The 130,109-nt window shown below is 42.0% G+C and overlaps 2 protein-coding genes across 5 annotated transcripts; both read left to right on the plus strand.

The window, feature by feature from the left end:
• Nucleotides 1-13,152: 13,152 nt before the first annotated feature.
• On the plus strand, nucleotides 13,153-108,084 carry btbd8 (BTB domain containing 8). Of its 4 annotated transcripts, XM_073062669.1 has the most exons (21): nucleotides 13,153-13,408; nucleotides 19,815-20,000; nucleotides 23,703-23,903; nucleotides 49,120-49,415; nucleotides 52,730-52,847; nucleotides 52,974-53,063; nucleotides 59,393-59,473; nucleotides 60,263-60,359; nucleotides 68,795-68,883; nucleotides 68,982-69,084; nucleotides 70,971-71,153; nucleotides 76,805-76,939; nucleotides 77,583-77,712; nucleotides 93,089-93,150; nucleotides 93,360-94,080; nucleotides 96,571-96,643; nucleotides 100,222-100,323; nucleotides 100,710-100,849; nucleotides 102,322-104,586; nucleotides 106,186-106,682; nucleotides 107,457-108,084. In XM_073062669.1, the coding sequence occupies exons 2-20, from the start codon at nucleotides 19,864-19,866 to the stop codon at nucleotides 106,653-106,655; spliced, it is 5,493 nt and encodes a 1,830-aa protein (XP_072918770.1). In that variant the 5' UTR covers nucleotides 13,153-13,408; nucleotides 19,815-19,863; the 3' UTR covers nucleotides 106,656-106,682; nucleotides 107,457-108,084. The 4 variants fall into 4 exon arrangements, with proteins under 4 accessions (XP_072918770.1, XP_072918769.1, XP_072918772.1 ...); XM_073062668.1 differs by having other exon boundaries at nucleotides 106,186-108,084; XM_073062671.1 differs by lacking the exon at nucleotides 106,186-106,682.
• LOC140737435 (protein SPO16 homolog) lies at nucleotides 107,595-119,398 on the plus strand. Its single transcript, XM_073063921.1, has 5 exons — nucleotides 107,595-107,609; nucleotides 111,272-111,365; nucleotides 116,437-116,608; nucleotides 118,873-118,951; nucleotides 119,279-119,398. Exons 1-5 carry the CDS (start codon nucleotides 107,595-107,597, stop codon nucleotides 119,396-119,398), a joined length of 480 nt encoding a protein of 159 aa, XP_072920022.1.
• Nucleotides 119,399-130,109: the final 10,711 nt, after the last annotated feature.

Genomic DNA, 130,109 nt, shown 5'->3' on the forward strand with positions numbered 1-130,109 from the left:
ATCAAGGCATGTCATATATAACTAGTCACAACATCCAACTGCAAAAACAATCCCTAATCATCACTCTCTGCATTCCGTCACCAAGATAATTTCAGAACTTACTTACAAAATTACTTCAGACAGGTATTGATAAAGGCAAGAGATTCTGCAGATGCTTGAAATCCAGAGCAGCAACCACAACAAGTCGGGCAGCAGCTATGGAGAGGAATAAACAGACAATGTTTTGAATTGAGACCCTTCATCAGGACTAGAAAGGAAGGGAAAAGCCTGCAGAAAGGGATGTTTTGCAGAGTGTTGTCAAGACAGTTCTTTGTGGATTTTGCACACCAGCGGTGACCAGGGCCCATCAGGTCTCCTCTACAGAGCAGAAGATCATGGAATGAGTTGGCGAAAGTTCGTTGTGGACATTACATGCCAGGCTTAAAAAGTGAATGGGACCTATCAGTACTTGCTTGCGGAACAGGAGATTGCTTGGGATATTAGTAACTTAGCAAGGGCCAATAAAAAGAAATGAGGTGTAAGTAGAGTGGCCATTGTGGGAGTGGCCATTGTTGGAGAGAAACAGTATTAGAGAGATCAGGCTTTGGCTCAACAGGCTTGGGTGAGAACAGGCAGAGACTAGAACTTGAGCTTGGGGTATAACTATATAACAATTACAGCACGGAAACAGGCCATCTCGGCCCTTCTAGTCCATGCTGAATGCTTACTCTCACCTAGTCCCACCCACCTGCTCTCAGCCCATAACCCTCCATTCCTTTCCTGTCCATTTACCTATCCAATTTTTTTAAAATTGCAATATCGAACCTGCCTCTACCACTTCTATTGGAAGCTCGTTCCACACAGCTACCACTCGCTGAGTAAAGAAGTTCCCCCTCGTGTTACCCCTAAACTTTTGCCACCTAACTCTCAACTCATGTCCTCTTGTTTGAATCTCCCCTACTCTCAATGGAAAAAGCCTATCCACGTCAACTCTATTTATCCCCCTCATAATTTTAAATACCTCTATCAAGTCCCCCCTCAACCTTCTACGCTGCAAAGAATAAAGACCTAACTTGTTCAACCTTTCTCTGTAACTTAGGTGCTGAAACCCAGGTAACATTCTAGTAAATCTCCTCTGTACTCTCTCTATTTTGTTGATATCTTTCCTATAATTTGGTGACCAGAACTGTACACAATACTCCAAATTAAGTGTAGGCAGGGTTGTAGTTCAGGCTCATCCTGTTTCAGGGTACCGGACAATTTCCCTGATGACAACAACTGCAGCTCCTGACTGACAGGGTTGAGGAACTGGAGCTGGGGCTGGATGTACTCAGGCCCACCCCGGAGGCTGAAAACATCATAGGTGAGACCAAGTGAAGGAGAGGGAGTAAGATATCCGTGCAGAGTTGTTGCCCTGTCACCAATACCCTCAGCAACAAGTATACCCCTTTAGATATTGCTGGGGGCGGGGAGGTGGGGATGGCAGCAGCAGCCATGCCAGTAGCACAGTGGCCAGCTCTGAGGCTCAGTAGGGAAGGGTAAAGTCAGACAAAATGATAGTGACAGGAGACTCGATAGGGGGACGGACAAGAGATTCTGTAGCCACGAGAAAGACGGCAGGATGGTGCATTGCCCTGACTTGCTAGGGTCCAGGATGTCCCAGAGCAGCTGCAGAAGATTCTCAAGAGGCAGCCAGAGGTCGTGGTCCACAGTGACGCCAATGACATAGGTAGAAAGGGGGAAGGGGTCCTGTGCAGTGAGTATGGGGAGTTATTGATGAGGCTGAAGAGCGGCACCTCCAAGATAGTAATCTCTGGATTACTCCCAGCACCTCATGCTGGTCAGGGCAGGCATATGAACGATACTGCAGGTGAATGTGTGGCTGAGGATATGGTGCAAAAGGGCAAATTTCAAATTTCTGGATCATTGGGATCTCTTCTGGGGAAGATATGACCTGTACAAAAGGACAAGTTACACCAGAACCCAAAGGGTTCAATATCCTTGTGGGCAGGTTTCCTAAAGCTGTTGGGGAGGGTTTAAACTAATTTGGCAGGGGGATGGGAACAGGAGTGGTAAGATTGAGGATGGGGCAGTTGGTATACAAGTCGATGCAGTGCATAGCGAAACCCTGAGGAAGGTCAGGCAGATGATAGGGTTACTTTTCAGTCAGTGGGATGAGCTGGTGTGAAACATGGGAGTAAAATTGAAAAGGCTGACGAATACAGGTCTGAGGGTGGGATATTTGGATGCACACAGTATGTGGAATAAGGTAGATGATCATGTAGTGCAGTTAGAGATTTGCAGGAGTGCTGTTGTGGACATCACTGACTCATGGCTGAAAGAAGATCATAGTTGGAAGCGTAATATCCAAGGATACACATTGAATTGAAAGGACAGGCAGGTAGTCAGAGGAGATGATATGGCTCCGTTGGTAAGAAATGAAATCAAATCCTTAAAAAGAAATATCCCTTATATCCAGAAGCTTATATCCCTTCCCCTCCCCTCCCCTCAGCTTCTTATTCTGGCTCCTTCATCCTTCTTTACCAGTCCTGATGAAGGGTCTTGGCTTGAAATGTCAGCTCTTTATTCCCCTCCGTAGGTGCTGCCTCACCTGCTGAGTGTGTGAGCATTTTGTGTGTGTTACTCTGGATTTACAGTATCTGCAGAATCCATTTATTTATTTAGAGATACAGTGTGGAATAGGCCCTTCTGGCCCTTTGAGCCACACCGCTAGCAACACCCGATTTAGCCCTTGTCTAATCACGGGACAATTTACAGTGAGCAATTAACCTACTAACCAGTACATCTTTGGACTGTGGGAGGAGACCTGAGCACCCAGAGGAAACACATGCATTTCACAGGGAGGACGTACAACCTCCTTACAGGGGACACCAGGTTTGAACTCTGAACTCTGACACCCCAAGCTGTAATAGCATCGTGCTAATTGCTACACTACTGTGGTGCCCAAGAATCTCTTGTGTCTATTAAGACAGAAGTTCAGTCATGATTGTATTGGATGCTAAGGCCTGCTTGAGGCCTGAAAACGCCTGACCCCTCCTCCTTGGTCTGTTTCACCAACCTTCTTAACATTGGAAACACTTTCTCTCAAATACTCCACCATTACATTGTGCACAATCTTGCAGCATTAAAACGTGCAGAAATTTTACTTAGGGACACCTGAGATCAAAACAGGGGCTTCTAAATTTCAGTCTGAGCTTCTCCCACTCAGAACAGCTTACTAGTTAAAGTCTGTGCTCTCTGAAACCAGAGGAAAATGAATCTTTCCTCCCTATTTACTTAGAAGGTAAAGCAGGAACAGGGTTAACCAATGATTTTCACAAATGAGAAAGTTTATTGTCACTCAGCTGTACAAATACAAATACTTTATTGTCACCAAACAATTGATACTAGAGCGTACAATCATCACAGTGATATTTGTTCCTGCGCTTCGTGCTCCCTGAAGTACAAATCAAAGTAAATACAATAAAAATTTAAATTATAAATCATAATTAGAAAATAGAAAAGGTAAAGTACGGTAGTGCAAGTCAGGTCCCGATATTTGGAAGGTACAGCCCAGATCCAGGTCAGGATCTGTTCAGCAGTCTTATCACAGTTGGAAAGAAGCTGTTCCCAAATCTGGCTGTACGAATCTTCATGCTCCTGAACCTTCTCCCGGAGGGATGTGGGACAAAAAGTGTGTTGGCTGGGTGGGACTTATCCTTGATTATCCAGCCCTGCTCCGACAGCGTGTGGTGTAAAGTGAGTCCAAGGATGGAAGATTAGTTTGTGTGATGTGCTGGGCTAGGTTCACGATCTTCTGCAACTTCTTCCGGTCTTGGACAGGACAACTTCCATACCATGTTGTGATGCTCAGATGTATACAGCTAAATGAAACAATGTTCCTCTGGGACAAAAATACAAGTAACAGCACATATATCACCTACAGCACATAAAGTAATAGTAAGACAATAATATTAAGAGGTAGAAATATATTCTGTAGATAAACACAAGGGATTCTGCAGATGCTGGAAATCCAGAACAACATGTAGAAAATGCTGGAGGAGCTCAGCAGGTCAGGCAGCATCTCTGGAAATGAATGAACAGTCGATATTTCGAGCTGATACCCTTCATCAGGACTGGAAAGAAAGGGGGAAGAAGCCAGAATAAGAAGGGGGTAGGGTGGGGAGAGGAAGGAGTACCAGCTCGTAGACAGTAGGTGAAGGTGTGTGGGAAAGGGGAAATGAAGTATGAAGCTGGGAGGTGATAGGCAGAAAAGGTGACAGAGAGGTCCAAGGCAGGCAATGGAGAGTGAGACCTGGAGCTGTGGCAGAGATTGAGATGTAGATGTACAAGTTGACACAAAGTGCATATACGACATATGGTTAAATATACAACAGTATAATGCTGCTGGCACTGTCATAAATAATGTGGACTGGGTGGTAGCAGGGAGGTCAGGAGTCTTACAGCCTGGAGAAGAAGCTGTTACCCAGTTTCTGCCTCCGTTCCTCATTGCACGTGTCTTTGAATATTTTTGGCTTTCGAGTTTAAATTAAAAGGTAAATTTTGGAAAGCCTAGTCAGCTCTTGCACAGATGAGATTTTACAGAGTGCCCTTGGCCCAGTGCACTTGAGACTCCACCGGCACTTCGAGGTCTCGATTGTATCTATTTTAAGCAGGCGAATGTGGGTTAAATGAGAAGCTCTGGAGGGATACGCCTAGTGGCAACACATGAACACAACAGGAAGGTTCATCTAATTAATATTAAAGTTTGCCCCAATTTGTATTCTTAAGTTTGTTCTTTACTGGCTGATAATTGGTGATAAAAGAAAACGTTTTTATTTAATATATTCATCTGCGATTAGCTTGCAGAGTGGTGATACTTCTCATTGGCATCAATACTTCAGTAAATGAGCTAACAATTTGTGTCAGGCCCGTTAGTCTTACAGGCAAAAAAAGTCCAAAGTTCAACTTAAATTTATTTTTTAAAGTGCAAATATGTAGCTAAGTACTACTCTGAGATTCATTTTCTTGCAGGCATTCGCAGTAGATCAAAGAAGTACAATCAGATCAATGAAAAACTACACACAAAGTCTGACAATGAACCAATGTACAGAGGCATAGAGCACTGCAACACAGAAACAGGCCATTTGGCCCATCCAGTCTGTGCCAAACCATTAGTCTACCTAGTCTTATCAAACTGCACCCAGACCAGAGCCCTCCATGCCCCTCTCATCCATGTACCTATCCAAATTTCTCTTAAAGTTGAAAACGACCCCGCATGCACCGCTTGAGCTGGCAGCTCGTTCCACACTCTCACCACCCTCTGAGTGAAGCAGTTTCCTCCTCAGGTTCCCCTTAAATGTTTCACCTTTCAAACTTAACCCATGAACTTCTAGTTCTAGTCTCACCCAACCTCAGTGGAAAAAGCCTGCTTGTGTTCACCCTATCTATACTGCTCATAATTTCGTCTACATCTATCAAATCTCCCCTCAATCTTCTACATTCTAGAGGAATAAAATCCTAAACTAGTCAATTTTTCCTTATAACTCAGGTCCTCCAGTCCTGGTATTATTTACATTTTTCCTGTCGATACGTGACAAAAACTGTGCATAAATTAGGCTTCACCATCGTCTTAGAAACATAGAAAACCTACAGCACAATACAGGCCCTTCGGCCCACAAAGTTGTGCTGAACATGTCCTTACCTGAGAAATTACCTAGGGTTACCCATAGCCCTGTATTTTTCTGAGCTCCATGTACCTGTCCAGGAGTCTTTGAAAAGACCCTATCATATCTGGCTCCACCGCCGTTGCTGGCAACCCATTTCACACACTCACCGCTCTCTGCATTAAAAACTTACCCCTCTGTACTTACTTCCAAGCACCTTAAAACTGTGTCCTCTCGTGCTAGCCATTTCAGCCCTAGGAAAAAGCCTCTGACTATCCACATGATCAATGCCTCTCATCATCTTATACACCTCTATCAGGTCACCTCTCATCTTCCATTGTTCCAATGAAAAAAGGCCAAATTCACTCAACCTGTTCTCATAAGGTATGCTCCCCAATCCAGGCAACATCCTTGTAAATCTCCTCTGCACCCTTTCTATGGTTTCCACATACTTCCTGCAGTGAGGTGACGAGAACTGAGCACAGTACTCCAAGTGGGGTCTGACCAGGGTCCTATATAGCTGCAACATTACCTCTCAGCTCCTAAACTCAATCCCATGATTGATGAAGGCCAGTGCACCATATGCCTTCTTAACCACAGAATCAACCTGCATAGCAGCTTTGAGTGTCCTATGGACCTGGACCCCAAGATCCCTCTGATCCTCCACACTTCCAAAAGTCTTACCATTAATACTATATTCTGACATCATATTTGGCCTACCAAAATGAATCACCTCACACTATCTGGGTTGAACTTCATCTGCCATTTATACAATTGTTTTATGCAATTTCAACATAACATTCCAACTCCTGTACTCGATCGATTTGGCCAATGTTCCAAAATCTTTCTTTACAGCCTTGTGATGCCACTTTCAAGGAATTATGGATTCCCAGATCCATCTGTTCTACCACACTCCTCAGTGCCCTACCACTCACCACATAAGACCTACCTTGATTGGTCTTTCCAAAGTGCACCACCTCACACTTGTTTGTATTAAATTCCATCTGCCATTTTTCAGCCCATTTCTTCAGTTGGTCCAGATCCCTCTGAAAGCTACAATAATCTTCCTCACTGTCCACTACACCACAAATCTTGGTGTCAACCATAAATTTGCTGATCCAGTTTACCACATTATCATCCAGATAATTGATATAGATGACAAAATAAATGGACCCAGCACCAATCCCCCCAGCACACCACAAGTCACAGGCCTCCATTTGGAGAGGCAACCATCTACAACCACTCTCTGTCTTCTTCTGCAAAGCTAATGTCTAATCCAATTTACTACCTCATCTTGAATCCCGAGTGACTGCACCTTGACCAACATCCCATGCAGGACCTCGTCAAAGGCCTTGCTAAAGTCCACGTAGACAACATCCACTGCCTCGCCTTCCTCAACTTTCCTGGTAACTTCCTCAAAAAAATCTGTAAGATTGGTTAGACATGACCTACCACACAAAAAGCCATGTTGACTACCTCTAATCAGCCCCTGCATATCTAAATACTTATATATCTGATCCTTTAGAATACCTTCCAATAACTTTCCCACTTCTGATGTCAGGCTCACTGGCCTATAATTTCCCGGCTTATTCTTAGAGCCTTTCTTAAACAACAGAACAACATTAGCTATCCTCCAATCCTCTGGCCCCTCACCCATGATGTTTTAAATATTTCATCTAGGGTCCCTGCTATTTCTGTGCTAGCCTCCCACAGGATCCAAGGGAACACATTGTCAAGCCCTGGAGATTTATAGAATCATAGATTCATTTTATCCATGTAAATTGACTTTGAGACAGCAAGCACATTCTCCTCTGTAATCTGTATATGGTCCATGACCTCACTACTGCTTTGCCTCACTTCTATAGACTCTGTGTCCATCTACCAAGTAGATTAGGCATCTGTTAGTCTCGAGAGACTATGGATTTGCGCCTTGGAAAGTTTCTAGGGTGCAGGCCTGGGCAGGGTTGTATGGGAGACAGGCAGTTGCCTATGCTGCAAGTCTCTCCTCTCCACGCCACAGTTGTTGTCCAAGTGAAGGGCAAGGGCCGATACAGCTTGGCACCGGTGGTTAAGTGCCTTGCTCAAGGACACAACACGCTACCTTAGCTGAGGCTCGAACTTGTGACCTTCAGATCACTAGACCAATGCCTTAACCACTTGGCCACGCATCAACACCAGTAAATACAGATGCAAAAAATAACCATTTAAGATCCATTCAGTCTTGCCAAAGGGTTTCGGCCTGAAACGTCGACTATGGATGCTACCTGGCCTGCTGAGTTCCTCCAGCATTTTACATGAGTTGCTCCATTTAAGATTCCCCCCCATCTCTTTTGACTGCATAAATAGATTATCACTCTGATCTTCCAGAGGACCAATTTTGTTTATGCTTTTACCCTTAATTTATCTGTAGAAGCCCTTAGGATTCTCCTTCAGCTTGTCTGCTAGAGCAACTTCACGTCATCTTCTAGCCCACCTGATTTCTGTCTTACGTATTATACTCCACAAGTACCTCATTTGTTCCTGTCTGCCTGTACCTGCTGTGCACCTCCAGGGCCTCAATATCTCTTGAAAACCAAGGTTCCATAAATCTGTTATCCTTGTCTTTTATCCTGACAGGAATGTACAAACTCTGTTCTCTCAAAGTTTCACATTTGAATGCCTCCCATTGACCAAGTATTCCTTTGCCAGAAAACAACCGGTCCCAATCCACACATTCCAGATTCTTTCTGATACATCATAAGTAGCCATTCTGTAATTTAGAATCTCAATCCAAGGACCAGACCTATCCTTTTCCATAATTAAATTGAAACTAATGGCATTATGATCTCTAGATGTAAAGTGTTCCCCTACACAGACTTCTGTTACCTCCCGTCTCATTCCCTAAGGGAAGATCGAGGATCATACCCTCTCTAGTTGGACTTCTACACACTGATTAAGGAAACTTTCCTGAACACATTTGACAAACTCTTTCCCATGCCATAAATCCAGAATAACACTCTTTTACACTATGGGAGTCCCAGTCAATATGTGGAAAGTTAAAATCACCTGCTATCACAACTAAGAGAAAATCTGAAGACGCTGGAAATCAAAGTAATGCACACAAAATGCTGGAGGAACTCAGCAGGTCAGGCAGCATCTATGGAAAAGAGTGCAGTCGACGTTTTGGGCTGAGACCCATCATTATCGGACAGAGTGTATCTTATGTGTATTACTATAACTACTATAACAACCATACGTTTCTTGCAACAGTCTACGATCTCTCTACAAATTCAGCCCACTAAATTCTGTTGACTGTTGGGTGGTCTATAACATAATCCCATTAATGTGTTCACACCTTTCTTATTTCTCAGACAATAAAAGAAGATAAACTGTGCAAATACAGAATATTAGTAATAATGATTATTATTAAATAAATAGATAACAAATAATAATTAACAAATGCATTTTGCCTGCAAAAAATGAACAAAAGACACACTGTTCTCCAAGAGAGCTAAGATATGCACTGTAACCTGATGTTCAAATGTAGCACTCAGGATCTCTGCTGTGTTTATTTTCACATCTGGCCTTAAACCTAAAGAGGAAATGGTCTCTTTATTCTGTTATTTCAGGCCAAATTCTCCAAAAAAGAACACCCTTTTGTGTTTGTGTCATGTCTCCAAGGGCACAAATAGAATGAGGAAAATTCTACCTTCCAGATGGAAAAGAGTTTCCTACCTTTTGAGTCAAAGAGATTTCCTCCCCTTCCGATCTAAAGATACAGGCACCAGCTCAGGCGAACTCTGTGAGCACTGGGAATCCTGCCATAGATCATTATTGACCACTGATAATTACTGATGAAGCATTATCAATGAAAGCTATCGGCCTGAAATGTTGACTCTTTATTCCTTTCCATAGGTGCTGCTGAGTTCCTCCAGCATTTTGTGTGTGTGTGTGTGTGTGTGTGTGTGTTATTCTGGATTTATGGCATTTGCAGAATCTCTTGTGTTTATAAATCATTATCACTTAGCTAGAATGCATTTAAACACCCAAAGTATCATCACTGGAAATGATGGAACTCAGCATCTTGCCTTCATACGCGTGTGATTTAAAATAAATAGTGCACTCATGGAGAATTTTCAACCTGTACCAACTTGCAGGGGAAACTGTGGCTCCTAATTGGCAGGACCAAGCGAGGAGCATAACTTCTCATTCTTCTCCAGAAGCTAATGGGACCCAGCTCGTGCCGAATTAGCCACAAACATCTGCTCTCCTGAAATGTCAGCCTGCCAGTGGCTCCACAACGGCCAATTATAATAGGTCATTATTTGCATACAGAAATCTGAGCAGGCGGAACCTGTGAAGGGATATGATGAAGATGTAAGTAATCTTCCTCAACAATAACACTTTCATCTAACCCAAGGGACTCTTGAAGCAAGGAGAACAATAGCAACACTGTTTTATATTTACATTTTCATCCTGAAATGTTCTTGCAGGAGAATGAAGTCCTGCTGTACACAAATGTGAAATTAATCGGTTCCATATGGCCAGCCAGGATTTTAGATTTGCCAATCAGTGGATCTCTGAATGGTTATTTTTCCTTTGGGGAATTCACATTGGGTGTTGCAAATCAAGTTTACAGCTGTCTGGACAAGCTTTTTACTGATAAACAGCACTTTCAGAATTCTGACAATGTTAGTTGGAAGCAGGTTTTATATATCCTGTTGTATGATCATTTCATTTCTGGATACCTTCTGTTTCAAAACAACATCCCCCAACCTGAGGCGGTGGAAGTGGGGATTTCATTTATTTGTTTAGTGATACATTGCAGAGTAGTCCCTTCAGGCCACGTTGCCCCAGCAACCCCCAATTAACCCTAACCTAATCATGGGACAATTAACCTACCCGGTACGTCTTTGGACTGTGGGAGGAAACCGAGGACATGAACCGAGAGAACCCACGTATTCCACAGGGAGGACACCTTACAGAATTGACTACCTCTACCATTCTACCAAAGACTTTTTGAAAAACAAGCTGCTAAGTGGAATACAAAGGCTGCTGCCCTCAGTGTAGTCACCCTATTAGTAAACACTCTTCCAAGAGAACCTCAACCTAGTTGTGGTTTGGAGGCTTGCGTGCCTCGGTGACCTGGAGAGTTGTGTCAGCTGGACTCAGGGCTTTATGCTTTGACTCTTGGTAGGATCAGCCATGCCAAACAGGTCAAAGGGAAGAGGCCAGACCAAGAGTGATCCTCCAGGTTTCAGGGGTTCAGATCAGGGCGAACAGTCCTGACTGGTAAAACAAAATGGTTATGGAAGCCTGGCAATGAAGAATCTTTCTGCATCTGAGTGGCCAAAGGCAGGCAGACGTGAAGGACCTTCATTGCTGTCCTGAACACCAGGGGCAAAATGGGCAGCCTCACTGGATGGATGAGGGAAGTGACAACAGTGAAGGGAATGGCACACTGAACCAGCATGTTATTACTCTGTGATGTGGCTAATTCCTGTATCTTTGGTGATTTATAAGACAGGCTGCAAAGCAAAGCCTTGGAACTATAGAACTATATGTCTAGCACCAGTGGTAGGTATGTTATTGGAAGGAATTCTGAGGGATAAGATATAGGATTATAGATGTCAGCACAGCTTTGTGCTTGAGAGATCATGTCTTACAAATTTGACTGAGTTTTTTGAAGTAATAGAGAAGGTCAATGAGGGAAGATTGGTAGATGTAGTATATGGGGACTTCAGTAAAGCCTTTGATAAGATTCTCAAGATAGGCTGTTTTGAAATGTTAGATCATGTTGGATCCAGGAAGAGCTAGCTAAGAATTGGCTTGATGGTAGGAAGCAAGGTCTGATGGTAGACGACTAGTGATGTGCCTTAGGTGTTGATGCTGGGTCCATTATTGTTTGTCATCTATATCAAAGATTTGGGTGACAATGTGCAAGGCATGGCTATTAAGTGTGCAGATACCACTAAAATAGATTGTCTTGTACACAGTGAGAATTGTTGGTATTGGTTTACAATTGTCACATGTATCAAGATACAGTGAAAAGCTTGTGTTGCATTCATGCAGATCAAACAATGCATTGAGCTAGAATGAGGTAAGATAGTAACATTGTAGAATAAAGTTTAAAAGCTACCAAAAACACGCACAGCAGGTAAATGATAAAGGGCAATATGATAATGAGGTAGATTGTGAGGTCAAGAGGCAATCTTATTGCACAAGAGCTCTGTTCAAGAGTCTGGAAACAATGGGATAGAAACTGTTCTTGAGCCTAGTGGTAAGTGCCTTCAGGCTTTTGTATTTTGTGTCTGATGGGAGAGGGGAGAAGAGAAAATGTCGAGGGTGGGCTGCTTTACCAAGGCAGTGAGAAGTATAGACAGAGTTCATAGAAGGGGGACTGGTTTCTATGATGTGCTGAGCTGTGTCAATGACATTCTGCAGTTTCTAGTGATCACATTCAGGGCAGTGCCATACCAAACTGTTATAATCAAGATAGGATGCTTTCTATAGTTCATTAATAAAAATTGGTAAGGACCAATGGTGGCTATCAACCGGAGTATTGAGGAAAAAAATTATGCATTATACCAGCTAAGTAAACAAGTTTTTTTGTTTATATTTTAGCTCTTTGAATATATGCATTGGATGTGGTAATATGTAATAGGCCCATTACAGGCAGTTGAAACAATGCATGGTGAAACTGATATTTTAAAAAAATAGAAGTCTATTGTTTTTGTTGGGTATTGTAAGATTGTGAATTGCAAATTGCATTTGTTTCAGCTGGCACTAACAGTAAACTAAGAAAGGTTGGCCAATTCAAACAACTTTTGGAACAGTATATCTCCAGGATCTCCAAAAGAGACTAGCAGCCAGTCCCAGTTACAATAATATAAAACATGTATCGGGGAAAGAAGGAATACAATCGTCAAGAATAAGAATTACTCCAGATGTACACAGAAATCAACACAATACAGGAATGGAGCAAATTACATTATAACTCTAAAAAATACGTAAATCATAATAGTATCATTAAAACAAAGAACTGACGAGAGGAAGAGAGGTGTTATTCCTGTAACATGAAGTGGGTTAATTAAAGCTGAATCCTTAATCTAGCGCTGGAAGGTTGAAACCATCCAAGATGCTTCAAAAAATGTAGCAGACTCTAGCTACATCCTGAACCAACTGCAAAAATGCCAAAACGAAACTTTAATTCATTAGCGCGTCCATTACAACTGTCCACTAAAATTCCCACACCCAACCGCACCCAAGCGGCTGATTGAAGGGGTAAAGGGGCGGAGACAACATTTCAAACCGATGGAAATTGCGCCGCTCTGACGTCACGGGCCTGATGAAGGTGGGGGTCTGAATTGTCATCGTCACACTGCCAAGTCGATTGGCTTGTGTTGTGACGTCACGCGGTGAATTGGGGGGATTGTGGCGTCAGACAGCCCGATTGGATTTGATGATTGTGGCGTCACAGCGGCGGGGCGGGCTCCCGCGATCGGCGTTCGCGTCGCCGCCGGGGGGCGGGGCTGAAGGCGGTTGTTGCAAACTGGGCAACAATAGTAGCGCAGGAGGGGCATCATTGAGTTGTGCTCTGCTGTGTCGGGCCGCCCGTCTCCACGCAGCATCCGTCTTGCGGAACTGGAGGTGCGCGCCCCTCCAGATGTGATACCGCCGGTCGGCCGGCCGGCCCTCTCCCCGGCACATTGGCCTCTGTGCGAGTGTGGCTGGCGTGAGCCTTCAGCCTGTGTGCAAGTGAACGGGGGGCGCAGCAGTGGAAGGTGTGTAAACTTTACTGAGACACTTTACAGTTCCACTTGAGGTAATGTTTCTCGAGCACCTGTTTCTTTCTTTTGTCACCCGCTCCTTGTCGATTCAGGTACGGAGGGTCAGTGAGAGGAGTAGTTTGGATGCCGTCTACAAAGGCTTCTGTCCAGGTCCCGTGGGATAGGCTGGTCAAAAAGTAAAAGCCCATTCATTCAAAGGAGAGTGGCAAATTGGCAAGAAGCAATGTGTTTCTGTGTCCTGGTACACTGCTTTCAAAAGGGGGCCCAAGGACTCTTTATTCAGTTACTTTTCATATACAATAATGACTTTAACCTCAATAAAGGAGGCATGTGTCCAATGTGTCTGATTCAAATGGTGATTAGCCAAGAGCAGGTGGTGTGTTGTAGTCAGTTGGGGTGGAAAAAAATGGCAATTTGAAATTTGTGTCAGGGGCAAGCTATGATAAGGAAGGAGGCGATGTTGGATTTCTTGGACAGTTGAGGTAGATAGTCCCCGGGGCCTAATGAGATTTTCCCGTGTCATTGAGAAAGGCAAGACAGGAGATTGCTGGGCTTTGGCAAGGATCTTTAGACACAGAAGAAGTCCCCGCGAACTGGAGAACAGCCTCTGTTGTTTCTCAAATTAAGAGCAGGGTAAAACCGAATGATTACAGGTGAGTGAGCCTTGTAGCCTGGTGAACCATTCCTCCAGCCTTGCTGAAGCCTCCATATGCTTCCTCTGATGCAGCAACCGGAATTACATACGATCGGGAAATTGCGGTCATAGTGCAATACAGCACAGAAACAGGCCTTTCGGCCCAACCACAGCATCCTCCCTTCCAGTCCCAGTTGCCAGTGTTTGGCCCTTAACCCTGCAGGCCCTTCCCCCCCCCCCCCCATATACCCTTCCAAAAACTGTTGCAATTGTACCCACTTTGACCACTTCCTGTGCCCCAGGGAATAAAGATACAGCATGGCTAACCTCCTGTAATTCAGCCCCTCTAGTCCAGGCAGTATCCTCATCTGTACCTTCTGCAGCTTGCTGTCTTTCCTATAACAGGGTGACCAAAACCATACACAATACTCCCAAGGCCATACCAATGACTTGTATAACAGCAGCAGCAATATAATATTCCTACTCCTAAACCTGATGAAGGCCAGCACGCTAAACGCCTGCTTAACCACTCTGTCTACTAGTGGGGCTGCTTTCAACGAACTGTACACCTGTACTCCCATGTCCCTCATTCCACAACGTTTATCAGTGCCTTGCCATTCACTGCACAAGTCTTACCTCACGCTTATCTAAATGGAAATCCATTTGCCGTTCCTCAGCCCGTCTCCCTGACTGATTATTGAAAAGGTTTTTAGCGAAATAATCTACTTGTGTCTCTGGAAAAACATAGACTTGTTAGGAAGGGTAAGTATGGATTCATGCAGGAGAGATGATGTCTTGCAACCGTGGCTGAGATATTTTGGGAGCTAACAAAGATGATTGATAAGGGTTGGGCAGTGGGTGTTGTATACATGAACTTTATTTGGCAAGGCACATCATGATAGGCTGACCCGGAGGATTAAGGTACTGTGCATACAGTAAGATCCATAAGACTTGGTAGATTAATTCAAAATAGGCTTGGCCATAGAAGACAGAAGGAACTCAGGGAGGGGTGTTGTTCTAATTGGAGATCTGTGACCAGGGGAGTTGAACATTTGTACTTTTCCTGCAGTGTGTGAGTTGTAAAACTTTTGAGGGATAGTGGGCTCAGCAGAAAAGGAATAGACAGTAAATGGGAGAATACTGAGTGGTGTGGAGGGACAAAGGGGCAGAGATTCATGTTGACAGATCCTTCAAAGCACTGGTCACTGAGGTGGCCAGAGGCTACTGTCCATCGTTATTTGATGTATAGGATAAAAAAAACGGGAAGGTTATACTCAAATTGCATTGAATGCTGGACAATAGCTTGAATGTTGTGCATTTGTCACCACTTTGCAGAGAAGATGTAATTGCTTTGGAGGAGGTGCAGAGGAATTGTCCTTGCAGGCAGATTTGCTGGAGATGTTGAGGCAGGTTTAACCTAATTTGGCAGGATTGGCAGGGGGATGGGAACCGGACGGAGTTCTAGGCGAGAGGATGAGGCAGTCGGTATACAAGTAGATGCTGTAGTGAGACTGTGAAGAAGGACAAGCAGATGATAGGGCAAAATTGCAGTCAGTGTTTCTTTAGATTCAGCAGTTTGGAAAATTGAGGATAAAGTAAAAGGGAAGGAGAATGTAGGTGAGGTTACAAAAGTCTCCAGAATAAAGAGAAAGAAATAAAAAGTTAACTTCTAGTAAGATGGTAACAATGATAAATGCGGGACTGAAGGTGTTCTGTCTAATTGCATGCAGTTTCAAATATAAGGCGCATAAGGGTGTCCAAGGTTCCATGGGAGGAGGCTGGAGAATGGGGTTGAGAGGGATAGTAAATCAGGGTTGAATGGCCTAATTCTTCATCTGTGTCTTATGGTCTTTTGTCATCCGTCCATCTAAGGCCTTGCTTTATGTTTCGTGCAAAGGTGGAACTTCTGACAGTGCAACATACCTTCTGTACACTGGAATGCACACCTAAATTTTTACACCAGACTTCTTGCCTTCTAATAATCCTACCAACAGAGTTTCAGCCTACACGTAATGAACTGGAATATTCTATGCAGATTAAATCAATCTTTCCGTGTAGGCTGTAGATGATAAAAGTCAGTCCGGTTTCATTCCTCAGGTTAATTGCCTCATTAAGGCCCCATAATTTAATTTTGCTTTATCATCTATCCTTTAAACATTTCATTGAATTTTCCTTTCACCTTTTTTAAATTGTCCATTATTGTACCATCACTGTGAACTGTAAATGTGCTGTTTCAGAAGGCAATAATAGTTTTAAATTGCCGTAAACATTGTTTGCCCTTCAGTAATGTAAAACCACATAAATGTGGGAGGCTGTGATGGATTCTGAAAAGGTATCAGCTGTGGCTTAGTGGTAGTGTCTCACCTTAGTACTGAGGAAGGCTGTGCTGTCAGATCCCCCATTCAACCAAGGCTCTGTCTTTTGCCTGCAGGCCCAAGTCCCGTGTCCACTAGAAGCTGGAGACTTGTCCTGACTGTGTATGTGGGTGGGAGGGAGGGAGGAGCAGGGCGTGTTTTTGCTGTTGTTGTTTTGTTGCTTGTTGTGTTCTGTATTGTTTTCCCAAGCATGGCAGGCATGTTATGTTGGCACTGAAATGGGTGGTGCCGCTTGTGGGCTGCCCTCAGGTGTGCTGGCTGTTAACACGAACGATGCATTTCACTGCATATTTCATTGTCCACTTGGCAATTAAACTTGAATCTTTAATCTGGAATGTGATGGATCAGCTCGATGTTTTAGCCAAGAGGACATCAGCATTGTTAATCTGGTTGTTACTCATTGCTGCTGTGACTTCTTATTTTGTACAAATATTGTGCCAGGCATTTCAATAGACAATAGACAATAGGTGCAGAAGTAGACCATTCGGCCCTTCGAGCCTGCACCGCCATTCTGAGATCATGGCTGATCATCTACTATCAATACCCGGTTCCTGCCTTGTCCCCATATCCCTTGATTCCCCTATCCATAAGATACCTATCTAGCTCCTTCTTGAAAACATCCAGAGAATTGGCCTCCACTGCCTTCCGAGGCAGTGCATTCCAGACCTCCACAACTCTCTGGGAGAAGTAGTTTTTCCTTAACTCTGTCCTAAATGACCTACCCCTTATTCTCAAACCATGCTCTCTGGTACTGGACTCTCCCAGCATCTGGAACATATTTCCTGCCTCTATCTTGTCCAATCCCTTAATAATTTTATATGTTGCAATCAGATCCCCTCTCAATCTCCTTAATTCCAACGTGTACAAGCCCAGTCTCTCTATCCTCTCTGCATAAGACAGACCGGACATCCTAGGGATTAACCTCGTGAATCTACGCTGCACTTCCTCTACAGCCAGGATGTCCTTCCTTAACCCTGGAGACCAAAACTGTACACAATACTCCAGGTGTGGTCTCACCAGGGCTCTGTACAAATGCAAGAGGATTTCCTTGCTCTTGTACTCAATTCCTTTTGTAATAAAGGCCAACATTCCATTAGCCTTCTTCACTGCCTGCTGCACTTGCTCATTCACCTTCAGTGACTGATGAACAAGGACTCTGAGATCTCTTCGTATTTCTCCCTTACCTAACTCTACACCGTTCAGATAATAATCTGCCTTCCTGTTCTTACTCCCAAAGTGGATAACCTCACACTTATTCACATTAAATGTCATCTGCCAAGTATCTGCCCACTCACTCAGCCTATCCAAGTCATCCTGAATTCTCCTATCATCCTCATCACATGTCACACTGCCACCCAGCTTAGTATCATCAGCAAACTTGCTGATGTTATTCTCAATGCCTTCATCTAAATCGTATGTAAATTGTAAACAGCTGTGGTCCCAATACCGAGCCCTGTGGCACCCCACTAGTCACCACCTGCCATTCCGAGAAACACCCATTCACCGGTACCCTTTGCTTTCTATCTGTCAACCAGTTTTCTATCCATGTCAATATCTTCCCCCCAATGCCATGAGCTCTGATTTTACTCACCAATTTCCTATGTGGGACCTTATCAAATGCCTTCTGAAAATCGAGGTACACTACATCCACTGGATCTCACCCATCTAACTTCCTGGTTACATCCTCGAAAAACTCCAATAGATTAGTCAAGCGTAGATTCCTCTGACACAATGATATTGGCACTCCAAATACAGCAGGAACGTGTTTTGGGATGTCCTGAGGTTGTCAGGGGCACATTTATTTCTTTAATTAAGATGTTTATTGACAAATGTACCCTCCATTGCACATTGGCACATTGGAAATTATTTAAGCAGTTACTGAATTTGAAATGTGTAACAGATACTTAGTAGCTTGATAGTTAATTTTGAAAGTATGTTGTGGAACAGCTCAATGTTTAGAAAGCATTAAGTCAAATGATCAGACAAAGCAATCTCCTTATAATCACAGGATCGTACCAGTGGAAGCAAGTTTCTATCTATAAAAAAGTAGTCAATCCAAGAGTACATATGATGAACCTGAGAGAAATATGAATATTCCTTTTCTTGGAGGTGCAAAAAATGCCACACTTCGAGAATACCACATTGAAATAGAAAAGATTTAAAAAGTAGGATTGATTTATTATGATTTATTAGTGACGGGTTTTACTTGAAGAGCGGTCTAATATAGGGTCAAGCCAAAAATTAAAATCTCCACCCATCACTAAGGAATACCGATTCAAATCAGACAGAAAAGAGAAAAGACGTTCAAAGAACAAGGAGTCATCTGTATTTGGAGCGTATACATTCACAAATACTATTAGTTTATTCTCAAGACTACCCGAAACAATAACAAAGCGGCCATTTGTATCAGAAATTACATTATGTTGAATAAAGGATACATTCTGATCAAACAGGATAGAGACGCCTCTCAATCTAGATCTTATTATTAGAAACTAAACTGAAAATCTTCATATGCATCTTAAATTTCCAAATTCCCATTTAGAGTAACTTGTTACCAATTTGTGCATTGTACTATGGAAGAACAGTACTGAACAAATTGAGGTAGAATGAATAAATTGAAGATGCTGCCTGGACAAGAGAGCGTGGCTTATGGGGATAGGTTGAGTGAGCTTCAGCTTTCCCCTTTGAAGCAGAGGATGAGAGGTGACTTGATAGAGGTGTACAAGATGATAAGAGGCGTAATAGATAGTGGAAAGCCAGGGATTTTTTTCCCTGGGGCAGAAATGGCTAATACAAGTGGGCATAATTTTAAGGTGTTGGGAGGAACGTGTCGGGGGACGTCAGAAGTAAGTTGTTTTTTTTTTACAGAGCATGGTTGGTGCGTGGAGTGCGCTGCCGCAGGTAACGGTAGTGGTGAATTAGTTAAGCACATTTAAGGTACTCTAAGGCAGGTGGATGAAAGAAAAATGGAGGGCGATGTGGAAGGGAGGGTTAGATTGATCTTAGAGTAGTTTAAAAAGTCGGCACAACATTGTGGGTCTAAAGACCTGTACTGTTCTGTGTAGAGCTTGAACGCTTAAGAGAAACTTAGGGGAAAGGAAAAGGATACACTCTACAGATACTTGAGTGTGCTCCAGCATGGAAACAGGTTCTGGCTGAACTTCCGCATTAAATCCAGTTCCCTATCCTTGAATGCTCCTTGATTTCAGACATCAGTCTGTCTCAGCCTTGAACGTAAACCTGCTGTGTGACTGGTCGACATGTAGCCAGTTACAAATGGGGTGTTTCTGCAAAGGAGTGCTTGCAGGATCTCCAATGATTCATCCAGATCCTTTGTCCTGAGCGATGTGGCAGTCAACTCCATTGGTTATTTTCATTTTTTTCATTTTAGATGGCTGCCATGAAATAAATGGGAAAATCTCCAATCAAAAACCTTGGAAATGGCCATGTGGAATGGAAAAATTGTGCTCAGAGTTCCAACTCTGGAGAGCACCAAAGGTTTCCAAGAGAGAGTTAGAAATGAAAGACAAATATTGAAAGAAGTCCTGGCTTCGCAGTTAAATAAGGACCTTCTCAGGTAGGTAATACCTTCCTATAAGCTTAACTATATTAGAGTGAATATTTAATGCCCTTTCATCATTAAAAACATTCTTAAGTAGAAGTGGAAAATGCTGGAAATTCTTAACAGTTCAGGTACCATCTGTGGTAAGAAAAATGGTTAAGGTTTCAGGTCAAAGACTCCCCCCTACCATGGACATTCTCTCCTCTCCCATTAGGCAGAAGATACGAAGGTATGAAAGCACTTACCACCAGGTCCAAGGACAGCTCAGCCGTGATGCTGTCTATTCTTCAGCGACCTTATGGCTGCTTCTACTTCTTCCTGCATAATTGGAAAGTCGTCAATGTTTGACAAGTCCTGGCTTGCGAGTATGTTGGGGTCTCCTTGGGTATGATGGTTGTAAAGGTTTGAACAATGCTCAGTCCATCTGTTGAGAATGTCTTCATCTTCTGTGAGACAGTTTCCTCCTTTGTCTTGGATGGCGCTGACTCGTGACTGTTCAGTGAGGTCCTCCTCAATTTGAAATGCTCGCCTGCTGTTCTTGTTCAGGCTAACTTCTATCTCTGTACACTGTCTCTCAGTCCATTCTTCCTTGGCCCTGATCATGTTTTTCCTGATCTTGCTGATCTCTCTGTAGGCTTTAGCTCCTGTTGTTGTGTTCTAGTTTTCTTCAGGTCTCTTCTAGTGTCACACATTTCCAGGATCTCCTCTGTTAACCTGGGTTGGGTTTTCTGACTGTGTTTGGCTGTTTCTGTCATCACTTCAGACTGTTTCTGTCATCACTTCATTGAACTTAGCTGGTGATGTTTCAGCATCTTTGTCAAGCATCACCAGTGGTGCTAATTTTTCATCAACTGTAGCTTTGAAGGATTCAATGATGGAGTCCTTCAGTCTGTCCAAGTTGAATTTCATTCTGTTGTTCTTGGACTTTTGACACTTGAAAGGTGCTGCTGCAAGGCAGAGGGAAAATAAGCCTGCTGGATCTTGGGTGGCACCCAAGTACTGAGTTCTTGATGCTCTTATTGGCAAGAAATCCTACGCCATTGACATGTTTGTCAGTTTCTCCACTATAGTATATGGCCTTCCTCGGTAAGACGTTCAGAGGTTTTTCCACCTGACTTCACAGAGTCCTACAGAGTGCCAGGTATACTTCTCCAGCTCGTGCAAGCTCCTGCAATTTCCCTGCTAGGGCAAGTATTCTCACGTTCCATGTGGCGAGTGAGATGTGGTCTCTCCCATGGATCTTCTGTGGTGAGCCCCAAGTAAATTGCTTTTATGGTCATATTCTTTGAACACAATGTATTCATTTTTTATATCCAGTCCATTTTGTTAATAAATAATGAAGATCGGACGTAAAACTTCATGGGAATAGGAAGGCAAACCTCTGTGGCAACTATTAGAAGCAAATGTCCTTGGAACTTTGTGATAGCAAAGGAAACTTGCCTCATTACATTCTGACCATTGCACCATCTGCAGGAGCAATTTCTTATCCTGCTGTTTAAATGTAGTGAACTTCTGTCCTAATTTATAAAGAATTTACAGTGGATGAAATATTAATTTTCAAATTGTTGACAGTTCTTTTTTGTGATTTCTTTCTCCTTGGATTCTCATGGAAAGTAAAGAATTGATCTCTGGCTAGTTTGACAAGGAGCTGAAGGATGAAATATCAGAAGTGACCCTCCAAGTGATTTAAGATTTTTTCCCCCAATACTCAGAAATTAAAGAATTCTAACCAAAGAATAATACTAGTTGAGAATTATAACAGTGGTCTCAATATTTGTTACTTATTATTATTTTGTTTTATCTTCAGGAATGTATTTGCACTATTTGTTGTCTTTTGCACTTTGGTTGTTTGTGTACAGTTTTTCATTGATTCTGTAGGGTTTTTGTATTTCCTGTGAATGCCCACAAGAAAGTGAGTAAAAATGTAGCATATGGTGACATATGTGTACTTTGATAGTAAATTTTCTTTGAGCTTGCACTTCATAGGTAAGATTAAAGCAAAGGTAAAACTGATAAGACTAGTAATAATTAGTTCTCAAGTGTTTTTGAAATGCTTTCGTACAAATTTGCTGAGTCACAAACATAAGATTTGCAGATGCTGGATAACTAGAGTAATGCACACAAAATGCTGGAGGAACTCAGCAGTTCAGGCAGCATCTGTCGGAATTAATAGAGACGTCATTTCAGGCTGAGAGCCCTGATGAAGGGTCTTGGCCCGAAATGTCAAACCTTTATACTAGCGATCGACTGGTGGATCTTTGAGACTTTCCCAGTGGATCCCGAAAAGAAAAAGAAATACATAAATACTGTTGAGAGATTGTTTCCGGGTTGCGGGATTTTAGTTTCGTTCTTTCTGCCCAATGGGCATGTGTGTAGCTCCCCCGCCACATGACTACACAGTGTACTTCAATGGTGCCCAACAACCGGGCTGCGAGGAAACGATGTGATTTGTTGAACTTGAACGCACATGAGGTCATCAGTCGCCTAAATGCAGTGATACCCTTGCACCAGGGATCACTGGTTGGCCTCGGGTAACCGGCTGCCTTGCGCGGCCAGCGAGAAGTGCCGTTGCTACCGGCCTGGAGTGCGGACAGATGGGCGCCACCTCTAAACCTGTTTAGCACACCGAATCTTCATGGGGAACCCGGTGCTGAAATATTCGCAGACGACCTAATGTGGGCTCAGGGTTTCGTAAGTAGCAGAGCAGCTACCTCGCTGCGATCTACTGAAACAAACTTTTGTCGGCTGATAGATCCTACAAGGGGGGGCAGGGACGTGCCCTGTGGCACTCCTTGCTCGGTCGGTCGCTCTCTCCAGACTGCGACTGCTGCGGCTCCGGCACTGGGACCTCCGGCCCTTGTCCTCTCACCCCACCCACGACTAGCCGCACCTGGCCAAGGTGGCAGGCGGGCGGGAGGCTGGAGTTGGGGCCCGGAGGCTGTCTAATGAGGCAATGAAGCCCTCAAAACTGCTTCGGTACCCTGAGTCCAAGCACCCCGCACTTAAATACAAACCAGCTGAGTTTTTTTCCAGCGTTTAAAAACGTGAGCAAGCGGGACAGCAGCTAAGTGCTGAGAACCACGTAAACTAAATTGTGGAATAGACTGGACATAAGGAACCTGCTTTGAGTATTGCTGTATTCTGGTCGTGTTTAAACAACACCCCCCCCCCCCCCCCCCCCCCAGTCGTTGGCTGGTCCGCAAGAATATTGTCAATATTAAACCGGTCCGCAGTGCAAAAAAAGGATGGTGACCCCTGGTGTTCATACATTATTTCTACTTCTGGGTTGTGGGGTTTTACTTCCGGTCTTTTCTGCCCCTTTGCGCATGCGTGTAACTAATCGATTTGGAGTCGATCTTGCTTTTCACTAAGGCCGAGGTAGGGGATCTTAGGCTTCAAAAGGTTGGTGACCACTACTTTATACCTTTCCATAGGTGCTGTCTGATCTGCTGAGTTGCTCTAGCATTTTGTGCGTGTAACTTCCGCAGTCCACTTGGTAATATAGGGATCCAGTTGTTCTTTGGATTATTGCCATCTTAAATTTTAGTACTTTGTTGTATTTGGAAGTGTACTTGATTGTAAAAGAAATATTTCAACAGATGCTCAACAGTGTTGTTTGAATACAAAGAGTTCCAGGAGCAAGTTTGTAAAAGCAGTTTTATCTGGAAACTTGATGGAGTCCAGCATCCAATGCAAATTTTCTTTTGTTTCCAAAAGGCTTCTTGCAGAAGGAAATCAAGCAGATGTCACATTCCAAGTGGGTGCAGCTGTCTTCAAGGCCCATAAAGCAGTGCTGCTTGCAAGGGTACCAGAGTTTTTTTCAAGAGTGTACGGAAAGCAGGTGAACGAGGACGAGAACTGTCCACCAGTCATCCATGTGGAGAATCTCAAACCTTCACAGTTTAAGTACTACTTGCAGTAAGTGTTTCTAACAATTGTGATATATGTTGGTGTGTGTGTGGGAGATTTGTCTGAGATGTTTAAGCTGATTATCAATGCTACTTCATGGGTTGCTCCAACTACATTCAAAGTGCCAGACTGTAGAGGATCCAGTTTGTATAGGATTTATTTTTTTGGCAACCTTGGGACCTGCCACAATGCTTTATAGTCCAAATTACGTTTGAATGTTGCTGGTTTTGCAGTGATTGGTTTTGTGCATGAAGAGTGACTGATAAAGGATTTATTTGTTACATGCACATCAAAACATGCAGTAATATGTATTAACAACCAAGACACCCAAGGTTGTGCTGGGGGCAGCCCACAAATGTCACCACACGTTCTGCTGCCAGTAGAGCGCGCCTACAATCTCATCAGAATACAAGATGTAAAATTGTACTACTTGAGACATTATCGCCTCTTCTTCAATACTATTCGCACTTGAGCAAAATATTAGCAATAATGAATGATTAGTTAATAAATTAAGAGTTACAAACACACTAATCATCAGGTTTTATCTATAGACAACAAAGAGTTTTACTTTTCATCTTTTTCAGTAAGCTACAATTTCTTCTGAGTTTGAAATGCACCCGAAGCAGACGGTCGACAAAGCGCTTCAAGTAATTTCCTCTCGCCCTTGATGTTTCTTTTCTTTATAATCCCCTGTTCATTGATAAACCCAAACAGCTGTTCTGTATTAGATAATACAGCATGGTCAAGCCTGTTGGCCTTGAGTCACGCACAATACTGTCCAGAAGTTTGAGGGCTGCAACAATTGTTGCATATGTTCTTATTGCAAGCACTTTATTTAATTGAGAAACCCTAAATCCGCACTTGCCATGTCATGCTGCTTGCTACTAAAACTAAAGACCTTATGGGTTTCCTTCCTGCTTGTAAGATTTCTGGCAAATTTTAACTAGCTTTAATAGTCACTGGTGTTTTCTATTATTTGTATGTAAAAATGCAGGTCCTGCTGTAAATTTCTTTTAAGTTCTCCTTCAGAATATGTACAGACAAATTATAATGGTTAGTGAAACTATTTACAGCACCAATTATAGGGGTTTAATTCGCGCTGCTGGCTGTAAGGAGCTTGTATTTTCTTCCTGTAGCCATGTGGGTTTCCTCTGTGTGCTTTGGTTCCCTCCGACATTCCAAAGACTTGTAGGTTAGGGTTAGCGAGCTGTGGGCATCGTAGGTCGCTGCCAGAAGTATTCCTACACTTGCGGGCTACCCCAGCACATCTTTGGACTGTGTTGGTTGTTGACCCAACCGATGTGTTTCACTGTATGTCTCAATGTACACGTGACAAGTCGAATTACTGAAGCCAGTTTTGCTGCCAGTTTCTTTTCTGAATACATACTTTAGTTGGTTCTTTAGGTGTGATTTTTGGTGTAATTGGGACATTTTTCCTTGATTCTCATACAAGGATATTCTTATGAAAGCAATAATCAAAAGGTGAAAAATCAGCAGATATTGAATGAGACTTCCCATTGGTCACCATTCCATCATGGCAGAACAGACGTGATGGGCCAAATGGCCTAATTCTGCTCAATGCTTTATTCCTTTCATTCTTTCCACCCCTCCACTTTCTGCGACCTAAAACACACTTGTATTCTAACTTAGTCCTGATGAAATGCCTTTGATCCAGCCAGAAGTTGACTCTGTTTCTCTCGCCACAGAAGCTGCCTGACCTGTGGAGTATTGCCTATACTCAGTTTCAATTTCAGTTAGAAAATAATGTGATTCATTTTGCGATAATAATTCAAGTTGCTTGCTTTATGGTGATTGAGGGATGCTTCTCAGATGAGGCATGCAATTTGCTCCCTTTTAATAGCAGTGGCAAAGTGTCCTGGCCTTGTATTTGTTTGTTTTCTTCATCATCATCTACAAAGTTAACTTGAGGAGACTTGTGCTCCACTGCTGGATGAGTGAGTGCAGACTGTAATACACTAGTTATGAATTCTGCAGGGTGAACGCAAATGTGAATCTGAGTGCAGACTCATTGCAGTCATTTTGAAGTTTGTCATCCAGCAATGCATTGTGCTGTGTTTGTGTTTTATGGCCAAGCTCCTGAGTTTGGAGGGGAAACATGAGCTTGATATCTGAATCAGAATCAGGTTTATTATCACTGATATATGTCATGAAACGTGTTGTTTTGTGACAGCAGTGCAGTGTAAACATTAAAAAATTCCTACTTTCAAATCTCTTACTATCTTTTCTTTCGGTTAGTCCTGACGAAGGGTCTCGGCCCGAAACGTCGACAGCACTTCTCCCTATAGATGCTGCCTGGCCTGCTGTGTTCCACCAGCATTTTGTGTGTGTTGCTTAAAATTACTTCAGGTGCAATAAAAATTAAACAGTGCAAAAGAGGAATGGTGAACTCTGATGGCAGAGGAAAGGATTACTTACTGCCTGTTACGCCACTGGAGTTTAGGGCAACAGTGAAGGTCCTCCATCTCTGGCAACATTCATGGCTTCATTTATCATGTCAGTAGCTTCCTCTTGATTTTCACTACTGTCAGTCATGCAAGTCCCATGTGGAGGCTCAGGAATACCACTGCACTCAGATGTAGAAGAATTCTTCATGATTGTTTCTGTAACAATTTTGTTTTGCCAGTCAAGGTTGGTAGCCCTGTGCTGAACCCCCGAACCTGGACGGCCAGTGGACCACCTTTGACCTGCCAAGAGACAAAGCATAAACCCCTCTCCAGGCTCCTGTACCTCCTCCCTGACGATACTGATGAGTAAAGGGCGTGTCCCAGATGGTGAGAGTCCTTCATGATGGATGCCTCTTTCGAGAGGCATTATCTTTTTGAAGATGTCCTCGGTAGGGAGGCTTGTGTCCATGATGGATTTGGCTAAGACTACAATCCTCTGTAGCCTCCTTCGATCCTGTGCATTCTTGCAACCAGTCAGAATGTTCTCCACGATACATTTGTAAGTACTTGCTAGAGTCTTTGGTGACATACCAGATCTCCTCAAACACTGAATGAAGTATAGCCAATGGTGTGCGTCAATATGTTGGCCCCAGGATAGATCCTCAGAGATGTTGGCACCCAGAAAATTGAAGCTGCTCACCCTTTCCACCACTGACACTCAATGAAGATTGGTGTGTTTTCTCCCATCTTCCTCTTCCTGACATCCACAATCAATTCTGTGGTCATGCTGACATTGAGTACAAGATTGTTGCTATTACCACTCAACCAGCCAATATATTTCACTGCTCAATGCCTTCTCGTCACCCTCTGAGATTCTGCCAACAACAGGCTGGAAAGGCCTGATAATCTGCTCTTGCTCATTGTTGATCATATTTGCTTATGTTCTGTGTTCTATATTTTGATTGCATTACATTTGTCAGCATTAAGTTTAGAAAGATCTCATCCAGAAATGTTGACTGTCCAATTCTGGTCTTGGATGCTCTGACCTGGCGAGTTCCTCCAGGGCTTTGTGTGTTGCTCTGGATTTCCAGTGTCTGCAGTCTTTTGTGTCTCAATATTTCATCTAAATGTAGAATTGCCACAGAAGCAAACATTCTCATCTTGGGATGGCTTCAACATCTGTTTAAGGAATTGGCTACAGCCAGCACTCGTTCCAAGACCAGCTTGGTGGCTACATTTGAAGTATTCGCTTCACTTGTCCCAGCACTTCTGATTTTGAACTGATCCCACTCAGTTAGACACCTTGACGAGTGAATCGCCAAGTGGTTCCTCCAAAGCAATGTGACATAGCATTACAAAAAACCTAGAAGCAGGAGAAGACTATTGGGCCTCACACAAAATGTTGGAGGAGCTTACCAAGTTGGCAGCCTATGGGGCGAGATAAACAGTTGATATTTGGGGTCAAGGCCCTTCACCAGGACTGGAAAGGAAGGGAGCAGAAGCAGAATAAGAAGACAGGGGAGGGGAAGGAGTACAAGATGGCAAGTGATAGGTGAGACCAGGCAAGGGGTTGGGTGAGGGAGGGTGGATAATGTGAGAAGCTGGGAGGGGATAGGTTGAAGAAGTAAAGGGCTGAAGAACAATGAATCAGATAGGAAAGGATAGTGGACCATGGAAGAATGGGAGCAAGGAGGGGAACCAGGTGGAGAAGAAGAAGGGTGAGAGGGGAGCCAAATGGGGAATAGGAAAAGATTAACGGAAGTTGCAGAAATCGATATTCATGCCATCTGGTTAGAGGCCACCCAGGTAGAATGTGAAGTGTTGCTCTTCCAACCTGAGTTTAGCCTCATCATGGCAGTAGAGGAGGCCATGGATGGACAAATCAGAATGGGAGGTCAAATTGAAATGGGTATCCACCAAGAGATGCTAGCTTTTACAGCAGAACTTTGAACCTCTTGTACCTTTGCCACAATTCTTTCACCTTTCTGCAATAGTATTGTATCCCTTAATTCCTTTCGTATCATAATTATTGACACAAAAACACAAATGCTAGAAGAATGCAGCATTTGTGGAAGGACAAATGAGTCAACATTTTGGGTCAGTGATCCTTCCTTAAAACTTTCATACAAATCTATTCATCTGTCCTGAAAATATTCAATGGCTGAACCTCTTCAGGTGTTACAGAGAATTCTAAAAGTTCACCACCTTCTGACACCGGGCATCCACTCTGTACATCAGAGTTGGAAGCCAACAGTCTATTTGCTTCCCAAAGCTTGCAGAATAGAACATTCATTTCTGTGAGAACAGTCATTTATTTTCCCTAACTTGTCTTTGTCAGGGAAACTGTTCAGTGATAAACTAGTTTAGATATGTTAAGTGCAGCTTGCGTATCTGCTAGTGTTTAATAACACTTCTCATAGCTTGATGTTGGCTGAGATGGTGCTGAAGAGCGAGGGATTTCTCATTTACCCTGCCTCAACTGTGTTGTGAATTAAAATAACAATTGTTCCACCAAGGTGGTTGAACACAAGGCTCCTCTGTGTCGGGAACATCCTCAGCTAGCACACTGTACAAGGGATATGGACTGGAAGAATAAATTAGAAGCTGTCTCAAGAGAGCCACCGTCTTGCAATGAGTTGAAGGGAGGGCTGTAGCAAACAGCTTTCCCACATTTTTAAAAAGCCATTTGATACTTCAGATTGTCATAGTAGCCAACATGGGTTTTGAATATAATGAGACTGAAATCAGTAAAAGTACTTAGGTGAGTCAGCAAAGTGTTAATGCTTTCCATGACTTAGTAAGGTGACTGTTTCTCGTTCCCCAGAGGCTGCCTGACCTTTTGGTTATTTGCAGTGTAGCATCTGTGCCCCCAATTTACCCCCGTTCGCCTAGGGTGAACCACTGTCACCCTGCCAATAGTGCAATACTTCAGTGTAAATATGGTGTAATGCCCCCCCCATACACGCTCGCAACACAAATATCAGACAATATACCAAAGGCGAGTAAATAATTACAACTTTATAGTTATTTCTTAGTGATGGGTTAGTAGAAACAGATAACCTAAAGGTGCCAAATCAGAAAGTTTATTAGTTTGTGCACATAATATTTAAAAATGTTGGTGCTCACGCCTCCGGTTCCATCCACAATGACCTTCCGAGCCTTCGGCCACCGTCCGCACTGCCGACGTCCAGTATCCGCCGCCCTGGAACCGCTGTCCGCTCCTCACACGTCCATCCTCCTTGCTCTCCTCCCGATAAAGACTGCAAACTCCCGCTCAGCTCACACATACAAGATAGTATAACAATTCTCCATTGGTTAGTTCCCCCCCCCACCTTATCTGCAGTTATAACCCAAACATTCCAGCTACAGAAACCCATTACAGCATTAAGTAACATTACAGAGAAGCCATTTCATTATAACAATACAGAGAAGCCATAGCACGAACAGTTAACACCACAGTCATATGTTACTGAGAGCCCTACAGCAGAATGTCAGAATCAGATTTATTATCTCTGACATATGGTGTGAAATTTATTGTTTTGGGACAACAGTACAGTGGAATGCATTAAAAATACTATAGTTTACAATAAGATAAATTTTAAAAAAGTATTAAAAAAAAAGCAAAATAGTGAGGTAGTGTTCATGGACTGTTCAGAAATTGGATGGTGGAGGGGAAGAAGCTGTTTCTAAAATGTTGTGTGGGTCTATCATCTCCTCCCTGATGGTAGTAATGAGAAGAGGGCATGTCCTGGATGATGGACGTGGCAACCTCGATGTATTCCTTTTGAAGCTGTCCACGGTGCTAGAGAGGCTTGTGCCTATGATGGAGCTGGTTAACTCTACAATCCTCTGTAGTTTTTTTTTCCTGTCTTTTAGAACGCTCGCTACTGTACATCTGTAGAAATTTGCAAGAGTGTTTGCTCACATTTTGGTTTTGATTTCCAATTTCCAGCATTTTCTCAGTTTTATCTTTTCATGGATTGAGGATTCTAATTTGGGCTAGGAGAGAAGTATTGAATAGGGATGCAGAATTGTCTCTTAATGCATGTTGTGCAAAATCCAAGTTGCATTTCTTCATTAATCAATTCCCCAGTAATCAATCTGGGAATTGGTATCATCAGATATGTGAAATATGCTGACTTCAGAAATCCACCAAACCCAATTTCAGAATAACATAATTTCTTGTTGCATTTTTTAAAGTAAAATAATTTTGTATTGGGATCACATTCTTGTTTTTCACATTCGTTGGAGGAACAACATCTCATATACCGTCTGGGTAGTCTCCAGCCCCTTGGTATGAACATCGAATTCTCCAACTTCTGGTAATTCCCTCCCTCTCCCTTCCCCCATCCCACCTTCACTCTGTCTCCTCTTCTAGCTGCCTATCACCTCTCATGACTCTGCCTTCTCTTCTACTACCCATAGCGCTTTCCCCTTAGATTCCTTTTTCACCTCTCCTGCCTATCCCCTCCCTGCTTCCCCTCCCCCACCCCTTGATCTTTCCTCTGATTGGTTTTCCACCCTCCCCACACCTTCTTCATAGGGCCCCTGCCCCCTCCTTCTTTAGTCCTGACAAAGGGTTTCGACCCGAAACATTGACTGCTTCTTTCAACGGATGCTGCCCGACCTGCTGAGTTCATCCAGCTTTTTTGTACGTCTTGCATTTCACATTCTTACCTAGTGAAGTTCAGAAATTGTTTGAGAAGTGGAATTCTTGAACAAAATATTTAAATATGTCGTTAATAACCATTTCCCATCTTTCACTTGTACATCATGTGCACTGTGGTATGTTGCCTGCATGGTGAAGGATGCTGGTCTCAGACAGGCAAGGGAAGGACCAAGTTCTTTTCCTTTCCACACTTTAGTGATGTAGAGGTAGAAGAAATCATAATAGGTGTTTTGTACAACACTATTATATAAGTTAAGAAAAGAAACAACATAGATTTATAAATACAACTTTAAAGTAGTAAAATGCTCCGAAAACACCTAATAAATAAATAAATTACAGACAATTTTATTCTTCTGGAGGCTCTATATAATCCTTCAATGACACCCGTGGGGAATTGGTGTACAAAAGTTAAGTGAGACAGCTCTGAATTGGACCTGCCTGAGGGAATTACTTGTGCTGAATCTGTTTTCTATTTAGTGTTCCTTTCAAATTGCATGTGGTATTTTAATTGTTGATAGTTGAGAAGTATTTTTATATCATTACCTTGTTGCCACTTAAACATGGGAGGGGGAGCTGGAGGGGGGGGGGGGTTACTTTGGGGTTCTCACATTTAAACTGTCATTCATTCCTTGGGGCACTTCTCTGTTTTTGTGGATGTTTTGTGAAGAAAAAGCATTTCAGGATGTATGCTGTATACATTTCTCTGACATTAAATTGGACCTTTGACCTTTAAGCGTGTGAATGTGGTGCGTGGTGGCTGTTTAATGTGGAGATTAGTTTGAATCACTCGAGTCGTAAATAATACTGCATGGAAATAGGCCCTTCAGGACAACTTGTCCATAAAGTTGGTCCCATTTGCCTGCATTTGGCCCATGTTCCTCTAACCCCTCCCATTTGTGCACTTATCCAAATGCCTTCTAAATGTTGTCACTGTACCTGTTTAAATCACTGTCTTTGGCAGCTCATTTCATATAATCAACACCCTTTGCCTGAAGAAGTTGCCCCTCAGGTCTCTATTAAATCTGTACAACTCATGCTTAACCATAAGATATTGGAGCAGAATTAGGCCATTTGGCCCATCGAATCTGCTCCGCCTTTTCATCATGGCTGATCCCTTTTCCTCAGCCCCAATCTCCCGCTTTGGCCCCATATCCCTTCATGCCCTGTATATTCCAGTATATATTTTGCGCAATTTGTCTTCTTTTGCACATCGGTTGTTTGTCAGTTTATTGTTTATAGTTTTTTTCATAAATTCTATTGTTTTTTTATTTTCCTGTAAATGTCCACAACAAAGTGAATCTCAATGTAGTATATGGTAACATGAATGTACTTCGATAGTAAATTTTACTTTGACTTAAATCTTTCACCTCTCACCTTAAACCTATGCCTTCTAATCAAGTCAGGAGATAAAGACTGCGTTCACCCTTCTGAATGTTATACACCTCTATAAAGTCATTCCTCAATGTCCTGTGTTCCAAGGAATAAACTTCTGTTTCCAGAACTCAGCTCCTTGCATCACAGAAGTGTCCTCACAAATCTTATCTGTACCCTTTCCAGTTTAATAATATCTTTGCTGTAAATGGATGTGCCCTTTAGAAGATGTTCTCTGGTGGGAAAGTTTGTGCCTGTGCCCTTGATGGAGCTGGCTGGCTCTACAACCCTCTGAGGCCTCTTACAATCCAATTCAGTGGAGCCTCCATGCCAGATGGTGATGCAACCAATCAGAATGCTCTTCACGGTATATACGTAGAAATTTGCTTGAACCTTTGGTGATGTACCAAATCTCCTCAAAATCCTGATGTTGTATAGGCACTATTGTGCTTGCATCAATGTGTTGGGCTCACGATAGCTTCTCTGAGCTGTTAATGCCCCGGAACTTGAAACTTCTCACCTTGTAGTTTTAATAGATGCCATGCAAACAAACAGTTCAAAGTTCATTCACCTAGGGACCTGGTCTTAATTTTGGGATGAAAATATTGAATGGTTGTGGAGGGAACAGTATTATAACATTGAAAAGCAGGAAAACTGCATTGAGAATGGTCAACCTCGGGATTCTCGGGTCCAATAGCATCCATGGAGAGAGAAACAGCTACAATATACAGTTACAGAGAAGGTGCAGGACAGGCAGACAATAAGGCACAAGGCTTATGTGGTAGATAGTTTGAATGATTGATACAAAAGATGCATGCTTTTGTATCTTCTACTGATGGGCAGGGGAAAGAGCGACTACCTGGGATGGGTGTGGTCTCAGATTATGTTGGTGTGAAGTGTAGACAGAGACCATGGAGAAGAGGCTGGTTTCTATGATGTGCTGGGTTGTAACCGCAACTCTGTGCACATTCTTATGGTACCAAGCTGTTCTGCATCTGGAGAGGATGAATTGATTAAAAATTGGTGAGGGTTAAAGGGGACATGCCAGATTTTGTTATCTGCCCGAGGAAGCAGAGGTGCAGGTGTGCTTTTTGGGCCATGGTGAGATTGTAAGTACCGTAAATTCTGGTGTATAAGCCAAGAATTTGGCCCTAAATTTTGGTCCTAAACTTAGGGGGTCGGCTTATACAGAGGGTGCCAACTTTGGAAAAACGAATACACGGAAGTCAGGTCGTATTTATTGGCTGTTTTTCAGTCAAATTTGTTCCACTGTCGACGCATGAATTCTTTGGTTTGTTTAAACTCACATCTAGTGACTGGAGCACGGACATCAAACCACCGGGGATGACTGCAATGTCCGTATTTTCAACTTTCACTGCTGCTTTTGTCTCACCTGACAAGTGCAATTTGAACATGTCCAAGACAAGTAGCGGCTTTTCCTTCCCAAAACCTTTGGGATGTCAATGCCACACCTCTTTAACCTACTTCAAGCAACACGCTTCATCCATCCAGCAGCGTTCTTGAATGTAAACAACAACACCCCACAGGAATTTTCTGAGCAAGCTTTGTTTTTTGCCTAAGAAATGATAAGATAAATCCCATACTAATCTGTATTTTGCATTTCTACTCTTGACATAATTGTACATCGCTGGTATTTTTTTAAATAACCAAACTGTTCAGACATAACTGGGCACTATTAATAATTTTAAAAAAGTTGAACCAAAAAGAAATGGAAAAATCCAAGTCTCAACATATTATTTTGAGCATGTAAAGTCAGATTAAGTACAGTGCCATGATTTTTTTGTTTTAATATATTGTACAATAATCTTGCATTTTTTTGTCTCAATGCACATCAGGTGCTGGAAATTTCAGATACTGTGATTCTTGGAGTCCCCATTGAGAGGGTAGCCTTTCTCTGCCATGGAACAGAGACAATAATTGCCAGCTGTCAGGTGTAGCTCCCCACAGAGACCAAGACTGCTGGCAGTGGGTGACACCATCATCTGTCCTTGCACTTGGAAGCAAGTTGAAGCTCACTGAATTCATCTGAGAATGAGACATTACACCACCGTCTCGTCAGCACTCGGTTTTCAAAGGGGAGTAGGGAAGTTATTCCCCAAAGGCCTTTATTCTTTATTCAACTTGGCTATAAATAGATTACAAACACAAGAGATTCTGCAGATGCTGGAAATCCAGAGTAACACACACACACAGAGTCCTGGAGGAGCTCAACAGGTCAAGCACCATCTGTGGAGAGGAATAAACGATCAATGCTTAACGCTGAGGCTTTAAGCCAGGACTGGGAAGGAAACGGGCAGAAGCAAGCATAAGAAGATGGGGAGAGGGAAAGCAGTACGGGCTGGCAGGTGATAGGTGAAACCGAGTGAAGGTGAGGGAGGATGATGTAGTGAGAAGCTAGGAGGTGATAGGTGGAGAAGGTACAGAGGGGAATCTGGCAGGAGAGGAGAGTGGACTGTGAGAGAAAGGGTACCGGAGGGAGGTGATATGCAGGTGAGGAGAATAGGTAAGAAGGGTGCCAAAATGGGGAATGGTAAAAAAAAGGGGAAGAATAAAATAGATTATAAACTGCTGTCTGTTGCAGCCTGCTGTGTAGCCCCCATGAATTTTATAAGCGTTGCATTTCAAAAGTAAGTAGCTGTAAATTGCATTAAGATGTCCTGAAAAGTCCTACAGAATCCCCAAGTCAGTCGGCCTGCCTCTCTTTCCCCTGAGGCTAAAGTGGGATGCAGATAGGCAACTTCCTAACCACAGAATCAGATTTTTTTTTATATATCACTGACCTGGATGGCATGAAAATTGTTAATTTTGCAGCAGCAGCAGCACAATACAATAATAATACTTTATTGATCCACATGATAATATAGAAACAAAGCTCTGTGTGTGTGTGAGATTCTAGGCTGGAGCCCCTGACTGAAGCATCACGGGAGAACACGGAGCAGTGGGTTTGCTGCCAGGGGTTGTGTGTCCGAAGAGCTGCGTCTTTTTGGTGCCGGCTCTCTGGGCGCAGAGCTCGGAAAAAGCAACACAACAGACTTTTAACATCGTAAACCAGTGAGTTGTTTACGTCTCCCCTCTCGCTCTGAAACGGGGACATCTCTTTTACCCTTATTAGGGGGAGAGAGAGAGAGCCTGTGGTGTGTCGAATTATGGGGTGAATGAGTAGTTTTTGGGTTACTGCAAGTCTGTGTCTTTATTGATGCTTGCTGTATGCTTGAGTGCTCAGTGGAGGGTGCTGATGCTTTTTTGCTGGTGGGGACGTCGTTGCTTTGCTGCTGCTTGTGTGTGGGAGGGAGCTGGGGGGCTTTGGGGTTCTAGTATTTTAACTGTCATTCGTTCTTTGAAGCACTTCTCTGTTTTTGTGGATATTTGTGGAAAAAAAAGTTTCTGCATGTATATTGTATACATTTCTCTGACATTAAGTGTACCTGTTGAAACCTATAGGTAGTGTTCATGGAATCAATGTCCATTCAGAAATATGATAGCAGAAGAGAAGAAGCTATCCCTAAATCATTGAGTGTATGCCTTCAGGCTTCTGTACCTGCTCCCTGATGGTACAATGATTATTTATTTATTTATTTTGCATAGTAGGGGAATTGAGGGTTATGAGGAAAAGGCAGGTAGGTGGAGATGAGTCCATGGCCAGATCAGCCATGATCTTATTGAATGGCGGGTCAGATGGCCTACTCCTGCTCCTATTTCATATGTTCTTTAGCGGGCACATCCTGGTTGGTGGGGGTCCTTAATGATGGACGCTGCCTTTTTGATTCATTTCTCTATTATCACTACCCCACCTGCTTGTCGCTTTTGCTTCCTTGCCTTCCTGACAAAGGTTCCTTGACCTGAAAGGGTGACGCTGATGCTCTGTGATATACCAAATGTTTCTAACATTTTCTGATTTTTATGTCAGAATGACACAAAGGTTGGGGGTGTTGTGGATAGTCTGGGGGGCTGTCAGAGGCCACAGTGCAACATCAGTAGGATGCAGAACTGGGCTGAGAAGTTGCAGATGGAATTCAACCCAGATAAATTTGAAGTGGTTCATTTCAGTAGGTCAGATTTGAAGGCAGAATATAATATTAATGGTAAGACTCTCGGCAGTGTGGAGTATCAGTGAGAACTTGGGGTCAAAGATCCCAGCCTCTGCACAGGTTGACAGTGTTGTTAACAAGGTGTATGGTGTGTGTGTGTGTCTTCATCAACCATGGGATTGAGTTAAGAGCTGTGAGGTAATGTTATGGCTATACAAGACGTTGGTCAGACCCCACTTAGAGTACTGTGTTCGGTTTTGGTTACCTCACGAAAGGAAAGATGTGGCTACTAGAGAGAGAGGGAGTGCAGAGGAGATTTACAAGGATGTTGCCTGGATTGGAGAGCAAGCCTTATGAGAATAGGTTGAGTGAACTTGGCCTTTTCTCCTTGGAACGACAGCAGATGAGAGGTGACCTGATAGAGATGTATAAGGTGACGAGAGGCATTGATCATGTGGATAGTCAGAGGCTTTTTCCCAGGGCTGAAATGGCTAACACAAGAGGGCATAGTTTAGGGTTCTTGGAAGTAGGTACAAGGGGGATGTCAGAGGTAGGTTTTTCACACAGAGAATGGTGAATGTGTGGAATGCGCTGCCAGTGAAGGTGGTGGTGACGTATACAACAGGGTCTTTTAAGAGACTTTAGATAGTTGCATGGAACTTAAAAAAAATAGAGGGCTATGCAGTAGGAAAATTCTAGGCAGCTTCTAGAGTAGGTTACATGGTCGGTACAACATTGTGGGCTGAAAGACCTATAAAATGATGTAGATTTCTATGTTTCTGTGTTTCTGATTCCAGTGGATACAAGAAGGAAAAGGGAATCAGAGAGGTACAGCCATATTTGTGGAGAGAGAAACAAAGAAAAACAGTTATTTGATGGAGTTAAATTCAGTCCTAAGTCCCAAGAGCCTTATTGTAGGCAGACAAAATGAGGTCCTGTTCTTCAAGTTGGCATTGACGCTTAATATAAGGGGATGAGGTCAGAGTGGGATTGGAACAGAGAATTAATGTGACAGGTGACTGGAAGCTCAGGACCAAGTAATGATTATGGGATTAGTGTAGCTGGACATTTATTGGTTGGCATGGACTCAGTGGATTAAAAGCGTTACGTCTGTTGTGTATGACTGACTACGACATCACCCTGAAACTTGCTGCTTGCTGATTCCTGCTGGTTCATCCATGTCCAAGCTAATGTACATAATCTTCAAAACCATGAGCTCTTGAATTGAGAGGACGCTTAGTGGCAATGGAAAGATGTGTCAGGAAGCTGCTGAGAGTGCAGTCCGGTGGAAGGGAAGCAACGATTAAAGAGAAAGGAAGGCATTGATGTGGGAAGCTTTGTCATCTTGGGTTAGAAACTGATTGGAAAATGAAGTCTTTGTTAGCTGTAGTGGAGGTCATGGTGAAGGTCGATAGCCTAACAATGGATATTGGTAGCCAACTTGTCTCTTATGATGGAAGTTGAGTAGTTGGAAGAGGAAAGGTCAGAAATGGATCATTTCCAAGTGAGAGCAGGGCAGAAAACACATTTTCAATATTTGTATACGTGAAGAACACGGCGCCAGTAGTCACCAAAATAGCAGAGGTGAGGGAGGAGTCTGGATAGAACCAAAAGAAGGAATGTTCCCAATGAACAGACAGTTATTGCTGAGTTCCCACAGCTACACCTCGACTTGGGGAAAGTGAACGGAATTGAAGGGCAAGATGTTCAGTGTATGAATGTCCTCAGCCAGTTGAAGTGGTGAGATGGTGGAGAAGGACTGGTTGGGCTCTTTGGCCATTTGAATGTGGGGGAAGTTTTGAGTGATTGAACATGAAGGTGAGCCATTTGAAAGCCAGGAAACTGCCGAAGGATGTAAATAGGTAGGAGCTGTGTAAAGGAGTAAGACTCCAGTTTTGTAAAACGAGCACCACTGGTTCACCAGTGCAGTCATACTCGTGCACCTGAGGGAGGAGATACAAGTGAGCACTGTAGGGGTGGATGGGAGATTTCGTAAGGAAATGAAAGGTAGTTACAACAGTTCGACGCATCACCAGCACCAGCCTACCTGTTGTCAAAGACATGTATACAGAAAGGTGTCGGAAAAGGGCCAGTAAAGTTATGAAGGATCCCACCTACCCCACTCATGGACTGTTTGTCCTACTCCTTCAGGAAGGAGTCTACATATCATCCACACCAGGACCACCAGACTCAAAAACAGATACCTTCCCAAAGCAGTAAAGCTGATCAACATCTCCACCCACTAACCCACCCCTCCACACTCCCCCACCACCACTACTTTAACATTTCCTGTCAGAGTCACCTTATGTACAGACACTCCTGTGTCTAGTGTCACTTTATGGACATTTATACAACCAATCTTTGTTACAAGCTATCTTGCATATTTATATTTATCATGTCTTTTATTATTGTGCTCTCTATCTTATATTTTTAGTGCTGCACTGGATCTAGAGTAACAATTTTTTTTCTCCTTTAGACTTGTGTACTAGAAATAACATTAAACAATCTTGAACCTTGAATTTTGAAGTGACCTGAGAGACCGTGGCCTTGGAAGTTTAGAGGTGAACACATGATCTAGTCAGAGATCCACTGGTGGGTGAAGGAAATGCTTCAGAGATAACATCAAAATCGGCCTGACGAACTGTCTAAAAACTGGGAAGATGTGACACTCAATAGATACACCTGGAGGAGATCTGTTTAAGGAAGCTGTGCTACATGAGAATGACTTCCGCTGTGCCACGGAAAATAAGCGGCAGCTGTGAAAGGAAAGATTGAACAGCTAAAAGACCCAACCACCAACCAAGGCCACCACTTACTCACTGCACCAGAACGTGGATCCTGGATTGGCCTCTACCCCGACCTGAGGACTCGCCAATAGACAACCCCTTGGGAGGACATCACATTCGACTTGAGTGATCTAACTACCACTATCAGTAGTCAGAGATATGAGGGGCAGAATAGAGTCACCCAGCCCGTCAAGTCTGCTCCGCCATTTCCATCATGGCTGATCCCGAATCCCAGTCAACCCCATACACCTGCCTTCTTGCCGTATCCTTTGATGCCCTTCCACCTTAAAGCAGGAGAAGTCTGAGAGCTGACACGACTTCTGCGAGGCTTGGGTCAGCATGTCTAGCACCAGCAGCGCCACTGTGCTTGTCCCCCCACTGTTGTAGCTTGAACTGCTTAGCTGTACAGAGTTCTGACCAGGAGGGATATCCTCCACAGTATCTCCCTGATCCTTGTGTGTGTTTGAAGTGTGACATTAGTTTTTTTTGAGAACTCTTAGTTGATGGGTTCTGTTTGATTTGATTGCATTCTAAGTCTTACAGGCTAGTGAAAGGACTGAATGATGGAACTGTTCTCTTTTTAAATCGGCTGTATGTCAAAAATCATTTCAGCTCCTTAATTGAATCTGTTCAGAGAATATTGTAGGCAAATGCATTGACCTGTGTGCAGGCTTAATGTACGATCTGTGGCTCTGAGGGAGTTTTATTTAATTCGTAGTTTATACAATGTTGAATACTTCAGATTCAGAAATGTCATGAATTTTATATTTTCTCTTTTCAAAGTAAGAAATTTCTTGAGTCAGTTTTGCAGAAAAGTGCTGATCGACTTGCATTTGCTTGGTTTAGCCCTTTAAATACATGAGAAGGGGCAGAACAACCATTAATAGATCCAGCTGTGGCCATAGTCATAGACCACTACAGCACAGAAACAGGCCCCGTGGCCCATCTAATCCCATGCCACCCTGATCTCTGCATAGTCCCATCTACCTGCACTCAGACCAGATCTCTCCAAAACCTTCTCGTGCAGTATCCATCACCAAGGAACCACGCCATCCAGGTTGTGCTCTTTTCTCACTGATGTCATCAGGAAGAAGGTACAGGAGCCTCAGGATCAATATCACCATATTCAGTAATAGATATTACACCTACTACATCATGCCCTTGAGCGAGAGGAGATAACTTCACTCACTCCATCACTAAACTGTTCCCACAAGCTAAGGACTCACTTTCAAAGACTCTTCATCTCATGCTCTCTATTTATTACTTGTTTATTTTTTTCTTATTTGTTTATTTATTATTTGTTTTCTTTCTGTGTTTGCAGCTTGTTGTCTTTTGCACGTTGATTGTTTGTCCTATTGGGGCAGACCTCCTTTGATTATGGTGTTTCTTATTTACTGTGAATGCCGCAAGAAAATAAATCTGAGTTTTATATGATGATATATATGTACTTTAACTTTTAGCCTTGAAACTTCTCTTAAATGTTGCAATCGAACCTGCAGCTACTGCTGTGGCTTGCAGCTCTTTCCACACTCATACTGAGTGATGTAGTTCCCTCAGATTCCCATTAATTATTCCTCCTTTCAGCCTAAACCTGTGACCTCTAGTTTTATTCTCACCCACCCTGAGGGGGTCCATGACCCCTCGCCAGTCACCACGTGCATTGTTTCATTCCTTTGCTCAGTATTGTGAATCTTGAATGAAGTTTGTTCATCTCAGTGAAAGCTATTCAAAGCTGAAGGGAATAAAGCTAACTGCCGTGACCAGAGTAGGAAGCATTTTGCTTAAGACTGTTATTGACAGGAGTCTTTACAAACCCCTCATACGGTACCCCACAGACAGCTGTTGACATCGCCCAACATAGAGGAGTCTCTGTACAAGCCTGGAGTCCACCACAGTTAGCACCTCCAGGGAAATTCTTAACTTTTATGAACTACCTGGACTGGTTTTTTGTAGTCAGATTCAGGTGCTAATTAGTCCTTCAGATGGATATTCCAGCCTGGCATAAGAAGAAATCAGATTTATAAATGTCTTTGGGAGATGGAATCGGTACTGGTTTATCATTGTCACATGGAACAAGGTTCATTGAAATGCTTATCTTGCATACTGTTCTTGGAGAACAAATCATTACACAGTTCAAAGTAATTTTATCATCAAATTACATATGTATCACTATATACAACCCTGAGATTCTTTTTCTTGTGGGAAAACTCAATAAATCTATAGAATAATGACCATAACAGAATCAATGAAAAGCTGCCCAACTGGAGTACTGAGCTAAAATATGGTAAAACAATAACAATGCAGAATAAAGTGTAAAAGCTACTGGAAAAAGTGCAGTGTGGGTGAACGATTGTGAGGTCAAGAGTCATCTTATCATATAAGAAGTCCACTTAAAATTCCGATTACAGAGGCATAGAAGCTGTCCTTGAGCCTGGTAGTGCGTGCTTTTTGATTTTTGCATCTTCTGCCCGATGGGAGAGAAGAGAGAATGTCTTGGGGTGGGTGGGGTCTTTGATTATGCTGGTCCAGCAGAAAATCCTTGACTTAAGGCAGACTGGGTAGAATGAGAATGGGAGATTCAGTAACTCACCGCAATCATGACATGTCGATTCTTTACTGTTGTGAGTTGGCAAGATTCTCTATGACCCAAATGCTAAAGATCCCATCCTAATGATGTTCTCCACTGTAACTGGGTTGTGGGGGCTCATTGGGCCAGAAGGGCCTGTTATGGTGCTGTATTGCTAATAAATAATCAGGAATAAAGGAACAGCCAATACTGGATTACAGTCTCTGCCCTTGTGGGTAACCTTGACTTGAAGTTGTAATGAGCTATCTTTTAGACTTACCATCAGCCAGAACAATAAAAAGATAAAAAGACTCTGCCACTTTCAAAGTGATTCCATCGCTAGTTACATCTGTTTTAGCTTTTTTGAAGAGACCATTCCCTTCGTGACTGTCTGGTCCACAGCCACCCCTCGTTTCTAATGACACAACTCCTTCGCAAGCTGGTTCCTGTGAGGGACCAGATGCAGCTTGTTCTTCTCCTTCTCTTTCCCCTCTGAAAGGGTAAGTAGGAAGAACACATGGCAGTCTTGATTGAGGGTCAGTGGTGGAAGGGGTGAGCAGCTTCAAAGTCTCGGAGGATCTATCCTGAATCCAACACTCAATGCGCTCATGAAGAGCTAGCGGCTCTGCTTTGTTACCAGTTGGAGGAGGTTTGGTATGCCTCCGAAGACTCTTGCAGATGTCTATAGATGTTCAGTGGAGAGCATCCTGACTGGCTACGTCACAACCTGGTTTGGAGACTCCAAAGTACAGGATTGAAAGAGGTTGCAGAGGGACAAGCATCTTCATTCAGTGAACTCTGCTTCTTTGATCTTCCCGAATAGAAACATGGAAAAACAGCATGAGCTATTTTTGCTTTGAGCGCTGTTCAATATGACTACGACACATTCTGAATCACAGTGCCACGTTCCTGCTCTCTTCCCATGTTTTTTCTATCTACTCTGGCTAAGCCTTTCATGATTAAAATGTCTAATGAATCCACTCACCACCTCCTCTAATCATTCTAGTAAATCCAACATCTCCCTCCAGTCCAGGTCAGAGTTTAGATCTGTATTTTATTTTCCCTAAGATGTAAACATGATCTGGTGTTGTCACTTCAGTTTCTTCTTCCCCCAATGTGACCACAACAATTTGTGCTTAAATTCTAATACAAACTGATGATGTGAGTTAACCTAGCAATTAGGTGGAGGTAATTAATGATAACTCAGCAGCTTGTTGCAAGAAGAATTATTTTGTTTTTCCACTGGGTAAGTACTTGCAGTGAATAATGTTCCTTGATAAATTAAATTTCAGACTTTTTGATTGAATGCTGTTCTTTCATATCTCCTGTGGGAGATCCATGGTGGTTGGTTGGTGTTCATAGAGCCCTGTACGGAATTGTCTTGGGTGGGTGGTGGGGGGAGGGAACTATACTGCTAAATAAATTGGAAATCATTTATTCCAAAGATGATTGGTTACTGCTATTTGCAGGTTTGTAAATCTGTAGGGAGCTTGATGATGGGACATAAATTAGTGGTTAAGCTGGCAAAACAAAACCTAGGGTGAGCTACTGAAAAGCATACATCGTGTGAAATTAGTATTTAAATTGCAGCTTTGTAATCTGACATGGGGAAAGCAGGGTCAGAGAATTGCATGCGTATTGAAGAACCAATTGTACATATAAGCCTTTTTCAGAACCACAGGTTACTTTAAATTCACTGGCCTTTCTGTATAAATGTTAAAATATAAATTAAATTGTAGAAAGGTGAATGGGAAGCAGACTGTATAAAGAAATGCTGTGGTCAAGAAGATCTCATCCATTCTTAAAACTTAAATCCATTTTTAATTGCTAAGATGTCTTGCTAAACGTTTTTCATTTCTACTGACTTCAGTATTTATAATGATTGGGAGGATAGTCCAGTCACTCTGTATCGCTTATTATTTATTATAGTTAGATTTATTTGTCACACGTAACTAGCATTAAAACACAGTGAAATAAGTCGTTTGTGTGAACGACCAACACGGCCCAGGAATGTGCCTGCAAGTCTTGCCATACTTCCTGGCAATCTGTAATATTGCAATAAGATCATCCATCTTATTTCTTATACTACATGCATTTAGATACAACACCTTGAGTACCATATTTGCTGTCCTTTCTGACTCTGCATCCCGAATGATTTGATACTCAGCCTGTCGCCTGCACTAAGTCCCATCACCTGCCTGCCCTTCCTGACAATCTGACTGCACTCTATCTTAATTTTTTTTACCATCTGTCCTTTCCTGAGTCTCTTCACTCTGGTTCCCACCCCCCTGCCAAGTTTGTTTAAACCCTCCCCAACACTATGATGCAGCCAGACACAACACTCCCGACGGTACTCTTGTATTAGTTGTTAGAATGGGGGCGGGAGCTTTGCACGCCTCAGTCTCCTCAGAAAGCGTAGACATTGCTGTGCCTTCTTGACTACTGAGGTGGGTTGTGGGTTCAGGTTAGTTGGTCTGTTACGTGTACACCAAGGAACTTTGTGCTCTTCACTCTCAATGGCAGAGCCACTGACGTGCAATGGAGAGTGATCAACCTGCACTTTCCTGGTCCACAGTCATCCCTTTTGTCTTGTGAAATGGTTCAAGAACAACAACATGAGTATCAAAATGGACAAGTCTCTTTGCCTCCTCTCTGTATGCCGGTTCATTGCTGCTGATGAGGCCAACCTGTGTTGTATCATTAGCGAACTTGATGCAGTTAGAGCTGGATCTGGCAGTGTAGTCGCGAGCCAACAGTGTGAACAGCGGCGGGCTGCGTAGAGCCCTGGAGGGCACCAGTGCTCAGCGTGATGATGCTTGAAATATTGCTGCCAACTCAGACTGACGGGGTCTTTCCATCAGGAAGTCCAAATCCAGTTAGAGAAGGGCATTGAATCCCATTGAGGACAGTTGACCAACAGCCTCAGAGGGATGATTCTGTCACCTATTGGATGCCGTCACCAAACAAGGAACTGCCTGTCCCAGCACACTTCATCTCATAGTTGGGGATTTCAACCAGGCTTGTTTGAAGAATTCTTTGCTCAATTACCATCAGCAAACTAACTGCAGCACCAGAGGTCCCAGCACACTTGACACTGCTACTCTAAGATGAGGATTATCTACCATTCCATGCTCGGAATGATCCCTCTGCTGTCCTTCTATCTGCGTACAGGGATTAGGACAACAAAGAGGTAGTCACAGGAGGCAGAGGAGCAGCGATGGTATTACTTGGAGTTGGTAGACTGGGCCATGTTCAAGGACTCATCTGTGGATCTGAATGATTACACCACAGTTGTCACAGATTTTATAAATAAAAAACAGTTGTAGACATGTTTGTCTCCACAAAATCATTCAGAATCTTCCCCAGTCAGAAGCCCTGGATGAGCCAAGAGATCCCCGGTCTGTTGAGGGCCAGATCACAGGAATTAGAGTCTGGCAATCAAGAAAATTACAAGAGGTCCAGGTACACTCTCTGGAAAGCCATCTCACAGGCAGTGGCAATTCCAGACGAAAGTGTAATCAATGAAGAATGCTCAACAGCTGTGGCCGGACTTGAACACTAACACAAAGTGAACTCAAGCGACAGATGAGCTCAGTGCCTTCTATGCTCGCTTTGACAGTCAAAACGTGGAGGAACCATCACAAACTCCCACAGCCCCCGATGATCCTGTGATTTCAGTTTCTGTGTCTGAACTGAGGGTGAACCCATGGAAAGTGTCTGACCCATATGGGGTACCTGACTGCGTGCTAAGTACCTGTGCTGATCAGTTGGCTGGAGTGTTCACTGAGATCTTTAACCTCTCACTTTGGCAGTCTGAGGTACCCACCTGCTTCAGGCAGGTTTCAATTAAACCAGTGCCTAAGAAGAACATGGCAATCTTGCCTTAATGTCTATCATCCAGTAGCACTTACATCCACAGTGATGAAGTGTTTTGAGAGATTGGTGATGAAACATATCAACACCTGCCTGAGGAAGCAACTTGAATCCATTCCAATTTGCCTACCAGAGCAACAGGTCCACAGCAGAAGCCATCTGATTGGCTCTTCGTTCAACCCTGGAACATCTGGATAGTAAAGGTCCGTATGTTAGGATGTTCCTTATCAACTACAGCTTGGCATTCAATACTATCATCTCCTCAAAACTAATCAATAAGCTTTAAGACCTTGGCCTCTGTGCCTCCTCGTGCAGTTGGACCCTTGATTTCCTCGCTTGCAGATCCCAGTTAGTTTAGATTGGCAACAACATCTTCAAAATCTCCATCAGCACAGGTAAACCACAATGCTGTGTGCTTAGCCCCCTGCTCTTTTCACTTTACACTTATGACTGTGTGGCTAAGCAGAACCCCAATGCCATACTTAAGTTTACTGACGACACCACTGTTGTTGGCCGAATCAAAGGTGGTGAAGAATCAGCACAGAGGAGGGAGATTGAAAATCTGGCTGAGTTGTGCCACAGCAACAACCTCTTACACAATGTCAACAAGACCAAAGAGCTGAATCAGGAGGAAACTGGAGGTCCTGACCTAGTCTCATCGGAGGATCAGAGGTGGAGAGGGTCAGCAACTTGAAATTCCTTGGTGTTATCATTTCAGAGGACCTGTCCAGGGCCCAGCACATGAACAATTACAAAGAAAGCACAGTATCGCCCCTACTTCCTTAGGAGTTTGTGAAGATTCGCCATGACATCTTAAAACTTTTGACAAGCTTCTATGGATGTGTGGTCAAGAATATATTGACTGGCTGCATCACAGCCTGATATGGAAACACCAACACCCTTGAATAGATTTCAAGTCAATTCAAGTCAAGTCAAGTCAAGTCACTTTGTATTGTCATTTCGACCATAACTGCTGGTACAGTACACAGTAAAAACGAGACAATGTTTTTCAGGACCATGGTGCTACATGAAACAGTACAAAAACTACACTGAACTACGTAAAAACAACACAGAAAATAACTGCACTGGACTACAGACCTACCCAGGACTGCATAAAGTGCACAAAACAGTGCAGGCGTTACAATAAATAATAGACAAGACAAAAGGCACAGTAGAGGGCAGTAAGTTGGGCTCCAGTAAGTCCAGGCTCTGGGTATTGAGGAGTCTGATAGCTTGGAGGAAGAAACATAAAGTGGTGGATACAGCCCAGTCCATTGCAGGTAAAGCCCTCTGCACCATTGAGTACATTTACATGAAGCGATATCACAGGAAAGCAACATCCATCATCAGGGACCCCCACCACTCAGGTCAGGCTCTAGTCTTGCTGCTTCCATCAGGGTGAAGGTATAGGAGCCTCAGGATCTCACCATCAGGTTCAGGAACACATCAACCATTAGACCCACCACTGAACTGTTCCTACAACCTATCTACTCACTTTCAAAAACCCCTCATCTCATGTTCTCAATATTTATTTGTTTGCCTATTAATTTTTTTGTATTTGCACGGTTTGTTGTGTTTTGCACACAGGTTGCCTGCTCTACTGGTGCAGGCTTTCATTGATCCTGTTATGGTTATTGGATTTATTGAGGAAAATGAATCTCAGGCTGTGTATCGTGCCATATACGTACAGTACTTTGATAAATTTTCTTGAACTTTGTTGAATGACGAGCTGAAGTCAGTGAACAACGTCATGGCAGCTTTTTCAAGGTGAGACAGATCAGAATGGAGGGCTGAGTGAATCAGTTTGAAAAGCTGGCAGACTGGAAAGGGTCCGATTCCACAGGAAGAAGTTGGGAGTTTATATGAACAATTGCCATCTGCTCAAAGAACTTTGTGATTGTTGGGGTATGTGCCAGAGAGCAGTAATCATTTAGGCCAATTGCCATCGCTCTCCTGGGCACTGGAATGATGGTGGCTGCAGGGACAGTGAACTAGATAGATAGATAGATAGATACTTTATTCATCCCCATGGGGAAATTCCAACTTTTTTCCAATGTCCCATACACTTGTTGTAGCAAAACTAATTACATACAATACTTAACTCAGTAAAAAAAAATATGATATGCATCTAAATCACTATCTCAAAAGCATTAATAATAGCTTTTAAAAAGTTCTTAAGTCCTGGCGGTAGAATTGTAAAGCCTAATGGCATTGGGGAGTATTGACCTCTTCATCCTGTCTGAGGAGCATTGCATCGATAGTAACCTGTCGCTGAAACTGCTTCTCTGTCTCTGGATGGTGCTATGTAGAGGATGTTCAGAGTTATCCATAATTGACCGTAGCCTACTCAGTGCCCTTCGCTCAGCTACCGATGTTAAACTCTCTAGTACTTTGCCCACGACAGAGCCCGCCTTCCTTACCAGCTTATTAAGACGTGAGGCTTATTGTAAAGAGATGTTAAAGATGTCTATAAAGAGCTCTGTTAGTTGGGCCACACAATCCCTCAGCTCCTGACTCGGTATGCTGTCCAGCCCTGCAGCTTTGCGTTGGTTTACCCTGGCTAGAGGGGGTTGGTTTTCCTCTGTGTCACATCATTCATTGTTTCAAATCATGCAAAGCAGGCATTTAACCTATCAGAAAAGGAAGTGTCATTGTCGTTGATGCACAAGGTGGGCTTGTAATCGGTTATGGTTTGTATACCTTGCTGTATGTGCAAATGTCCCTGGTGCCATGAATGTGGCTGTGAATTTTCTGTGGGTTCTCTCAGTTTGCCTTTCTGATGGCACGGGAGAGCACAGCTCTTGCTGACCTTAGAATCGTCTTATCCCTTGTTCCAAAGGCAGTGTCCCTATCCCTATCAGTGTACGAATCTCTGCAGTCAACATTCAGAAATCCCCTCCCCCACATGATAAGCAAATTCAGAGCAGGTATTTGTATCTAACAAAATAGCTACAAGAGTTATTATAGGGGTACTATTGATATCACATAGACCTTTGAGCATTCGTCTTGGTTTCTTTTGTTTTTATTTAGAGTTACAGCACAGTAACAGGCCTTTCTAGCCCAGTGAGCCCGTGCTGTACAATTATACCCTTGTGATCAATTAGCCTACTAACCTGTACGTCTTTGGAATGTGTGAGGAAACCACTCGGTCTCGGGGAGATCATAAAAGCTCCTTACCTCAACAATCATGAAGTACTTTGAGCAGCTGGTAATTGTTCGTATAAAATCCCACCTTCCAGCTATATTGGACCCTTTCCAGTCTGCCTGCTGCTCAAACTGGTGCACTGATGATGCCATAGACTTGGCCTTCCACTCTGTCCTGGAGAGGCAGAGTTGAATCCAGGGTGCTGGTGCTGTAATATTTAAGCTAGCCACCGTGCTACTATGCTGTCCCTATGCTATTGGGCCACCGGTTGCGAGATGGATAGAGGTTGTTCCTATTTTTCAGCACATAGATATCTTAAGCTTTTTAAAAAAGACTTTCTTTCCCTTTTGTTCTATTACAGGCAGGTTTACACAGCGGATGGGAAAGTGAACCAATTGGAGGAGGAGATGCTTCTGAGCAGCGAACAGGATGGGATGAGACTGTCAGAGGGCCACAGTCAGTCCTTTGGTGACTTTGATAAAAATAAGATGTGCAATGGGAAAGATACTGAGGATGGGAAAGTCCCAGCTGCTCCCGATGATGACGCTTCAGAAGAAATCGAGATGTTAACATCCAGTCTCTTAGAAGACGATATGCCCGAAGGAATATTTGATGTTCCTGAGGAAATGCAAGAAAAGGATGTGACTGTAGATGGAGGTAAGTGGCTGCCAGGACCTTGGATGGTGTTTTGGTTTCTGATGTCAAGTGGGAGCTGAGTATTACGGACAGCAGAAATAACCGCTTGTGTGAGTGTGGGGCCCAAAGATTTACTTTCAGCATTCAGGTCCTCTTCCACTTGTCTTTCTCATCATGGCTGCTCCCCATTCCCCATCTCATTATTTCAGTCTGAAACTGTTAAAATTCTGTGCACCTCTTTATAAGAATATAATTACATTTCAAGCTTGTAAACTGAGAGAGAATATGTCAGTTTTATTCAGTCTATGGAAGATTGTAAAAACCTGCAGCTGTCTCACTTAGGGTTAGGGTTAGGTTAGGTTTCTGCTTTCATCTAATGCTGTCCTTTAGTTACTTGGCTCCACTAATGCAGGAAAGCTGTACCTGGCATTGTTTTACCATCAGCACAAGCATCTTGGTGTGACTGACGGTCCAATATTGGCTCCAGTTAACATCAGGATGACAAAAAGTCTATCCTTGTTGCCTATATGCCATATTCTTAGGCGCTGACTTCATTCTCCTGACTGCTAATACAGATCAGCATTTATTCAGTTAAGAGATTCTGCAGATGCTGGAAGCCCAGAGCAACACACACAAAATACTAGAGGAACTCAACCTGTCGGGCTGCATCTATGTAGAGGAATAAACGTTTTGGGCTGAGATCCAGGACTGGAAAGGAAGGAAGAAGAAGCCAGATCAAGGAGGTGGGAGGAGGAGAAGGAGTACAAGCTAGAAAGTGATGGGTAAAGCCAGGTAGGTTGTAGAGGGGAATTAATGAAGAAGCTGAGAGATGATAGGTGGAAAAGACAAAGAGCTGGAGCAGAAGGAATCTGATAGGAGAGTAGAGTGAACTATGGATAGGAGACTGGGATACTCATTGCCCCAGAGCTAGTCTATTGTCGGGCAAGCTGAATTTCTTTACATGGAACAGGGCAGGGGATGTATTAAAGACTTAAAAGATGAGGCATTTTCTCTTGAACAGAGGGGTCGAAGCTAAGACACTTACAACATTCTGCAAAAGTCTGAGGCACCCTAGATTTTTTTTTTCACAAACTAGAGAAAGCCTGCAGATGCTGGAAATCCAAACAACACACACGAAACGCTGGAGGAACTTGGCAAGCCCAGCAGCATTTATGGGAAAAAAAGTACAGTCGATGGTTCGGGCCGAGACCCTTCGGCAGGACTGGAGAAAAAAAGATGAGTAGATTTAAAAGGTGGGGGGAGGAAAGAGAGAAACATAAGGTGATAGGTGAAACTGGGAGGGAGAGGGGTGAAGTAAAGAGCTGGGAAGTTGATTGGTGAAAGAGATACAGGGCTGGATTTCCGGTGGCTGCCCATTTTAATTGAAGAAGCAGGATCTCCCAGTGGCCACCCATTTTAATTCCACTTCCCATTCCCATTCCCATCTACTGTCATGATGAGGCCACACTCAGGTTGGAGGAACAGCACCTTGTCTGGGTAGCCTCCAAGCTGATGGCATGAATGTCGATTTCTCAAACTTCCATAATGCCCCCCCCCTTCACCATTCCCCATCCCCTTTTCTCCCTCTCAATTTTCTGCCCATCGCCTCCCTCTGGTGTTCCTCCCCACTTTTCTTTCTTCCATGGCCTTCTGTCCTCTCCTATCAGACTCCTTCTCCAGCCCTGTATGTCTTTCACCAATCAACTTCCCAGCTCTTTACTTCATCTTCCCCCCACCCCCCCACATCGCTTTCAACTATGTACCTTGTGTTTTCCCCCTCCCCTTCCCCTACCTTTTAAATCTACTCCTCATCTCTTTTCTCCAGTCCTGCCGAAGAGTCTCAGCCTGAAACGTCAACTGTACTTTTTTCCATAGATGCAGCCTGAGTGCCTCCAGCATTTTGTGTATGTTGCCTAGATTTTTTTTTAATGGTTTCAGATGGTATGGCCTCTACAGAGCCCTGATCTCAACATCACTGAGGCTGTCTGGGACTACCTGGAGAGACCGAAGCAAGCGAGACTGCCAAAGTCTTGCAGAAGAACTGTTGGCAAGTTCTCCAAGATGCTTGGAATAGCCTACCAGCCAATTTTCTTATAAAACTGCACAACAGCGTACCTAAGAGATTTGATGCAGTTTTAAAGGCAAAGGGTGGTGATACCAAATATTGATTTGATTTATTTTTTTTACTGTTTTCTGTTCTTTATAGTATTTTTTGATATTCAGAAATGTTTATTTCATTATTTTTGAAAATATCTTCAATTTACAGAAATTTTTTACCTAAGCCTTTTGCACAGTACTGTAGGTTTAAAGCAATCGGTAGAATGGTTATAGGAGAAAGAAGATAGAAGTTGGAGTCATCAGGGTGCCGTCATGACAAGCTTTTTACACTGATTTTTTTTGTGATTGCTCGTCATGTGGCGTTTCCTTAGCATCTTTTTTTTAACGAGGTCGAGTTGCTAGATCGACGCTCAACTCAGCACGGATGGAAAGCGTGCAAAGGAGCCGGCTGGATTGGAACTGGGGACCTGTTGCCCCGAAGTCCAGCACTGATGCCACTACGCCACCAGCCGGCCTATAGGGGAAAGGAGGAAAGAAAATATCTGGGCAGTGTTGGGTAACTGCCATTCAGTGCTTATCACTTGTTGCCTCTCAAAAGTAGCACAGTGGTTAGCACAACACTTTGCAGTACAGGTGACCTGGGTTCAATTCCCGCCACTGCCTGAAAGGAGTTTGCACATTCGCCCCATGTGGGTTTCCTCCGGGTGCTCCGATTCCTTCCACAGTCCAAAGATGTACCTGTTGGAAGGTTAATTGCTCACTGTATCGTCTCATGATGAGGCTAGGAGTAAATTGGGGAATTGCTGATAAATTAGTGGTGTGGCTCAGTTGGCTCTATTCCACGCTGTACCTCAATAAATAAAGTTGTAACCTGCAGGGCTGCGGGCTAAGTGTCGAAATGAAGGATTGAACTGGGGGTGGGGGCTCTTCGTTATCTTGTCCAGTATGAACGTAACAGCAAAGTAACCTTGTCTTGTGTTGGAAATTTTCTGTTGCACTGTCCTTGAAGTTGTTATATTGGCTTTTGATGCCTTTGGTGGCGCATCACCTCTTCCATTGGGAAACCTTCCAACCATAAAAGTTCCAATTTTTGGAGACTCAACCCAATAAATCTTGGCCCTGTTTTGTTCTTGAAAACCAATTTATTTCCAAGAAATCAGTAGATAATGGTTAGCTGCAGGGTGACCCTTATCAGTTTTTAACAATTGTGCTTTTATCTCTTCCATTCCGATATGGATCTGCTTCCGTAATGCGTTTTTTGTATTGGTTTTGAACAGGTGATCCTATTCCAGAGCCAGCCTCAGTGCTGGGTGCTGACCTGCTGTCCCTGTACAAGGAAGGAAGTTGCTCTGATATAACTCTTCATGTTGAGAACAAAGTTTTTCGTGTGCACAGGTATACCGTTATCTGTGATCACTGCATTCTTTTTTTAAGTATTTGCTTTAAAAATAACCCAGATCAAGCAAATTTAATAATGCTATAAAGTGCAGATTTTCAGGAAAGTTTTGTTCTGCCTTCTAGGGCCATCCTGTGTGCTCGCTCCAGTTACTTTGCAGCTATGCTCAGCGGCAATTGGGCTGAAAGCTCTCAGAAATCCATCACCCTTGCAGGGTAGGAAATGATAACCAAAAGATGTTTTAAAGTTTCAATGTATAATATTAGTTATGAGGTCCACATTAGAAATATTTCATGACAACTTTGTCGACATTGCGTGCAACGTGCTTGGCTATTGAAGTTTAGTTTGATGATGGTTCACTCAGTTTTATTCTGTTTGTGATAATTCAATGAGCCATTTATGTTTTTCTTAATGTATAGCAAACAGTGAAAATGTACCAATCAATATTGTTATTTTCTTGGCACTTCTAATGAAGATATTAAGTGATACTCTAACATATTAACCCTAGTTTACTCAAGTGTATTTTTGTAAGGAACTATATTCCTTCCGGGGTGGTGGAGTGGAGATATATCTTTACCAAAGGTGACTTAATGCACTCCTTCCCTCCGCTAGCCTGCAGGTCACCCTTGGGCAAAGTATAGCACCTGCTTAGCCCCTTAATCATGGTCACAGGGAGCCATTGGAGCAGGTGGTGGATGGTCGTATGAGCATCTGGTGCATATCACAAGTCCTGGTTATGTGACCACTGATCAGGGAGATGATCTCTGAAAAGTATTGTTTAATGTAAAGACTGTAATTGTAAAGACTGCCTGGAAGAAGGCAATAGCAAACCGCATCTGTAGAAAAAAATTGCCAAGAACAATCAAGGTCATGAAAAGACCATGATCGCCCACATCATATGACATGGCACATAATGAACAACTTCCTTCTACAGATCTCATTCTACATCTTGTCTTTCCTGCAGTACTCTGTCCAATCTGTCTGTAGAGTTGAGTATTCTCTTCCTCATTGTGCTGGAAATCTTTGAACTGAACCAGCTTTTGAGTGTGTCTGCTCCTGGCCTCACTTCTTCTTGGTTGTCTCATTACCTTTACTTTCTGGAATTATCTGTCTTGCATTTTATTTTTGCTACCTTGCTGAGATAATCTTTGAATTTAATGAATCATTTGTGCTTTGGTCATCACTGACTACAAATCCTTTTTGGTTCCTGCTTTTGTGTTTTATTCATCCATGGGACGTGTCCTTTGCTGGCAAGACTAGTTTTTATTGTCCGTCTCAAGTGCCCACAGGACTGGGTGGATAATTAGAATGTTTTACTGGGCACAAGATTCTCCTCAGTCGTGGAGCTGCAGTCAAAGGTCCTTTCTCAAAGACCTTCTGTAAAATGTGGATTTTATATAAGAACTTAGAAGTTTTGTAACTGCTATTAGTGGAACTTGGATTTTATTATTGATTATATCAATTATTTTGATTTTAAATGTCCAGTTGCCATGGGGGACTTGGTGCATGAGGGCTGAAGATCAGTAATCCAAGCTTCTGGGTAACAGCCCATTAACTTAATTATGTTAGTGCGTACTCTGGTAGTAATTCATACAATGAGGCTAAATCTTACATTTAATGTCTTTCACAGCTTCAAGATGTTCCAAAGCACTTCTTGAAGTGTGAACTCTGTTGATTCATCACATCTTTTTGTTCACTCTTGTAACAGGGCTACCTGCTTCTGATTTCAGTCGTACTGTTAACTTGATCCTTTTTAATTGGTTTTAGGTCTTTTGCATCTGTTCAGTATTTTCTATTTTGCATTGGGTGTGGTTCACTCTCCATTCTACGTCTTTACTTCATGTATTGGCTGTTTTAAGACTGCATTATTTGTAACATTTCACATCCAGATCTGCATCCTTGATATTAAGAGTGATCAGTAGTTCTGAAGCCACTGAATACGAAGATACCAAAAGACCCAGTAATATACTTTTGGAAAGGCACAGGTTGATGGAGGATTGTTGGCATGGCTTTGTGTGGGGGAAATCCTTTCTCACTAATTTGGATGACTTACCTAAAGAGGTGGGGTGGTACATGTTGTCAATGTGGACTCCAGTAAGGCATTTGACCAGGTTCCAACTGATCCAGGAGATTAAGGCACATGGAATCCAGGGTGCAATGGCTAATCTGTTCCAAAGTTGGCTTGCTTCAAGGAGGCAAAAGATTGTGGTGGAACAATGCTTTTCTGATTGGAAGTAATGATTGTTGGCATGTCGCAGGAATTACTGCCGGGACCCTTGTTTTGTGTGATGTACGTTAATAAATTGGATGTGAATACAGAAAATATAATCTTGCACAAGACTCAGGTTGGGGATATTGTGGAAAGTGAGGACAGTTGTAAGTCCTCTCTAAGGCTACAACAGAATTGGAAAGTTGGGCAGGGTGTTGGGAGATGGAATTTAATCCCAACAAGTACAAGGTGATGCATTTTGAAAATATCCACAATAAGTGGCAGGGTGCCAAAGGATGTTAATAAAGAGAGGAACATGTAGTTCCCTGAAGGTGACAGGGTAAGGAAGGCATGCTTTCCTCCTTAGATTGGCACTAAGTCTGCGCGACTGCTCTCCTTGCATGCAGACAGTAAAGCATTTCCCATATTCTGAGATTTATGTGAATACTGGACTGTCTACTTCAGTTTTTCAGTGTTGTCTTTCTTGTGTACGATTGGCCGATGAGTGATTTGTTCATTTCTATGTGTGGGGTGGGGGGTGTTGGTGCTACTGTCACTGTTCTTTTCTGCAAGTGATGGGGTCAGGGATTGTTATGTGTAGGGGGTTGGTGATTGCTATTGTGGCTGTTTTTTGCTGTGGGCAAGGGGGGGGAGATATTGGAGTCTACAAGTTTTTCTTTTTCTTACTGGCAGAGGCAGTGGTGGAGGGGTGGGGGGAGAGTTGACGTCTTTCCTTTCATCGACACCTGTGGTCTTTCTGTATTCAGTGCCTATCTGGAGTAGACAAATATCAGAGTTGTACATGCCTACTTTGACAATAAAATGAACCTATGAATAGAAAATAAGGGATGTCATGTTGCAACTTTATGAAACGCTGATCAGACTGCACCACAATATATGTGGTGTGCTGGAATGAGCTCAGAGGAGATGCCTGGACTGGAGGATTTCAGTTTTGGGGAGAGATTGGAGTGTGTGAGTTCGTTTTCCTTGAAGATCTCATAGTAATGTAGTAGAATCAGTTTTCAATGGTAGGTTTATCAAAAGCAAGAGGGTGTAGGTCTAAATTGAGACAAAGGAGCTGTAAATGAGGATTTAAGTGGACTTTTTCCTTTTTCACAGAGGAGTTTATATCTGAGACTTGGTGCCAAAGGAGGTGGTGCAGTGAAATACAATTTAATTGTTTGAGGCATTTATGCAGTCACTTAAATATGCAAGATGTTGGCAGATATGGACCTAGTGTGGAAAATTAAGATGATTTTAGATGGGGAGAAAGATTGGAACAGCAAGCTGAAGACTCCATTCCTGTGCTGTTCAGCTCTACGACATGTGAGAAAATGTGTCACACTTTCATTATCTGGATTTGCTGAATGCTTGGTGCTTGTAAATGACTTCATTGCCTTCTGTCACATTTAATTCTTTCCTGTAATATTTGAACATTTAATGAAAGACATCCCAGAAGCATAAAATGAGAAGTATATAATCATTATTTTGTGAATTGAAGTGCATTTTGGCATCACACATCAACTCATAAATGGCCTAACAGCCATCAGAGATGATGCAGCCATGGAAATAGAATCTTGAGTTGCTTTTTATGTAAATACATTCATTAGGGTATCATTAGTGCTGTATTTGCATTTTGCTTTGAGCAAAATAATCACGGAAATGGTTTAATTCTATTTTAAAGATGTTCAGAAATATTCTTAAGTCATTTGTCCATGCAGCTAAATTTCAACTTCAAAGTGTTAGCTCTGGGCAGAAGATGATTGACTGTGAGGCTAAAGCTTTAATCATGTTTAGAAAACTTCGTAACAAAAACTGTGCAGATTTGGAAATGAAGGCATTCAGCTCCAGATTGGTGACCTAACTGTATGTGCTCTCTTTTGCCCCATATCCTGGATTTTCTTTGTTTAATAAAAGTCACTTGATGCCTACCATGGAGCTGATTATTAATTTTGTGTAAAGTAAAATGTTTGTTCCCTGCTCGGTAACAAAGGTTTATTCCCCAATTGCATGTCAGCTGACTGGGTTCTAATTTTTAGACTGATTTCTACTGAGCCAGTTGCTCCCAGTTCACCCCAATAATTCCCTTTTTAATATCTTGAAAGCTTTAATCAAATCGTCTCTCAATTTCTGAATTCCAGGGGATGTAAACCTAATTTGTGAGTCATTAATAGTTGATAGCATAAAAATCACACATTTATTAATTGATAGAAAGAGATTGGTATACTATTTATTCAGTGTTGTTCTTCTCTATGCCTTGCCATTTCTTTAGCATTTGTCTGTTTTTAAGAAGCCGAGTTGCTAGCTCGACACTCAACCAGGCACGGATGTAGAGCATGCAAGGAGCCATCCAGATTAGAACCCAGGGCAACTAATACCCATCGAGGAATGAATTCTGTCCATCTTGCTCGGATCCACTAATGTTGTCAGCACTTTACCTTCTCATGTCAGGATCAATAATCTCCAGTAGTTACACTGACATCTACGTTCCATCAACAAAGTCACTGAATAACAAATTGGGGCGCTGTGATGGGATCAAGGGGACCAAGCTGTCGGAAATGGTTTATTTCTGATGGAGTATTACTGAGGTGCAGTGTAAAGGATGTCTTGCCTACAGTGCATTGAGGTAGTACCAAGTAAAACAATAACAGAATGCAGAATAAAGAGCAACAGCTACAGGACAAGTAGACAAAAAGGTGCAAGATCTTAACAGGGTAGATGGTGAGATCAAAAGTCTATGTATCATACTAGGAAACCATTCAATAGTCTTATTAACAGTGGGGTAAAATCCATCAGCCTGATGGAATGTTACAAGTTTTTGTATCTTCTGCCTGATGGGAGAGGGGGAGAAGAGGGAATATCCAAGGGGGCGGGGCTGCTTTATTGAGGCAGTGAAATGTAAGCTGAATCTATGTAGGGGAAGTGGGTTTCTATGAAGTGGTGAGCTAAGCCCACGACTGCAGTTTCTGTAGTGCAGTCCAGTTACCATTCCAAGCCATTGTGCATCCAGATGTTATGTTTTCTGTGGTGCCTCGAAGAAATAAGATTTATGGGTACATGCTAAGAGATGCTTTTTGATTGCTGGTGGGATTGCTCCATTGCCAGAGAAGGGAGACTGCCTTTTGATTGCTGGTGGAATTGCTCCATTGCCAGAGAAGGGAGACTGCCTTTTGATTGCAGTGGGATGGCTGTGCTGATGGAGAGGGAAGCCTGTGTGGCCTCCCGGAGAATGTTACCTACCTATGGACATGGACTCTGGACTTTTTTTTTATATTCTGTGTTTTTTGCTCAATCTTACTCATTTTTTTTGTGTGTGGGAGGGCGATTTGGGAGTCAATGTGCCTGTTCCATTTTTGGTTTTTTATGTGTGAGGAGTAAGGATTAGGGGTTGATGATCATGCTGCTGTTCTTTTCTTGGTTTTGTGGCTATCAGGAGAAGAAGAATTTCAGAGTTGTATGCTGCAGTTATAAATATACCTATGAACCTTTATTTATTGACATTTAGCATGGAAAAGGCCAGTTGGACCTTTGCTCCACAACCCCCACCAACCCCCAATTTAATGCCATCCTAATCACAGGACAATTTACAATGACCAATTAACCTCCCAATCGGTACATCTTTGGACTATGGGAGGAAACTGGAAGACCTGGAGGAAATGGGAGACAGCAACAGGAATTGAACCTGGGTCGTTGGTACAGTAAAGCCTTGTGCACTACTGTACACTACGCTACCGTGCCGCCCCATTACAATGGTATCATCTGCAAACTTGTAGATAGAGTTAGAACAGATTTGACTATGCATTTTATGAGTGAGGGGGCTGACTGACGAGGCAGCCCTACAGAGCACCTGTGCTTAGAGTAATCATGGCGGAGGTGTTGCTGCCTATCCTTGCTGATTCAGGTGTGTTAGTGAGGAAGTCAAGGATCCAGTTGCAGAGGGAAGTGTTGACAGTCAGGTCTTGGAATTTGGTGATGGGTTTTGCTTGGAAATAGAGCTTTGAAGACAGAGCTGTAATCAATAAATAAAAGTCTAGCTTGCAGATTGCCTGCCCAGTGGTTTTGTATTGTGAAAAATGACTAAAGACAAAATTGAGCTTTATAAAAAAAATCTTTGCCTTGTAAACCTGAAGGATCATTGGAAGCTTTCCAAATGTCATTCATGTAAGTTGTTGCTCAGAATCTGAAACTTGTAGGATGGTGAACGTTATTAATCAGCAGTAGTACAACGTGGGCGATGGTGACCCATTGTTCATTTTATTCCTGGCTGTTCATTGTAAAATGTCTTCACTGTTCCAGTAGCTTTTCAGTGATTAATAAAGATATAATTGCTTACAGTGTGAGCCATGTGGAGATGGATATCATCATGAACTTTATATATGGGGCCATCTTAGACTTGCCAAAAGGAACTCTTCCATGGTAGGTGTATTTTATCTAACTGTTTTACATATCATCTTGGAAAGAAAGGAATTTTTAGTACATTGTCGTAGTTCACTTGAGAGACTGCACTATGAAATTTTATTCATTAACTAATACAGGTATCTGTGCATTTCTTTCTCCTTTTTAAAACATTTTATTTTGGATTTGAGGTAACAGATAATTGGGATTATAAGACCATAAGACATAGGAGCAGAATTAGGCCACTTGGCCCATAAAGTCTGCTCCACCATTCCATCATGGCTGATTTATAATTGTTCTCAACCCTATTCTCCTGCCTTTTCCCAATAACCTTTGTAGCCTTTACTAATCAAGAGCCTATCAACCACTGATTTAAATATACCCATTGTCTTGGCCTCCAGAGCCTATGTGGCGATGAATTTCACAGATTCACCTCCCTCTGGCTAAATAAATTCCTCCTCATCTCTGTTCTAAAGTGACACCCTTGTATTTTGAGGCTGTGCTGTCTGGTCCTAGTCTCTTCCACTATAGGAAACATCCTGTCCTTGTCCACTCTATCTTGCATTTTCAGTATGTTTCAATGAGATCCCCCTTTGTTCTTCTAAATTCCAGTGAGTACACGCACAGAGCCGTCATATGTTAAACCTTTTATGCCTGGGATTATTCTTGTGAGCCTCCTCCTGGCACTCTCCAATGCCAGGGCATCCTTTGTGATTCTATAAATTGGCATTGGAAGAAGGAGCTTCTGCAATGATGAGGGACTGAAATAGTGAAGCTTGGCACTAACCCAAAGCTTTTCCTTTTCTTCAGTTCCATCCTTTTGTTAGCAGATATGTACAATTTGGAAGGGCTGAAGGAAGTCGTTATGCATATTCTGAAGAAGGATTATTGCAAGTTTTTTCACAAGGTAACATTTTGTTCTATGTATGATGGACATTGTGCAGAAAGCTGAACATTTACATAAATATTCACTTTTTAATTTTCTTTAGTCCATTGCTTTCAGATCTTCCATATTCATGCCCTGGATTAGTTTTGAGAAGATTTTGCCTTGAAGATTTTTTTTGATTAATTGTACTTTGTGGAAGTGTTAGATTCTTGTTCATTCATTCATGAGAAATGAATGTGATTGCTAATGGCAGCACTTGTGATCTGCTGTCTCACGGCTCCGGTGATCCGTGGCATTCACTATGTCCATATCTGACCTTTTCCTTTCTCCACCTCTCTCTCCATCTCAGTGCAGAATAGTGACCAATATCCATGATATACCCACCAGTTCCTACAGAACTCTTGACTACACTTCCTCCCTCCTTGCTTCCTTCAGATAGATCAGTCCTATTCCATTCTGAGCTCCTTCCAGCCAAAGTGCCTAATGTAAACTCAAGGCACAGAACCTTGTAACATAGAAACATAGAAAATAGTTGCAGGAGTAGGCCATTCGGCCCTTCGAGCCTGCACCACCATTCTGTATGATCATGGCTGATCATTCAACTCAGAACCCTGTACCTGCTTTCTCTCCATACCCCTTGATCCCTTTAGCCACAAGGGCCATATCTAACTTAAATATAACCAATGAACCGGCCTCAACTGTTTCCTGTGGCAGAGAATTCCACAGATTCACCACTCTCTGTGTGAAGAAGTTTTTCCTCATCTCGGTCCTAAAAGGCTTCCCCTTTATCCTTAAACTGTGACCCCTCATTCTGGACTTCCCCAACATCTGTCATCTGGGCATGATACTGCCCTTGGGGCTTTCTGTGTTGAATTTAAAAGCTACCACTTTTTTTTCCCTCTCTGCAGCAATGGCTGTAGTTTAAAATCTGTTCTGCTTCTTTTTCTCTTCTCTCCTCAACTGTATTTAAAGTAATTGTCACCATGGTGACTTTGGCCTTACCTATTTACATATATTACCTGTGTTTTCTCTGTCCCTCTCTGTGATTTTAACTGCAGTAGTTTTCTCAGTGTCCAGTTCTGATGAAGAGTCCTTTGACCTGAAGTGTTAACTCTTTGTCTCCATCCCTTCAGATGCTGTTGGCTCGCTAATACCATCACAAATAGAAATAGACCACTTGGTCCTTTGACCATTCTCTCCCTTTCTTCAAGATCATTGATTTTGAGGTTTTTTTTTAAACTCAGCATCATTTTCCTGCACTATCCTGATATTCCCTTTATTTCTGCTTTGAATGACTGAGGTTCCACAGACCTTTAAGATAGAAAATCTCAAAAATTCTGCATTGTGCTCTTAACTTGACTCCTGGTTCTCAACTCCACATACAGGAAAATCATTCTCTGGATCCAAACTGCTGTGTTCTGGCAGAATCCTCTAAAGTTTCAATGAGATCTCTTTTCATCATTTTAAACTCTAAATACACAGATCTAGTCTACAAGAGGTATGCGCATAAAATGCTGGAGGAACTCAGCGGGTCTGACAGCATCTATGGAAATGAATGAACTGTCAACGTTCCGGGGTGAGACCCTTCATCAGGACTGGAAAGGAAGGGGAAAGTGGTCAGGATAAGAAAGTATGGGGAGGGAAGGAGTATAAGCTAGAAGGTGATAGGTGTAGTGAGAAGCCATGTTTGTGGGGGAGGGGAGAGTAGCAAAGACAAAAGGGCTGATGAAGAAGGAATCTGAGAGGAAAGTGGAGAAAGGAGACCTAATCAATGAGATTTCTTCTCATATAGCAATGTACCATCCCTGGAATGTCTGTATTTCCTCTACAGTGAATATTTCTTTAAGTAGGAGGATGAAAACTGTACCTAGCACTCGATGTGCGTGCTCACTATGGCCAGTACAACTCCAACGTTTCCTATTTTTGTGATCATGTTGTAACGCCTAATTCGAAGATGCCAACTGATGTGAACAAGGAGTGGCTTGGTTAGTTGTGAATGCTGCGTATCTTGTTACAGCAGTCTGTTTCATGAAGAGCTTATTGGCGACGGGGGAGGTTGATTGGAATATTGGAAAAATAGAAGATGTATTCAGTGTAGATTTGTGCTTGGATCTTTTTGTGCAACATGTCATTTTATAACCACATCCATTGTTCCTTGAGTACTTCTGTGTATGTTCACAAGTAAAGGAACACATTCCAGTGACTTTCTTCACAGTGTAGTTCAGAAGTGAGGATATTGACTGATGACTGCAGCACTAACTTTCATTCACTACTCATAAAATGGCTCAGGTAAGTAAGAATGGAACGTGTTCATGCCGGTAGGTGGTTGGTAACATTCATGCCCAGCGATGACCATCTCCAACAGCAAAGTCCAGCTATTTCCCCTTGCATTCAATAACCAGAAATGTAGATGGATAAGCTATAAATGTGCATGGATGCAAGAAGAGGCTGGAAGACATTTACAATGAATACCCCCCACCAAATTGCCAGCCGGTGGTGTAGTGGCATCCACACTGGACTTCCGAGGTGGGTGGTCCTGGGTTTGAATCCAGCTGGCTCCTTGTATGCTTTCCATCTGTGCTGGGCTGAGTGTTGAGCTGGCAACTCGACCATGTAAAAAAAATAGTCAAAAATGCTAAAGAGGTGGCAAGGTGTGCCCCAAGGCTCGGAGAAGAACAAACACCCCCTCCCGCCTCCCACAAGCCTCTGCACCATCTCCAAGGCATTTCAAAAAGTGATGTCACTCTCTCTATTTACTTCGATGAGTGCAGCTCCAGAAATGCTCAAGAACCTTGGCAACATCGGAGTTATTATTTATTTATGGATGAATCATTATTTATTCATTTGTTTGTTTATTGAGATACAGCCTGGAATAGGCCCGTCTGGCCCTTCGAGCCATGCCACCAAGCAATCCCTGATTTAACCCTCGCCTGATCATGGGCAGTTGACAATGACCAATTAACCTATTAACCAGAGTATCTTTGGACTGTGTGAGGAAACCAGAGCACCCGGAGGCGACTCAAGCACACACACAGAATGTACAAGCTCCTTACAGGCAGTAGCAGGAGTTGAATCCAGGTCGCTGTGTTACATGACCACTGTTTTGTTTACTGTGGTGTCACTTTAAAACGCCTGAATGGGGGTGGGGGGATATAACAAGCTGCGACAGACTGCTGGGACTTTCAGAAAGAAGGAGAAGGAGAGAGAGAAAGAGGAAGCTTTGGATCATAAGCTGCTGGTAGTAGTTTGCTGTGACAATGGGTAAAGTCTGATGCTTTCCCATGCCCAAAGGATTGGGTTGATTAATGGACACGGTGCACATTGGATGTGTGAATGTTACTTCATATGATCCATATGTGGATTTTGATGGAGTATTCTGTGGTGACCACTTTTGTTAACCCTTACATGGTTTTGGGTATGTTATGTGGTAACCACTTGTGCTAAAGGAATATTCCGTGACTGTCACCTTGTGATATTTCTACGTGGATTTCAGAATAAGATCTTCGGCGACTGTTACTTTGTTTTCCCAGCGTGGAACCTGTGGAATTCTTCGTGATACTACTCTCTACACAATAACGTGGATTTATGAGTTTCTCCCCTCATTTATTCCGTGGATTACTGGACTTTTCTAGTTTGCCATCTTAAGACTTTAAGAACTGTTCCTAAGCTTGACAGTTTGGGAGCCACACACACCTAACACTGTTAACTTCTGTTTATTTCATTTAATTTTCTATATTATGAGTAGATACTAATAAATATAGTGGTTTTAACATTTAAACCTGACTCAGTTTGTGATCTGTTGCTGCTAATACATAACAGCTGAAACTTTAAAGCATTGTACTAACCACAATGCTCCCATACCATCCCTAATTGGAGGCACTGACTGATGGAATATTACCCAAACCAGAGACTGTCACAGACATTTTTTCGTAATTTGAAGCTTTGAATTCTCCTCCCCCGCCCGCCAGTCAGTAGTGTTAAGGTTGGGGAGGAGGCTATTGACTACACTTTTCTAACCACTGAAGTTTCTTGCCAATGGCTAATACTGTCGGTGAACGGTTGGATTTTGTAGTTATTGAAGTTGCTGTTTAAATCGCTACGCTGCCCATTACTTGGCGAAGGCATATCATAAAACTCCTTTGGAAATTCCTGACCAAGCACATCATACGCTGATCTGATGTTTACTCTCCAACTGGAAGGTTCTGAGAAGTAGTGTTCCCTAGTGAGCCTTTTATGGAGTCCCAACACTTCAACATATTTACTGTTGACTTGGATCTAGGCACAGACTTGTACATCCAAGTCAACAGAGTGCATTGTTAAGCACAGTAAATTTTGCAGACAGGATCATGGAGATACCAAGGGACACAAACTAAGACCATTGCCAAGATACTGGTAAATGGAGTTCATTATGGAGGGATGGTGATGTCATGCATTTTAAATGATAAATTGGAGTCTTTTTATAGTGGTGTGAAACACTATGCTAGCTAAGAAAGCCAAGGAATTTGATTGTCTGCAGAAATCACTGTAAATATAATCAACAGATGCAAAAGTAATAAAATAAATTGCAGGCCCTTTTTAAACTGGGTGGAGGCTGGGGAGATGTGACATGGTAAACAAGGGTCAACTTTATTCACCATCTATATTTACATGTATTAGGAATTTGCTGTGGTGTGTTGGCAGAGCAACAAAAACAAAACAACATTCAGCAATTATTTAAAAAAAAAAGGTATTTTATGAAAATAAGATATTTAACCAATGGTGAGATAGCACTCTTCTGAATTCTAGTGGAGTTGTGGGGCCCCGAGGTAGATGGGGTGAAGTAATGTTGATGGCAAAGGGGTGATGTTGCTATGGTGATTTAGCCTGAAATCACAGCACTGAAGAGGGGGGAGTATTGCAGTAACATAAGAAATAAGAGCAGGAGTAGCTTGACACTTGTCAGTAACTTCTTCTCCACCATTCAATAAGATCATAGCCAATCTGGCCATGGACTCATCTGCACCTACCTGCCTTTTCCCCATAACTCTTAATTCCCCTACTATGCAAAAACCTATCCAACCTTGTCTTAAATATATTTACTGAGATAGCCTTCACTGCTTCATTGGGCAGAGAATTCCACAGATTCACCACTCTCTGGGAAAAGCAGTTCTTCCTCATCTCCATCCTAGATCTACTCCCCCAAATCTTGAGACTATGTCCCCTAATTCTCGTCTCACCTACCAGTGGAAACAACTTTCCTGCCTCTATCTTATCTCTTTCATAATTTTATTTGTTTCTGTAAGATCTCATTCTTCTGAATTCCAGTGAGTCCAGTTCCAGGTGACTCAATCTCTCCTCATAGTCTAACCCCCTCATTGCTGGAATCAACCTGGTGAACCTCCTCTGCACTGCCTCCAAAGCCAGTATGTCCTTCCTCAAGTATGGAGACCAGAACTGCACACAGTACTCCAGGTGTGGCCTGACCCTGTAGAGTTGCAGCATAACCTCCCTGCTCTCAAATTCAATCCCTCTAGCAATGAAGGCCAACGTTCCATTTGCCTTCATGATAGCCAGCTGCACCTGCAAACCAACCTTTTGTGATTCATGCACAATCACTCCCAAGTCCCTCTGAGCATGCTATAATTTTTTTTTAGCATTTAAATAATAATTTGATCTTCAAAAGTATTTAAGAGGCATTTTAGATAGGCACAGGAACAGGCAGGGAATGGGGAGATTTAGACCATCTGCAAGCAGGTGCTCTCATGACCAGCGCAGGCTGCTCTATGTTCTATTGAAGTATTCTTGGGTAGGGTTGAGGGATTAAAAAATGTTTGGAATTACACAAGGGCCCTCCATTCACAGGTGAGGTGACAGGACGTAGAAAAGAAGAAGTCAGATAAATTCGTAGCAGAATTGGGATGCTTTCAATGAGATTTTTGCTATTCAGGTAGATTAGTTCACGCAGATCAGCTCATCTGGACAGGAGTAGGTTTCTGTAGAATGCTCCAGATAACAACTCTATGCAGCAAAATGTACTACAACCAACAAGGGATCAGCCAGATTTAATTACCTTAACAATGTGTGAAAATTTCTTTCATGATGGTCACAATCCAGATCTGTGAACCAACTGTTAAGTGTCCAGGCTGTCCTCTGAGTGATGAGACAGAGTAAACTTAGCACGCCTCCGAATTGGAGTCAGATTTGTTATCACCAACTCGTATGACAGCAGCGGTACTGTGCAAATTCATAAAAACCCAATAAATTACAAAAATAAAGAGTACAAGAAACAGAACAATGTGGTAGTGTGTTCATGAATAGATCAGAGGGGAATATAAGGCCATACGTGCCTGTTGAGAGTTCTTGTTAAGCAGAATAAAAATACATCCAGGACAGTATAATACTAAAAGAAAATGCATTCAAAAGAATTAGGTACCAGTCTGAGAAACGGAGTGGCTGCAGAGTCAGGGTTTCAAAGAAGAACCTTAAACAGACTGAGCAGGAAATGAAAAAATATTAAACAGGACGAGGGATCAAAATTGGCACATTTCATGATAAAATGAGGAAGAATGTGTATAAGATCTTAGGAAAAATTTAGATAGGTATATAGATGGGAGGGGTATGGAGAGCTGTGGTCTGGGACCAGTTTGATGGGACTAGACAGAATAATAGTCTGGCGTGGACTAGTTGAGCCACAGGGTCTGTTTCTGCACTGTAGTGTTCTATGACTCTGAATAACCAGGTTGTCAGAAGCTATAATTGCCCTGTAAAAATTAATAAAGGTGTTATTGTAAATGAAAATAAGAAAGCCGTGATTAAATATGTCAATATTGTCGTCAGAATTTATAGTAGAGGAAGAGTCTAAACTTTCTGACATCCCAAGGAAAGCAATACCTTATCTGGAATTTCCAAAATTGGCCCAAATAAAATAAAAAGCAATGAAGAAAATAATGACTGTCCATTAGGAGCAGATGATTTCGATGTTAGGATTTCAAAGAAATTGGGTAATGATGCTGAAAATGCTTTAAAGATGACTTTTCCAAGTGTTCTCCATTGAGGAATTTTACCACAGGCAAAATGTAACTGCTAACATTTTTGAGTGTATTTCAAGAACTCTCTGGATTCTTGCATTGAACCACCTGAAAAGAAACAGGAAACATTATTATGATATTTGAAGAAACATTCTTTTCCTCAAACAAATTGCTGATTGTCCCAGTACTCCAGAGATTGTTCCCGATGTGACAAGAAGACATTTAGCTTAGTTAAAAGGGGTCCTGCAGGTGCTGGGAATCCAGAGCAGCACACAAGGTGCTGGAGGAACTCAGCAGATCAGCGGCATCTATGGAGGGAGATGAATGGTTGATGTTTGGGCTGAGCCCCTTCGTCAGGACTGGAAAGGAAAGTTGGTAGAGGCCCCGATGAGAAGGTGAGGGTGGGGGAGGGAAGGACCACAAGCTGGCAGTTGATAGATGAGACCAGGTTGCTGAAGGAGTTATGTTAGAATGTTTTCTGTGAGGACCCTGATTCAATTCCCTCCGCTGTCTGTAAGGAGTTCTCCCTGTGACCACATGGGTTTTCTCCAGGTGTTCCAGTTTCCTCCCACAGTCTAAAGACGTGCCAATTGGTAGGTTAATTGGTCATTGTAAATTATCCCGTGATTAGGCTAGGATTAATTTGGGAGATTACTGGGGTGCACAGCTTGGAGGGCTAGAAGAGCCTACTCCCTGCTGTCGCTCAATTTTTTAAAAAAATGAACAATAATAATTAACAAATAATCCTGAAGATATGAGTTGTAGAGTCCTTGAAAGTGACTTTGTGGATTCCGTTCAGTGCTGAGGAGAATGAAGTTATCCATGTTGGCTCAGATTTGCAGGGCGGTTTTTTATTTCAGTATCGGGAACAGGCTGCCAGGGGAGGTGGAAGAAGCAGATACAATAACAATGTTCAAGAGGCATTTAGACTATCATCCGAATTAGCAGGGAACAGGGATAGTGACCTCATGGAGGCTGACGAGAAAGGTGTAGACTGGCACCATGGTCATCAAAATGTGATGGGCTGAAGGGCCTATTCCTGAGCTGTACTATTAAATGTTCCATATTTTTGAAGAACTCCAGTTCTTTATACACCCTGTCCTTGAGATTTACTGTTTACGGGTTTTAAATGGTTTCTGCTTCCCGACTGTCACCATTGAGATTTCTTTTAGCAACAGCTGTGTGAAGTGTTTTCATGAAATGTGTCTGCTTGTATTGCTGAGGATAGAACAGCATGGGTTTGAGTCCTGAGATGATATTTTTGCCAAAAGAAATTGAACCTAGCGTTTACAGCAGAAATGATAGAGCCACATATAAATATTTCTGAATTGTATTGTCTCTTTGTTTAGAATTTGCTGAAATGTAAATGCAGTAATTAGAGATTATATGAAGTGCATGCATAAACCACAGTCCCTTTCCTCATTTGATTTAATTTTAATTAATTTACAGCCTGTTGTTGGCGTGCAGCAGTCAATTGTGGAATGTCTGCAAATATCTCACTCTGTTGGAATTAATGCACTTTACAACTCTTGCATGAGGTAAGATGATTTATATTGTGTGAAGCTGCAGGTGCCTGATGAAACCTTTTTAAAAATGAATCTGTTCCAAAACTATTTTCTTTTTTTTTTTTTTGCAGATGGATTACCAAATATTTTGTGAAATGTTGGTCCGGGAAGGAGTTTTCTTGTCTTCCAGTGGAATTACATAGAGCCTGCTATGATTCACTGGTCCATTCATTAGTAAGACACATCTGTCATCAGTATTTTCTTACCTTTTGTGGCAGTGTAATTTTAAAAGGTGTTTATAATGAGCTCATCATTCCAGTCCAGGTTGCAGGTGTTTGAAAGAGAAATTTATCTGGTAACCTGAAACTCACACAACTATAAGTGACTGGTATTGATGATTGTCGGGAAACAGGCCATTCGGCCCACTTCATTCATACCGACCATTGAAATGTATATAAAAAACCCCTTTTCCTGCACTTGACATGCGCATCCAGATGATTCAAGTCTGGAATTCGTAAATCCATTCAATGGATCTGCCTCCATTCTCAGGCAAGGTATTCCATATATCACTTCTGAGTGGAAAAGGTCAGATTGCCTATAAATATCTTTCCCCATAAGCTAAATCTGTATCTGTGTCCGGCATTTTAAGAAACGATTTCATTGGTGTAACAAATACTGTTCTTTTTGCTGAAAATTGGACTTCTTTTAAAATTGGAATTTCCATTGGGAGCTATGTTTATTTTTGTACAAAAGGACTGGGCACTTGTTGAAGTAACAGCCTCAAAGTAAAGATATTTAAGATGCTGGAACCCTGAAATTTAAAAAAAAATTCATATATATATATATATATATGAAATGCTCAGTATTAGAGATGCAGAGGGACTGAGCAATAACACTTTAGGCTGATAACCTCTCATTATAACTGGCAAAGGTCAGAGAATAGCAGGAACTTGGGGAGAATCATATTAGAGTTTAGGAATTCTTGCCTTCCCGACCCTTCACGTAATTCCCCCACCCCTTTCCCCCCCATTCAAATGAGAGCTTCACAACTGCAGAGACCTGGGTTCAATTCGGTGCTGTCGGTGAGGAGTTCGGGCATTCTCCCGGCGTCCTCCCACATTCCAAAGACCAGCTGATTAGTAGCTGCTATGGCATTCCTAGTATCACAGGATGATGGACGACACAGTAGCGTAAGCTTTACAGTATGGGCGACCCAGGTTCCATTTGCACTGCTGCCTGTAAGGAGTTTGTCTGTTATCCCCGTCGACTGCCTGGGTTTCCTCCCAGGTGCTCTAGTTTCCTCCCACAGTCCAAAGACGCTGGTGGGTTCACTGTAATTGTCCTGTGATTAGGCTAGGATTAAATTGGGATTGCTGGGTGGCTGGGCGTGAGGGGCCAGAAGAGCCTATTCCTCACTGTATCCCAAAAAAAAGTAGTTGGGCTGTCCAAGAGTGAAGGGGTTTTCAGGGAGGTAAGTGGGGGAATGGGACTGACGGGGATTGTTCTGAATCGGGGATGGACCTGGTGGGCTAACTAACTTCCCGTATTGTGAGAGATGAGATTTCTCCTTCCCCCTCACTTTTTGAGACATTTTTTCCTCTCTATCCCTTTATTGAGCTGCAATATTACCTTTAATCAATAACTCCTCCCTTGTCTTGTTTATCCTATTTTTTTTTATTCAGTGATGCAGTACAGTACCAAGCCCTTCCTGCCCAAAGACCCCACACTGCCCAGTTGCACCCATGTGACCAATTAACCCACTAACCTGTACATCTTTGGAACGTGGGAGGAAGCCAGAGCAACTGGAAGAGAGTCACGCGGTCATGAGGAAAACGTGCAAACTCCTTACAGACAGCAGTGGGCTGCTGGTGCTGTAACAGCGTTATGCTGACCGCTACACTTCAATACTGTGCATAGAAACGTGTACAGAATTCCCAAATAAAGCTCAGATGTTGTTTGATCTGTTCTCAGTTCTGTTTTCAAAATCCTTAATTCGAAGGCCAGCGACCCTTTAAACAAAAGCTACCGTGTTAAAGACCGCAGTTTGTTCCTTTAAGATTTTTAGCCCACTTTGATTAGGAGTTCAACGTGTGATTGGTGCCTTTTCTTGAACACTACAGAACGTGGGGAATGTGGTTTCAGTGTTGCTGGAAAGTGACCGTCTACTGTGGAACCTTCCAGAAGTGAAGTGGTCAGAGCAAACCATTGCCTTGACAAAAGAACTACAAGATGAATGCATCAAGCTGATCGTGCTGAATTTTCTTGAGGTGATCAAAAATGAGAGCTTCCTCCTCCTGCTGAAGGTAAGCTCCATTTTCTTCCCGTCACGTGCAGCAAATTTCCATTGGATTGTCACAATGGCTGAGGTTATATGAGGTATTGGTGAGGCCTAATTTGGAGTGTTGTGTATAGTTCTGGTCACCTACCTCCAGGAAAAATATCAATCAGATTGAAAGAGTGCAGCAAAAATTTACAAGAACTTTGCCAGGACTTGAGGCCCTGAGTTAGAGAAAGGTTGAATAGATAGATAGATAGATAGATACTTTATTCATCCCCATGGGGAAATTCAACTTTTTTCCAATGTCCCATACACTTGTTGTAGCAAAACTAATTACATACAATACTTAACTCAGTAAAAAAAATGTGATATGCATCTAAATCACCATCTCAAAAAGCATTAATAATACCTTTAAAAAGTTCTTAAGTCCTGGCGGTAGAATTGTAAAGCCTAATGGCATTGGGGAGTATTGACCTCTTCATCCTGTCTGAGGAGCATTGCATCGATAGTAACCTGTCGCTTAAACTGCTTCTCTGTCTCAGGATGGTGCTATGTAGAGGATGTTCAGAGTTATCCATAATTGACCATAATTGAATAGGTTAGGTCTTTATTCCCTGGAGTATAGGAGACTGAAGGGAGATTTGATAGAGGCATACAGAGTTATGAGGGGTATAGACGGGTGTAAGGGAGGTGGGGTGGAGATACATTATCAAAGGACGTGTGATGTGCACCTTCCCACCTCTACCCTGCAGATTACCCTTGGATAAGGTGTAGCAGCGGCACCTGCTCAGCAACCCCCTCCTGCTCCAATCAGGGTCATGTAAAGCCAAAGGAGCAGGTGGTGGATGGCCATATGAGCAGCCGATGCATATCATAAGTCCTGGCTATGTGACCACTGATGACAGGTAGACAGTCGCGGAAGAGTATTGATAATGGTTGGGGTCATCTTTCTTGTACGGGCACTGCCCAGATGAGGGCAATGGCAAACCACTTCTGCAGAAAACCTTGCCAAGAACAACCATGGAAAAGACTATGATCACTCACGTCATACAACGTGGCACGTAACGATGACGATGATAGTAGACAGGGTAAATGCAAGCAGGCTTTTTCCACTGAGGTTGGGTGAAACTACAACCAGAGGTCGTGGATTAAAAGTGAAATGCTTAAGGGGGATCTACACTCAGAGGTGGTGAGAGTGTGGAAGGAGCTGGCAGTGTAAGTGGTGGGTGCGGGTTTGATTTCAACATTTAATGGAGATTTGGACTGGTACATGAATGGGGACGGGTATGGAGGCAGTGGTCCCAGTGCAAGTTCATGGGACTAGGCAGAATGATAGTTCATGGACTAGATGAACTGTAGTGTTCTGTAACTTTACAGTGTTCTGAAAAAACCTTGTCTTTTATGCATGCAGTGTTATATGGTCAAGGTAAGATTTAGGCAAACCAAATGCCTTGTTCTATTTTTCTTTGTTGCAGCAACTTGTGCTGTACACAGCACAGCCCCACACGTAGTGAGAAAATAATTTGAGATCATCTGCTTAAATCCTGTTGAATCAGAATCAGTTTTATTATCACTGGCATATGTTGTGAAATTTGTAGAGAGATCATCAGCATTTAGCATGATTCCCCTGTCTTTCTAATTGTGCCAAGTCATTGTGCACTCTCTGGAGAAGGCCAGCAGATCCTCAGCTTAATATCTCAAAAGTCAGCACTTCAGAAGATTTGGCATTCCCTCGGTATTGGACTGCAGTCTCAACCTAGATTTATGGACCAATGAGCCTTAAATCTAACTCCTGCTTCACCAAGGCAGGAAAAGCTAAAGTTAATGCCAAAAATTGTTCTCTTTGTCTCCAATGAAAACCATGGGCACATTTGTTTGTTGAAGCAGCTCACTGAAATTCCCAGTGCTTGCACTTCCCTCCACTGGGTTCTACATGTTGTAAATCAGCTCTCTGGAGGATAATGGGGAGAGCTTGCCCACCCTGAAACAGATTAACGAAGAAGTTTGTTCTTGATTAGCCAGGGCATCAAAGGGTGAAGACAGGAGTGGGGATGACTGGAAGAATTGGATCAGCACATGATTGAATGGCAGAGCAGACTTGATGGGCCAAATGACCTAATTCTGCTCCTATATCTTATGGTCTTAAGAAGTGTTGGAAACCTGTGAACAGATTGCATGGTTGAGATTCTTCGAGCAGGAGAAGGAGATAAGATAGTTGAAATAAAGCACATAGTGAAATGGTGTCATTTGCCTTGATAGTTCATTCTGACTTTTGTGTAATCATTACAGTAGGATTAATTCTCAATCTGTTATTTTGAGAATATTTCTTGTTTCCTGGATGCTGAGGCTGTCCCTAGAGGGAAAATTATCTTTGACCCTACAGCAAGGTTATTTTAAAGTTATTGATTCTGCTGGAGATGTTGCTTGTCCCTCAGCCAGATATATAATTGAAAGAAATTTCTTGGGAATTTTCCAGGAAAAGTGGCGATTTATTAGCCTAGACTTCAGAATAAATTACATATAAAACCTCTCTAAAGCGTATATTCAGAATGTACAGGATAAAAAGTGATACTCTTTTGTTGTTGAAACCTAGGTTTGGATAGATTCAAGATTGTTGGAGTCTAGATTCGGTAGTCTCCAACAATCTCATTGTGCTAACTGCCTGCTTGTAGTCAGAGAAATACAAGCAAATTCATTGCTCATACACAAGATGCTTAATTTTGATATACGCACCCCACCATACCTCCTCCTCAGAGTCACCTCATGTACAGATACAGCATTCTCTCTAACTTTTTTTTTAACAGGTGTCCGGTCCCTGAGCAGGAAATTTTTACATGGCCTGAAAACTGCACGGCACTTTAATAAAACATTATTTAAAAGGAAATTCCAGCTGCGTAGCAATAAAGACCATGTGCATGGGAGCATTTCAGTTACTGCGCAGCTATGCGCCTGCGTGTTTTAGAGGGAACAGTGCTCCTGTACCTAGCATAACTTTATGTCTATGTATACAAGCTATTCCTACGTATTTATTGTGTTCTTTATGCTACTTCTGATCCAGAGTAACAACCATTTTGTTCTCCGACAGCAAACAATCTTGAATGTTTTTGGGATATGTGAGAGTCATTTATACTTTTAAGATGTGTGCATTGGGAACTGGGTAAATGGGGGATTAACTATTTGACACTTAATCATGAGTTTTGTATGGCTGCTAGTGAGTTTTTTTTTAAACAATTAGATTTCAGGGCAAGCTAAAACCTGCTAGGAAGGGAAACCCGCACTGTTTATCATAAAGGGAGAATGTTATGGAATCTGCTTAAAATGCTAGAGAGGCAGGATTCCTTATGCTTCAGCAAATCACCAGTGCATTTGGACTTACAGCAAGGAAACGGCCTATCAATCTATTCTGATCATGATAGAAACTTAGAAAAGCTACAGCACAATACAGGCCCTTCGGCCCACAATGCTGAGCCGAACATGTACTTACTTTAGAAATTATATAGGGTTACCCATAGCCCTCTATATTTCTAAGCTCCATGTAGCTATCCAGGAGTCTCTTAAAGACCCTATCGTTTCCATCGCCAGCCACCCATTTCACGCACTCACTGCTCTCTGCATTAAAAACTTACCCCTGACATCTCCTCTATACTTACTTTCAAGCACCTTAAAACTGTGCCCTCTTGTGCTAGCCGTTTCAGCTCTGGGGAAAAAGCCTCTGACTATCCACATGAACAATGCCTCTCATCATCTTATATACCTCTATCAGGTCACCTCTCATCTTCCATTGCTCCAATGAAAAAAGGCCAAGTTCATTCAACCTATTCTCATAAGGCATGCTCCCCAATCCAGGCAACATCTTCGTAAATCTCCTCTGCACCCTTTCTATGGCTTCCACATCCTTCTTGTAGTGAGGCGACCAGAACTGAGCACAGTACTCCAAGCGGGGTCTGACCAGGGTTCTATATGGCTGCAACATTACCTCTCGGCTCCTAAATTCAATTCCACAATTGATGAAGTCAATACACCGTATGCCTTCTTAACCACAGAGTCAACCTGCACAGCTGCTTTGAGTGTCCTATGGACTCGGACCCCAAGATCCCTCTGATTCTCCACACTGCCAGGAGTCTTACCATTAATACTATATTCTGCCATCATATTTGACCTACCAAAATGAACCACTTCACACTTATCTGGGGTGAACTCCATCTGCCACTTCTCAGCCCAGTTTTGCATCCTATCGATGTCCCGCTGTAACCTCTGACAGCCCTCCACACTATCCACAACACCCCCATCCTTTGTGTCATCAGCAAGTTTCAGGTCTCAGCCTGAAACATCATCTCTGATTCTAATTGATGCCTGTTTGGGCACATATGGATGCATATGAAAGAAAGATATTTAGGAAAAAAATGCAAAAAAAACTTTTAACGTAGAGTTTCCAAATAGCTGATCTGCACAAGATGAAGAACCTTACTGGCAGCTAACAAGGTTTTCATCCTTCACTGTGGTTTTGTGTGTGAATGTTTACATGTACGTATTTTGGCAACGAACAGATGGATACAGGTCTCCCGCTGACAAACTGCTCAACTTACCAGAGCAGCTACGCTTTATCACATATTTAAAATTGGCAGAAATGTATGAAAATAACAGGCAATCTCAAAGTGCAGGCATTTGGTTGTGAGCTGGTTAAGGAGGAGGCAAGAGAAGCCACCTTGATTTTTTTTTAAATAAAAAGAAAATGAGATTGAAAGGGAAAACTGTGATAGTCAAAATTGATTCTTACGAATTGTATCCAAATGCTCAGTGGCAGGGTGTTTGAAACCTTGAAATCTACTGCACAGTACAAACAGATGTGCTTTCATTCCCAAGGTTCTTCATACAAGGAGTTGTCAATCTGCACTGAATGAAAATAGCATGCAGAAAGCAAACTCTGCCAAAAGACGTGGAAAACATTTCGAGCTGTTTCTGTACACAGCGGTGCATTCAGAGGGCTGAGAATAAGGTTTGGGAGGAGGTTCTATTGGAGATGGATAATCTAGGCACATCAGAAAAGAATGCAAAATAATTTCTGACTTGTGAGAAGATAAAGTTTTTAGTTTCATTAGAAAAAACTGGTCTTGATAAACTAGTTTAAAAAATGTATCATATTTACAATCTTGTTATCACGGCTCAGCAGCCTACATGTTTAAATATAAATCGTACAGGTGCTGCTCTGGATTAACTACAAAACAAGGACTGCGTGACACTGGGAAAGTGTTTCTAATCTGGACGTGAATTCTTTCAGCTTCTGAATGTAAATATTATATTGCAGAAATTCTGAATGTAGCTTTACCTGTTAAGTGGAAGATGCTCTGCAAACGTGCAGTAGCTGATCAGTTTTAGGGGCTCCCTAGTTTCTCTGCATATTCTGTGTTATCAGAAACATGGCAAATATAAATACAGTTTGCAACTAGTTTTGCTCTTTGTGAGGGAGAGTAAGCTGTAAGTACCATAATTTAATAGTGTGGCTGTCCGTGAACTTCACAGCTCTATGTGCTAAACAGTCAACATATGTGCTCTGTAGAATTCCATCTCTTTTGTTATTTCGCATACCTATGCAGAGTAAATCATACTTTTGTGTACAGGTAGTCAAAGCTCTCACTTTCCATGAATGCCCACTAAAATACTATCTGAACCTTCCAGGCGCAGACAATGAGCAGGATTCCATACTTGGTCCTAAGAATTTTCGCAGCCATTGAACAGAATATCACGGTATCAGAAGTTTGCTTGCTGTTTCAGGCTGTGGACCTGCTGAAGAGTCAAGTGAATGAGGAGGTGGTAAGTGTGCATTTATCTGATCAATGAAACACAGTGTTCTGAATAATTGCCTCGAGAACAACTTTTTAAAAAATTCACAAAAATTTACATGTTTCTCTTCAAGTTTTCATTCCTCTTCACTATGTTCAATCTTGAAGCAGTAGTTCTTGCTGCACTCGACATTTTCACTAATGTAGTTCTAATAATTACTTTCTTCATTTTAAAAAAAAGCCAACCTCCCTCCCCTCTACCGAGAGGAAAATCTAATTAGCTAAATTTAATGACTTGTGTGCAGCTGTTTTCTCCACTAGTGATAAATGTGCAGCACGAATTGATCACTTCACGTGTCTTCAGAGAATTTGACCTTGTGCCAGCAGGAAATAGCAGGGTGTTGATGATTGGTTAACCACTGTGGCAAGCAAAAGGATCACAGATGGTGGTTTCTGCCCTCTTGCAGTTGTCCGCGTTCAGTTCTGCTTTGCTGTTCTGTGAGCACCAGACGGAGCCTCTTTTATTTTTAAAAACCTGTACACCAGACAATTGTCCAGGCAGACCAAGTGACATCATTGATTAGCGGAGGGAGTAAGCTGAATCTGAGTGGAGTAAGGAATATGGTTACCATGGTAACGCGGTTCACCCGCCTCTGATTCGTCCCCTTGCACAGGGTTTTGCAATTGAGATCCAGGCCCTCTTTGACAAGCTCAGGACGTTTCTGGTTCAGTCTTTCTACGCTGTCCGTCACACAGAAGGCTGGAAGCTGATGAAACCTTACGACAAGAAGCAAATAGAAGCAGGTTTGTGATGTCCAAAACAATGGGGTGGAGGTTGGGGGCTGTGAGCCACTCCTGTTGGAGTTCAGTCATCTGCAGAATTTCCTCTGTGAATAATCTGTCCTGTCATCTTTGTTTGCAGGAGTAAGTGTAATTGTATTATATATTCGCTGGTTCATAAAAATGGGCAACCTTCAATTCAGCAAATTTTCTGCACAAGTGGTAGTGACAGTGGTATTAATAGAGCAACTAGCTGGGATGTGGTTTAAAATGCTGATCAAAAATAATTTTCTTGGTTGTTGCATTCAAAGAATAATGTGTGGCAAAGTATTGTTGGCATTCTCTGCTCAGTCTTTGGTTTCTCTTTTTTTTAATAGTTTTTCTGTTCAGTTCAATTTTCTGAATCAATTTGGCTTATTTTTGTCACCTTGCAAGGCTGGAGAGCCATAAGTGCACAGTGGTGCTCAGCGTATTCTCTCTGTGTCTGTGTCTATGCCTGTCTGTCTGTGTCCTGTGGTAGCGTCAACCTTTGTCCTTTGAGTTTTGGTTCTATTTGTTTTCTCGATTTCCTCTCGTTAAGCAAGTTGAAGTCTCCCTAAGGATCCAGATGATTGTTTAACAATTATTCAGCAGTATGCCCTGTTCTGAGGATGCCAGTATCTGTAGGATGGAAGCAAGCTTTAATTATGCAGTATGGTGAATGTCGTCCTTTGTTTTAAAGTATGTTATGCAGTTATGAGTTGTGGGTGTGAGGCTTTATGGCAGCCTGTGCTGATGCTGTGATATTTATGCTATTAAAAAGGCAATCGGGTAATAACAGTATTAAATGCAACATAACATTTAGTTTGTATTAAAATGTTTTGTATATGAAGTTACCATTAACATAATGTATTCTGCTAGAGGATTGGAAATGATGTAATTATGGTTTCCTGTCAATGTAATCGAAGTAGTCAAACTTGGCCTTGCATTTGAACAGATAGCATTTAGATGGTTAGCGTGAAACCATCTCCAGGGAATTAGAGCTGTTTTGCTTTTAACTGCAGGTTAGCTACAGTAAGTGCAATTTGAGTTTTAAAAAGTTCCCTGGCTCTTTAGTCTTGCATAAATAGGAGTACTCAATCTCTACACCCTAGTGACTTTCGAAGAACAGCTCGTGTAACCTGAGATTGCAGGGGCACACCCGGCCCATAGCTACGTGCGTGCTCCTTCAGAAGCTGAGTAGTATAAATTTTTGCCTGGTATCCCTGTGCGAGAGCAGGAACAATGAAATAATTAGAACAGGACAGGAACGGGCATTCTGCCCCTTGATGTCTGTGCTGAACACAATGCCAAATTAAACCAAGTCTCTTCTGTTTGCACAGGATCCACATTCTTCCATACCCATATGTCTGTCCAAAAGCCTCACTAAGTGCTGCAATCATATCTCCTTCCTCCATTACCCCTTCCGGATACCGACCACTGTCCGCATAAAAGAAACTTGTCCCACCCGTCTCCTTTAAACTCTCCCCCCCCCACACTCAAAAATATGTCCTCTACTGTTTAACATTTCTACCGAGGGGAAAAAGGTTCTGTCTGTCTACCCTATCGTGCCTTTCAAATGAATTTTCATTTAATGCTTTTCTCCATCAGAGTGCCAGTAAAATGGTCAGCTTAACTGGCTCCCTCACTTTGTGACAGATACAGCACCTCCCACTCTTGGATTAAATTTTCATCATAGACACAGATGGTGTCCTGCAGATGCTGGAAACCCGGAGATATACACAGTGTGGTGGAGGATCTCAGTGGGTCAGGCAGCATCTACAGATGGGAATAAACAGTCGATGTTTCGGGCCGAGGTCCTGATGAAGGGTCTTGGCCTGAAATGTTTGACTGTTTATTCCCATCCATAGATGCTGCCTGACCCGCTGACCTCGCCCAGTGCATTGTGTAAATTTTTATCAGCCTGGTCTTGAAAATCCTAGAACCTCTTTGTGTACTTGAGTTTCCCTGCAAAGATTAAAATATTAAATCATTTCATTTTTTAAGATTTGAGAATGGCCCAGCCTGTTTAATTTCTGTCTCCTTGGACATATTTCACGGTACCAAAGAGGTAGTAGAAAGGAAACTGTCGGCCGTTTATTTTGGCCTCAGCGGTTGGGAAGATGTGGGGTCGGTTACTGAGGGTATTTGGAGGCACATGATAAAGTAGGCCGTATAGAGCATGGTTTCCTCAAGGGAAAGTCTTGCCTGACAAATCTGTTGGAATTCTTTGAAGAATAACAAGCAGGGTAGACAAAGGAAAAATCGGTTGATGTTGTGTACTTGGATTTTCAGAAGGTCCTTAACAATGTGCTGCATGCGAGGCTATGAGCCGATGGTATTACAGGAAAGATTCTAGCATGGATAAAGCAGTGGGTGATTGGCAGGAGGCAGAGTGGGAATAAAGGGAGCCTTTTCTGGCTGTCTGCCGGTGACTAGTGGTGTTCCACATGGGTCTGTGTTGGGAACAATTCTTTTTACATTATATGTCAGTGATTTGGATGATGAAATTGATGATGGCTTTGTTGCAAAGTTTGCAGATGATATAAAGATTGGTGGAGAGGCAGATAGTTTTGAGGAAGTAGAGAGGCTACAGAGGGACAGACAGATTAGAAGAAAAGGGAAAGAACAGCAGATGGAATACAGTGTCGGGAAGTGTATGATCATGCACTTTGGTAGAAGAAATGAAAGGGTTGACTATTTTCTAAATGGAGAGAAAATACAAAAAAACTGAGGCACAAAGATATGGCAAAGTTATTTCCCATGGTAGGGGTGTATAGGACAAGAGGGCACAAATTTAGAATTGAAGGGTATCCTTTTAGAACTGATATGCGGAGAAATTACTTTAGTCAGAGGGTGGGAAATCAATGGAATTTGTTGCCACGAGTCATTGGGTGTATTTATGGTAGAGATAGATAGGCTCTTGATTAGCCAGGGTGTCAAAGGGTATGGGGAGCAGGCAGGGGAGTGGGGATGACTGGAAGAATTGGATCTGCCCATGATTGAATGCTGGAGCGGTCTCAATGGGCTGAATGGCCTACTTCTGCTCCTATATCTTATGGTCTTAAAGAGACTTGGGAGTCCTTGTGCAGGATTCCCTAAAGGTTAATTTGCAGGTTGAGTCTGTGGTGAGGAAGGCAAATGCGATGTTAGCATTCATTTCAAGAGGTCTAGAATATAAAAGCAAGGATGTAATGTTGAATCTTTATAAAGCACTGGTGAGGGCTCACTTGGAGTATTGTGAGCAGGTTTGGGCCCCTTATCTTAGAAAGGATGTGCTGACACTGGAGAGGGTTCAAAGGAGGTTCACAAAAATGATTCCAGCATTGAATGGCCTGTCATATGAAGAGCATTTGATGGCTCTGGGTTTGAAAGAAAAAGCCCACCCCACCTATTAAAGATCGTGTAACAACCCAACGCGCGAAATAAAGAACAAATCACGCAAAGAGCGAGCAACCTAACATCAAACTTCAAACTGCCGAGACCCCAGAACAGTCCCGAAGTCACAGCCACCGAATCAGTCAGTTTAGCCCTGTGTCAATTGCGGCAGGCCACAGCGTGCAGAGCCAATTCCATGCCAAATCGCCCATATAGTAAACAAAAACACATGGAACGTGAACTGCAGAGTCCCCAAAAGTGCGTCCACAGCCACGGAACACATCCAGTTCCATTGGACGCGGTAATTGCATGTTAATGGTCAATGGCAGTGGGATGATCTTTTAGAATGGATAAATAAACTAGTTGATTTAAAAAGAAGTACCGGTATGTGCTCCTCACAACCTCAATCAATTCAAAGTCAGGAACTTGGAACTAGCAGGAGAAAGGGAGGAGGAGTTCTTGTTCAAGTTTAATTGTCATTCAACCATACGTGAATACTGATGAAGACAGCCAAATGAAACAGCGTTCTTCCGGGGCCAAGGTGCAAAATGTATACCAACAGTCATACATATATAACACATATAGTTTGGATAGCAGTAAACATAACAGTTACACAAAATAATATAATATAGCCCAAGACCCCAGGTGTCATGTCCTGTAGATTGTTGGTGTCTGGATGTTGTCAACGGGGACAGGCATGCAGACGAACACACTGGAAGTAGCACCAGGAGAGGCCAGCCCCCAGTCCAGCCTGGATGCTGCTCCACACTGCTTCCGGCACCTCCTCTTCTGGGTGGCTGCAGCAGACAGTGCCTTGGCATGAGGCCTAGTCCATGCTACAACCAAGGCCACACAGCTCTCTTACCGGCAGTATTTCCATAAACCAGTGAACTGGACTTGCAGTACTCTACATTACCAACGTCCAACAGGGTCTTGCAATCACAGGAAAAACTTTCTAAGACAATCACTCACTATCAGACTGCACACCGCCTTCAGGCACCATCTCCAACGCCATTCTGTAGCAGGCAGCACGATCCACACTGTCCAGCTCCTCCACTAACGAGCAACGACGCTGGGGTAGGCCTGCAGTACTTGAAGTTCTTAATATCTAGCGGTGTCTTGTAATGAAAAAGTCATTTGAAAAAGATAATAATAATGATAAGTACTTTATTGATCCCGAGTGGGAAATTCTTTGGTTGCAGCAGGAACATTTAGAAACAAACTGAGCAGTGTGCAGACTTAACTAGTAATAAAGTACAGAATAATAATATACATAATAGTAATTTACCAATGTGCAATAATAATGTACAAAAAATAAAACAGGCTTTTGTAATCTGTGTGTTCTCTTGTGACACACTATTATTGCATTTGGTAGGAAAGATTTTCTTTAATGACACCTTTGGCGGGACCTGGAGAGGTTGCTGCATCAGTGCACGCTACCATCTTAACAGAAAGTCATAAATGGGCAGCAGCTTGTCCAGAGCACGATTAGACTATAAGGCATTGGAGCAGATTTATGCCCTTTGGCCCATTGGGTCTGCTCTGCCATTCCATCATGGATGATTTATTATCCCTCTCAACCCCATTCTCCTGCCTTCTCCCCGTAGTTGTTATTTTACTTCACTCATCACTTCTAGTTGTGAACATAAAACTTTTTCCTCCCAGAAATACATTGTTGAGTAATTAAGTCTGCAAGAGAAACCAACCCTCACAGCATGGAATAAAAGTTGGTGCTCCAAGCGAGGAGGCACGAGTGACTACATCTGCTGTGATCTGGAGCAGCGCACAGAAGTTGGTGTAACTCGGCGAGTCAGGCAGCATCAGTGGAGCGAAATGGACAGTTGATATTTCAGGTGGAGATCCTTCACCCGCAGTGAAAGAAAGGGGAAATAGCCAGTGTAAACAGGTAGAGGGAATGGGTGGAGCAAGGCTCAGGAGGAGAGAGTGGAAGTAGTGCCAGAAGCTGGGAGGTGAACGGTAGAAATGAGAAAGGTGATTGGAATCTGATAGGAGAGGTAGTTGGAATATGGGATGTGGGGAGGACAGGGGGTAGAAGTGGAGAGGAGAACCAGTGGGAGGAGTGTGTTGGTGGTGGGCAGATGGAAAGAGTGGAGGAGGAGCAAGAAACACGGTGATGGGTGCTATGTAGATAGAGACGGGAGAAAAAAGAGACAGAGGTGGAGCAGTTACCAGAAGTCAGAGCATTCAAACATTCATGCCATCACTACCAACCTGGAATACAAGGTGTTGTTCCATGAGTTTGTGTTTGGCCTTACCTTGGCTGCAGAGGAGGCTGAGCCCAGGAATGCCAGTGTAGCAATGGAGAGGAGAATTTAAATCATTTAAGGGCACTTCACTGTTGTAGTAAGTCAGTTAATCTACCACTTTGGTCTTCCTCTGTTCTACTGTAGTGAATGAAGTGCAGTTATTTCTGGCGCAAGCAAGGTAATTCAAGTTCAAGTTTATTGTCATTCATCCATACACATGTATGCAGTTAAATGAAGCAGCATTCCGAAGCATTTTTCATAAATCTGTCAGTTGATTCCTTTCATATCATCTGTCTTAACAAGCTGGTTTGTTTTGTTAATGTAGTATTTATCTTTTTCGTTGTTATAATAAACTAGTCAAGACACCTGGTGCTTTATGTCGAAAGAAAAGAGTAAACAGCTGAGATCTGGGGCTGAAACCCTTCATCAGTCCTGTTGAAGGGTCTTGGCCTAAAACATCAACGGTTTACTCTTTTCCATTGATGCTGCCTGACCTGCTGAGTTCTTCAGCATTTTGTGCATGTTGCTTTGATTTCCAGTGTCTGTATATTTTCTCTCGTTTGTTTTACTGTCTAACGCTGCTTTCAAGTCACCGAAATAGCTGTTCAGATTACATCAAGAGCCCAGCAGCTAGAATCAACAAAAAAAACAAGTTTGAACACTAAACTTCAATTATTTAATTTTAATAGATTTTTATATATGTTTTCAAAGTACTGTTTGTATTATGCAAAGTATAGTGGAATTACTTTTTTGGGCTCTCCTTCCAACTTCGTTTTTACGTTGCTTTCTCTTATTGCTGCCAGTTTTTACCTCTACACTTTACAGAGAATATGAAATGTTCATGCCAAAGTTATGAAAGGGATCAACTGACAGAACTTTATAAATAATGTATAGGTACAAGAGTATTCTGTGCATTACAATGAAATCACTTTCTATCTTCAGTAAATATTGAGGGAAATTTATAAGACAACAAAAACAGTGATAATTGTGCTTGAAGCATGTGCCTCTTGCCTTAGTCTTCCTTGGTGTCAGTTTGGGAAACATCAGAATAGCACTTTGATTCAATGTGCCTTGAGTCACCTTGCTGGTGACAGATGGTCTGAATGTTCAGAGTAGTAAACTAATCACATGGATAAGATTGCACTGAATAAAATATTGAGTGGGATGTCCGAAGATGTTTGTTGGTATCACTTCTGCTTATTTTTTTCATTTTGATTTATTTCATTTAGAGATGCAGCACGATAACAGGCCCTTAAGGCCCAGCCACCCTGAGCCGCCCAATTACATCCAAGTGACCGATTAACTTAGTAACCCGTGTATCTCTGGCATTTGGGAGGAAACTGGAACTCCCAGAGGCAACCCATGTGATAAGACAGAGAACGCACAAACTCCTTACAGACAACAGCGAAATAGAACCCGGGTCGCTAATGTTGCAGAAGCGTTACACTACCATGGCAACCATTTATTCTCCCTGCAGCAAAGGAAGGGTGACCTGTTAGAAGTACATAAGACTATGATTGTCCACACACTCTATGCCTCTCAAAAACAGTTTTCTTTCCCCATGGTAGGGATATCAAAACAAGAGGGCCCAGGTTTTAGATGGGAGGAAGTAATTTCAGCTGGGTTCAGACAGGTATTATTTTTAAATGCAGAGTAGTTGATATGTGAAATGTGCTTTTAGAGGTGGTGGAATTAGAAATGATAACTATATTTAAATGTTATTTAGACAAGCACTTAAATAGGCAAGGCACAGAAGGCTATATTCCTAATAGAGGCAAAAGTTTAGCATAACAGTGAAGGGTTGAACAGCCAGTTTCATTACTGGATGATTGTATGATGGAGTTGGTTTAATGTTTACTCCAATATTCCCAGCAGGGGAGCTGGATTTACAAGCCAGTGGGGAAGGGGTGGCAACCTGCTGGAGTTCATAATTACACTCTTCATAACATAGGAATTACACGCAAAATACTGGATGAACTAAACAGGTCAGGCAGCATCAATGAAGAGGAATAAACAGTTGTTGTTTCAGGCTGAGACCCTACATCAGTCCTGATGAAAGATCTTGGCCCGAAACATCAGCTGTTTATTCCTATTGAATATTTAAAGGCCTGAGTAGAGTGGATGTGGAGAGGAAGATTCCTCTCGTGGGGGAGTCTAGGACCAGAGGACACAGCCTCAGAAGACAAGGGCATCCCTTTAGAATGGAGATGAGGAAGAATTTCTTTAGCCGGAAGGTGGTGAATCTGGAATTTATCACTGGAGCAGTAGCTATGATCTTTGAATCCTCTTTGGCTGCAGGGGAGGTGCCGGAGGATTGGAGAATGGCAAATGTAGTTCCCTTGTTTAAAAAAGATAATTGGGAGAATCCTGGGAATTATAGACCAGTGAGTCTTACGTCAGTGGTCTGCAAACTTTTGGAAAGGATTCTTAAGAATAGGATCTACGAGCATTTGGAGAAGTACAGTCTACTCAAGGATAGTCAACATGGCTTTGTGAAGGGAAGGTCATGCCTCACAAGCCTAATTGAGTTCTTTGAAGAAGTAACAAAAGAAATTGATGAGGGTAGGGCGGTAGAGGTGGTCTACATGGATTTTAGCAAGGCATTTGACAAGGTCCCCACAAGAGACTCATCCAGAAAGTCATGAGGCATGGAATCAATGGAACCTTGGCTGTTTGGATAAAAAATTGGCTTACAGGAAGAAAGCAGAGGATAGTAGTGGAAGGAAAGTATTCTGCCTGGAGGTCAGTGACTAGTGGAGTGCTGCAAGGATCTGTCCTGTGACCCCTGCTCTTTGTGATTTTTATAAATGACCTGGATGAAGAGGCAGAAGGATGGGTGAGTAAGTTTGCGGATGACATGAAGATTAGAGGAGTTGTAGATGGAGCTGTAGGTTGTCGAAGTTTACAAGAGGATATAGACAGGATGCAGAGTTGGGCAGAAAAGTGGCAGATAGAGTTCAATCCGGGTAACTGTGAGGTGATGCATTTTGGAAGGACAAACCAGAAGTCTGAGTACAGGGTTATTGGTCGGTTACTTAAGAGTGTGGATGAACAGAGAGGGACCTTGGGGTTCAAATCCATACATCCCTCAAGGTTGCTGCACAGGTTGATAGGGTAGTTAAGAAGGCCTATGGGATGCTAGGCTTCATTAAAAGGGGGATTGAGTTCAAGAGTAGAGAGGTCATGTTGCAACTCTATGAATCTCTGGTGAGACCACACTTAGAGTATTGTGTTCAGTTCTGGTCACCTCGTTATAGGAAGGATGGGGAAGCTATGGAGAGGGTGCAGAGGAGATTTACCAGGATGTTGCCTGGATTGGAAAATAAGTCTTATGAGGCAACAACACACACAAAATGCTGGTGGAACACAGCATGCCAGGCAGCATCTATAGGGAGAAGCGCTGATGACGTTTCGGGCCGAGACCCTTCGTCAGGACTAACCAAAAGAAAAGATAGTAAGGGATTTGAAAGTCTCTTTCAGTTAGTCCTGATGAAGGGTCTCGGCCCGAAACGTCGACAGCGCTTCTCCCTATAGATGCTGCCTGGCCTGCTGTGTTCCACCAGCATTTTGTGTGTGTTGTTGTTTGAATTTCCAGCATCTGCAGATTTCCTTGTGTTTGCTCTTATGAGGCAAGGTTAGCAGAGCTGGGACTTTTCTCTTTGGAGCGTAGAAGGATGAGAGAGGACTTGTTAGAGGACTACAAGATTATGAGAGGCATAGATAGGGTGGATAGCCAGTACCTGTTTCCCAGGGCACGAAGAGCAAACACCAGAGGGCACATGTACAAAGTTAGTGGAGGGAAATTTAGGGGAACCATCAGGGGTAAGTTTTCTACACAGAGGGTTGTGGCTGTCTGGAATGACTTGCCAGGGATGGAGGTGGAGGCTAAAACATTAGGGGTATTTAAGAGCCTCTTGGGCAGGCGCATGGATGAAAGAAAAATAGAGAGTTATGGGGTAGTGTGGATTTAGTAGTTTTTTTAAGGAATATATGGGTCGGCACAACATCAAGGGCCAAAGGGCCTGTACTGTGCTGTAGTATTCTAGTGTCTAGATGTCTGCGGAGGCCAAGTCATTGGGTATATTTAATGAAGAGGTTGATAACCTCTGGATTAGTAAGGGTATCAAGGGTCTGGGGAGAATGGGATTACAGGGGATAATAATAATGGAATAACAGAGCAGATTTGATGGGCTGAATGGCCTGACTCTGCTCCTATAGATGTTGACTGATCTGCTGAACGGCTGTCTCCAGTGAGAGCAGCTCTCTGTTTGGACTTTATTTTTAAGGAAGGTTTTCCCCTCTGTTTGAGTTTCAGAATGTAACCATCTTGCAGCCAGCCTTGTGATTCTGTGTTTCAAGCTACAGTGGAACTGTGATGAGGCAGAGAACGTGCATGCTGTGTCTGATCAGCATTGTGTATTCAGTTCCATCACTTGCTGTCTGAAGCAAGACACTGTTCAGGCAACCAAGGTTTCACTATTAAAAGGGATTCATTCCGTGTGTGAAATCTATACTCGAATAGAAGGAAGGCAGATGAAAGCACTAATTTCCTACAGTAATGGTTGTGCTTGTGTTTCTTTGCATGATCTAAACAGTTAGTTAGACTGTCTCTGAAGAGAGATATTGCTTGCCATGCAGGGGTCATCTGCAACACAATTTACTTTTCCAGTCAGGTAAAACCTTTCTCAATACTTTGGGGGCAAACAGCACATTTATAATAAGTGACTCTCTTTGAAATCCTGGAATCCCAAAATCCTTGAAAATGAAGGAAAGAAAACCATAAAAGTTAAATTGGCAACACACAAAAAATGCTGGAGAATCTCAGCAGGTCAGGCAGCATCTGTGGAAATGAATAGACAGTCGACATTTTGGGCTGAGACCCTTCTTCAGAACTGAGAAGGAAGGGGAAAGGTGGCAGATAAAAAGGTGAGGGGAAGGGAAAGATGATGAGCTGGAAGGTGATAGTTGAAGAGAGGCGACTGGGAAAGGTCAACAGCTGGAGGAGGGGGAGAGGGAAGGAGAAGGGGACCCGGGGGAAGTGATAGGCGGGGAATGATGGGGGGAGGGTGGGTAGAGAATATGTTTACCAGAAGGAGAAATCTATATTCATGCCATCAGGTTGGAGGTAGATTAGCTTTATTTGTCACTTGTACATCAAAACATACAATGAAATGTGCCATTTGTATCAACAGCTAACTCAGTCCGAGGATGTGCTAGGGAGCCTGCAAATGTGGCATGCTTCCAGTGCCATCATAGCATGTTACTAACCCGTGTGTTACTAACACTAAATCTGAGGACATCCGGGCGGTTACGGGGAGAGTGTGCAAATCATTACAGACAGTGGGAATTGAAGCCTGATTTCTGGTGTTATAAAACTAACTGCTACACTACTGTGTGGGGCACAAAGAGATTAACTAACGACCTCTTTTGTAAAATACAAAAGATCTACTGATCTGTCTCCCAGGCTCTTGAAAGAGAAGAGGTGGTGGATGCTCTGGTTTTCATCTTCCAATGTTCTGTAAATCCTGGAACTGTTGCTGTTTATTCCTGTTCTTTGTCTACAGCAAGCTAGACCCCTTATTCACAACAGAAGAATGGGTACGAAGATTTTGATAGATCTTTTTAAAGAAGCTTCAAGAGGACATGAACGAACTGAGTGGATGAGAACAGACGGATAGACCATAATCAGGAAAAGCGTGTGGTTGTCTAATGCACAAAATATGAAAGAAGGAGCATTGGTTCAACTCAGAGAGATTGGGTCGTGTTGATGCACAAAGGGACCTAGCTGTGTTTGTACTTGACTCACTGAAATCCAAAATGCAAGAATAGCAAGCAGATTATAGGCATGAGAGCCTGCAGATGCAGGAAATCTTAAACAGCACACACAAAATGGTGGAGGAAGTCAGCAGGCCGGGCAGCATCTGTGGAGGGAAACGGATGCTGCCCGACCTGCTGAGTTCATCCAGCTTTTGGACGTGTTGAAATGAGCTGTCGATGTTTTGGGCCAAATTCTCCAAAATGTTGTGTGTGTTGCAGCAAGCAATTTATGAGGACATATATTATGATGACTTGGATTATGAGAGCATTTGATTAGAGGTGTAAAGAAGTGTTAATGCATTGTGTATAGCATTAGAGAGGCCACACCTGGAGCATCATGTACAATTTCAGTTTCTTTACTCAAGGTTTATCAATAAGATCGAAAGTGTGGAGAAAATTTACAAGAATGTTTCCAGGACTTAAGGACCCGAGTTAAAGGGAAAAGGTTATGAAAGAGGTATACAAAATTTTGAGAGGTATAGATGGGGTAAATGCAAGCAGGCTTTTCCCACTAATTTTGGGTGAGACTAGAACTAAAGATCATGGATTAGGGGTGAAAGGTGAAATGTTTAAGGGGACGGTGAGGGGGAGCTTCTTCACTCATGGTGTTGAGAGTGCTCGGTGCAGAAGTGGTAGATGCAGTTTCAATTTCAACTTTTAGGAAAAGTTTGGACAAGTACATGGAAGGGAGCAATGTTGGGCTATGGGTCCGGGTGCAGGTTGGTGGGACTCAGCAGAATGGACTAGAATGGACAAGGGCTTGTTTCTGTGCTGTAGTGTTCTAATGCTCTATAAACAATGTACTTTTCACATGGTGCATTGAAGTTTACAAGACTGGTTCCAGAGATAAGTTTATCATGGGAGAGTAGACTGGGACTGGATCCTTTGGAGTTTAGAAGGATGAAATGAGGTTTTGTCAAAGTATGCAGAATTTAAGAGCTGAGCAGACTAAATAACAAGGAGAATGTTTCCTGGCTCAGGAGCCAGGGGTATAGTTTGAGATTAAGGACTTGTCTTCTTCACCCACAGGGTGGTGAAACTTTTGACTTCTTTACTCTGGAGGGCAGTGGAAGCCGAGGTAGCTCCTTTCACAGGGCAGTACGGTAGTGTAGTGGTTAGCTAATGCTGTTACAGTGCCAGGTGAAAGATCAGCGTTCAGTTCTCACTGCTGTGCTTAAGTTTTTTTTGTGCATTCTCCCCGTGACCATGTAGCTTTCCTCCAGGTGCTCTGGTTTCCTCCCACACTTTAAAGACCCATGGTTAAGTTTCGTGAGCTGTGGGTGTGCCATGTTGATGCTGGAAGCATGGCAACAGTTACCTGCTGTCCAGCACAACCCTCACTGATTTGATTTGAGGCAAACAACGCATTCCACTGTATGTTTTGATGTGCACGTGACAAATAAAGCTAATCTCTATCATAGGTTTCTGTCTGGATAATGAAGGAATCAAGAGGCTTGGGGACAAAGTTGGAAAAAGCACTTTATTAGCTACACCTGTACACCTGCTCATCAATGCAAATACCTAATCAGCCAATCATGTGGCAGCAACTCAATGCATAAAAGCACGCAACCATGGTCAAAAGATTCAGTTGTTCTGACCAAACGTCAGGATGTGGAAGAAATATGATCTAAGTGACTGACCATGGAATGATTGTTAGTGTCAGACAGGGTGGGCTGAGTCTCCCAGAAACTGCTGGTCTCCTGAGTTTTGCCACACACAACAGTCTCCAGAGCAGGGGTTCCCACCTTATTTATGCCGTGGACCCTTTTCGTTAACTGAGGGGTTAATGGACACCAGGTTTGAAACCCCCTGCTCTAGTGTTTACAGAGACTGGTGTGAAAAACAAAAAACATCCAGTGAGTGGCAGTTTGGTGAGCAAAGCCACCTTGTTAATGAGAGAGGTCAGTGTAGAATGGCCAGGCTGGTTCAAGCTGACAGGAAGGCAACAGCAACAGTACATGAACTACAATGGTGGTGTTCAGAAGAGCATCTCTGGGTGCACAACACATTGAATCTTGAAGTGGATGGGCTACAGCAGCAAAAAGACCAGATAAGCTTATTTGACAATTCTCTCTGATTTGCATTAATTTGGGGTTTGTAATATCTTTATGTATATTCACAGTAAACTGACCTTTAGCATCCTAGTGCAATGTTGACCAGATGATTTTGATGTCAATGGACACTTCTTGGTGTTGAACAAAAAGGAACTGAAGCTTTCATTGGTTTCCTGAGGGGAGGGGGAGAAAAGTACACATTTGATGCTTAGGGTCTGGCAGGGGCAGCAGCGAAGATAAATACAACTGAATGGGCCATAAAACATGAGTAGAATTAGGCCCTTCAGCCCATCGAGTCTGCTCTGCTATTCCATCATGGCTGATATATTATTCTTCTCAACCCCATTCTCCTGCCTTCTCCCTGTAGCATTTGACACCCTTACTAATCAAGAACCTAATACCTTCTGCTTTGATGCTAATGATGCTTTGCTGCACGCTTGAGTGCTTGGTGGGGGCGCCGATGCTTTCTTGCCGGTGGGGGAGGGGGATCATTGCCTGGCTGCTGCGTGTGGGTGGGAGGGGGGAGCTGGGGAGGTCTTCGGGGTTCTAACATTTAATTGTCATTCATTCTTTGGGGCACTCCTCTGTTTTCGTGGAAGTTTGCAAAGAAAAAGAATTTCGGAATATGTGTTGTATACATTTCTCTGACATTAAATGTACCTTTGAAATCTTTAAATATACCCAGTGACTTGGCCTCCACAGCCATCTGGGTTGATGAATTCCACAGATTCATCATCCTCTGGCTAAAGAAATTCCTTCCCATCTGTGGTCTAAAGGAACATCCCCCTATTCTGAGGCCCTCTGGTCCTAGACTCACTCACTTTACGAAACATCCTCTCCATCAAGTTGGGTAAGTATCTGCCAGGAACAAAGTTGCTGAGCTGTGGGAGGATAAAGGGAGTACGATAAACTTGATTACTTTTAAACAGCTGGTGCCAGTAATGCAGTTGGGCAGTGTGAACTACCCGTTGTAACTCAAGTTGCTGCATTTACATTGTTTTAATACTACTGCCAAATTCAGGTTGATTGCCAGGTTATGAATAAATGAATCTCAAGGTAGTGTATGGTAACATATACGTACCTTGATGATAAATTTTACTTTGACTATTGTTCTCAGTGAGTAGGCAGCCCAGACCAAAAGACACCCAAGGTTATATAGTGGATGAATTGTGTTGCTATCTCTGTCTTCAGAGAGATCCAGATGAGTGAAGCTCCTTCACTTCTCCCTCAGCTGGTGCAGCCATCATCAAATGTAAATATCAGAAGATTTCCTGTGCATTTTCAAAGCCTCGTGCAACCTTTTTACTGCATTTTCACCGTCTGTCGAAGTATTTATACACGGCGTAGAAAATCCAGCCTTTCAGGCATCTATTACCAGTGCCAACCTATGTAACACAAGAGGATAACATTCTGGCCTTTTCTCTAAATTCCAGAAAGTATTAGATTTGAACTGTATAAAACTTGTCTTTGTTCGGTTTCTTCTGTTTTTTTAAAATAGTTGTCATTTTAAACATTTAATTCTTTGATCTAATACATTCAGCCTATTGAATCTTTTCCACTATTATGTCAGTCTGGCCAAGTTTTATGACAAAGGAATGGATTTTGCTGGCATTTTGAGAATGGAACTAACAAATGGACTGAGACGAGGAGAAATTTCTCTGGGAATTGTAAATCTTCGGAATTTTCTACCCGAGAGACTCAGTCAGGAGCTATGTCGAGAGGTTTTTGGATAGTTCAGGAATAGAGATGTGGAGACCAGCTGGTAGAAATGAAGTGCATGGTTAAGTGTGAACTTAATTAAATGCCAGAGCAGGCTCAAGGGGCTTCTGCTTTTTAAGATTTTTTTTATGTGTTTCATATTTTCAGCTGCTCTGGACAAAGGTGATGATAGAAAACTTGCCAAAAGACCAACCTTGACCAGTTTCCAGGTAAGGATTATGTCAACTTCATGATGTGTTTTAATATTTTCCATTTGTATATATTTGAGAATGCAATTCTAGAACTATACCTAATTTAACGTATCAGTTATAAACTTTAAAATGGCAAATGAATCCAGGATTAATTTAGTAGTGCACAAGTAACTCTAGAACTAACTTGTTATTACTTAATTAAGTATGTGCATTAACCTTGCTCACAGCCAAAAGAAAGCCATCTGCTCAATCCTGCCACACCTGACACAGAAGAACAGGCCTGCAGAAAGGGGAAGCTGCGGTCAGGCATAAGTGTGTCCAGCGGTTCTAAGATGAAGTCTGAAGGATTGGGTGCGTCGGTGCCGAAATCCAACGGGCGAAACTATGCCAGCGTTTCGAGGAAAGAGGAAGGAAAGGAAAAGAACGTTAAAAAGCCGAGTGAGAAAATGCCAAAAATTGGGAAAGGCAATGAGAAGAACAGCTCAACTAAGACAAATACACCTGCCAAGACCAGACTGGAGGCCAAGACAAAAAGTGAGAGTGGTGTTAGTAAAGCGAAAGATCCATCTGCAAGTTTCGCTAGTCAAATGGTTTCTACAGTGGCGAGCAAAGAAACCAGCGGTCATGATGGAAAATCAAATTCGGGAGCCCGACCAAAAGTAGCTCCTAATACTCCGTCTGGAGTCCTACTGAAGTCAGGAAAACCACTCAAGAAAACCACTCAACAGGCAGAGAAAAATGGGAATAGGTGCCATTCCGACAAGCTGGAATGCTTGAGCAAGGTCTCCCCTGTGGAGAAGGTCAGACAGTCCATTGAGCCAGAGGAGAACCATGTAACAAATGGAGTGAACAATGGTGGGAAGAAAATTGCAACTGTCAGCAATCCTGTTGAAAATGTTGCACAGGAGTCTGCAAAGAGCCCTGCAAACCAGAAGGTTTCCTCTGCAGGTTTGTTATTTCTGCAATTGAATTAGGACTTTATTTCCTGGAGTGTAGGAGATTGAGGGGAGATTTGATAGAGGTACACAAAATTATGAGGGGTATAGTTAGGGTAAATGCAAATAGGCTTTTTCCACTGAGGTTGGGAAAGATTAGAACTACAGGCCATGGGTTAAGGGTGAAAGGTGAAATATTTAAGGGGAACATGAGCAACTTCTTCACTAGGAGCGTGGTGAGAGTGTGGAATGAGCTGCCAGTGGAAGAGAAGTTTGGACAGGTACATGGATTGGAGGGATATGGAGGACTGTGCTCCGGGATAGGATGAGGCAGAATAATAGTTTGGTATGGATTAGATGGGCTAAAGGGTGTGTTTCTGTGCTGTAGTGTTCTGTGACTCTGAATGTTAGTGCTTTCGATGTTTGTTGTCCTCCCATGAGCCTGCTGGTGTCCTTTCGTAAGGTGGAGAGATTGTCTTTAGTCATGAGCTGTACCGCAGCTGCCATGACGTTGACTACAGACAATGTTACATTGCACAAGCTGATGACTTCCTGCACCAAGGAGCAAGAGGGGACCAAGGTCACCCTGCTCCTCTAGCCTGCTATTTATGCCCATCCCCCCTACTGGGGCACAGACCGCCGACAACAACCAGCTCAGCGTCCTCTGTCCTGGGCCAGTCCTCCAGATTGTCCCTAGGTGTAACCCATCATCTTAAATCCTTTATCTCCCAGGGATGAGGTCTTTAGAGCTTCTGCTGGCATTTCTGTAGCTTTGGGTTTTTAACAGGATGGGGTTGCTAGCCTCTGGTCCAACCCTCATCCTTTCACAGCAGGGCTAGGGACCATCCATGGCAGAATTGACATTCTGTCAGGGATAACCAGTAAATGTTGGCTTGCCAGATATTCCCCTATCCTCTCAAATATACAGCATAAAAAGAACAAGCAGCATGCTTGTTTTCTACTTTTTTTGTTTCTCTTTCTCTCCTCCCATCTCACCATCCCCAATTCCTCAGAGACTCTTGCCCCATTAAGTATTTCTCCTGTTGTACTAAATCCAATATTCAGATAGCTGGTCCTGATGAAGGATCTTGTCCTGAAACGCTGACTGTTTACTCTACATAGATGCTGCCTGACCTGCTGAGTTCCTGGAGCATGTTGTGTGTATTGTTCTGTATTTCAAGCACCTGCAGGATCTCTTGTGTTATTGTGTAAATGAGAACTGCAATTTCAACCAGTTTTCCAGTAAGAATTCCAAGGAGGCTTCAGATCCATTTTCAAGGACTTCACAAATCAAAGCAATTGATATGTCGCTCTTTAAAACATTTACAACCTCCGAAGATGCAATTCAGGATATCTGTAGATCCCTCAAAGGAACTTATGGAATCCAGGTCCATAGATCCCCCAAATTTTCTGCACAAATTGATAGGATGGTTAAGAAGGCGTGTGGTTCAAGATTCAAGCTATATTTATTATCAAAGTATGTATGCAGTATACAACTTTAAGATTCATCTTCTCCAGACAGCCACAAATCAAAGACAACTATAGAATCCGTTCAAAGAAAAATATCAACCTCCCCCCAGACACAAAACCATAAAACAGCAAGAACATCAGCACCCCCCCCCCACACCACACGCAAAAATCAAGTTGTGCAAATGGCAACAAGAACATGACCACACCACCCCCCCCCCCCCCCACAAAAACCAGTGTTGTCCCTCATTAGTCAGGGAATTGAGTTCAAGAGCTGCAAGGTAATGTTGCAATCCTCCAAAACCCTGGTGAGAACACACTTGGAATATTGTATGCAATTCTAGTCGACTCATTATAGGAAAGATGTAGAACCTTTAGAAAGGGTGCAAAGCAGATTTACCAGGCTGAGGCCTGGATTAGAGAACATGTAATATGAAGGTAGGTTGAGCAATCTACTAGGGCTTTCTTTTTGGAAAGGATGATGACGAGAGGTGACTTGTTGAGGATGTACAAGATAAGAGGCATAGATAAGTGGATAGCTAGAAAACTTTTTCCCAGGACAGAAATAGCTAAGAGGGTAAAAGTTTAAGGTGATTGGAGGAAAGTATAGGGGTGAGTGTTAGAGGTTTTTTACAGAGTGAGTATATGGAATGCCCTGCCGGGGTGACGGTAGAGGCAGATAAATTAAGGGTATTTAAGAAACTCTTGTATAGGGACATGGATAAAAGAAAAATGAAGAGCTACATAGGAAAAAAGGGTTAAAATGATCTTTGAGTAGGTTAAATGGTTGGCACAGCATCATGGGCCCAAAGGCCTGTACTATGTTGTACCGATCTGTGTTCTGTGACCTAGATGGTGAGATGCTTTTAACCTTCTCCCGTACAGTGCATATGTGAATGCTTCCTACCTTCAGAAGCCTGAACACCAGTTTCAGTGTCGGTGGGCTACTCTTCTGGTTTATCTACAGCTCAGCTGATGGCAAACAACTGCACTGAAACTTAACCTGTTTTCTTTTATTTCCCCTCGACAACTACAGTTAACAAACCAGCAACTGTTGTGAAAGCAACAAAAACACCATCCACAAAAAACCCCAGACCCGCCTCCAGTAGGTGAGTAACAGTTGTGGATTACTTCATAAAATCTCTCATCTTGCCCTCTCTCTCTCTCTCTCTCCCTCTCTCTCATAAAGACCTTGACGAGTAGGATTGAAGAAAGTTCCAAAACATTCTGCATGTACTGTACATGAAGAACAGGAGAATGACTAGAGTGAGGGTTGGACTGCACAGGGGTATAAAGGGGGAAATGTGTCTTGTGCCAGTGAGGTAGGGGAGGTCTTTAATGAATGACTTATTTCGGTGTCACCTGTGAGAGGGACCCTGACAAATGTGAGGTCAGCTTAGAACCAATAGACTCACTTTCAAGGACTCTTCATCTCATGTTTTCGATATTTATTGCTTATTTATTTACGTTTTTGCATTTGCAGAGTTTGTTGGCTTCTGCACTTTGGTTGAAAGCCCAAGTTGGGTGGTCGTTTGTTGATTCTGTCATAGTTACTATCCAATAGATTTGTTGAGTATGTCAACAGGAAAGTGAATCTCTGGTTGTTTATGGTGACATATATGTACTTGTATAATGACATCTACTTTGAACAGGCTAATGTACTGGAGCATGCTGAGATTAAGAAAGTGTTAGAGCTTTGGAAAAGCATTAGAATAGGTAAGTCCCCAGGCCAGGCGGGAAATATCGCAGGTTACTATGGAAAATGAGGGAAGAGATGCCTGGGGTGTTGAAGGTAATCTTAAAGATGGAAATTTTAAAGATTAGAATTAATTGTCACACGTATATCAAAACATATAATGAACTGCATCATTTGCGTCAATGACCAACACAGTTTGAGGATGTCCTGGAAGTGGCGGCAAGCTTTGGCACCAACGTAGCATACTTGCAACTGACGACCCGTATACCTTTGGAATGTACGTGGGAGAAAACTGGAGGAGGCCCATGCAATCACAGGGAGAATGTACAAACTCTGTACCGAGAGCAGTGGGAATTGAACCCTGATCACTGGTGCTGTAAAATGCTAGTCGCTAAACTGTTACTGTGCTGCCCACTGGTATTCTTTGCACCCTCACTAGTCACAGGAGTAGAACCTGAGAACTGGAAGTTAGTAAGTGTTGTTCCTTTATGTCAAGAAATGTAATAGGGTATTCCTGGGAATTATAGACCAGCGAATCTTACACCAGTGGTGGGCAAACTAGGAGAGGATTCTTGGGTTCAAGATTTATGAGCATTTGGAGAAGCATTGTCCTGTTAGAGACTGGCAATATGAATTTGTGAGGGGCGGGTCGTGCTGCACGAGCCTAATCGTCCTTTTCAAGGAAGTGACAAAACAGATCATTGAAGTAATTGTGATGTACATTGATTTTAGTGAGGACTTTTATCAACCTTCCCCATGGAAGGCTCATCCAGATAGTCTGAAGGCATGCGATCCATCGAAAATTGGCAGTGTGGATTCGGAAGCAGAGGGTGGTGGTAGATGGACTGCTTTCTGCCTTGGAAGTAGGTGACTAGTTGGTTACACAGGGATCTGTTCTGAGACCCCTGCTCTTTGTGACTTTTATAAATGACTTGGATGAGGAAGTGAAAGTTTGCAGATGAGCGAAGGTTGGTGTAGAATGGAGAAGGCTGTCAGGATGTAGAGCTGGGTTGAAAAGTGGCAGATGGAGTTCCATCTGGGAGAGTGTGAAGTGTTACACTTTGGAGGGTCGGATTTGAAAGCAGAACACAGGGTTAATGACAGGTATCTTAACAGTGAGGAGGAACAAAATTATTTAGGTATCCAAGTCCACATATCCCTCAAAGTCGCCACGCAAGTTGACAGGATGGTTAAGAAGACGTATGGTATGTTGGCCTTCATTAGCCACAGGACTGGTAATGGTGCAGCTCTATTAAACTCTGGTGATACCATACTGTGTTCAGTTCTGCTTGCTTCATTATAGGAAGGTTGTAGGAGCTTTAGAGAGGGTGCAGAGGAGATCCCTTAGATGCTGTCTGGATTAGAGAGCATGTCTTGTATGGAAAGGTTCAGCAAGCTGGGGCTCTTTGGAGTGAAGGAGGGTGAGAGCCAACCTGATTAAAGTGTATAAGATGATAAGAGCCATAAAAAGAGTGGACAGCCAGTGCCTTTTTCCTAGGGCATATACCTGGCTACACTTTTAAGGTAAAGTGAGTGGAGGAAATTTTAGGGGTGGTATCAGAGGAAGGCTTTGTACACAGTAGTAATTGCCTGGAATGCACTGCCAGGTTGGTGGCTGAGGGTGATACAATAGCGATATTTAAGAGACCCTTGGATAGGCACGTGGATGAAAGGAAAATGGACGCCTGTGGGCTACATAAGAGGGAAAGACAAGATTGACCGTCGAGTTGGTTTATGTACTGTTCCATGTTCTATAAATAACTATCCCCACCCTCTTGCCACTCCCCCTCACCCCCCCCCCCCACCAGTACTATAATAAGGGATTTGAATATATTAATGGCTGTGGCTGTGAGACATTCGACCTGATCCAAGTTATTAAAGTTGCAGGAATTCGTCCACTTGAGATGACAGAATATGTGTGTGTGGATCGTTCTCGAACAGAATCAGAATCAGTATCACTGGCACATGTTGTGAAATTTGTTAACTTTGCAACAGCAGTAAAATACAGTACCTGATAATAGAGAGCAAAAAGAAAGCTGAATGATAGTAACTGTATGTGTGTGTGTGTGTGTGTATGTTACATTAAATAAGTAGTGTAAAAAATAGAAAATTCTTAAAAAGTAGTGAGGTAGTGTACATGCATCCTGTCAGAAATCGGATGGCAGAAAGGAAGAAGCTGCCCCTGAATCTTTGAATGTGCAGCTTCAGGCTTCTGTACCTCCTCCCTGATGAGAAGAGGGCATGTCCTGAGTGATGGGGTCCTTAATGATGGACGCTGCCTTTTTGAGGCGCCGCTCCTTAAAGATGTCTTGGATATTACGGAGGCTAGTGCCTATGATGGAATTGACTAAGTTTACAACCCTCTGTAGCTTACTTCAATCCTGTGCAGTAGCCCCGCCCCCCCCCCCCCCCCCCACACCAGATGCAACCAGTTAAAATGCTCTCCACCATACATTTGTAGAAATTTTTAAATGTTTTTGGTTACCACACAGTGGTAAGATGGAAGCATGCATCTCTTAAATGATTACGGAACAGCAAAACCTTGTCTGTAAAGACTTAACAATTTAGATAATGCACCTCATTGCTGTAAATAACAGATTTTATTGGACATAATGAGGTATAAAGAGGAATCTGTTTGAATGTAGATTTGGTGCCCCCTGCTGGATTACTGTACAAGGGGTGATTGATAAGTTCGTGGCCTAAGGTAGAAGGAGTCAGTTTTAGAAAACCTAGCACATTTATTTTTCAACATAGTCCCCTCCTACATTTACACACTTAGTCCAGTGGTCGTGGAGCATAAGGATCCCTTCTTTGTAGAAGTTGGCATCTTGGACCTCGAAGTGGTCCACAGCAGGGGTGATTGATAAGTTTGTGGCCCAAGGTAGAAGGAGATGAGTTATACAGCTCTCGTTACATGCATGTGCAGTTCAACTCTTTGAGTGATTATGCAGGAATTTTGAAGTTAATAACTCATCTCCTTCTCAACCTTAGGCCACGAACTTATCAATCACCCCTGCTGGATCACTTTCTGGAGGTCCAAGACGCTGACTTCTACAAAGAAGGGATCCGTATGCTCCACGACTGCCGGACTAAGTGTGTAAATCTGGGAAAAATAAATGTGCTAGGTTTTCTAAAATAAACTCCTTCTACCTTAGACCACAAACTTATCAATCACCCCTCGTATTTCCTTTGAAGAGAATTTAAATAACTTTAAACGAATTCAAACAGCACTGGTACAGATTTTCACAAGTGAATGGAACACAGGTTTAAGCTTGAAAATCAGGAATCTGTTGTATATCTGCACAATACTGACATCAAAGTAGGGTCTTTAAGGAATGGGAGTGATGGAATCAGAATGGTTCAGGAAGTAATTCCAGAGCAATGCCCCCAAAGGTAACTGAACCTGTGCTGTGTTTGAATTTTGTGATGCTTCGCTGTTTCCGGTATGAATTGATTTTTGTTATGTGTGTCTTTGCTAGTGTGCCCAACAAGCAGAAGGTACAAAATAAAGAGGAAGCAATGCCACAGGCTCAGTTGAAGAGAGCATGGCACAGTAGTAACGACCCATCTGCTCAGCAAAGAGCAAAGGGAGCATCAGGGGCAGCTGGCAAGGTCAAAGGTACCCTCAATATCCCATACCATTTGTATGTATATTGTATGCTATAAAATAAGCAAGGTAGTCATGAAGAGAATGAAATGCTAGGGGGTTGGATGTTGATATCTGACTGTGGCATCGGGTTGAAGATGCTGGAATTTAATGAATGCTGTGTTGATCATGGCAGTTGTGATCTGGATGGCAACCTCCAAAGTGTTCTGGGTGTGTGGAGGTGGGGGGGGTGGGGTGTCTTTTCCACAGATACTGCATGATTGCAACATTATCTGTTTTGATACCATACCTGCACCTTTGGTTTGACGGAGTTACACAAGTTGTAGAAGATTTGGCCTGTTAAGGAAGAGTAATGTTGGAGGCCTCTGTTCGTGGAAGAAGCGAAGGGGCCACAGACAATTCTGATATGGGATGATATACATAGGAGATGGATGTTCATAATGAAATGAGCCTTGAGCAGAGTTCCCAACCTATTTTATGCTAAGGAGCATTACCATTAACTGAGGGGTCCGTGGACCCCAAGTTGGGAACCCTGCTCTAGAGCTAAGAAAATAGGAAGTTGTCAAAATTGCAGAAGGTCTAGAGGTGTTGTAGATGTGACAAGCAATTGGACAAAGGGAGAGAGATGGAGACATAGGTTCAATGTAGAAAAAGCAGGTTTAAATAATGGGTCTGCGAGAGCTGTCCTTATGGATTTTGGGTCAGAAGAAGAAATGGGCCTAATGTGGTTGGGGAGACAGATTGGAAACTGGAGGGAAACTCTTCAAAGGAAGTTAGGTCCATGAGTGTTGGAGATGAAGGTTTGTATTCTGTTGTTGGGTTGTGGTCCAACAGGAGGAATGAGGTGATGTCAGGGAGCTGCTTTGATGTCTATATCAGTTGGGAAACAAAAGCACCAATTTTATCAATAAGATCGATGGCAATATTGGAATTAGAAGTGGGAGAATAAGTAAGTGCAGTGGAAAATTTGATATGGTCAATAACATGTTGTCAGTGATGAAGTGAGGTGGTGAGGGCAAGAGACCGGGGGTTGATTACCATGGTTTCTTTCACTCCGCTAAAGGTGTTATATATATATATTTTATATATATATATATATATATATATATATATATATATATATTGTGATGGTTGTTGTGGTGTCAACTCTGATGGTGATTGTAACTTTGGAGAAGCTCTACACAGAAAACGGTTAGAATGTGGAACTTTTTATTGCATGGAACATTGAGATAACTAACATGGATGCTTTTAAGAGGAAACTGGAAACATAATTGAAAAATAAATAAAACACATCAAAGGGTGAAAATTTATATATTACATTATTATTTTAAATCCACAAAGTTATTGGTTTCATGTTTAAAATGCCATATTCTGGAACGTATTTTTAGTCTTTACTTGTTCCCTTATGTAGTGTAATGTTGTATATAAAAAAAATTCTGTAATGAAATATGTTTGCAATTTTAACCTTTCTATTATAATCTTAGATCCAAAGATGGGTCCAGGAAAAATGAGCCCTGCTTCAGAAACAACTGATGCTTTAAAGCTGGCTAACAAAGTTCCAAACAATGAGAAAGTAACTGCCTCCAATGAAATGTTTACAAAATCTAACTCTAAAGCTGGAAAACCAGCTGGCTCCACACCGCTGAGGACAAACGTAAAGAAAATGGTACAAACTGGGACCAGGACACCTACTCATTCAAATAAGGCTGCACTGAAAGAGAGAAGCGCATCTTTACCTAATGTAAGGAAACCTTCAACTAAGGTGCTCACTGTCACAAACAAAACTGGTTCAGGATTGAAAAGGTCCACTTCTACTTGCCATGATAAGGCAGCTCCAAATTCCCCGCATCACAATGTGAAAAACGTGGAATGTTCTGAACATGAATCCATTAATGCTGAACATGATCAAGCAGGAGCAAGTAATCCATTACAACCGAGCCCAAATTCTGATGTATCACCATCAAATAGTTGTAAGTTGGTGGAAGGGGAGCATAATTTGGAAAGTCTTCAACAAAACTTGAGTTCAAGTATTCAGTCCAAACCTCCTGAAAAAGCAAGTGCTTTAGAGGAAATTGTAAAAAAGGCGACTGTTAATGAACTCTCTGAAGATGATGGACAATCTTGTGTGAAGTCAGATCAAAGGGCTACCCAGCATCAGCCTTCAGCAGTGACAAATAAGGAATCCCCAAGTGATTCAGAAACCAAACAGAAATTCCTTCAAGAAGGTAAGAGCTCAGAGGAAGACCATGTCCGAAGAGGAAGTTCTCATTATATTACTGCGACACCTGCTGACCAGACCAGTGAAGAGCCAGAACTTAACTTAAAGCATGTTGACTTGCCTAAAGAAATTAATTCACCAAGTGTTGGAGAAAATCAGGAGAACGTAGAAACTCTGTTAGTGGAACCTTGGAACCTGGGTACAGAAGTGTATCCAGCTTCAGACACTTCATTCCCAAAACAAAGCCCAGACACAGACACTGGAAGTGCAACTACATCATCGGATGATATAAAACCTAACTCTGAGGACTACGATGCTGGAGGCTCCCAAGATGATGACGGATCAAATGAGAGGGGCATTTCCAAATGCAGTACTGTGGTTTGTCGTGACTTTCTCGGCAGAAGTAGCAGTGACACCAGTACGCCTGAAGAACTTAAGGAATACGACAGTGGGTTAAAAGTAGAAGTTAAAATGAAAGGTGTGGAGCCCCATAGTCAGGTTGGTGCAATAGAGTCAGGAAGTGATCATGGTTTCAAAATCTCTCATCAAGGAGCTAAAGCAATTGAAAATAGCAGTGAGGACCATATGATGACCACCACTGATAAATTAGATGTTGCCTCAGATCTCTTGTCTTTGAGTGAAGTTACTGAAGAAAAGTCTGAAATAGAAAATTCTGAGGAAATGTTCCCTTCCACTGTTTCTGCTGCTCCCCCTGCAGAGCAGACAGTCTACCACTTCCAGGGAATTGACAACCTGGCTTTTGAAGATGTTACTGAAACTGAGGCCGAGGTTACAAACTTACCCTCGGCTGCGAATTTCAAACGATCAGTCCTGCTGTCTGTGGATGAGTGTGAGGAGCTTGGTTCCGATGAGGGAGAGGCCGAAACTCCGGCCTGTTCTTTGGATTCTCTTACTCCCTCAGATGTATTTGATGGAGGTTCCCACGAGGGCAGCTACCAGCATCATGGGAAGACCTACTATTCCCGATACTCACTGGAAATTGAGGATGATTTTTTGAACTATGACTTTCCAAAGCAGTCTAAAAGGCAGTCGAAAATTCCCAGCCCGTCACCAACTGCAGATGGTGCCACTACCGTAGGTAACGGTACAGCTTGGCAAGCTGATTTGACAGAAGCGGAGCGAGAGAAACAAGCGGACACTGCGCCTGTTGCTCCCCACCTTGTTGTTGACTTGCTGGCTGAGGGACAAAATCAGCCCACAGGAGAGGATTCAGCGGGCATAAGCGCAGCAGAAAGGCGGCAGGAGGACAATGTGTTACCTGCAAAAGATAACATCCAGCCAGCCACTGTGGATGGTAGTGGTGATGGTGGTGGTAACAGTGACAGTAGACCTCAGGAAAGACCCAGTCATTTGCAGCTCTGCCAAAAGGAGCACTCTTCCACCGAACACGGCGAGAGCTTTGTAACAGACGGCATTAACACAATTGATCATGTGGCAAACATGGGAAAAGGGCATGTGCAAGGGTACCACTCAACCTCCAGTGAGCCACCTAGTAATACTTTGCTAACAGGTAATGTATACCATAATTAACTTTTGATACCACGTGGCCTGAAGATGGCACTTGGGCTTCTCTGTCAACTTGCACTTACATAAGGAATTGAAACTAAGACCAGATTGATTAAGTTTGCAGAACTCTAGGATTTTTTTAAAACTGCAAAATGCAATAGAAGGGTTTGAGTTTCCAAGGTAACGATGTTTAGAATTGTTAAATGTGAACATTGTACATTTCTCCCCATTAACTGTTAGCATGAATGTAGGACTGTACTTATTTATATATCTAATAACAGTGGGAAGAATCTGCACTCTAGAATTTTATGGTCATTTTTCTGTATATAACTTTGAAAATCATTTAGCCAAAGCCATGTATTTAATAGATGTGTAATATAACTGAATGTGCTCAATCCAGATTCTTTTATAAGTGGAGCTTCGTGGAGATCTATTGCACGTTGAATCCATGAATGCAGGCATGCAAGGTTAAACCAACACATAGCCCTTTGAGTGGGTAGAATGCCAAAGTAATTAGATTTAGACTCATTGCAAAGACTGATTTGTAAACGTGTTTTTTTTTAAATTTTGAACTAAAGTGATGTTGTCTCAAGACATGAGAAATGCTACTTTGCCCGTTGAAAGAATCTAAACTACATTTGCACTGAAATATTAATAGTAATAATGTAAACTGTTCTGTAAATCAATAGTCATTGGCTTTGAGGGAACGGTCCAAGAACATAATGTATTGTGCATACTGTACTTGTTTTGTCCAGAATGTAATTCAGAATATTTATGCTTGTATTCCTGATAAGTTAAATTAAGCCAAATGTATTTAAATTGTCTAATTGATGACTCTGATTTACTTAGTAATGATACTTGAGGTTCTTACTGGATATTTTGCTTGACGAATGACTGATCTTTTAACTGGTTGACTAACCTAATAAAATTACATCGGATGTCCTGACACGTTTTTTAAAAATTTGTATATAGAGCACCATTCAGAACCAAATCATATACAGAACCTTAACATGCACTCAGCAGTATCTGAAATTAAAATGATGACAACTGAAGCTTAATTGAACTTCAGTGCAGCAAATTACAATTTGATTAGCTGGCTGAATGATGAAAGAATTAATAAGTGTGCCCCCCCCCCCCCCCAGCACTACTAACAAACATCGCATTGTCTGATACCTCAGCTTTTCCTGGAATTGAAGGCTTCAAAACTGTGTCATAGCTGAATGACTTGTCACTTTTTTTTCCCCTCGTGTTTTAGCAGATCAATTTTGAACAAGAAAATGCCTCCTTAAAATGAAAACTAATTTGAAAAGGTGACACTGAACACTTGTAAAATATTTGACAGAATAATTTCAGTGGTGATATGTTTCAGGATTAATTAAATTACATGAATACTTTAATCATTCTCATTTCCTATAAGTGCATGTATTAATTTAATTGTCATATATTAATTTCTGCCTTTTCATCACCCATATTACAATTCATTTATTATCATCATTGTAATCATTCCTGTAAAGAGATACCCAAGGTAGACTGCAACAGCCCCAATCTAAGTATCTGGTTACATCAGAATTTTTACAATGTATAGTATTATCAATTGTTTCAGGAGACTTAGCTGATCCTGACCGATCACAAAACTACGCACATGATCGTCGCCCTTCAAAAACCCTTTCTCCCATATACGAGGTGGAAATAATAGAAGATATGCAACGGAGCTCAGAGCTGGAAGTGAACCGCTTGCCACAGAAAGAAAATGAATACTTTGCAGAAAGAGACTGGATACTGCTTAAGCAACTAATTGGAGATCAGGACCCAAGTTATGGTGTCGTCGACTGTCTGCCTGAAGATGCCAACCTAGCTCAGTATCTTATCAACCAAACGCTTTTTCTTTCCAGAGATGCTTCCAAAATGCCGAGTAAGATTGCATTTGAAAAGGAGGCGCTCTGTAAATGGACTGAATTGCTATCTCCTTTGGAGGACTCGGCAGCTAGCATTACAATGGCTAGTTTCTCCCCTGAAGAATCAGCTTCCCCACAGGGAGAATGGACAATTGTAGAACTGGAAACTCACCACTAGCATGCCCTCTGAAATGTGAACAGAGGTGTAAGTATGAACTGGATTCTTCTTTTGCTAGGTCCTCTTCTCTTTAAATCTTAACCAGGTAATATCACCTGGGTCATGCTGGATGCAGCAATAAAACTTGCAAGGTAAAATTAAGTATAAAATTTACCATTAAGGGAATTGTCTTGTAAATATCATTGTGTCATAGGATAATCATAAGTTATAAATATCTTGACTAGAAAAATCTTATAAATTATTGGTTTCTATGTCTAAAACTGGAGGGTAAACATTCACATTTTCATTATGTAAAATGTTATTAAACTAAATTCATTTTAGTTTTTGACAGCATTAATCAGCTTATTAGAAGTTTGTTTTTTTAAAAAAAAAACTCAGATTAGGTTGTGAGTAGGGTTACATTCCTTAACAGATCTGTACTCTACAAGGTCTAGTCTAGAATCCAAAGTACCGTTGGTATTTGCACTGTTATTTTTTTAACCTTGAAGTGTTTTTCTTTGAAATATTGATGTCCAGGGACCCGAGATCTGATTTAATTTCTTTAACTCTTTCTTGCTAAAATAAACTGCAAAATCTCTAAATGTGAACTGTAATCTTATGTGAGCATATACCCTGTATATGCTGATAATTGAAATAGTGGCATGAATTGGTATATTGTATATTAAAACACATGAAGCATCTCCTAGAACAATTAATTTCACAGAGGAATCTCTAAATAATTCAGACTTATGAAATAAGATTTTCTTTAATATTGTACCTATTTTGAATGTTGAAATTGAACTGCCCATGATTATCCTTTAGATCACTGCCCCAATATGAATGGAGAACTTGTCTGAAGAAGCAGAATTGATGTTAAGGAAATTGGCCTTGGAGCTGGAGCCTCACTGCAACTTAAGTTTAGATTTCAGTTTAAAATCATCCTTCCTGAGGCTGTGCGGGATGCACACTGAACAGGTTTGGAACTCATTGCAAAGTGCTGGAGATCTGAAATAAACACAAGAAGTCCGGGAAACACTCAGCTGGCCAGGCAGTAGTTAGTCACAGAGAAACAGTTAATGACCTTTCATCAGAACTACATTTCAAAATCTGCCTCTTTAGAACAGAAGCAATTCCCAAACTATAGTCATAATATACTGTATATAAAGGAATCAACAGACCAATGCAAGAGAAAATGACTAAATAGGATTACATTCCATTACATAAGATGGTGGTTGTTCGTATGTGCAGCTTTTTAAAATGAATATACAGGTTTCCATGTCCTCTATGCAAGGCCTACATGATTTTGAAAAAAAAGGAGTAACAATACTTTCCCTTTGTATTACAATGTAAGTAAATTTGTTGTAGCTGAGATATACAACTTCCAAACACCAAAAGGTGGGTTTGCTGATGTGAAAGTAGAGGAAGACAATAAAACAAAATCTATTAACCATTCAGCTTGTCTTGAACTTTGTTTTACCTAAATGCTAGAACGAAAATCCCTATTTCATATGGTTTTCATATTTTCAGAATGACATGTCCAACATTTTTCCAAAAAAAACACGAAATATATATTTTAGTTCATCACAACACAAGGAAGTCTGCAGATGCTGGAAATCCCAGCAACACACACCAAACGTTGGAGGAGCTCGGCAGGTCAGGCAGTATCTAGGGAAAAGAAACCAAAACCCTTCAGTCCTGAAGCAGGGTCTCAGCCCGAAACATCAACTGTTTATTCTTTTCCATTAGTAAGCACAAAGTACGCTGCAGATGCTGTGGTCAAATCAACACGTACAAACAACCTGGATAAACTCAGCAGGTCGGCCAGCATCCGTTGAAATGAGCAGTCAACGTTTCGGGCCAAGACCGAAATAATAGTCCTAATTGCAGAAAGAGACTGGATACTGCTTAAGCAACTAATTGGAGATCAGGACCCAAGTTACGGTGTCGTCGACTGTCCACCTGAAGATGCCAACCTAGCTCAGTATCTTATCAACCAAACGCTTTTCCTTTCTAGAGATGCTTCCAACATGCCGAGTAAGATTGCATTTGAAAAGCAGGAACTCCGTAAATGGACTGAATTGCTATCTCCTTAAGCAGTATCCAGTCTCTTTCTGCAATTAGGACTATTATTTCGGTCTCCGCAGGAAACGTTGACTGCTCATTTCAACGGATGCTGCCCGACCTGCTGAGTTCATCCAGCTTGTTTGTACGTATTCTTTTCCATTGATATTATCCCGACTTGTTGCTACTCGTTTTATTTATAATTGTTGGGAATTGTGCATGTGGTTTCAAAATTGCTTAATGAAATGTTGGCTTTATAATTTTACTTTTTATTTTTACATTTTTAAACTAGAATATTAAAGTTACATGTTATTTAATTCCCAAGGTAAGAGTGTGGTAAAGCTTTATGTGATAGTTAATGTTTCGTAATATTTATGCGACAGAAATGTACAATTTGCTTAACTAAATTCATGGCGACTGCTGAGAGGAACTACCAGCCCGTTCCCTATGTCTTTACTAGCAACAATTCACTACTTTTGCTCTTCTGTTCCCTTTTTTCTTCTTCCCTTGGGTCTTTGCCATGCTAGATGCTTTGCGGAGATGAAATATCTGGCTTTTTTTTAATAGTCCATCTTCAAGTTGCTGTTATTCACACTCCCTCCACTGCAAGGATTTAATTTTGGTTTGTTATATGTTGTATGCCTCCTTAGTCTCCGCAGTCTTGAGTTTCTTGCATGTTTTGCTTTTAATAGGTCTAAGCTGGAGAGCAGAAAGTGCAGTCTCTGCAAGTTTGCTAACGTTCTCCTTTGCAACTAGTGTATTTTGGAAACAATCTCACGCGGTAATTGGGACCTATTAAACTCTGGACGCTGGAGCGAATATTCCCAGATCCCAGCAAGTCGAGTTTTCACACGATGTACCCACTCCCCAGTCACGTGGGTTACCGAGGCAGGGGTCATGTGTGTAATTCGTGACGTCAGGATCATGGCAACGGGCGGGGTTGCGATCGTCAGCATCGCCCTCCAGGTGGAGTGAGGCGGGCGGAGGGCCGGACCGGACCGGACCGGACCGAGGCGGCAACCCTCAGTCAGCAGCCCGGGGGGTGTCTGTCAGCGGCTATCCGGCTGGGCTGAGGGCTGCAGTCCGACTGTGGGATGTGCCTCTCCACATGGGCAGCGGCCTTCCTTACACAGCTGTTGGGGGCTTCTGCTGTCCAGTAACTAACTCAATGAAATGAAACTAACTTGGGCTTCTTGGACAGTATGGACTAGTTGGGCCGAATGACCTGCTTCCGCGCTGAAGGGCTATTATAGTGGGCACACAGTTCATTTCTTGCCGCTCTTTTCCTAAATTTAAATGTGGTTATGATACCTAGATCAATCGTAGGATGCGCGGGGACACATCACCAGTGATATAACCTGGGGTCATTGGGGGTTTCAGGTCTTTCACCATCAGACAGCCTCGCCCAGATGATCCAGTCAGGGTTGATCAGGTCCTGGCTTGTGGTCCCAGCAGCACTAGTTCACGGCTCACATCTCTTGATCCATAGCCGTCTAGAGGCTCACTCAGCAGTTTCTGTGACGGTCCTGATGGCTCTTTTCTTTACAGCCCCATAATGCCCAGGTCCTGCTGAAGGGCTTCGGTCCAAACCGTGGTCTGAACTTTTTCTTTCCCCCACAGATGCTGTCTGGCCTGCTGAGTTCCTCCAGCATTTTGTGTGTGCAGCTTGGTTTTCCAGCATCTACAGACTTTATCTTGTTTGTGATTGGATTCCAAGGGGAGAGTAGGTTCTGCACAACGAGCAGCCAGCAAAACCTCTAACACCATCTCTATAGGCTCGCGTCGTGCCCTCCACCCCTGTCTCTGGCACTGCTCTACTTGCACATGGTATTTGACTATTTACAGCCAGATTTATTAGTTATTTTCAACCATGCCGTTGTCTAAACCTGCAATGATGTACTTACCTGGATGCAGGGATAACAAATCCAATGGCCTGTGTTGTTGCATTGGCATGGGGTAAGTATAGGGGTCTCGATTATGATGAATTATCACAATACAGATTCTTCACTGCCTGACATTATCTTGTGAGTGAAATTACAGCCAGGTTTCTGGTTTAGATTGATTTGCAAAAAGATTGATACATGAAAGTAAAACCACCAAGCTGCATGGTAATTGTGGGTGTGAACTGAAATTGAACCTTTTTCAAGAAGCAGGCCCATCTTGTTGCTTTCAGTGCTACACAATTTTCAAATATATCTTGCAGCAAAAAAAATGGAAGTAAGCGATAGGTGTTCACAGTATTTTAGCTGGAGCATAAAATAAACTGCTTGAAGAACTCAGCAGGTCAGTCATCGTCTGTGGAGACAAAGGCAGGGTTGATAATTCAGGTCAAAATCTAGCATCAGGATGCCTCCAGCAGCCTGTTTTGCTCCACTTTTCAGCACCTGCAGTCTTGTGTCTCCAGCATTTTAGTTGGACTTCATGTTATAGTTTTAATTAATGATAAATGCATGAAATTATATTGTGCTCATTATAGCCAGCAACACCATTTCTTTAATATTTATCAATTAATTCAGTGAACAGATGGATTGTTCTTGTTTTTACTTAAATGTATTATGTTTTCCACATTTTTCCAGCGTCATGAAGCTATTTTGACCTTGTCAAGTCAGCACCTACGAATTAGATTCTCTGACTCTGTGGTGACTGGATCAATCATTTTCCCACTTTCTGGTATAATTAATTAAATAATAGTTCTGTTTTGCATCTACTATAGAAAGTACATTAATCACATACAATTTGTTACATGAAGGATAGCTTTCCCTGTTACTCCGATTTTGTCACATTTATCTGCTTTTCTATAATGTGGAACATTTTGCAACAGCTCACTCAAAAATTATCCTGCAAACTGTTTCAGTAAGTCTAAATATTATATTAATACAATATTGAATGCTCTAATCAGAACTTACTCATTGGCGATATCTGATATTCAAAGTTGTCTTCATGCAAAAAAAGATCTATAAAAGATTAGTTTCAAGCAAGCATGAAAATGCTATTACACTTGCTAAATTGGGAGTATGATGACTGAATTCCTGTCCAACAGTCTGGACATTCAAAGGACACATGACTTTGAATGCTATTATTGTTGCTGTTGCTAAGTTCAGGTAATCAAGTAAATCTAGAATTTAGAAGCTTATGTAATTTAAGTATTTGTAATGATGGCCATAATATGCAAAATTGCCTTTAAAAAATCTGATTTACCAACATCCGTCAGGGAAGGTAAATTGCCGCTGATCTGACTTCAATCTCACTAATGTGGCTGATTTTTAACTGCTTCTGAAATAGACAAATAAACTACCAAGACTGTGTACAGACGAACAGCACTGGTGTGCTAGCAATATCCACTTACCTTGAATAAAACAACTGAGAAAATTCATTCCAATATAAGGATTTTGTTAGGAAGAATAATTTATTTATTGAAATGCAGTGTAGAAAACCCCTTCTGGCCACGCTACCCAGCAATTAACCCTAGTCTAATTACAGGACAACTTGCAATGACAATCAACCTACCAACTGGTATGTACTTGGGCTGTGGGAGAAAACCAGAACAATCAGAGGAAACCCACGTGGTCACAGGGATAGTGGGAATTGAACTTGGGTCACCTGTACTGCAAAGCGTTGTGCTAACCACTATGCTACTGTGCTGCCCATGGTGGTGTAGTGGTTAGTACCGCTTACAGTACCAGAGACACGGGTTCAATTCCCATCGCTGCCTGTAAGGAGTTTGTACGTTCTCCTGTGACTGCGTGGGTTTCCTACCACAATCCAAAGATGTACTGGTTGGCAGGTTAATTTGTCACTATAAATTGTCCCATGATTAGGTGGGTTTAAATGGAGGGATTGCTGGGCAGCATGACTCGAAGGGCCTGTTCTGTGCTGTATCTCAATAAAACTTTTTAAAAATAGATTCTGAATAAGACTGCAGAGCAAAGATGTCCAGAGGTACAGTTGCATGTCAGTAAAAGTAGAGATCGATGTAACTAAAAAGGCCGTAAAAAGAGTATGCAAGAAGATTCATTTCTGCAAGAAGCAATGTTAGAGTTGAAAAACAAAAGTTATCTTAAACATACGAACTTTCTTCCGACCATGCTGTAGGAATACCTGGATAATCTTGGTCTTCGGTAGGTACAGGAAACTTAGGTCCCACACCAAAGGGTTCAGGAACAGTTATTGCCCTTCAATCATCAAGCTTCTGAGCCAATGTGGATAATTTCACTCACCTCAAATCTGACTGATTCCACACCCTGTGGACTCATTTTCAAAGACTGTACAACTCATGTTCTGAGCATTATTTGTTTGTATTTTCACAGTGTGTCTTTTGCCCTTCAGTTGACTGTCAGTCTTTCTGTGAAAATTTTCATTGCTTCTAGTGTATTACTTTGTCTTACTGTGTATGCCTGCAAGAAGATAAATCTTGGGAAGGTTGCATGTGGAGACAAATGTACTTTGAGAATTTATTTTGAACATTATCAATTGAATTTAGAGGGACTGTCAAAATTTAAAAAAAATAATTAGAATGAAAGTGGAACATGTGATGGAATATTTATCAGGAAAGGCTGAGTAAGCTTTGGACTTTTCTCTGGAAAAGAGACGAAGGGGAATGGTCTGATATTTTGCAGTAGTGAAATGATTTGATACAATAGATGGAAAATATTTGCATTTGTCTGATATCCAAAACCAAACCTGGTGGGAAATGGCTTTTGTACTGAAAATAGAATAGTGGTAAACTATATTCTACCTTTCTCCAGTCTGCAAAAAAGACCAGTGTTCTCTGGGGGTCAGCGCTGAAACCACTATTTCTGAGCCATATTAATGACGTAGATGTAGTTGTGCAGGAGGAAGTTTCCAGAACAGTAGATAACACAAGTATGGTTAACAGTGAAGGGGGGGGGGGGGGTGCGGGTGGGAGTGTAACAGTTGTCTTAGGAAAACACAGGGAAGATGTAGTTTGGTGAAATGAACTTGTAACCGAGCGAATTCAATCCAGATTGGTATGGTGGAATATTTTCGTAGGAAGAACAAGGACATGGACTAAATGATGTGGGCCTGGAAGTGTGCAAAGAACAAAAAACTACGGAGGATCTTGGGTGAAGCAGGACCTGTAGAAGAAAATGGACAGTTGATGTATCGGGTCTAGGCGATATCATTTGGACTGAAGGAGTAGAAGGGAGATAACCAGCTGAAAGAGGCAAGGAGAAGATGTGGAGCACAAGCTGGTAAGGAATGTTAATCCAGAAGAGGAGGAATGAATAGAAATTACAATGGAAGTTATTGGTGAAGACAATGGAATCTGGTAAAAAAAAGAAGGGAGATCCTGGAACCAAATAGGTAGGATGGGCTGGTGGCAACAGTGGTGAGGTGACCCAGTGGGAGGAGTGTGCTGATGGGCAAATGGATAAGGGAAAAGAAATTCCTTGTGGGTGTGAGTAAACAGATCTGGGTAGATCAGGAGGGAGAAGATGACACTTGGGGCAGGGCAATAGGTTACCCAAGACTGAAATATTGGAAATAGGTTAAAGCAATTTGCTAAAGATCTACAACATGAAAAAAATCTAGTTAATTCAATGAGTAGATCTGGAATTCACTGCCTGAAAGATGATCCAATGCTCAGAAAGAAACAAGAAAAAAAAGGTAAACAATTTACAGAGCAATGGGAAAAGACCAAGGTGTGAATACCTTTTCAAAGAACCAGCACAGACTTGATAGGCTAAATGCCTTCCAGCAGTGCTGTAGTGATTTTGATTCTGTTTAGGATTCTGTGCTCCTCTGTTGTCCCTTGGAACAAATGAAAGCAGCATTTTATTTCCTTTTGGAAACAATACATGCTTCACCCTCTGTGCAGTGCTGTCTGAAGGTGTTGTTAATAGTCCATCTGCCAACTTGGAAAGAGTCCAAGGTAAAAGATTTCAGGGCTGCAGTGACCTTCACAGTCATCAGCATGATATGCCTCTAGAGTTTATCTTGAAACAGGTGGCAAAAATCTGACAGCATCTCTCTGCTGAATTTCAGTCAAATCCAAATAATTGCATTGTGGTTGATTAAAATCACCAGTGTACTGGAAGATGAGAGTTTTCTAGGAAATGTGGTTTACTGCTCTAAAATCATGATTTTTTAAAAAAACAGCCTCTTATTTCTTCAACTAATGTAACTAATGGTTTTTAAAGATCTCTATTTTGAGAAGCAAAACATTACCTTGGAGTAGCTCTGCCAATTTCCATGACCCACAAATTTCACAGAATTTGTCAGAAGTGTGGAATATTATTCATAATTTGCAAAAAATGCAATTTAGCCGTTAGTTACTGGTTACCATTTCAACCAAAGTCAATGATCAGCTTAGTAATTGAGTGTAATCTTTTGGCATCAGTGGGAATTAATGTAGCCAAACAACAACATAATTGCATAATCATTGAAGCTTTATTTTTTAATTATTCTGCTTTTGGCTGCCAGCCGGAAAGGAATAAAATGGCATACAGCTGGGGTTATGGATCCTTTTTCTGGCATCGTGTTCTGGCACTCATTGCTATTATTAACCTAAATCCAGCCTCAATATATTTTATTCCAAGAAACAGCAGAGTCTAAAGAGCAGAAATGATGAGCTGTAACTTTCCCCAATTAAGAACAGGGCTCATATCAACCCCTAAATTAATTTCCATGTCCTCACCATCAGGTTCTGCAAATGCTGCCAACAAATACACCTTGTTTGACTTTGACTTTAGATTTTGACTCCATAGCTTTTCCAGCACTTTAACCACTTTGCACTAAAATGGACATTTATTTGTCCTAATTGTGTTTTCTTGTAAAATTGTGTATATTTAATTGTTGAATTGTTTTCTTGTGGATTGTACTTATATAATGCTATGTGCCTGTGATGCTGTTGCAAAATTTTTCTTTAAATATTGCACCTGTAAGAACACTCAGTGGCCACTTCATTAGGTACAGTATCTGTGGTTCATTGTCTTCTGCTGCTTTAGCCCACCTACTTCAAAGTTTGACATGTTGTGCGTTCAGAGATGCTCTTCTGCACACCACTGTTGTAATGCCTGGTTATTTGTGATACTGTCACCTTCCTGTTAGCTTCAACCAGTTTGGCCATTCTCCTCTGATCTCTCTCAGTAACAAGGTTTTTTCACTCACAGAACTGAGAACTGCCGCACACTACATGTGTTTTGGGTTTTTTTTTTGCACTATTCTCTGTAAACTCTATAGACTGTTGGGCGGTGAACATCCCACCAGGAGATCAGCAGTTTCTAAGATATTTAAACCACCCTGTCTGGTACCAACAACCAAAGTCACTTAGAACACATTCCTTCCCCATACTGATGTTTTGTCAGAATAACTGAACCCCTTGACCATATCTGTATGCTATTATGCATTGAGTTGCTGCCACATGATCGGTTGATTAGATATTTGCATTAACAAGCAGTGGATGTAATAAAGTGGCCACTGAGTGTGCATTTACTTGTACATATGATGATAATCATGTCTTTGGCATAAAAACATGATTATCCTTTCACCTCAGTCTGCCTTTTATTAAAGCCTTCATTCCTGTCCTCATTCTCCAATTATCATTAACATACTAGATCCACATTACACAGGTGATCTTGTTTGTGCATGAATAAAAATAGGCAAACTGAATTATTCTTCATAATGTTTTATTGGTTGCTAAAAAAAATCCATGATTAATCTTTTTCCCCCATTTCAAGCACTGAAGTTTTGTGATTTTCAGCACTTCTAATTTTCACAGGTATTGCATTTATTATAGTAGAGACTCAAGATTTCTGCGATAATTCTACAGAAACAAAGTTAATGGAGCGCATTGAACAGTTTGTCCACATTCATCGAAACAGTTTCCTGCTTTTGTCTGCGGGCCTGTATGGTCAGAAAGAATGGGATGTACTATTTAAAATTCAGCTAAGGTATTTAATATGAAAGTGAATTATTTAATAATTTTAGTATTTACATGTCTAAAGGTTATTGAAAGGCAGCTAAGCCATTGAGCATATTTAAAGAAGAGCTTGATAGGTGTTTGATTAGTAAGGGGGGGTCAAAGTTAATGGGGAGAAGGCAGGAAAATAAGGTTGAGAGGAATATTGAATCAGCCATGATGAAATGGCAGTGCAGACTCGATGGGCTGAATGGCCTAATTCTGCTCCTATGTCTTACAGTCTTATGGAAATTCTCTTCAGGTTGAGTTTAATGTGCCAGCAAAAAGAAAACTTGCTTGTCCTGTGCAGTTACTGGTATTAATAGCAATTAATATTTTCATCTTTAAATGCAAACATCTTGTAGATTATAATAATCTATTGGATTTTTCAAATTAGCCATGGAGAACAAGAGTAGAGCAATAAATTGCAAAAATTAAGCGAGTTTTAGATCACCAAAAGCAGAAACTACTGATTTGCTAGGTCTAAGTCAGTGTTATTTGACATTCCTTAGATATTACACAATAGAAGAAAAATATAAATACAGTATATTACTTTCAGCAAGAGGGCCAGACAATGTTTGCAATGTAAAACTTTTGAGTGGTGGTCTTTCCAAGTACTTGGTCTCAAATTTTGTAAACTTAGCATATCTTATGTTTCAGATTTGGCATGTAATTGGAACAGAGGCAGACCATAATACCCCATGCCATCGGATGGATGAAAATTTGCCTGTAGTCCAAGTGCTCAGCAATGTTAGCTGGAAGAATCACAGTGGTGATTTGTTGGGTCAGCGAAGTGTGGAGGGGGAGTGGGGGAGGGGGAGTGGGGGAGGGTGCTTAGAATGGTGTTAGTGATTACTTTTGAAGTTATTCAGTTGTCCCACAAACAAGATAATTATTCACCAGCTAAAAAGTACAGTAAACAAATGTAAGTTTTTGGTGGTATTGTGGGACCAAAGTTTAATGCTGTTTATGTTCTAATAGTATTGGAACTCATATTATTCCTTGGCAAGTTGGCAAAGCTCTCTTTGCCACCTCAACTAAGAGATGTTAACAGGGTTGAAAAAAGCTGCAGTGGGTTGTAAGCTTAGCCAGCTCCATCACGGGCACTATCATCCCACCATCAAGAACATTTTCAAAAGGGGATGCAGCTTCTGCCACCACCCAGAACACGCCTTCTTCTCATTGCTACCATTAGGGAAGAGTTACAGCAGCCTGAAGGCACACTCAATGTTTTTATGACCAGCTTCTTCCCCTCCACCATCAGAACGGTCCATGAATCTGAACGTACCACCTCACTATTTTGCTTCTTTTTGACGCTAATTATTTATTTTTTGTACGTCTTATTGTAACTTTAAGTATTTTCATATTGCACTGTACTGCTGCTGGAAAACATTTCACAAAAAATGTCAATTATAATAAATCTGATTCTGACATGCACCAACTCCAGGTTAGGAGACTTAAGTGTCAGTGTAGATCAGGTTCAGAATTAGAATCAAAATCAAGTTTACTATCACTGGCTTAACGTTGTGAAATTGTTAACTTCGCAGCAGCAGTACAATGCAATACATGATTAATATAAAAAAGCAATTATAGTATGTATACATTTGTATATCAAATAACTAAATTAAGTAACACAAAATGGGCAAACCAGTACCACTAACCAAGTAAGCTGAAACTGATCTACTACTCAGGCCTAAAATAATTTAGCCTCAAGATAGTATTACAAAAAGATCTATCTCTGCAAGTTAACCAGCTTTGGGTATAGTCCAGAGGAGGTTTATGAGAATGATCCCAGGAAGAATGAGTGTGGGGGGGGGGGGTGCGGGTGGTCTCTGACACCGAATATTAGAGGGCCTAGATAGATTGGACATGGAGAGGATATTTCCAGTAGGGGGAGAATCTAGGACCAGAAGGCACAGCCTCAGAATGCAAGGATGTCCCTTTAGAACACAGAAATGCGGAGGAATTTCTTTACATAGGGGATGATGAATCGGTGTAACTCATTGCCATAGACATCTCAAATCAATAGGTATATTTAAAGTGGACATTGATAGGTTCTTGATTAGTAAGGGTGTCAAGGGTTACATGGACAAGGCAGAATGGGGTTGAGAGGGATAATAAATCAACAATGATGCAATCCCGTAGCAGACTCAATGGGCTAAAAGTGTAATTCTCTGCTAAGCCTTCTGGTTTTATCTCCTTTTGTTTTCTTGGCTAACACAAATATATAACATTTCATACATTTTTATTTTGCAGATTTCTAGGTAATAATCTGAAAATCATACCTTCACACAATGCTGGTGACATGGTCAGGAGCATGCTCACAATAGCCAAGGTAGATGTACTTCTAATATTAACATTTAATTGAACTTTGAGTCTTGTATATCACTGTCCAGTACGTGATCCAATATGAGGCAGGTTCTCTAAGGAAATTTTGTTAAGGATGACTGTAGTTATCAGGTTCACCATTTGGTAATGTTAAGAATGAAAGTTTAATTTGTATAAATACTTCAATGAATTTATTAATGAGAGCATATTTGGCAGTCCTCGCTTTTTATAGGGAGGACTCATGCTATAGGCTGATTATTATGTTTGTTTTTGTGTATTGATTGTACAATGTTTCAAACATGGTCAATGATTCAAATATTTATTCCTTATGAAGGTTACAAGTAAACCACATGCAGACAGTGTTCGTGATCGCATTGCCATGACCCGAGCTCAGATTATAGAACGTAGCCCTGTCTGGGAGATGCTTCGTCAGTGGCAGTTAAATGTGGTATAAAGTATTATTAAAGTACAATGCTTTAGGCTTTGTAAAATAGTTACAGTTTCCTCCAGTGAAATATGTTGCACTCATTTCATAAGTATGTTTATGACCAACATAATTAGTTACAATAATTGCAAATAAACATTGCAGTCTTTGATATAGATTCTTATGTTCATTCTTAATATTTCCCTATCAGTTGGAAGTTAGATTATTTTCTCATTTTCAGAATTTAGGATATAGTGTATGCCATTTATTACATCTATCTAATGTAAAATATGTGGATTTTGGTTTGAACTAGATGAATCCAAAGTAATAAATAATAATTGATAATACTGTGAAAGCAATATGCTGGACAATAACAAAATACATTTTCTTAGCCTCATATGAAGTAGAAACAGTGATCTGTACTAAGTTGGAAAGAATGCCCAGTTTCTTTCCATCTGTGCTTTGTAATAAGTTTCAGAAACAAACTGATATTTTTGTTCCTTGTTGGACGAGATAGGTTTGGAAAGATGAAAAGTGTAGGCTGCTTCCATCATCAAGGGACAAGGGACATTCTGAAATTAAAATGAATGGCAAATATTATTAAGCTAAATTAATCACAGAGAGCCTTTAAATTGCAGCTATCAAGAGATTAATGAAAGTATTAGAGCAAAAGGGAAGAGTAGTGGTAACCCTGAAGATTGGGGAAAATTTCAGAAAGCAGCTCATAAAGCATTGATAAGTAAGGAGTAGTCTCATGAAAAACAAACTGTAAAAAAAGCTGCTATAGATTGAATAAAGAAAATGTGAACTGAGGTTGAGAAAGGAGGTACTATATTGGATAATTAGGGGAAAACATAGATACAAGTATTTAGAAATTAGCCCAAGTGCTAAACTAGTCATGGAGTAAATAAAACAAAATTAACATGGATTAATCAATGGGAAATCACATTTTACAATTCTGTTAGAAATTTTAAAGATGGTAACTACCTGGATAAGAGTAAACTGTTGATGTATGCTAGATTATTATTATTATTATTATTATTGAACAAAATTAGAGTGCATGGTATTTAGAGAATGAGTGGTTTCACAATTGGTTAATATTCAGGAAACAGAGTAGGAATAAACTGGTCGTTTTGGTGTTTGGAGGCCGTGACTACCTGAATAACACAGGAACTGGAAGTTGAGGCACCAACAGTTTACCATGTATACTAGTCATTTAGACAGAGTACAGAATAGATTTCACCCATTTGCTAAATAATATACATGACAGTGCTACAAGAAAAATGCAGAGAGGGGCTCCAGACAGGAAAAGATATGGCAGACATTGTTTGGGAAAACTACAATGTCATGTGATATAGAGAATGAAAAATACAAAGAAATGTTTAATATCCCATTGAAAGATCTTGGTATTCAGAGGGTCCAGAATATGCTAGTGCACAAAACACTGCAAGTTAATTTGCAACTACAGCAAGAAATTAGAAACTTGTTGACCATTATTGCATAGAAGGGTAAAAGATACCTCACTCCATTTATATGGGGTATGAACATGACTGCACTTAAAATGTTGCTCATAAATTTGGCCTCCCTGCAGTTAATAAGAATGTATTTGTGATTGGAGTGAAGTTCATCAGATTGGTTCTTCAGATGACAGACTTATCATTTGAGAACTGCTAAATAGTCTCAAGCTGAGAAGAATGAGAGTGGTATCTTTGAAACTAATGAAATTCAGATGTAAGTTTAAGAGTAGATGTAGAAATGATGATTCTCTTGGCTAGGTTGCCTGGAACCAGTCTCAAAATAGCAGTTTCACCATTAAGGACAGAGATAAAAACTTTCATTACTCAATGTGATTAACCTTCAGATTTCTCTGCAAAAAAATGGTTATGGATGGTGAAATGCTGAGTATGTTCAAGGGTTTTTATCTATTCAGGGAATAATGGAGCAAGTAGAATATAGCATAGATGTAAAAGTTCAGTTATGGCCTCTTGATGGAATAGGCTTGAGGGATCGTGAGGTGTGACAACATAGTGTAACATTATTACAGCGGCAGCAGTCAGGATTCAACCTGCACCCATTCCATAGCCCTCCATACCACTACTATCCATGTAGTTATCCAAACTTTTCTTAAATTTTGAAATTGAGCATTCATGCACCACTTACGCTGGGAGCTCAATACCCTCATTTCCTTCATGTTCCCCTTAATGGGAAGGTGTTGGAGTTAATTATTAAGGATGAGGTCTGAAGGGTACTTGGAGGCACATGATAAAATAGGCCATTGTTGGCATGGTTTCCTCAAGGGAAAATCTTGCCTGCCAAATCTATTGGAATTCATTGAAGAAGTAACAAGCAGTATAGACAAAGGAGAATCGGTTGATATTCTGTACTTGGATTTTCAAAATGTCTTTGACAAGGTGCCACACATGAGGCTGCTTAATAAGCTATGAGCCCATGGTATTACAGGAAAGATTTTAACATGGATAAAGCAGTCACAAACAGAAAATCTGCAGATGCTGGAAATCCAAGCAACACCAGCAGTGGCTGTATTGGCACGAGGCAAAGAGTGGGAATAAGGGTGGTCCACAGGGGTCTGTGTTGGGATCGATTCTTTTTACGTTACATGTGTTACGAACCCCGTAACTGGGTCACTTACCAGCAAAGATAGAGAGGTCCGTTGAAGTCTGATGGTACTATTTTTAACAGTATTTATTGGTAAAAATACACAAAAATAATATCAATGCAAACATACAGATAATATACGTTGTCAATACTAACTCTAAAAGTGCGGGTATAATAATAATCAATAAGAAATAAGCTCTATCGTTGTCTAGGGGATAATGTATTGTCCGATGGAAATATAAAAGTCATTCAGCTCATGCAGGCTGCAGCCTTTGGTTGGAGTCAAGAGAGGGATTTTTGAAACTTGCCAGCTTTTCCTTTTTATGATGTCGATCCTTCGAAATTTCGTTGGTGGTGGTCTCTTCTTTAGCTAAGCCGTCTTCCGTGGTAAGGCCCGCCAATTCCGAGGCAAATGGAAAAGGATGCACGCGGGCCCCCCACCGGCTGTCGCTATTAAACGCTGTCACGGGATTTCTAGCGTTTCTCCTGGTGCGTCTCAAGGGGTTGTTCCCCAGACCCTCTTTTATCCTTACTCACGGGGTCTCAGATGTCAATCAGGTTGGGATGATGCAATCCCTCAACCAGCCCACTCTGGTCATTCCCTGAGGGCTTCAATGAATAGTACAGTACTCAATACACAATTCTGTCTCCAAGAGACAATGGCCGGTATCCGTGGCTTTGTCTCGCTGAGGGCAGGACACACATTCCAAACCCTTGGGGATTCTCTCTCATTTCCTGGGTCCCAGACCCGAATTAATAGCGATCTTGCGATTCTCAAAAAGGAGGGGGCTACTTTGTACCCTTCGGCCCCTCAGAGTTGTGGCACATTCGTTACACATGTCAATAATTTGGATGATGGAATGGATGGCTTTTTTGCAAAGTTTTCAGACAATATGAAGATAGGTAGAGGAGCAGGTAGTTTTAAGGAAGCAGAAGGACTTAGATTAGGAGAATGGACAAATAAATGGCAGATGGAATACAGTCACAAAGAAGAGAAAATCTGCAGATGCTCGAAATCCAAGCAACACACACAAAATGCTGGAGGAACTCAGCAGGCCAGGCAGCATCTGTGAAAAAGAGCACAGTTGACGTTTTAGGTTGAGTCCCTTTGGTAGAACAGGAGAAAAAAACTGAGTAGATTTGAAAGGTGAGAAGGGGAGAGAGAAGCACAAGGTGTTAGGTGAAACCTGTATATCGGTGAGACCCAACGTAGATTGGGAGACTGCATCGCCGAGCACCTGTGCTCCATCCGCCAAAAAAAAGTGGGATCTCCCAGTGGCCATTTTTTAAATTCTACTTCCCATATGTCTATCCACGGTCTCCGTCACTGTCGTGATGAGGCCACACTTAGGTTGGAGGAAGAACACCTTATATTCCATCTGAGTAGCCTCCAACCTGATGGCATGAACATTGATTTCTTGAACTTCCGGTAATGCCCCCCACCCCCCTTGACCATTCCCCCATCCCTCTGACCGTTCCCCCCATCCCCCTTCACCACTCCCCCATCCTTCTTCACCATTCCCCCCATCATAAAGCACTGGTGAAGCCTCACTTGGAGTATTGTGAGCAGGTTTGGGCCCCATATTTTAGAAAGGATGTGCTGAAACTGGAGAGGGTTCAAAGCAGATTCACGAAAATGATTCCAGGGATTGAATGGCTTGTTATATGAAGGACGTTTGATGGCTCTGGGCCTGTATTCACTAGAATTTCTGAAGAATGAGGTGTAATCTTATTGAAACCCATCAATTGCTGAAAGGCGTTGATAGAGTCGATGTGGAGAGGATGTTTCCTATGGTGGGAGAGTGTAAGACCAGAGGACACAGCCTCAGAATAGAGAATATCCTTTTAGAACAGAGATGAGGAGGAATTTCTTTAGTCAAAAAATGGTGAATCTGTGGAATAGTTTATGTATATTTAAGACAGAGGTTGATAAGATTCTTGATTAGTCAGCGCATGAAGGGAGAAGGAGGGAAGGCAGGAAATTGGGGCTGAGAGGAAACTTGGATCAGCCATGATGAAATGTTGGAGCAGACTCGATGTGTCATATGGCCTAATTCTGCTCCTATATCTTAGTCTTAATCCATTACCACCCAACCTCAGTGGAAAAAACCCTATGTATACCCATGATAATTTTATAACCTCTGTCAAAGCTCCTACATTCCAAGGAATAAAGTCCTAACCTATTCAATGTTTCCTTATAACTCAGATCCTCCAGTCCCATCAATTTCTTTGTACTCTTTCAGTCTTAATTACATCTTTCCTCTAGGTAGATGAACAAAACTGCACACAATACTTTGAATTAGGCCTCATCAACGTCTTGTACAACTTCAACATAATATCCCATCTCCTGTGCTCAATACTTATGAAGGCCAAAGTGACAAAAGCTTTCTTTGTGACCCAAATCTACGTGGGCTGGCACATTCAATGAATTATGGACCTGTATTTCCAGATCCCTTTGTTCTACCACACTCTTCAGTGCCCTACAGTTCACTGCATAAGTCCTATCCTGGTTGGTCCTGCCGAAGTATAACAACTTGCACTTGTCTGCATTAAATTCCATCTTCCATTTTTCAGCACATTTTTCCAGATAGTCCAGATCCCACTGCAAGCTCTGATAGTCAGGAAGGTAAGAGAGGTGGGGTAGCTCTCTTAATTAACAATGAGATCAGGGTGATAGTGAGAAACAATATAAGATCTAAGGAGCAGAGTGTTGAATCCATCTGGGTAGAGATTAGGATTCGTAAACAGAGAAAAATCACCGGTGGGCGTTATCTATAAGCCACCAAATTATATCATTACAGTGGCAAAGGTAATAAACTAAGAAATATCTGAGGCATGCAGGAATGGAACAGTAGTTATCATGGGAGACTTTAACTTGCACATAGATTAGGTGAATCAAGTTGGTTGAAGCAGTTTTGAGGACTTCATAGAATGCACATGTGATAGCTTTCTTAAACAGCATGTTATTGAACCTACAAGGGAATGTGCTGTCTTGGATCTGGTCCTGTGCAATGAGACAGGTAAAATTAGTGATCCTCTTGGAAAGAGTGATCACAGTCTGATTGAATTTCTCATACAAATGGAGGGTGCAGTAATTCAATCTAAAACCAGTGTATTATGCCTAAACAAGGGATAATACAATGGGATGAGGGAGGAGTTGGATAGGATAGACAAGGAACACAGGATATATGGTGGAATGGTTGAGACTTTGAAAGAGATTTTTCACAGTGCTCAACAGAAGTATATTCCAGTTAAAAGCAAGGACAGTAAGGGTGGGGAGAGCCAGCCATAGATAACTGAAGAAATAAAGGAAGGCATCAAACTAAAAGCTTATGTGTTCAAAGTTGCCAAGAGTAGTGGGAAACTGAAAAATTGGGAAAACTTTAAAAAGCAACAAAGAACTAATAGGCCAGCAATAAAAGGAAGGTAGATTATGGAGATAAGTTAGCACAAAATATAAAAATTATGATAAGGTTTTATAATAACATGGAGCAGAAAAGGGTGGCTTAAGTGGTCCCTTAGAAGACGAGAAGGAGAATTGATATTGGGTAATGAGGGAATGGCCGAGGCTTTGAATGACGATTTTGTCTGTCTTCATGGTGGAGGACACAGGAACATGCCAAAGAAAGATTATATGGATGCAATGGGAGATGGAGACCTCGATACAATAGCTATTATTAAAGCGGTAGTGCTGAGCAAACTTGTGAGCCTAAAGATAGGCAAGTCCCCTGGTCCGGATGGAATGCATCCTAGGATACGATAACTACTGTTCCATTCTTGCATGCCTCAGATATTTCTTAGTTATTACCTGTGCCACTGTAATGGCTTATAGGTAATGCCCACCAGTGATAGTGGAGGTTTGGTGATAATTTACCAAAGTTCTCTGGACCTGGGCAGTTCCCAGTGGATTGGAAGAAGGGAAATGTCACGCCACTGTTCAAAAAAGGATGTAAGCAAAAGGCAGGTAACTATAGACCACTTAAGAGCTATAGTTGGGAAAATGCTTGAAGAAATCAAAGAAATTGTGAGGCATCTGGAAAGAAATGGGTTCATCATGCAGTTGCAGCATAGGTTCAGCAAAGGCAGGTCCTGTTCGACAAATTTACTGGAGTTCTTTGAGGATATAATGAGCACAGTGGATAGAGGGGAACAGATAGATGTTATTTACTTGGATTTCCAGAAAACATTAAATAAGGTGCCACATAAAAGACTTATTCATAAGGATGCATAGAATTGGGGGGGAAAGTATTAGCATGGATAGAGGATTGGTTAACTAATAGAAAGCAGAGAGTTGGGATACATGGGTGTTTCTCTGATTGGCAATCAGTGGTGAGTGGTGTGCTGCAGGGGTTGGTGCTGGGCCCACAAATGTTCATGATATACATTAACGCTCTGTAAGAGGGGATGTGGGTAGTGTATCTAAGTTTGCTGATGACACTAAATTGAGTGGAATAGCAAAACTGTGCAGAGGATACAGAGAGTCTGCAGAGAGATGTAAATAGGTTAAGTGAGTGGGCAAGGGGCTGGCAGATGGAGTACAATGTTGGTAAATGCAAGGTCATCCACATTGGAAGGAAAAATGGAAGATCAGATTATTTAAATAGTAAAAGATTGCAGCATACTGCTGTGCAGAGGACTTGGGAGTGTTTGTGCATGAATTGCAGAAGATTGGTTTGCAGGTGCAGCAGGCTATCAGGAAGGCAAATGGAATGTTGGCCTTCATTGCTAGAGGGATTGAATTTAAGAGCAGGGTGCAACTGTACAGGGTACTGGTGAGGCCGCATCTGCAGTAACACGTGCAGTTCTGATCTCCTTACTTGAGAAAGGACATACTGGGTTTGGAGGCTATACAGAGAAGGTTCATCAGGTTGATGCCAGAGATGAGGGTGTTAGACCATGAGGAGAGATTGAGTCACCTGGAACTGTACTGGCTAGAATTCAGAAGAATGAGAGAAGATCTTGTTGACACATATAAAATTATGAAAGGGATAGATAAGGTAGAGCCTGGAAAGTTGTTTCCACCGGTAGGTGAGACTAGAACTAGGGGACATGGCCTCAAGACTCGGGGGAGTAAATTTAGGATGGAGATGAGGAGGAACTACTTTTCCCAAATAGTGACGAATCTATGGAATTCTATGCCCAATGAAGCAGTGGAGGCTACCTCAGTAAATATATTTAAGACAAGGTTGGATAGATTATTGCATAGTTTGGGAATTAAAGGTTATGGGGGAAAGACAGGTAGGTAACAGTGAGTCCACGGTCAAATCAGCTATTATCTTACTGAATGGCAGAGCAGGATTGATGGGCTGGATGACCTACTCCTATTTCTTATGCTCTTATTGCTGTCCACTACACTCCCAATCTTGGTGACATCTGCTGATCCAGTTAACCATATTATCATCCAGATCATTGATATAGATGACAAACAAGAATAAACTCGGCACCAATCCCTATGGCACTTTACTGGTCACAGAGGGAACTGTCTACTACCACTCTCTTTCTCACACAAAACCTATGTCTAATCCAATTTACTACTGCATCTTGAAGGCTGAGTTACCGAATCTCCTTGATCAACTTGTACAGAATCTTTTCAAATACTTTGCTAACGTCCTTGCAAACAGCATCCACTGTCTTACCTTCATCAACTCTATTAGATTGGTTGATACAACTTATCACACACAAAGCTATGCTGACTATTCCTAATCAGTTCATCTATTGAAATACTTATATCCAGACCCTTCGAACACCTTCCAATAACTTTCCCATTTCCTGGTTTATTTTTAGAGCCTTTCTTAAAAGCGGAACAACATTAGCTATCCAATACCCACCCTGTCACAAGGATGTTTTAAGTATCTCTGTTAAGGCCCTTCGCCCTGGGGATTTATCCACCCTAATTTGCCTCCAGAAAGCAAACACCTCCTCCTCTGTAATGCGTTGGGTCTATGACCTCACTGCTGCTTTGCCTCATTTCTATAGACTCTGTGCCTGTCTCCCGAGTAAATACAGATACAAAGAAGTTATTTAAAATCTCCCCCAACTCTTCTGGCTCCACACATAGATTACCATTCTGATCTTCCAGAGTACCAATTTTATCCCTTGCAATAGCTTTGTTTTTCACATATCTGTAGAATCCCTTGGGTGTCTCCTTCACCTTGTCTGCTAAGGCAATCTCATTTGTTCCTACCTGCTACACACCTTTTATCCCCACTTAACGAGAGTCTCAATATCTCTTGAAAACCAAAGTTCCCTAAACCTTTTATCTTTACCTTTTATTCTGACAGGCACATACAAGCTTTGTACTCAAAATTTCAGTTTTGAAGGCCTCCCACTTACCAGATATACCTTTGCCAGAAAACAGCCTGTTCCAATCCATACTTGCCAGATCCTTTCTGCTACCATCAACATTTACCTTTCTCCAATTTAGAATCTCACCCACAGATGAGACCCATCTTCTTCCATATTTACTTTGAAACTAATGGCATTATGATCACTAGATGCAAAGTATTCCCCTATACAGTCGGCCCTCCTTATCTGTGAGTTCTGCATACACAAATTCCACCCGGAAGTGCTCTTCCAGCACTTGTTGTTCAAGCATGTACAGACTTTTTTTCTTGTCATTATTCCTAAACAATGCAGTGTAACAACTAGTTTACATGGCATTTACATTGTATTAGGTATTATAAGTAATCTAGAGATGATTTAAAGTATACGGGAGGATGTGGATCGGGATCGGAAAAAAATTGGAAGTTCGCTTACTATGTAAGTCGGAACAGGTACATCCGGTATTATTTAGCGTCAGTTAGTCAAGCGTTTGTCTTAGTATATAGTATATATTTTACCTTTCAATGCATATAAAACACTTAAGAACGTATGTTTCAGCGCTAGGCTCGGGAAGTTCCCAAGTTCGATCCAGTGACAGACCACTTCTGAGCGTGCTCTCCTTCTGTGCCTGGTTGATGTGGAGGATCAAAAACCCAAAACCCAATAATTAAACCACTGCACACACAAAATGCTGGTAGAACACAGCAGGCCAGGCAGCATCGATATGGAGAAGCGCTATCGATGTTTCGGGCCGAGACCCTTCGTCAGTTCAATTAAACCACTGCATTGCTTAGTAATAACTGTAGCTTTCATCAGGGCAGGGCCTTTCTCACTTTATCCTTTAAAATTGTTCCGATCGTTGACCGACTGTAGCCTAACGCTTTTCTAATGACCGATGACATTTCATCTCTTTCCGGTCGTTTTATTATTTCCACTTTATTTTCAATCAAGATCGTGATTATTTTCATGAACAGAAACACTACGGATTCAGAGCTCGACCACCAGGTCCTAATGTCCACCGCAATGAGACAGGTTAAATAAAGTCTAGGGTTCCGCTGGGTCCTGAGGTCCACCGCATTGACACAGGTTGAATAAGGGACTTGAGCATCCGCATTTTTTGGTATCCGCAAGGGGTCCCGGAACCAATCCCTTGCGGATAAGGAGGGCCAACTATACAAACTTCTTCACCTGCTCTGTCTCATTCCCTAATAGGAGATCAAGTATCACACATTCTCTTGTTGGGACTTCTATATACTGATTAAAGAAACTTTCTTGAACATATTTGACAAACTAACCCATCTAGTCCTTTTACAGTATGGGAGCCTCAGCATTTTAACATGGAAAGTTAAAATCACCTGCTATAACAACCTTATGTTTCTTGCAACAGTTTGTGATCCTTCTGTTCCTCTAATCTTTAAAATATATATATATATATATATTCATTCATTCATTCATTCATCCATTTATTTATTTATTTAATAAATAAATAAATATAGTCCACCCTTGTTTTTGTTTCCTAGATTTTCTTGTAGGCTGTTAGTAATGTAACCATGTATGCTAGGTGTTACTTGGTTAAATTATTAGGTGAAAATGTACACTTAATTTCCAAATCTAAGAATGGAAAGGTAGTAAGTTAGATTTGATTAACTAGTTTTAATTCATGCTACTGTGTTAAGGTGCAAAGCAACTTTATTGCTACTCAGAAACATGATAAAGTATGGAACTTAACAAAACCAGTGGTAAAAGGTCATAGATCTCTGCTCCATACTTGGTAAGTCATTAGAACCATTAGCTTTCAGAGTTT

Source organism: Hemitrygon akajei, chromosome 12 (genome assembly GCF_048418815.1).
Source record: "Hemitrygon akajei chromosome 12, sHemAka1.3, whole genome shotgun sequence".
Lineage (NCBI taxonomy): Eukaryota > Metazoa > Chordata > Chondrichthyes > Myliobatiformes > Dasyatidae > Hemitrygon > Hemitrygon akajei.

Excerpts from the sequence above, each read along its gene's own strand:
- btbd8 (XM_073062668.1), top strand. The coding sequence starts at position 19,864 with ATGGCCATGTGGAATGGAAAAATTGTGCTCAGAGTTCCAACTCTGGAG. Across the intron at positions 69,085-70,970 it reads ATTCACTGGTCCATTCATTA|AACGTGGGGAATGTGGTTTC; the intron begins GTAAGACACATC and ends TGAACACTACAG. Across the intron at positions 77,713-93,088 it reads CAAGAAGCAAATAGAAGCAG|CTGCTCTGGACAAAGGTGAT; the intron begins GTTTGTGATGTC and ends TCATATTTTCAG.
- LOC140737435 (XM_073063921.1), top strand. Across the intron at positions 116,609-118,872 it reads CTATTTAAAATTCAGCTAAG|ATTTCTAGGTAATAATCTGA; the intron begins GTATTTAATATG and ends TTTATTTTGCAG. Across the intron at positions 118,952-119,278 it reads GCATGCTCACAATAGCCAAG|GTTACAAGTAAACCACATGC; the intron begins GTAGATGTACTT and ends TTCCTTATGAAG.